The sequence below is a fragment of the Sorex araneus genome, chromosome 3 (genome assembly GCF_027595985.1).
Source record: "Sorex araneus isolate mSorAra2 chromosome 3, mSorAra2.pri, whole genome shotgun sequence".
NCBI lineage: Eukaryota > Metazoa > Chordata > Mammalia > Eulipotyphla > Soricidae > Sorex > Sorex araneus.
In genome coordinates, this window is record NC_073304.1 from 151652903 (window position 1) to 151795905 (window position 143003).

The 143003-nt window shown below is 46.8% G+C and overlaps 3 protein-coding genes across 5 annotated transcripts; 2 read left to right on the top strand and 1 right to left on the bottom strand.

The window, feature by feature from the left end:
• The first annotated feature begins 22579 nt into the window (after window positions 1-22579).
• On the top strand, window positions 22580-71125 carry POGZ (pogo transposable element derived with ZNF domain). Of its 3 annotated transcripts, none has more exons than XM_004618093.2 (18): window positions 22580-22821; window positions 36852-36976; window positions 47238-47413; window positions 48484-48592; window positions 49965-50255; window positions 50335-50553; window positions 53641-53747; window positions 54403-54740; window positions 55102-55256; window positions 62053-62153; window positions 62641-62787; window positions 64989-65123; window positions 65412-65581; window positions 65681-65821; window positions 66129-66185; window positions 66929-67041; window positions 67196-67220; window positions 67356-71125. In XM_004618093.2, the coding sequence occupies exons 2-18, from the start codon at window positions 36853-36855 to the stop codon at window positions 69025-69027; spliced, it is 4080 nt and encodes a 1359-aa protein (XP_004618150.1). In that variant the 5' UTR covers window positions 22580-22821; window position 36852; the 3' UTR covers window positions 69028-71125. The 3 variants fall into 3 exon arrangements, with proteins under 3 accessions (XP_004618150.1, XP_004618151.1, XP_054986337.1); XM_004618094.2 differs by having other exon boundaries at window positions 50362-50553; XM_055130362.1 differs by lacking the exons at window positions 22580-22821; window positions 36852-36976; window positions 48484-48592 and having other exon boundaries at window positions 47276-47413.
• Window positions 71126-71967: 842 nt separating this feature from the next.
• Window positions 71968-74242, bottom strand: PSMB4 (proteasome 20S subunit beta 4). The gene is made up of 7 exons (XM_004618092.2): window positions 74067-74242; window positions 73730-73936; window positions 73358-73504; window positions 73152-73233; window positions 72694-72810; window positions 72431-72519; window positions 71968-72085 (listed from the first exon to the last, which is right to left on the bottom strand). Exons 1-7 carry the CDS (start codon window positions 74204-74206, stop codon window positions 72073-72075), a joined length of 795 nt encoding a protein of 264 aa, XP_004618149.2. The 5' UTR covers window positions 74207-74242; the 3' UTR covers window positions 71968-72072.
• Window positions 74243-131926: 57684 nt separating this feature from the next.
• On the top strand, window positions 131927-138618 carry SELENBP1 (selenium binding protein 1). Its single transcript, XM_004618091.3, has 12 exons — window positions 131927-132019; window positions 134497-134553; window positions 134674-134786; window positions 134883-135068; window positions 135575-135695; window positions 136474-136656; window positions 136856-137034; window positions 137436-137514; window positions 137621-137742; window positions 137914-138006; window positions 138121-138239; window positions 138324-138618. Exons 1-12 carry the CDS (start codon window positions 132016-132018, stop codon window positions 138484-138486), a joined length of 1419 nt encoding a protein of 472 aa, XP_004618148.2. The 5' UTR covers window positions 131927-132015; the 3' UTR covers window positions 138487-138618.
• The last annotated feature ends 4385 nt before the right edge of the window (window positions 138619-143003 follow it).

Consider the following 143003-nt stretch of genomic DNA (forward strand, 5'->3'; position numbering starts at 1 on the left):
CATGAGGATAGGACATGTAGTGGAGGCAGATGGGAAGCTAGGGGGACCTGAGGGATCCTGAGAGAGGGAGGAGGGGACAGAAAACTGGTCATTGTGTATCCTGATTTCTCCTCACCTGTTCTCTTCTTTGTTTCAAAATATCTCACATATTTCTTGCTGAACCAACTTGTTAGAATGAAGCATACAAAGGGGAAAAGATTTCCCAATAGAACAGATCCGAAGAGTAGTGATGCTTCTAACCTGAGCTGGCAAAGCGCTGCCGGTGGCTGTGGTAGGAGGTAGGTAGTGTGGCCTCTGGTGTGAGACAGGCCCGAGGAGGCCCAGTGGAATTGTTTGCCTCTTCTTGGAATTGTAACTGATCTTATTACCAGTCTCCTTTGGGTCATAGGACAAATTCTGCTTGTTTGGGGGCCCGGAATTGTTTGATCTTTGAGAGTGAGAACCCAGACTAGGAGCAGTTAGTCTGCGTAGTGGGGCGAGGGGAAGAAGCACTAACTTCTGTCTAGAGGTGGAGGGGGCGTGGAGAGCTGAGAGTCTAGAAGGGACTTGCTTCCTGCAGCCTCTGGGAGCAGCTCAGGTCACTCTGTAGCTGACCCCGGTACAGCACACGGATAAACCACAAGGACGAGCTGGAGCGATAGTACAGTGGGTTTGTCATTTTGATCCCTTGCATCCCACATGGTCCCCTGAACACTGCCAGGGCTGATTCCTGAGTGCAGAGTCAGGAGCAACTTCTGAGCACTGCCAGGTGTGACCCAAAAAGATAAAACACAACAACAACAAAATGCATAAATAAACTGTAGTCAGCAGGAGGCCCCAAGGCCTGGCTCTGCTGGAGTCGGCAGTGAGGGGCAGGTGGCTGAGACTGTCTGAAGAAGTTAGGAGGCATAACTTTGTTTCGTTTTATTTTGGTTTTATTGGTGTTTTTTCTATTTTGTTTGGGAGCCACACGTAGCTGTGTTTAGGACTTATTCCTGGCTCTGCACTTGGGGATCACTCCTGGCAGTGCTTGGGGGCCATATGGGGTGCTGGGGATCCAACTCAAGTATGATCTGCTAGCCCCAGTGTCTGCGGGTCTGAGTGCACACATTGCCAGGCCCTAGAACTGAGCTGTCTGGCCCTATGATACTTGAGCTGTGGGCAAGTATTACCCGCTAAGCACTGCATGGCAGGCCTTCCCCCAACAAAAAGATACCTATTTTGTTTGTTTGTTTTTTGGCCACACCTGGTGATGCTCAGGCTTGCTCTTGGCTCTGCACTCAGGGATCATTCCTGGCAGTGTTTTGGGGATCATATGGGATGCCGAGGATCAGACCTGGGTCACAAATGTCCTACCTGCTGTACTATTGCTCCAATCCCAAAAAGACATATTTTGAAGGACAACCGATATGAAATGGACAGTGTTAGACCTGAGGGTTTGGTAGTGCTGGGAATCAAGACTACAGTCTCATTTCAGGAGAGCACGCATTCTGCTACTGACCCACCAACATTTGACTTTTTTAAAAACCACAACACCCCAGCAATATTATATGACTCAATCTAACATTTTATTTTGTCTCAATAAGTTTGATCGGTTCTGTTGATTGTGTGGAATTCCTTTCTTCCTTTTCCTCATCCATCTGCATCTGAGCTCCATTCCTATTGTTTCTCTGTGGATTTTTTTGGGGGACAAGGGGCCATGACCCATCAGTGCCCATGAATTTTTCCTACACTGCAATCAGTGATCACTCCTGATGGGCTTAGGGGACCATTATGTAGTGCCAGGGATTGAACCCAGGTCAGGTGTGTGTAAGGTTGGTGCCCAACCCAATATTTTAAAAAATGTGTTGTTTGTTTTTTGTTTTGGGGCTACATCCAGCAATGCTCAGGGGTTACTTCTGGTTATGACTCAGGAATTACTCCTGGCATTACTCAGGGGGAACATATAAGATGCTGGGGATCAAACCTTAGTTGACGGTGTGCAAGGCAAGTGCCCTACCCACTAAATTATCACTCTGCCCCTTCTGTACTATCTCTTCAGTCCAAGTCCCATTCCTTTGAAGAACTTGTCATGGAAAATTGGAGTCTGTAGAGAGCCTCCTTCTCTGTCTCGAATGGACTCTGACTCACATAGGATCATTTCATATGTCCTACTTTTTAGTCATCTGGACCACACAGTCCTTAGAAAGGTTTTATTATATATTATATTAATTACCATATGTAAGAAATAAGACTTATAAGTAATAATATAATTATAATATTCATCACTGTCACTGTCATCCCGTTGCTCATCGATTTGTTCAAGCGGGCACAAGTAACGTCTCTCATTGAGAGACTTATTGTTACTGTTTCTAGCATATCCAATATGCACGGGTAGCTTGCTGGCTCTCTGAGAGGGGCAGAGGAATCGAACTCAGGTCGGCCGCGTGAAAGGCGAACGCCCAACCGCTGTGCTATTGCTCCAGCCCATAATATTCATAACATATGATACTAATAATAATATTTGACTGATAAAAGACAATAAGCAATTTGTTTCTTGATATTTGCTATTTCCCACTGTTTCATAAAATGTTTGAGGAAAAATAGCATGACAAGCTGAGCATGTTTGCATGAAAAAGGCCTGAGCTTGGCCCTCAGCACTTCATATATCCAAGCACCACTGGGAGCAATCACTGCTGAGTGTGGCCTGAAACAAACAAGGATGAAAAAGTACTGAATTAATTCTTCAATCACTTAGAAGAGGTAATGTAAGAAAAGAAACCTGGGGAAGTGTGGAGAGCCTCCACAGGACGTGCTTCGTGAACACCTGTTTCTTGTTGGTTGCACCGTGCTTCGAAAACAACTCCTAATAAGGAAACAGGATGTCCTATCACGCCCACAAGGTGTAACTAGCCTATCAGCTGCAGACACTTGGGCGTAAACAAGCAGGGAGAAGTATATAATGGTGGAAGCTGCCTAGCTAGGGAGTTCCCTGAGTTCCCCTTAGGTTACCCTCAGGTTCTCCTCAGGTTCTCCCTCAGATTCTCCCTCAGATTCTCCCTCGTTCCCGTTCCCCCTCTTCCCGTTTCATGGAAAGTCCCTGAATAAATCTCGGCAAGAAGGATGTCCGAGTTGCGTGTTTTTTCGCTGGTCGAAGCGGCGCGCGACAGCTGGTGGCCCGTACGGGGAACCCGACCTCCAGTACCCTCCGGTCGGTTCAGAACTTGCTGCAATTCAGGCCAATGAAGTTCACAAAAGTTGTGACGATAAAGTTCCTGCAGTAAGTCAGGACAATAAGGTTCACGAAAGTTGTGACGATAAAGTTCCTGTGGTGAGTCAGGACCATAAAATCCATGGATGTGTATGTTTTGTTTGCAGGTTGGGTTTTTATTTGTCTTTTGTTTTTTCGCTTTTGCTTTCTATCAGAAGTGCGGTAAGGCCGTACAACCGGGACAAGTAGTGTTAGAAGAGACAAAGAAGGAACTGTTGGACAGAGGCAGCCGTCATGGCATTGTAGCCTCTGAGCTAGAGGAGGGTTCGGACGTGGAAAGCGAGGCCTTTAGGGGAACCCCGCTAATGCAGGGACGCGCCCCAAAAAAGAGAGGAAGGCCCCGAGAACCATCCATGACCCGTCCGTCTCTTTATCCCTCGCTACGTCAATTTCAGCAGGGATGGGCTAATGGGGATTCTGACCCCTCTATTGAGGAGGAAGCTGCAACACATGATAGTGACCAATACTTGCCGCTAAAGGGCTCTGAGGATGATCCGCCCCCTTATCTTAACAAAGCGGGAGGCGGACTTTCTTTCGCAAAACCCGGGCTCTGGGCAGAGGTTAGGCAAGAGTTGCAGTTAACTTATCCTGTTTTTGAAGATAATAATCAACAGCGATATCACGAGCCCCTAGATTTTAAAATAATTAAGTCCTTGGCAGAATCAGTAAAGATGTATGGAGCCAATGCGGCATTTACTGTTACCCAAGTAGAAGGCTTATTACGATATTGTATGACCCCAAATAATTGGCAACAGGTGGCTAGAGCGGTGTTGACACCCGGACAATACTTGGACTGGTGCACTTTCCTAGTGGAATTTACAAAATTGAGCAAGCTCTTACTGCTGCTGGCAATACACGCGTGCAGCCTGAGTTTCCCATTTTGCTTTGTGTGCTTCCAACATATGGGCAGCCTACTGCAGTCCTATGGCAGGAGGGACCCCTTCTGTGGATTCATCCTAGGGTCTCTCCGGTGAAAGCCATGGAGTTATACCCTGCAGCTGTATCCTGTTTGGCTATGATTGGTATTCAGGACTGCTTGCAATACTTTGGAGGGCTTCCAGATACTCTTATAGCCCTCTATAATCCCACCCTTAAAGCATGCTTAATAAAACAAAAAGGGGGAGTTGGCCTGGGACGGCCCCCTCAAGAACTCTAAATTTTTTTATTATTAATGATAAGGGCACTTCCTCAGCAGATAGGCACTCTTCAAAGATCCCTGTGTGCCAAGGATATGTTAAATGGAAGGATATCCTTTCTGGTGAATGGCGAGGCCCGGACCCCGTGTTAACCTGGGCCAGGGGTTCTGTTTGTGTTTTTCCACAGGACAGGGCAGAACCAGTGTGGATTCCCGAACACCTGACACGGAAGACTGCGCCCCCAGTAGACCAAGATGTGGAAACTGGTGCTCCTGCTCAGCCTGGTTCCTGTGACGATATGAGCTGAAGAAGCAGCTTTCTGGGCCATTGCTACAACATGGCCTGCTTTAATCCCTTCCTTACCCATCTTAATAAGACCAGAGTAGAAGTCCCCTCCATTTCTTCAAAGAGTGGGCGGGGATGGGAGCAGTACTATCCTTATTGCTTCTCACTGCTTTGGTTTTTGCCTGGTGTCTATACAAAATGCAGCAAGAACAACTATTTACAAAGGCGTGGTATTTACAGGCATTCGCGGCCCTGGAGGCACAGCAATCCCCGCAGTTTTGGCTTGCAACTCTGAAACAATAATCTGGTTTAGAACAATCAGGTCTAGCTGGATGTAGCAAAGGTATTATGCAGCTGAGAGCCCTTAACTGCAGGGGACCTCCTATAGTTGAGTTTGAAAGGGTGCGTTATACCCCACCTGACCCTTGGACCAACCTAAGACAGGGACCTACAAGTGAGAGGGCTCCCAAGGTAAGGCCAAGGGGGCCGAGGTCGCTACACAGACTTGCTGTTCTAAAACAAAAAGGGGGAACTGTGGAGAGCCTCCAGGGACCGTGCTTCGTGAACACCTGTTTCTTGTTGGTTGCACCGTGCTTCGTGAACAACGCCTGATGGGGAGTCAGGATGTCTTGTCACGCCCACAAATTGTGGCTAGTTTATCAGCTGCAGACACTTGGGGGCAAACAAGCAGGGAGAAGTATATAAGGGGGGAAGCTGCCTAGCTAGGGAGTTCCCTGAGTTCCCTTTAGGTTCTCCCTCGTTCCTCCTCCTCGTTCCCATTCCCCCTCTTCCCGTTTCATGGAAAGTCCCTGAATAAATCACGGCAAGAAGGATCTCCGAGTTGCGTGTTTCTTCGCTGGTGGAAGCGGCGCGCAACAGGGAAGAATCAGAATAGGAAGAATCTGATAGTTCTATCATGTCCCATAAAATGCATGTAGTACAAGATAGAGTAAGAATTAATAATCAAAGCTACCATATCTGTAGTAATACAAGCCAGGATCTCTGCAAGGCACTCTATATCACTAACATATTCCAAAAAAGTAAGCATATCGAGTTTTAGTCAGTTCACCATAATCTCTCTCTCAGGTGAGGTTGGGTCACACTGAGTAGTGCTCAGGGAACTACTCCTGGCTTTGTGCTAAGGGTCCACTACTGGCAGTGCCCAGAGATCACACAGTGGCAGGGATCAATCTTGGGTCAGAATGTGCAAGGCAAGCACCTTATTCCTGCACTCTCTCTCTCCATTATTTTTTGTTTGTTAGTTAGAAGCCAGGAAAAGTATTCAAAACCTCGCTTGTCCTTTGCCAACTACAAGACCAAAGTGACTGCCCTCTGACGTCCTGATGGATCTATAACATCTTTACGAAGGGCAATGGAGAGGTTTATTCACTTCTACTCAGATCTCTTCTATAGCCACATCCACCTGCCCACATGCCAAATTCCGCAGGATGGACATGTCGTTCCCAACGTCCTCCCTTCCGAAATTCGACACACCATTTCATTGGTAAAGATGAGTACAGCACCCGGTCCAGACAAGGTCAGACCCAAACACCTGAAGAATCTGCCACCAGTACTCGTCAATACACTGGCTCTACTCTTCACACGCTACCTGTCTGCATGCAGGGTTCCATCCCAGTGGAAAACCAGCAGGACCATTCTGTTATACAAGAAGGAAGACATCCATGACATCGGCAACTATCACCCAATCTGCCTGTTGTCCATCATCTATAAGTTGTTCACTCGAACCATCCTGAATAGAATAGGCAGAACACTAGATGAAGGACAACCATGCGAGCAAGCTGGGTTCTGAAAAGGATTCAGCACGATCGACCATATCCATATGGTGACCAAGCTCATGAGGTTTCTCGAGAGTACAAAATGCCACTCTGTCTAATGTTCATTGGTTTAAAGAAGGCCTTTGATTCTGTTGAGACTGAAGTGGTCATTGAAGCCCTAGCCAAACAGGGCGTTCAAACTCAGCACATCAAGATCCTCCGCGAGCTGTATTATGGATTCACCACCAAGATCTCACTGTTTTACGGATCCAGCAACCCTAAAATTCATATGGAACAACAAACCCCCACGGGTAGCTAAAACAATTCTTGGGAAAAAGACGATGGGAGGCATCACCCTCCCCAACCTCAAACTTTACTACAAAGAGGTAACAATTAAAACAGCATGGTACTGGAACAAAGGCAGAGCAGACCAATGGAACAGGGTGGAATATCCCTACACACAACCCCAAATGTATGATCATCTAATCTTTGATAAGGGAGCAAGAGATGTGAAGTGGAGCAAGGAAAGCCTCTTTAACAAATGGTGCTGGCACCACTGGACAACCACATGCAAAAGAATGGGCTTAGATCTCAACCTGACACCATGCACAAAAGTCAGATCAAAATGGATTAAAGACCTCAACATTGGACCACAAACCATAAGGTACATTGAAGACAAGGTCAGCAAAACCCTCCACGACATTGAAGATAAAGGTATCTTCAAAGATGACATGCAACTGGCCAACCAAGTGGAAACAGGGATAAACAAATGGGACTACATTAAACTAAAAAGCTTCTGCACCACAAAAGATATAGTGACCAGAATACAAAGACAATCTATTGAATGGGAAAGGATATTTACACAATACCCATCAGATAAGGGGTTGATATCAATGGTATATAAAGCACTGGTTGAACTCTACAAGAAGAAAACATCCAGTCCCATCAGAAAATGGGGCGAAAAAATGAACAGAAACTTTCCCAAGGAAGAGATACAAATGGTCAAAAGGCACATTAAAAAGTGCTTTACATCACTAATCATCAGGGAGATGCAGATCAAAACAACCATGAGATACCACCTCACACCACAGAGACTAGCACACATCCAAAAGAACAAAAGCAACCACTGTTGGAGAGGATGTGGGGAGAAAGGGACCCTTCTACACTGCTGGTGGGAATGCCAACTGGTTCAGCCCTTTTGGAAAACAATATGGACGATCCTCAAAAAAATAGAAATTGAGCTCTCATTTGACCCAGCAATACCACTGCAGGGAGTATATCCCAGAGATGCAAAAAAGTACAGTAGAAATGACATTTGCACTTATATGTTCACTGCAGCACTGTTTACAATAGCCATAATCTGGAAAAAACCCGAGTGCCCTAGAACAGATGACTGGTTGAAGAAACTTTGGTACATCTATACAGTGGAATACTATGCAGCTGTTAGAAAAAAGGAGGTCATGAATTTTGCATATAAGTGGATCAGCGTGGAAAGTATCATTCTAAGTGAAATGAGTCAGAAAGAGAGACAGACATAGAAAGATTGCACTCATCTGTGGAATATAGAATAACAGAATAGGAGACTAACACCCAAGAATAGAAGAATAGTAGAAATAAGTACCAGGAGGTTGACTGCATGGCTTGGAGGCTGGCCTCACATTCTGGGGAGAGGGCAACTCAGATAGAGAAGGGAACACCAAGTAAAATGTGGTCGGAGGCCATGCGGGGGAAGGGTGATGCGGGCTGAATGTAGACTAGAGACTGAACACAATGGCCACTCAACACCTTTATTGCAAACCACAACACCTAATTAGAGAGAGAGAACAAAAGGGAATACCCTGCCACAATGGCAGGGTGGGGTGGGAGGAGATGGGGGGAGATAAGATTGGGGAGGGTGGGAGAGATGCTGGGTTTATTTGTGGTGGAGAATGGGCACTGGTGAAGGGATGGGTTCTCGAACTTTGTATGAGGGAAACATGAGCACAAAACTATAAATCTGTAACTGTACCCTCACGGTGATTCACTAATTAAAAATAAATAAATTTTTTTTAATCTCACCGTTTTACAAGGAAGTGATTATCAACATAAAGAGAGGGGTTCGGCAGGGTGATACCATTTCACCGAAACGCTTCAGTGCCACCCTCAAGAATGTCATGCAACGACTAGAATGGGAAGGAATGCGAATGAAGATAGATGGTTGACAACTACCCACCTCCGCTTCGCTGATAACATGGTTCTAATAACACCAAACACTAGCCAAGCAGCACAAATGCTGGCTGACTTCGACGTCGAGTGTGGAAAGGCTGGACTGCTGCTGAATCTCAATAAGAGGATGCTCATGAAAAACGAACTAGTCCCTGACGTTCCATTTGCTCTCAATGGAACGAACATCTCCGAATGCAGCAGCTATGTGTACCTGGGTCGAGAACTCAACATGAGGAACGACTTGGCGCCAGAACTGCGCAGGAGGAAGAGAGCAGCATGGAACGCCTTCAAGAGCGTCAAAGAAGTGGTTAAGAGAACAAAGAACCTCCGGCTCCGGGCACATCTTTTCGACTCCACTGTTCTTCCTGCACTAACATATGTCTCAGATACTTGGGCCTTACGAAAACAGGATGAGAATACTATTCAGGTATCCCAAAGAGGAATCGAAAGAGCTATGCTTGGAGTATCACGTTTCACTCAAGTGAGAGAAGGAATCTGGAGTTCCGACCTCCATCGAAGATCAAGAATCAGGGACGCTGTCTCGTTTGCCAAGGCGTCAAAAATCAGATGGGCCGGACATGTAATGCGATTCAGAGACGACCGCTGGACTAGAGCTGTAACCGACTGGATTCCATGGGACGTCAAAAGACCGCGTGGCCACCCACCTACGAGATGGTCAGATTTCTTCATCAAAACCCTGAATGAGGGGCTGGAGCAATGATAACACAGCGGGTAGGGCGTTTGCCTTGCACGCGGCCGACCCGGGTTCGATTCCCAGCATCCCATATGGTCCCCTGAGCACCACCAGGAGTAATTGCTGAGTGCAAAGCCAGGAGTAACCCCTATTCATTGCCAGGTGTGACCCAAAAAGAAAAAAAAAAAAACCCTGAATGAATGGTTTGAGGCTCTTCCTGTTCCTAGAGCGAGAAAATACCATTGGGCTACACTAGCATGCGACAGGGACAAATGGAGATGTTACTGGCACTCACTCGAGCAAATCGAAGATCAACAGGATGACAAGTGATACAAGCGATACAAGTTAGTTTTAGGTCACACTAGCAGTGGTCAGGACTTACTCCTGGCTCTGCACTCAGGGATCACTTTTGGTCGGGCTCAGGGGACCATATGTAGTACCAAGGATTGAACCCAGGTTGGCTGCATGCAAAGCAGATGTCGTACCACTGTACTATTGCTCCAGCCCCATATCTCTCCATTCTTTAACCATGTAAATAGTCTGGGGCAGTTTCTTATTTTTTTAGTCCAACCAATATACAATATATTAATTAGTATATTTGGCCTAGTTTGAATTAACCATTTTTTTTTCTTTTTGGGTCATACCTGGCTATATACAGGCGTTACTCCTGGCTCTGGACTCAGGAATTACTTCTGGCGGTGCTCAGGGGACCACATGGGATGCTGGGATTTGGACCCAGGTTGGCCGCGTGCAAGGCAAATGCCCTCCCCACTGTGCTATCGCTCCAGCCCCTAACCAATTACTTAGGGCTGACTACAATAGAGGGGTGGTGTTGTCCTGTAAAGTCCAATGTTCAAGTCTGCCTCCTGGGCCTTCTCAGGGCTCTCAGTGGCACCCTCAGGGACATGACGCAGGTCCTCCCTGACACTAATCACTGACACACACTTCTGTTCATGAGGATTCAACTTTTTTTTTTTTTTTTTTTTTTTGCTTTTTGGGTCACACCCGGCAATGCACAGGGGTTACTCCTGGCTCTGCACTCAGGAATCACCTCTGGTGATGCTCAGGGGACCATATGGGATGCTGGGATTCGAACCTGGGTCGGCCGCGTGCAATGTAAACGCCCTACCCGCTGTGCTATTCCTCCAGCCCCGAGGATTCAACTTTTTTTCCTTCAAATTCTTCAACTTTATAGAAAGTTAGTGTGAGTTACCAATGTATTGGGGTGCTATGTGTGTGTTCTGGTGACAGAGCGCCGCCTTCCCATATGCCCTGGGTCTCCCCAGCAGAGGAACAGGAAGGCGGGGGACCATGGATGGATGGCAGAAATGGCCCGTTTCACGCAGAGCTGCCAGCATACTTACAGGACCTCTGAAGGGGTTCGAGGAATAGGAGTGCACGTAGGTGTGAGTGATCATTTACAGAGGTGAAGAGTTTCAGCAGAGGCAATTCTCTTGGGGGGATTTACTCAAGGAGATGCTCTGTTTCCCAGACAGGGACATCTATATTGTTTTTCTCTTTCCCTTTAGTTATACATATTAAACAATTAAGTTTACTTCTTTTTAATACTTGGAGTTATTTGGATAAACACAATAAGAGATATTTGCTCCAAAACTTAGTTCTCTGGGCTCAGAGGGCAAGTCCACTAGGCTTCTACCGTATTTCCCAGACTAGATCCTCATGAGGTTCAACTTGTCCTTCCCCATGGGGGTCCTGTCTCTTAAGTCATAACAGCTCGAATCAACATTATGTTTTTATGCTTCCTGTCCCATTTCAATGCTGGGGTAGCTTTGCCACTGCCCTGGGTCCACCCCAGTCTCATGGTAGGATGCTCCCTTTGTGGGGTGTTAGGAACTACAGCAACCAAAGCCTGAGCCAAGTAATTATGACAGATGCCAGGAGTAGATATATTTCTGAATTAATCAACTCCCAAATATTAGGAGAATAGCATTATCGGTCTTTCTGTGTTTAAGCAAAGTACACTGCTCTATAGTAGCACTGTCTGTAGCACTGTCATCCATTGTTCATCAATTTGCTTGAGCGGGCACCAGTAATGTCTCCATTGTGATACTTGTTGTTACTGTTTTTGGCATATCGAATACATCATGGGTAGCTTGCCAGGCTCTGCCGATTGCTCTATAGTAAAAGATAAAAATACTATAGGGGAAATAGAAAAGCAAGTAATTCACTATAAATACAAAGTCCAGATTTATCAGAAAGTTTTGGCTTATAAGTAACCAAGATTGACTTGGGGAACTGTGACAATGAGGTATAAAACACAAAGGAAAGGTTAAAGATAAACTCAGGGGATTAGGGATGCTCACAAGAGCACTGTGAACTTTGCTGGGAGGAGGAAAAGGGGCAATTCACCGATGAAGCCTAAAGCACTTAAGGCTAATATCCAACATTTGGTATTCTTCTATATGTAAACTAAAAAGAACATCACATTTTTCTCGTTTTCACTTTACTTCTCAATTTCATTTTGGACAACACCCAGTGTCCCTCAGGGCTTATTCCTCACTGTGTGCTCAGTGACCACTCCTGGCAGTGCTTTGGCAAGTCTCTTGACCCTGTATTACCTTTTTGGTCCTATTTACTTCATGTTTTTAGATTTATCTTCTAGTAAATATTTAGCTTCACTGAATTTGGCTGCTATCCTGTCCAGAGAGCTCTTCCTTTGTATGATTTATTTATTTGTTTGGGGGTCTCACCTGGTGAAGCTCAGGGGTTACTCCTGGCTCTGCACTCAGGAACTATTCCTGATAGTGCTCGGGGGACCATATGATTGACAATTGGGGGGTGCCAGTGATTGACAATGGGTCAGCTGCATGTAAGGCAAGAGCCCTCCCCGCTGTACTGTCGCTTTGGCCCCCCTTTGTATAATTTAGAATTGTTTGTCAATGAGTATCGTCATCAGCAGTAGGACTTATACTTAGAATGTAATCTTGCCCTTTGTCTTCAAAACCATGTTTGCAAGAACTACTGCTGAAGGCAGATGTGGGCCAACTTAGGAAAACTGGCTTTACTTGAGGGTACATAGATTTCAGGAACCTCAAATCCTGCAGTAGCAGTGGCGAGTAATCCAATAAAGCTTCCCTGAGAACGGGGTTCACACCTCCCCAGAAAGAAACCTGGTTTGCATGGACAGGAGCAGCAGCAGCTCAGCCCTCAGTCCTGAGGCCTCCCGCTCAGAGGCTGGAAACTCAGGAGCTCAGAGCTGGGGCAGTAGGGCCCAGCCCAGGAGTCACTATACTTGCGGGGTTGGGGAACCAGAAACAACCTTAGGTCCAGTGACAGCAAGACAACAGGCTGAGGGGACAGACCCTCTGATTCCCTTTCGGGTTTTAGGCATTCCTGGGTTTCCCTACACACAGAAGGAAATCTTGGTCAGACATAAAGAGATAAGTAAAATAATAACAAGAGGGGCCAGAAAGAGATAATATAGGTGGTTGGGAGCTTGCCTTGCACAAGACCAGCCCTGGCTTAAATTCCCAGCACCCCATAGGATCTCCCAAGCTTCACCAGGAGTGAACCCTTAATGGAAAACCAGGAATAAGCCCTGAGCACCAGTGAGTATGATCAAAAACAGAAAAAAAGAAGAAAGGAAGGAGGGAAAGAAAGGGGAGGGGATGGGAGGAGGTGAGGGAGGGAGGGAGAGAGGGAGGGAGGGAAGAAGGGAGAGAAGGAAGTGAGAGCAATACTTGCAATATTTTGTGTATATATACAAACATGCATCATCATGGGGGAGAATCCATAACTTTTACAGAGATTTTCAAGAGGTTTATAATTTAGAAAAGGTTAAAATTCACTTTTTTGTTTTGTTTTGCTTTGGGATGACACCTGGCGGTGCTCAGGGATTACTCCTGGCTCTGTGCTCAGGAATCAGTCCTGGCGGTGCTCTGGGGGCCATATGGAGTACCAGGTATCAAATCCAGGTTGGCTGATGCTAACGCACTACACAGTCTCTCCAGTCCCAATATTTACATTTTTTTTTTTTTTTTGCTTTTTGGGTCACACCCAGCGATGCTCAGGGGTTACTCCTGGCTTTGCACTCAGAAATTACTCCTGGCAGTGCTTGGGGGACCATATGGGATGCCGGGGATCGAACCCGGGTCGGCCGCGTGCAAGGCAAACGCCCTACCCGCTGTGCTATCGCTCCGGCCCCCCAATATTTACTTTTTTTAATTGTATTTTTAATTCCATCTCCCCCACTCAAGCTTTACTTTGTCAAGGTAGAAATAAGATCTCTCAATATGAGGAGTCAGAAAACATCAGGAGGCAGCATGTCCTGGGAAGAGGGGACTCATGTTTGGACTGACCCAATACTCACGCACCCATGCACTGACACGCAAACCGAGGAAGGAGACTGTTTCCTGGGTGAGTGAAGGTTAAATAAATTTCTCCCTCTGAGATGATTTTAAATGAATAAATATTGGTACTTTCATCTTCACATTTTATTACCTTTATGTTTTAGGCAACAGAAAAGTCACTGAAAATGGGTCCTTAGCTTACCAAGCTGCAGGAGCTTGCACAGGCGCAGCTTCCTCACTACTCCGCACTCCTACTGTATTCACTCAATAAGAGGAAACTACCTACCTGGACTACAAATCACAATTCCCAGACTGGTGGTGGACTCAAACCCAATCATGAACAACTTTGTAACTGTGCATCTCAAGGTGACTTAATAAAAGAAGGAGAAGGAGAGAAGAGAGAGGAGGGGGAGGAAGGAAAGGAGGAGGAGAAGGGAGAGGAGAGGGAGAAGGAAAAGGAGGGGGAGCAGGAGGAAGAGAAGGGACCATAGTGATAGTATAGCAAGTAGGGCATTTGCCTTGCACATGACCAACCCAAGTTCGATCCTTCACATCCCATATGGCCCCTGAGCACTGCCAGGAGTAATTCCTGAGTACAGAGCCAGGAGTAACCCCTGAGCATTGCTGGGTTTGATGAAGGAAAGGGAGAGGGAGAGAGAGAGGGAGAAGAAAAAGAAGAAACTATCTGACCCCTATCTGACTCCTCATCTATACCATAAATCTTTATTTTTAAATTTTATTTATTTTTTGGGGGCTGGAGCGATAGCACAGCAGGTAGGGCGTTTGCCTTGCATGCAGCCGACTCGGGTTCAATTCCCAGCATCCCATATGGTCCCCTGAGCACTGCCAGGGGTGATTCCTGAGTGCAGAGCCAGGAGTAACCCCTGTTCATTCCCAGGTATGACCCAAAAAGCAAAAAAAACATATACATATTTATTTTTTGTTTGGGGCCACACTGGGTGGTGCTCAGGGCTTACTCCTGGCTCTGCATTCAGAAATCACTCTTGGCAAACTCAGTGTACCATATGGGGTTCCAGGGATTGAACCTGGGTCTGTTGTGTGCAAGGCAAGTGCACTATCACCCCAGCCCCATACACCAGAAACCTTTAAGTCTTACTTTAGAAGGATGCTTTAGTCTCATCATCTGCAAAACCAACACAGGAAGCAAGTCGGGCTTAACCAAATTTGGTAGATTCTTGAAAACTGGGACTTTAAGCAAAAGACACAGGTCCTCCAATAACATGATTTCCTTCACAGTTGTTGCAACAGTGTTGCAACATATGGCGCCCAATGTCCCGCTCGAAGGTAAAGGCTTGGTAGGGAAGAAATAGAGAAGGGGGAGAGATGAAGAAAGGGAATTAAGAAAGATAGAAAGAAAGAAAGGAAAGAAAAAAAAGAAAGGGGATAAAGAAATAGAAAGAAAGGAGGAAGAAGAAAAAAGAGAAAGGGAATAAAGAAATATAGATAGAAAGAAGAGGGAAGAAGAAGAAAAAGAGAAAGAAAGGGACAAAGAAGAAATATAGATAGAGAGAAAGAAAGGAAGGAAAGAAGAAAAAGAGAAAATAAAGGGGATAAAGAAATAGAGATAGAAAGAAAGGAAGGAAAGAAGAAAAAGAGAAAGGGAATAAAGAAATATAGATAGAGAGAAGGAAAGAAAGAAAGAAAGAAGGAAAGAAAGAAAGGGAGAAAGAAGAAGAAATATAGAAAGAAAGGAAGTAAAGAGATAGGAAGGAAGAAGAAAAAGAAAGAAAGGGAGAAAGAAGAAATTATATATAGATAGAAAGGAAGCAAGCAAATAGGAAGGAAGTTGAAGAAAACAAGAAGGGAATAAAGAAATATAGATAGAGAAAAAAGAAAGGAAGGAAAAAAGGAAAGAAAAAGATTAAAAGAAATATAGATAGAAAGGTAGAAGAAGAAAAAGAGAAAGAAAGGGAACAAAGAAAGATAGGCAGGCCACAACACAAAAACCTCCGGAGATAGTCATGTGATCCTCCAAAAAAATGTATATTTCTGGCCGGTATGTCTAAAATGCCTGGGACTGACAAGTAAAACCTTACTGCAACATTGTTGCAACAACAGTTGGCTAGGATTTCTTTTCTTTTTCTCATTTTCTCATTTTCTCATCAACGTCACAATAAAACACCTTTTGCTGTTGTGTGTGTAGTGCTGGGATAGAACATGGATTCTTTGCATGCAAGCCAAGCACTGAGAGCTTGTCCCTGGCCCACCACAATCCCCAGACCTGCTGTGTATTAATCTTGACATCCTTCATTTTGGTGGGGGGGCTTTTTGGGTCACACCCGGAGATGCACAGGGGTTACTCCTGGTTCTGCACTCAGGAATTATTTCTGGCGGTGCTCAAGGGACCATATGGGATCCTGGGAATCGTACTCAGGTCGGCCGAAGCAAGGCAAATGCCTTACCCGCTGTACTATCCCACCAGTGCCTAATCTTGACATCCTTCAAAAGAATGAATTGGTAAATTATTTAATGTCCACAGTTGTGTTCTGGAAATTATCCATGGCTATAATTAATAAACTACAAACACTATTAAATTAGCAAAGAACATATCCTAGAGAGAAAAAAAAGAATCTTTGATTAAATTTTACTTTGTAATGTAATTGTGATAGATGTGCCACAGATGTGTCACGTGTGTCTAAGAAGCAATCCAATTCACTTTTCTATGACGTTCTCTGGAATCAATCTAATTATTTGATAATTATACCTGCTCAACTCTTTAGCAACAACCTGGATATAACAAGTATACTTTTTGCTTCTGGGACACTCTTAAAGAAAACCAATTAAAATTTAACCAAGTTATTATCTTCCAAGCAATTATAGTAAATTCTTGATGACTGATGAAATAACACATGTAGCTCATGCTATTTTTTGTTTGCTTTTGGTTTGGGGGCCGTACTTGGCTGTGCTCAGGGCTTACTCCTGGCTCTGCGCTCAGGGATCACTTCTGGCAGCACTCAAGGGACCATATGGGATGCTGGGGATTGAACCCAGGTCAGCTGCGTGCAAGGCAAATGCCCTTTCCGCTGTTCTATTCATATAGTTTGAAGGGTTGGAGTGATATTATAGCGGGGAGGGTGCTTGCCTTGCCACCTTGCACATGACTGACCTGGTGTGATCTCCGGAACCCCAGATGATTCCCCAAGCCTGCCAAGAGTAACTCCTGAGCGCACAGCCTGGGGTAAATCCTTAGCACAACCCTCCGAAACCCTAAAAAAATAGAATATATATGTCATATATATTACATATAGTTTAGATATATTATCACTGTCACTGTCAGTCACTGTCATCCCGTTGCTCATCAATTTGCTCAAGCGGGCATCAGTAACATCTCCATTGTGAGACTTGTTACTGTTTTTGGCATATCGAATACGCCACGGGTAGCTTGCCAGGCTCTGCCGTGCGGGCGAGATACTCTCGGTAGCTTGCCGGGCTCTCCAAAAGGGATGGAGGAATCGAACCCAGGTCGGCCGCGTGCAAGACAAATGCCCTACCTGCTGTGCTATCGCTCCAGCCCAGATATATAATATATGACATATATACATATGTATATACAGTTTGAAGGCAGAGACCTTCGATTACTTCTTACTGAAATCTAAAGCATAACTCTTCTTGAAACCCAGTCAGAAAACTTCCTCTGGCTGTTTCCTGGGGCCTCACCTTCTGAGTCCCTAGGAAAGTCTCCATTTCCTCCAACCACAAGGCGACAGCAAATAATACTTCTATTCTAGCAGCCGTCTGCAAGTTCCCCAGATGTCGCTCAGCACCAGTCAAACACAACTCTAGTCCTGAAAACACCCCTGTCAAGTGAGACACTCATTGTCTTCCTTTCAATCTATCACATTGCCTCACTGGACTCCTAGTGTCAGTACAATCAACTGTCAATCATTTGAGCAAGGAACTGTCTTCCCCAAAAATGAGGTGCTTACTTCGAATCCTCTGAGTGTGTGTTGGGACATTGGGGTGTTTATTTAGTTTGAACCACACCCAACAATGCTCAGGGTTGACTTTTGGTTCTGTGCTCAGGGATCACCCCTGGCAGTGCTTGGGGGATCATAGGGGTGTTGGGTGCAAGGTAAGTACCCTCCCAGCTGAACTACTGCTCCAGCACTGGAGTGCTCATTTTAAAAGAAACTTCACATTGTGCTCCACAAAGCCATTTTTCCAACAGGACTAACCAGGACTCACCTCAAAGCCTCTTCATTCCCGAGCCTGGATGTTCCGATCAGCTACACAATGATGGGGTGAAAGGCACCTCCAGTGTCAGCTTCTGAAGACATGTTGAAATCTTTTTTCTTTTTTTTCTCTTTTATTTATTTTATTTTTTTGCTTTTTTTGGGTCACACCCAGCGATGCTCAGGGGTTACTCCTGGCTCTGCACTCAGGAATTACTCCTGGCGGTGCTTGGGGGACCATATGGGATGCCGGGGATCGAACCCGGGTCGGCCGTGTGCAAGGCAAACACCCTACCCGCTGTGCTATCGCTCCGGCCCCGAAATCTTTTTTCTTAAGACATAGGCTCATCCAATTTTCTGCTTGTATCAGAAACCAAACACTAAGGAAGCATATAAATGCTCCAAAACCTTGCAGAAAAGAAATGCTCTCCTGCTACCTGAGAAATGCCCAGTTTGGGATTTCAATTAACTTCTGGCCTTTTCCTAGAAAGCCATCCGGAGATGATTCCGTTTTTCTAAGTTAGTTACTGAGACTACTCTTTAGCAACACCATCGGGACCCAGTTTCTTCAATATCCCAAACTGGATGGCTTCCAGGGTCGTCCCAGAGGCGGGAGGAAGGAAGCCAGATGTGCCTCTACTCACACATATAGTTGCATGCAACTGACTTTCAATCCAGGTTACTCATTCTGCTGCTCTAGTTTCCCGTAATTATCAAGATGGTTCAAATATGAGCAAACCCATGGCAATCAGCTCTAGAAGCTTTGTGTTAGTTGATGACAGCAAAATGTCAGTGCTGGTCACATGAATGAGTGGCCACCAAGAGCGGCCATCAAGAGAATGTTTCTGTTTGAGGTATTTTGGTTTTTGGTTGGATGACTGGTTTTTAGGCCACATCTGGCTCTGTTCCAGGGTTATTCCCAGCCGTGTATTCAGGAATTACTCCTGGAGGTGCTTGGGGAACCAAGTGGTTTGCTGGGAATAGAACTTGGGTTGGCCACATGCAAGACAAGAGCCGTACCATGGTATTATCATGCCAGCCTCTGGGAGACCGTTTCTGGAAACAGATTTGTATGTTGTTCCAGGTACTAAGTTCCATGCATAAATTCCTATCATTGAGACATTCCCATCTCAGGAAATAGACCAAGGTGGTACTATTTGTTTTCAAATTCCCCAAAGTTATAAACAGGCCTGCCCTGACTCCTTCCATCTACCATCTGGCTCTTGATGGTCCTCCCAGGCTGAGGCATGGATAGGCAATTTTTATAATAGCAAAGAGCTTGCTCCGTTCATGGATTGCCTATTGGTTTCTATTCCTTTTTCCTGAGTTCTTTCCTCAAAGGTGCCTCCAGCCCCTGAATAACTTTTTTTTCCTTTTTGGGTCACACCCAGCGATGCACAGGGGTTACTCCTGGCTCTGCACTAAGGAAATACTCCTGGCGGTGCTCGGGGGACCATATGGGATGATGGGAATTAAACCTGGGTCGGCTGCGTGCAAGGCAAACACCCTACATGCTGTGCTATCGCTCCAGCCCCAACCCCCTGAATAACTTTGACATTCATCTGGACATTCTTTTATTTTCTTGTGGTAAGCATAGCACTGCGTCTCACAAATTCTGTCAGCCATTATGGGCCACATCATCTCACAGGGAACAAATCAAATTACAGAAAAATAGGTCACAAAGTAAACAACACCCAGCAGAACTCACTTAGCTGAAGTTGCAGCTCCACACTGTCCACCCCTGCCCAGCCCATGAGCATCTCTCTCTGGAATGACTGCAATCACCTCCTAAATAGCTATCCCAACTATGCCCATTCCCTGCCAGTTATTCTCCATAAGCAGCCAGAGTAATTCTTTAAAAAGAAGAAAAAATACTTTTGATGGTGCTTGGGGACCATATGGCATGCCAGGGATCAAACCCGGATCAGACGTGTACAAGGCAAGTGCCCAGCCCACTGTAGTATCTCTCTGGCCCTTACTGATTTATTTCTCTTTTTGGATCACACCCGGCGGTGCTCAGGGGTTACTCCTGGCTCTGCACTCAGGAATTACCCCTGGTGGTGCTCAGGGGACCATATGGGATGCTGGGAATTAAACTTGGGTTGGCCGCATGCAAGGCAAACGCCCTAGCCGCTGTGCTATTGTTCCAGCCCCACCACCAAAAGTAATTACTGAGCACAGAGCCAGGAAAAACCCCTGAGCATTGGTGGGTGTGGCCCCTAAACAAAAATAAACATCATTTCTCTCTCAAAATCTTCCAATATCTTCACTCTCACTAAAAGTAAAACCTGAAGGGTCAGAGATATAGTATAGTGGGTAGGGCACCCAGGTTCGATTCCCCCGCACCCCAGAAGATCCCCTGAGCACTGCCAGAAGTAATTCCTGAGCGAAGATGAGGAGCAAGTCCTGATCACTGCTGGGTGTGGAAAAAAAAAGTAGAACTTGAATCTAGCTTCACTTTCTTAGTACTTTGCCCAAATATCACCTTAAGTAAAGCTTCTCTGACTAGCCCACTTAACCCTGGCTCATACTCCCAAGACCCCCGTCCTACCATAGCACCTACCAACTGATCATGTACTATATATTTATTGTGTGATCTATGGCAGATCTATGGTATGTTCCAAGAAGACCACGCCCCCACTTTCTCTCCCATGTGCCTTTCTTACAGTATGATATTTCTGCCGCTCCACTTGAGAGATGGTATCCCGCTCCTGAATCAAGCTTGGGAATGATGCTAGGTGACTACAGAGGCCAGGTCACTAAAACATCTGGCAGCTTCTACCTCTCTACCAGGTCTTCTGGGAGCACTCCAACTGGGAACTCAGCCACTGTGATCTGAGGAATCCTGGGGCCTCATGGGAGAGGCCTAGAATTGACTGTTCTGGCCACAAGTCTCAGCTGCAGTCCAAATTAAGATTCATCACCAGCTCCCAGACATGTGAGGAAGCTCCTGAGACTATGTCAGTCCCAGTGATCACTTAGGAGTCTCCAAGAAAGGGCTGCATTGTTTCATCTTACACCTTCCAGCCTCATGAGAAACGTGGTACTCCCCACACACTGAACAATGCCTGGCCTAGAGTAATAAATCTTGATTGGATTTACGCAAGCATGGTGCATTATGAGTGTGCTATATAGTTGGCAAATAGTGCATAGTGAAATCAGCAGGGCTAACACTCGTTGGCAGAGAGTTGAAGCTGGCATGTAGGAAAACTGTTTCAACAAAAGTATTTCAGAGGTTAATGATACGGTGAATTATAATAATAAATAGAAGAAAGCATAAAATAAGATTAAAACTTCTTGTAGAAATTTGTCTCTTGGTGATCAATTGCCTAACCACACCCAGGACTTTTACAGATTAGGTCTGGAAAGACTTCAGAAGTATTTTCAGCAGCATTAATGATTCTTTCACTTCAAATACTGTAGTTCTTGGGGCTGGAGAGATAGTACAGTGGGCAGGGCATTTGCTTTGCATGTGTCCAATCCAGGTTCAAACCCTGGTGTCCCGTATGGTTCTCCAAGCACTGTCAAGAGTAATTTCTGAGTGTAGAGCCAGGAGTAACTCCTGAGCATCGCTGGGTGTGGGTCCTAAGAAAGATTAGTTGAAACCATTCTTAGTTTTGGTATAGTTCAATGAAATGGGTCACTGTATGTGTGTACATGTATGTGTATATGCTATTTGTGTATTCATGTACTGCACAGCACACCTACTCATATGCATGACACACCATTTGAAAAGCCAGTTCAGTGGCCAGCTTTCAGAGTCTGGAAGTTTGCATGGAGTGGGTAGTAAGAAGGAGTTAATGAGGCACACGTTTCCCCAACTGTACCCAGTACTTTGATTAAGCATTTGGTCTGGAGCAAATATTTGTGTACTGCTTAAAAAGCAAAGATACTCTCAAATCTATAAGAAGATAGGAAAAAGTTATTTCAAGAGATAATAAAAGACAAAATTTCTTAGTTACCTGGAAAAAGATTACTTTTTGTTGGAGGAAAAATAACAGGTGGATGGTTAGGAATGGATTAATTAATTTCTTTGGGCCAATCCATCTTAATCTTGATTGGCGCCAAAGGGACGGTTGTGGAATCTATGGTTTCTTAAAATCGAAGAACTGAGCAGTGAATTAGCTTGATAAGCAATTATATGGGCTTCTTTCTGGAATACAGGGGGGTTCAGGGTAAAGAAAAAGGCTTTTTAAAGTTCTTGAGTACTGCCATAAGGCTAGATGGCTGAATGCCTCTTGAGGAAAAGAGGAAAAAAAGGAAAAATTTTGTTGCCTTTGTTCCATTGACAGTTGATGGTGGCACTGGGTCTCACCATCTGAGGATGAGGTCCCCCTCTTAAGATACAAAGCTTGAATGAAAAGTGGGGAGATCCCCAAATTTCCCTATAAAGTCCAGACAAATGAAATGGAGAATCTTTTCTTTGGAAATTCCATTCTTTTCACTAAAACCTACATACTGCCTCTGAAGCTAGTTCTTCTTCTTTTTTTTTTTAATTAAAAAAATGTTTTATTTATTTATTTATTTATTTGCAAGCCCAGACAAACTTGACTAGAAAAGAAGCCCAGGCAGGGGTTAGGATGAATCCGTGACGTGCCCCACGTCCCAGCCAATGGCAGAGCACCGAGAGGGGGAGGGCGGAAGTGACGAGCAGTATCCCTCCGCGGGGCGAGAGGGTCGGTGGGGGGAGTCGGCGTCTCTCTCCCCCGCGCCAGCTCCCGTACACGGAGCCGCATTCCTTGGCCCCCCCACCCCCTCCCTCGGGGCCCCCCCGCCCCCCTCGGGAAAATAAATCCATCCCCAGTCACAGCACTCGAAGGAGGCTGCCTTCTACCCTCGGGAAGAGGCGCGCCGCACGCTCCCTCTGCTCCGTCGGCCCCCAGCCCCCGCGCCCGCCCCTGCTCCCACCCCCTCGCCCGGCGGCGGGTGCAAGGTCCCTTTAAGGCGCCGGCGCCGGCCTCGGGTCAGACCAGCGGCGGCGACGACCACGGGAGGTGAGTGAGCGCGAGCGCGTCTCCCCACCCCCTGCCCCGGGGTTCCGTTATCTGCCCGGCGCCGGCGGCACGGCGAGACAATGAGAGGGGGATGGGGCGGGCGTGGGGGCGGGGGCGGCGGCGGGGCGGCGGGCGCGCGTGTGGGCGCGTGGGCGCGCGCGCGCGTCTGAGGGGCCGCGGGCCCGGCCGGGAGTTCCCGGCCCCGCCGCCGCCGCCGCCCCCGCCCCCTGCCGCGCGCGCGCTCGCGCCCCGGCCCTCACGGCGCGACGCCCCCACGCACGGCCGGGCGGGCGTCTCGCGAAGTGGGCGGCGCGGGCGGCGCGGGGGCGCGGCCTGACGTTTCGCGGCCTCCCCGCCCCCACCGCGCGGGAGCGAGCGCCCGGCTGCCGGCGTCCCCGCGCCCCTGCCCGCCGCCGCGCGCGGCTCCGCCCCCGGCCCGCGCCGCTCGGGGATGGCGGCGTGATTTGTAACCGGGAGGGGCGTCCGGGGCTGGGGCGGCCGCTGTCGGATCCTGCCGCGGTGGGCGCCATGTTCCTCCCGGGACTATTTTGTGCAGATTGTTCGCCCCTTTCGGGGAGGCGCGGGGCACCTGCCCTCTGAGCGCGCCCCGCCCCGCCCGGCCCGGCCTGTCCGCGTGACCTCGGGCCTCCGTCGCTCGCCCGTTACTGTTTTCCAGCTGGAAAGACCGTTGTCCACTCTCGGCGCAGCCGGCTCTCGCTGCCCGCCGGACCCCGGCCCTCCTGAGCGCCGAGGTCGCCCGCCCAGCCGCTCGAGGCCACGCGCGAGGGGTCTCTCCTGCCCCGGAGTTTCCCGTCTGGAGGCGGGGCAGGGGGCAGGTGCGCCGGTGGGAAGTATAACCCCGAACTGGGGAACGCGCTCTGGGGAGCGCCTGGCATCATCTTTGTGCCAGTGCTGACGCGTGCCGTGGAGTTGGCGGGGACTGTCCCCCAGCAAGGTGCCGCCAGACGAGCGTTCAGGACGAGGTGCGCCTGCAGTGCCACCTCCCCCTTCTGAAAAGAATGAAATGGCGAGTTGGTGCTTTCTCTGTCCCTGTGTTGGGGGCATGTCACAAACTAAAGGAACTTAGAGACTCGGACCCTCGGGGTGGTCAGGGTTCAGTGATGCGTCCAAACCGAGTGACGGCTGAGGAAAGCGGTGCTAGAGGGTGACCCGCTGACCTCTGAGCTTCTCCAGACCCTTCTGGGAGGTTGGGCGACCGAAGCTTCCGCAGTGGTGCTGAGACGCTCCTTTTCTCCAGGGCGTGCTCTGAGGTCCGAGAGCACCCCTGCTGCACTAGTGGCCGTAGTTAAGACTGGACAAGCGACCTGGCCTTAATGCACAGTGCCTCCACTCCAGTCCCCCACACCGTGCGGTTGTGTGGCTCTAGAGCACTGACTCCGTGGCCCGTTACCTCCACTGTGCTCCGGAGCTTTTAAAGCGGTCCCCATCCACCCCACCCCTATTTTTCAAAAGTACTCGTGAAGCGATGAGAATGGCTTAAGAAAGCCAGAGCAATAGTCCAGTGGGTAGTGGTTTGCTTTGCACGCGCCCAACCTGGGTCGATCCACACATCCTGTGTGGTCTCCCGAGCACCACCATTACCAGGAGTAATTCCTGAGTGCGGTAGCACCGCAGGTAGGGTGTTTGCCTTGCACACACGGCCGACCGGGGTTCAATTCCTCCGTTCATCTCGGGGAGCCCGGCAAGCTACCGAGAGTATCCCTTCCGCACGGCAGAGCCTGGCAAGCTACCCGTGGGGTATTCGAGATGCCAAAAGCAGTCACAACAAGTCTCACAGTGGAGACGATACTGGTGCCCGCTCGAGCAAAATCTATGAACAGCGGACGACAGTGCTACAGTGCTATTCCTGAGGGCAGAGCCAGGAGCTCTGAGCATCGCCAGGTGTGACCCTCCCCCCCCAAAAAAAAAGATTATTAAAAAATAAAGATATTGGAAAAAAACGCAGTTGAGGTTAAGCGGTAGTGTTTGTCTTTCATGCTGTCAGCTCCAGGTTTGACCCCGGCACCCCATCTGGTCCCCTGAGCCCCTCATGGTGTGGCCCCCAAACAAATTAAAAACAACAGTTTTTTGAGTACATGTCATTGTAGTTCAAAAGAATCTGACCAAGTGGAAAGTAAATACGAAGTTCTTACCTGCCTATCAACGTGTTATTTGTGTCAAGTGCGGGTGAGATTTTTCTGAGTTGCTTGTTTTTAAAGAACATTTTTATTTGAACAACTGACAAAAGTCTAGTTTTTCACACTTGTGTGTTTCGCAGATGTTTTCTTCAAATGTGAGCTTTTCTCCTTAAAGAAAGTGGTTGTTGAGAGGCGGGGCTGTCAGCTGGGAGGGCTCTTATGTGTTTATAGCACTACATGGCCAGAAGTAACCCCTGGACATCTCTGGGTGTGGCCCAGAAGCAACAACCCAAAAAGTAATTGTTACCAATAATAAAAATTTAAAAATTTTGGGGCCGGAGCGATAGCACAGCGGGTAGGGCGTTTGCCTTGCACGCGGCCTACCCGGGTTCGATCCCCGGCATCCCATATGGTCCCCCAAGCACCGCCAGGAGTAATTCCTCAGTGCAAAGCCAGGAGTAACTCCTGAGCATTACTGGGTGTGACCCAAAAAGCAAAAAAAAAAAAAAATTAAAAATTTTATCTTTAATCATGACTTATGAAGTTGTTGATAGTTGAGTTTTAGGCATATCATATTTCAACACCAATTCCACCACCAGTGTCAACTTCACCAGTATTCACATATTTAATTGCCTCCCCCCCAAAAAAAAAGAATTAAAATTTGACAGCTTCCCAGTCTTTTATTAGTGCTAGGGATGGACATTTTTATATTGTCTGATGAAAACGTATCTTGTCATCAGTGATTTTAAGAGTGTACTCTTATAGGACCTATTGTTATTGGTTTTGGCATATCGAATACGCCATGGTAGCCTCCAATCGTTAGGAACGATGAGTAAGGAGAGGGTGCTAAAATCTCAGGGCTGAGTGTAATAGAGACGTTACTGGTGCCCGCTTGAGTAAATTGACGAGCAACGGGATGACAGGAATACTCTTACGGGCCCTAGACCAAAAGTTAAGAAGACTTTTTCCCCCTGGCTCTGAAGGAAAAAGAAAAAGATTTTAGAATCACTGGTGGTCTTTTGAGAATCTAAGTTGTCTCCATCTAAGAATTTCTGGTGACTTTACAAATGTTTGTCACTTCAGCATTCCTGATTGAGGCTAATGGAAGCTGCAGTGGATCTGAGGAAGCATTCCACAGCAGAAAAGCTTGGCTTGAATTCTGGCTGGGATATTTATTGACTTCAGGACTAGTTCCCTTATTTCTCTGCCCAATTGTAGTTCCTTGTTTCTGAGTAATAGTAAGACACACAAGAAGACTTTCTATCATGGTCCCATCCCACCTTTTTGCAAGAGTTTGGCATAAAATCTGCCCGGCTTATCCATCACTTAATCTTGTTTAACTTCCAGTTTGACCTCATGTAAAATGTGTTATTTAGAAGCTAGATAAGTATATAGAACATTATAATGGTTGGCCATCTGACAATAAAACAAAATGTATTTTAGACGATGTCTCATTATTTTTTCCCCTTACATGTTCTTTTTATTAACAGTGTTGAACTTAGAGATTTCAATTGCAGACTGGAGCACAGGGGGCCCCAGATTTGAGGACTGGACTCATGGTCTCCCAGGAACCAGTGGGTGGGGCAAACAAAATTATAAGCCTAGGGTTAGTGGATGTCTTTGTCATGATATCCGCATTATAAGCTTTGGTAGTTTACTTTGTAACATAGAGCCATAACCATAGAAACTTAATTTCACATGTAAGGGGAGTAGGTAGAGAGGGAAATAAACTGAAGTATTGCTAATATTTAGTGGAGTTAAACAAAAAAGTAGGAATAAATTTAGACAATGTCAGTGAAAAAGCTTTTCTTGGAAGAAGGATTTCAGAATTTTGAACCCTTTTAAAAAATGAGTTTAGTATTTTATTTTTTAAGCATACAACTAATATTTGAGTACTTGATAGTGTTTTTGAATTTTGCTGGTAGCTACGTGAACTGTTTGAGGAATATTAGATTTAGATTACTTTTACTTAAATCTAGTGATAAAACACCTGGCTTTTGGCCTTGGGGTTGTGTACTTATTCCAACACCAGGGAAACAATAAACAACATTGTGACTCATTTAGGAGGTTCTACAACTGTAAGATTTTGTGACAAAGTGGACTATCCAAAAGAGTAAGTAGATTTAACAATAATTTGTTTTATATCCATAGTAAAACTTGAGTCCTGTAAGTTTTCCGGAATTAATTCACTTTGAAGCCAAAAATCTTGAACACATAAATGCCTGTTTTGAAGACTGACAGGTTTTCCTCACCTGGAACAAGAGAGCATAGTATTGTTAAATCTGTTTATCCCTTGAAACATTTTTCCTGTTTCAGATTATGTTCTTTTTTGTTCATGTGTTTTGTTTTATGTTGCTTGGAATGAAAACCATTACCTCCCAATGGGAGACAGGTGCTGTACCTCTGAGCATCATCCCCATCTATTCCGAATGGGTTCTCCTGTGTAACATGCATGCATCCTTTCTAAGAAAACGTAAAATAATCCTTAAATAGCTTGCTAATTTAAGTTGTCCCCAAAACATCATGGCTTTTTATAAACTGGAATACAGTGATCATGTGTTGCATTTATTTTTCTTCTGCTCCTCAACTTCCCCCACCCCCAGCACTCAGTAATCACTCCTGGCAGCTCTCGGGGGACCTTATGGGCTGCTGGGGATGAACTAAGGTTGGCTGCCTACAAGGCAAGCGACATACCAGCTATACTTTCATTTTTCTGCTTTTTAAACATTTTGTGTGGTCTCCTGACCTTGTATATGTGTGTGAATGGTGACATTTTTAAAGAGAAAATGTTCATATTATAGACTGCTATATTGGTTGCTTATTTCTTTAAATAAATGGAATGGCCTATTTTGTGGAGTTCTTTTTTTTTTTTTTAAGTGTTTCTGAACTAAATCTTAATCATCGTTTAGCCAGTTGCAGTCCCTCAACTACTGTTGTGTTTCCTGTGCATTGGATCTTGGATTTAGGGTAGGGGGAGGTGCTGGAATCAAAGCCAGAGCCTGCCTCATATACAGAGGCATTTTCCCTCCCACTCCCTCAGCTATGTCCCTAGTCCCCGAAAGTGAAATTCAAATGCTTGCTTTGAGTGAGGGTGAACATTGACAGTGGTGTTTCTTGTTTTTAACATGAAAGCCACAGACAAAGCCTGTAAACTGGTAGAGTTTGGATTACTGGCTAACAATTTTCTGTTTAAACTTACCACAGTCATAATCTTTGACTTTTAAGTAAGAGATACCTGTGTAGCTTAAAGTTTATATATAACAATACAACTTTGAGAAGCAGAGAAATATGCTTACATTCCTGCCCTCTGAAAAAATGAGTTAAAAGGACTGGGCTGGAGTGATAGCAGAGTGGGTAGGACGTTTGCTTTGCACGCGGCCGACCCAGGTTCAAATCCCAGAATCCCATATGGTCTCCCAAGCACTGCCAGGAGTAATTCCTGAGTGCAGAGCCAGGAGTAACCCCTGTGCATCGCCAGGTGTGACCCAAGACACCTGCAAAAAAAAGCAAAAGCAAAAAAACCCCCAAAAGTTGAGGGACAGGAGAGAGTCTCAGAGCTCAAGTGCTGGCCTTGCAAGCAGCTAGCCGCAGTTCCATTCCTGGTAGTGCATGTGGTTCCCTGAATAGTGATGGGAGTGAGCCCTGAGCATAGCCTCTAATCACTGCCAGGTGGGCCCCCCCAAAAAAAACAAGTTCAGAGGGCAAGAAGATTTGACATTTAACAAAAGCAATCCATTAAAGAATTATGGACCAGACATTTTAGAAATGAAGATAAGATTAAAGATTTTGGAAACTTATTTCCAAAAAAAATGAATCACCAGTGATGTAATCAATAGTGGTAATAGCAAATAACGCTATTGCAGGTAAGGGAAACACGGCCCCAGAGTGTCTGCCTTCCGTATATGCTAGGCCTGGAGCTCCAGCTAACGTGCTCGGCCCTGCTGGGTCTGGAGCTCTGGGGGTCAGGCCTGCAGGGCTTGTCCAGGAACACAGTATCCTCAACGCAGCCTGGGAGCCTCTCCCATAAAGAGAAAGTTTTCATAGTAACTACAATTTTAGAAAAGGAACCTGATGTTCCAGTTTTATCAGGAGAGATCACATATTTTGTCAAGAATGACAAAAATTGTCAATACAAAGGTAAAATATATTGGATACATTTGTGGGTGAAATGAACTAGATGTATATGAATTTTAGGAAAGTTCTTAATGTTTAAGGATGTGACCATTTGAAGGTTCATGGGACTCTTGCTTCACTTCACTGTTAAAGAGTGTTTTTTATTTTCCTGTATTTTTGTTTCTGGGGGCCCACACCTGCTCCGAGCTAGTTCTGCTTATTCCAAGGGCAAGTTCACTCATAGCTCATCATTCATTATGGAGCTGTTTGCCACTGTTGTTATCATTTATTCTTTAAATTTATCCTCCTGGGCATTTGGTAGTTATACTTCTATTAGCTCTTGGCTATGGGCTCTTAAAGCTACATACAAATGGACTATGGTATACAGTTAATTAGAAAAAAGTGTTATGTGGTATCCTTTTCAGTCCAACTAGATGATAAAACACAGAAGTAGGGTCTTGGCTCAAAGAGTCTCTGCAAACGAGATACCACCTCACACCACAGAGACTGGCACACATCCAAAAGAACAAAAGCAACCACTGTTGGAGAGAATGTGGGGAGAAAGGGACCCTTCTACACTGCCGGTGGGAATGCCGACTGGTTCAGCCCTTTTGGAAAACAATATGGACAACTCTCAAAAAATTAGAAATTGAGCTCCCATTTGACCCAGCACTACTGGGAATATATCCCAGAGAAGCAAAAACGTATAGTTGAAATGACATCTGCACTTATATGTTCATCGCAGCACTGTTTACAATAGCCAGAATCTGGAAAAAACCTGAGTGCCCTAGAACAGATGACTGGTTGAAGAAACTCTGGTACATCTATACAATGGAATACTATGCAGCTGTTAGAAAAAAGGAGGTCATGAACTTTGCATATAAGTGGATCGGCATGGAAAGTATCATGCTAAATGAAATGAGTCAGAAAGAGAGAGACAGACATAGAAAGATTGCACTCATCTGTGGAATATAGAATAACAGAGTAGGAGACTAACACCCAAGAACTGTAGAAATAAGTACCAGGAGGCTGACTCCATGGCTTGGAGGCTGGCCTCACATTCTGGGGAGAGGGCAACTCAGAGAAGGGATCACCAAGTAAAATGTGGTCAGAGGCCATGCGGGGGAAGGGTGATGTGGGCTGAATGTAGACTAGAGACTGAACACAATGGCTACTCAACACCTTTATTGCAAACCACAACACCTAATTAGAGAGAGAGAACAAAAGGGAATACCCTGCCACAATGGCAGGGTGGGGTGGGAGGAGATGGGGGGAGATGGGATTGGGGAGGGTAGGAGGGACGCTGGGTTTACTGGTGGTGGAGAATGGGCACTAGTGAAGAGATGGGTTCTCGAACTTTGTGTGAGGAAACATGAGCACAAAAATGAGTAAATCTGTAACTGTACCCTCACGGTGATTCACTAATTAAAAATAAATAAATAAATAGAAAGCTGAATAAAGGAAAAAAAAGAGTCTCTGCAATATGTATTTGAGTTCATTTTATTTTTATTATTTTAATTTGTTTTGGGGTCACACCTGATGGTGCTCAGGCCTTACTCCTGGCTCTGTGCTCAGGGATTACTTCCTGGTGATTCTCGGGAGAATGTGCTGGGGATGGAAGTGGGCCAGCCGCTTTCAAGGCAAGCGCCCTATATGTTCTATTGTCTCTTGTTTCATTTTTAATTCCATTTCTTGCTAATATTGTGTATGTTAATATGAAATATGCACTTTTAGGTTGATTCCTTAGGTGTTGTTCTTTTCTTTCCTATTCTCCCCCTTGTGGTTTCGGTTTGAGAAGATAAGATATTGGAAACTAGCAGGAATCAGGTTACAAGTGCATTTGGACCTGACTTTTAAAAAAATTATTTTTTAGGGGCTGGAGAGATAGCACAGCGGGTAGGGCGTTTGCCTTGCACGCGGCCGACCCGGGTTCAAATCCCAGCATCCCATATGGTCCCCTGAGCACGGCCAGGGGTAATTCCTGAGTGCAGAGCCAGGAGTGACCCCTGTGCATCGCCAGGTGTGACCCCCCCAAAAAAAAAAGCCAAAAAATGATTTTTTATTTTATAAATCAAATATCACAATATTTGATGATTTTTAATATTCAAACATCAATCCCACCACCATTACACCTTCCCACCACCATATTGCAGATGTTTCCATCCCGAATCCTGCCCCAAATCAGAATTGAAATAATGTATTTTGTATTGTTTGTTATGAAAAACCGTTGAAAATGCTACCAAAAAGTGTCCTTAGAGGAAAGAGTGTGAAGATTGTTGTGTTTCACCAAGGGGCCATTAAACCCTTCTGTAAGAGATCACTAACATGTTGTTAAAGGTTGAGACTTGTGTATTTTTATTTATATATGTTTGTGTGTGTGTGTGTGTATATATGTGTATATACATCTCTCAGTGTATCACTGTCATCCCGTTGCACATTTTAATTGCTCAAGAGGGCACCAGTAACATCTCCATTGGGAGACTTGTTAACTGTTTTGGACATATCAAATATGCCACAGGTAGATTGCCAGGCTCTGCTGTGTGGGTGGGATACTCTCTGTAGCTTGCTGGACTCTCTGAGAGGGGTGGAGGAATCGAACCCAGGTGGGCCGTGTGCAAGGCAAATGCCCTAGCCTCTAGGCTATTGCTCCAGCCCATGTGTGTGTGTGTGTGTGTGTGTGTGTGTATAATTTTTCTCTAAGATTTGTTACTTCCTACTTTGAACCCTGTCAGATGTCGTGCGTTACTCTTGGAATATGGATAGGGTGTGTCCTATGAAGTGTGGCGTGGCCGTGAGTAGGTTCACTCGTGGGTGAGGCTCGGTCACAGTATGCGGAGAGCGGGTGTGAGCATGGTGGCAGTTGAATTCTGGAGGTTTTTGCATCCCTTGGGGCAGGGAAGGTTCTCACCTGCCCCCCTCTGGGGCACCCCAAGTGAAACAGCCTGGCGCTGGGTCTGGCAGCATGGTTATGGTGAGTTAGACCTAACTTTTAACAAAATATGTGATCTGGGTTAATTAAGCCAAACCCCAATCAAATGAGCCACCAGTGGTACACTGGAGTCATTGTATTAAAAAGGGCATTTACGATGATTTGATTTTGACCTGAGAACCTTTAACTGAGCAGTGATGCTATCCTTTCCAGGATGAGGAAATTGACCTTTAGCCAATAGTGGAAGGCAGAAGCAGTGACTTTTTGTTTATGTTACAGAGATGTAGGCTTTATTTTTAAAAAGGAAGTTGTAATTTAAACTTCTTTCCAGTTGAAGGCTGACTTTAAGACAAGCTAGTAACAGTACTGGGATTAGAATGTGACAGGTGAGACTCATTTTAGGTGCAGATTTCAAGATACTGCAAGAGACTCAGTAATCAAGATACTGTATCCTTCAAAAAAGGTCAGTATTCTCTTATGCCTGTGATAAAAAGAAATAAACGGGGCTGGAGTGATAGCACAGTGGGTAGGGCGTTTGCCTTGCACGCAGCCGACCCAGGTTCGAATCCCAGCATCCCATATGGTCTCCTGAGCACCGCCAGGGGTGATTCCTGAGTGCATGAGCCAGGAGTGAGCCCTGTGCATCGCCGGGTGTGACCCAAAAAAAAAAAGAAATAAACGTCCAAAGTTGATAGAAACAAAGAGCTTGAGGACTGGTCTTCAGCAGGAAGCAGGCACTGGAAGGGGGGATGGAATGGGGCAAAGCCTGGCGGGGGGGGGGGGCAGTGGTTGGAGGTTTGGGGAGATATATCAGGGAAAAGAATACTACAGCAGTGATGGAGGTAAAAAGGAGCCTGTTATAGAGGCAGGCTGGGGGACTGGCAGAGGGAAATGAACACTGGTGAAGGGAATGGGGTTAATGGAACGTTAAACACCTGAAATACATTCATAAACAACTTTGTAATTCATGATGATTTTGATTTTAAAAGCAATTATCAGTGCAAAGAAAATTCATATTAATCAAAATACAGGACTTTAGCTTTACACTTATATCTACCTCCCCATAATCCTAGCCTACTATATGATAAACTTTTGGGGGAGGTCTTTTGGGCCACACCCAGAAGTGCTCAGGGCTTACTCCAGGTACTTCACTCAGGAATCATTCCTGGTGGTGCTCAGGGGACCATATGGGATGTTGAAGATCGAACCTGGAGTGGCTGCTTGCAAGCAAGCGTGCTGTCCACTGTATTACTGATCTGACCCTGCATCATAAACTTTTCTAGTCATCATCATTATTACTGTTATTTTGGTTTTTGGAGCTTTACGAGGTAGAGTCAGGGGCTGCTCCCAGCTTAGTACTCAGGGAACAAGCAAGGCTACGATTGAACCTTGGATTCATTAAGACCATGTGTTCCATGCCTTTGAGCAATTTCCCTGGCCTCTTTACAATCCCTAATTATTGCAGAAATTTCTGTGGACTATTCTACAGTAATATAGTCTAGTATTTGTTCATTGTTTATCAAGAAAACCTATTTCTTAGCCCAGATATTTATGTTTCATAGTTCAGGAATGCAAGTCAAGCTTCCATGGAACTTAGCCCAAGGAACTTTTTTAGGTTCCCAAATTGCTTTGTACTCTGAAAGACATCAGCCATCCACAAAGATCCCTAAAACTCTCATGGAATTATCATTTCTGCAGAAACCTGCACATCCCTTCTGTTGTGGTTCAGCCAGAGTTGCTCTGATTCTTTCATGATTGCATAGAAAGCCTTTAAGAATAATGAGTGTGGGCCCGAGTGATAGTACAGCGGCGAGGACATTTGCGTTGCACGTAGCCCAGCTGGGTTCAATCCCTGGCATCCTATATGGTCCCCTGAGCACCACCAGGAGTAATTCCTGAGTGCATAGCCAGGAGTAACCCCTGAGCATCGCTGGGTGTGACCCAAAAAGAAAAAAAAAATTCAAATAAGGAATGCTTTACTGGTGAATACCCAAGTAGGTGAGCACTGATAGAGTCTCTGGGACTGGGACACAAAGTTCCTGCCAGCTGCACCGGAGACCCACTTGATTGTCGAAGCTTAGGAGCTGTTCCCTTGGCCACATGTCCAGGCTTGGGCTGAAGCGAGGTTATGTTCTTCAAGGAAATAGAAAAAATCTACCCCATTGTCCACCTGGGTTGGGCTCTGTCTTTCCATTTCGGAAGAGAATGTCTACAGAAGGCAGATGGTGAGGCCAGGCAGTTTTCAGTGAGGGCGGGTGCAGAGTCAGGAGAGAGTGGGCTTTTCTGAGGGCGAGAGAGCGCCCCGGCAGAAAGCAAAGGCCTCCTGTTAGGGAGTCTGGGCCAGCTGCATATCAGTGCCTGGACCCCTCGGCAGAGCTGATTATATATGTTTTTCAAGAACATCTAGGCTTGGGAGTTTGATTTGTTCCCCTTGGTCTGTCATTCCACAGTACAGAGCTTGTGGGAGGGTAATCCTTTCCAGTTCTTCCATGTCGCAATTTGAAGGCTTTTTGGCTGTCCCTGGAGTTCACTGCTGAGAGGACTCCTGACTGCCTGCTCACTCCCGTAACAGGGAGCTGCATATGCTTAGCTTGACAGCAGCATCTGCAGGTTAGCCAGAGGCCTCGAAGCTATGGTAGTTATTCTCAGAAATCATTCTGGGGTGTGGTGCCTCCAGCAGGTCAACCCGTACCTGTGAAGCTTTCTGATACCTCCAAATTGCTGCTATGCCTTTGGCCGGACTCAACAACTTGGGGCCAAGTTTACCAATAAATTATATGGCCAAAAGTTAGGCATGTGGGAGCCACATCCACAAACTACCTCTGGCTGAGCTATACAAGCTCATTTATTGGCCTTATTTCAGAGACCCATAACTTTTTATTTTTTAAAAAATTTTTTTTTGGGGGGGGCCACACCTTGCAATGCACAGGAGTTACTCCTGGCTCTGCACTCAGGAATTACCACTGGCAGTGCTCAGGGGAACCATATGGGATGCTGGGAATTGAACCCGGGTCAGCTGCGTGCAAGGCAAATGCCCTACCCGCTGTGCTATTGCTCCAGCCCCGAGACCCATAACTTTTTAAAGAGATCAAAAGCCACAGTTAGTCCTGGACCTGTGTATGCTGAACAGACTGGGGTAAATTGGAGGGGGATGGGTTGGCCAGGGGTCTGCCCAAGCAGAACCCCCGGCAGCTGCTTGCTTCCACAGTCCACAGTCACCTGCATACCCCCAGCCTGACTCCACCACCTTAGGAGGGACCTCACCAAGATATAATCTGCTGAAAATTCGGGTATGCGGGTTTTGTGACTGAAATCTCCACTCTTTCTAGGGTTGGGGTGGTGGGCTACCTCCCCCTACATCCCTATACTTCTGGAAGTCTCGGCAGTCACGCCTATATACCAAAGTGGCCACCCAGTCGATAAACTACTCCAGCCTTACCATCCTGATAAAATTACTGAATGCCCTGAACAAACACCATGACCTCTTAGCACCTTTATTGCAAACCATAATGCACTAAAGAAAAAGGAGAGAGAGAGCGCAAGGAGAGAGCCTCCCATAGAGGGAGGCTGGGGGTGGGGAAGCCGGGGTGTTGGGGGATGGTGGGAGGGAAACAGGATATAAGTGGTGGGAAATGTACACTGGTAGAGGGATGGGTGCTGGATCATTGTATGACTAAAACCCAATTATGAACAGCTTTTTTTTTTTTCTTTTTGGGTCATACCTGGTGGCGCTCAGGGGTTACTCCTGACTCTGCACTCAGGAATTACTCCTGGTGGTGCTAAGGGACCGTATGGGATGCTGGGAATCGAACCTGGGTTGGCCATGTGCAAGGCAAACGCCCTACCCGCTGTGCTATCACTCCAGCCCTGAGCAGCTTTGTAATGGTCTACCTCACGGATATTCAATTAAAAAAAATTTTTTTTTTAAAGTAACGCAGAATTCATTCCCAATTCAATCAGCTTAATCAGTGACTGAATAAATAGCAGTACTCCTACATTAAAAAAGATATCGTTCTTCCTGACTTTATAAATGGGTTTCCAGTATAAGCATCATTATCCTGAACCCTTAGAAATGGCGAGAACAGGCTGGAATAGAGAGTGCGCTTTTGTATTCAGTTGCTGGTAGCACTGTAGCACTGTCGTCCGTTGTTCATCGATTTGCTTGAGCGGGCACCGGTAATGTCTCCACTGTGAGACTTGTTACTGTTTTTGGCATATCGAATATACCACGGGTAGCTTGCCAGGCTCTGCCGTGCGGGCGGGATACTCTCAGTAGCTTGCCGGGCTCTCTGAGAGGGACGGAGGAATCGAACCCAGGTTGGCCGTGTGCAAGGTAAACACCCTACCAGCTGTGTTAATGCTCCAGCCCCAAGAGGATATTTCTTAAGAGGTTGGGCCACATGCTAGTATGGCATTACCCCCTTAGCATCATCTGGCATAGTCTTGGGAGCGGGAGCCCTGAAGTACCACAGGGCTAGAACAGCATTGCATGGCTGGATCCCAGCAACTAACTGAGCATCTAACTCTTAGGCCTGGATCTGTTGGGTCAGAAAAGCCCCGGGCTCAGAGGCAGAGTTGAGGAACCCACCCACTGGAAAATAGGATGCTGTGTTTTGTTTTGTCACACCTGGCTTATGTTCAGAATTACTGAGTGCTGTCAGTACTGAGTTCAGGGCTCACTCCTGGAAGTGCTCAGGGGACCCTTTGTGGTGCTGGGAAATGAACCCAGATCTCCCTCATGCAAGGCGAATGCTTGTATTATTGCTTTGGGCCAGTTCTGTATTTTGAGTGAAACTATTTGTCCCATTCTAAGGTCAGTATCATATTTAATCCTTTTCTCCCCCTTGTAGCATGGCGGACACCGACCTGTTTATGGAATGCGAGGAGGAGGAGCTGGAGCCTTGGCAGAAGATCAGCGATGTCATTGAGGACTCGGTAGTGGAGGATTATAATTCAGTGGAGAAGACAGCTACAGGTAATACCCGCTTCCTGTTTTAGAACGCGTCCATGGGATTGGTGAGCGTGAGGCGGAGAGGGACTTTATAAATTCAAGGGTTCCTCTTCATGGCACTGGTGCTAGTTCTATAAATACCTCTTTCAGAAACAAGACTAGAAATACTGTTTTTAATTAATAAAAAATTGAGAGTTGGATTAAGCAGTGCTTATCAGACGTCCAGCAAGCATTTGACCAGACGGTGCATGAATGAGAGTGCAAAGTGATGGATGGTGTCTGTCAGTGCTCGTTTATATGCCCAGGCAAAATGCAGGCTCCCAGGACCTTGTTTCTTCTGCTTGCACTTGGTTTCTCCTGTGGACAGAGTAGACTTAACGTTGTGGTTGCCTTCATGGAGTGTTTACAAATGTAGGCATATTAGCATTTCTTTCAGAAAGATGAGATGGCCCCGAATGCAGAGAAGGAGCAGTAGTTCCTTTACCCTCTAAGGTGTACCCATTGCTTGCTCTCGCATCCCACCTTGCCTTGAGACCTGAATTTGGCATTGGCATTGGTCTGAACTGAAACAGGACAAGGTTCAGGGGCTTGTGGATGTGTCTGGTTTGCGAATACCAGTCGTGGTGCTGAATAAGCAAAATACCGTAGTCTGGCTTAGTGAGTGCTGGGCCAGCTTATTAACCAGAAGGTACAAGAAAAGGGCATTGTGTCTGAGTTGGTGCAGTGAGGAACATAGTTGATACCAGGATGAGCTATTATGCTATTCGATGAATGGTTGTGTTTATGATATTGGACAACTCATTGACTCTCGAGACCTGCAGCCGTTTTTAAAGGGAGGATTTAGAACAGTATCCTTTAATGTCGCCTGTCTCTGCTCCAAGCGACTGTACCTCCCCATCCCCACAGTTTCAGTCTTGAAACTGAAAGTCAGTAGCCAGTCTTGGCTCCAGTGCCCATCGCTGCCCATGCTTCTGTTGCTGGGCACCTCGCTACTCCCGCCAAAGTTAGTAGCAGCAGGGCATAGAACAGCAACAGTATAAAGAAGACCATTGTCACACTAATTGCCAACAATGGTAAGTGGGATTACTGGAAAATTGCTCTTGGGCTAGAAGGTGAGAGAAGGAAGCCTTTGGGACAAATGGACGTGTTTAGTTTCAGACAGAAGCACAGAAGCGGCTCTAGTCACTAGGGAGTGATTTCCTGATGGTTCTCTGATCTGGAAGTGACTCAGTAGGCGGTTCTGAGGGAGCAAGCAGTGTGTGTGGTGTTCCAGGTCAGAGCAGCTGAATCTTATCGATTTTTAGGAGAGAAAATGCAAACCCAAGGTTCCTAATTATTATTATTATTATTATTTTGCTTTTTGGGTCACACCCAGCGATGCTCAGGGGTTACTCCTGGCTTTGCACTCAGGAATTACTCCTGGTGGTGCTTGGGGGACCATATGGGATGCCGGGGATCGAACCCGGGTCAGCCGCGTGCAAGGCAAACGCCCTACCCGCTGTGCTATCGCTCCAGCCCCAAGGTTCCTAATTATTAAGAGAGTTTTTGCTTCTGGTGCTGGTGGGATCTTTTCTTCCTTCCTTCCTTCCTTCCTTCCTTCCTTCCTTCCTTCCTTCCTTCCTTCCTTCCTTCCTTCCTTCCTTCCTTCCTTCCCTCCCTCCCTCCCTCCCTCCCTCCCTCCCCACTTGTTTGGTTAAGAATTCTTCCCAAGGAAACTTTGTTCTGTATTTTCCCTGGCCAGTTCATTTGGTTTTTGGTTCCTAGGTATGGGAAAATAGAGTGGTTGTCTCTGAAGGAAACAGTGAAGGTATTGGCTTTAGTGTATTTATTGGCTTACAGAGGTATTATAGCCATGAGTCCCGTTTTGTTTCTGGTGACTTTGTCCCCCAAAGAGAAGTTACTGGCATGTTTTGTCTCAAAACTAGAATAATCACGTTAATAGAGCTATTGCATTGCTGCTGAGGATTGATTATAATAGCCTTCTAAAAAAAGAAAAATGTGCGTTGTAGAAAAAGTAAACCACGTTTAACTGTGATCTCAGGACCTGAAGTTACCATTGGTAACTCTTAACCCTGTACATGTAAGTACTTTCATATACTGTATGTGCTAATGTATTTTCTTGTATTTTGTTTTGGGGCCACAGTCAGCAGTCTTGGAAGCTGCTTCTCGGCCCGGACTCCAAGATTGTGCCGGCAGTGCTCCGGGTACCACAAAGCGCGGGACAGGGAATGCAGTACAGGAGTCCAGACGGGCCTCCACACGCAGAGCTTCTCTCAGCTCTCTGGGCTATTCCATAGCCCATGAAGTGATTGATTTTTTTACGAAAAACAAATCTTACAAAATCTCTTCCTCTTTGCCTGCTTTTTTTCCCTTAATGAGTAATGAATATTTTCTGCCTGTCCTCTCCTCTCTCCCCCTTTCTCTCCCCACTTTTCCTTTTTTCCCTCCCTTGTCTGTCTTCCCCCAACTCCTGTCTTTGTCTCACAGGATTGAATTCCAGGTTCTCACAAATGCAAGTCATGACCTTTAGCACTGAACCACACATCTCTGATCTGTTTTCTGTTTTCTGGTACTTGTAGCATATTTTTGGTGATTACATTGCTTGGTTAACTATTCTTAACAATAAGTTGCTAAGGGGTATATTGCTTTTTAAATTTTTTTTTTTTTTTTAAGATATCAGTAGTCAAACCCAGGTCTCTTGCATGTGAGGCATGTATTTTACCATTGAGCTGTATCTCTGACTCCAGTATTGTTTATTTTATTTGGGGGTCGGGATGGGTTCAGTCAAACCCAGCAATGCCCAGGGCTTATTCCTGGTTCTGCTCAGGGATCACTCCTGGAGGTGCTTAGGGAAGCATATGCTGTACCAGGGATCAGACTGGGCTTGGCCGCCTGCAAGGCAAGTGCTTTAGCCCCTGTTCTATCTGTCCAGCTAGTATTGTTATTTTAAGGAACTATAAAAATGGCCTCTTATCTTTTTCTCACATTCTTAGTTCTGAAAATACACATCATTCTTTTTTCTTTCTTGGTTTTTGGGCCACACCCAGTGATGCTCAGGAATTACTCCTCGCAATGCTCGGGGACCGTGTGGGATGTCAGAGATCAAATGCTGGTCTGCCATGTACAAGACAAGTCCCCTTTGTGCTGTGTTCTCTTGCACCTCCATCATTTCATTTCTTTTTTGCACTTATTTTGGTGTGGGGAAGGGTAGCACCCAGCAGTGCTCAGGGTCTCTCTCTTCCTTTCCTTCTCTCCCCCCCTCTTTCTCTTTCTTCTTTCTTGGGCCACGCCCAGTGATGCTCAAGGGTTACTCATGGTTCTGCATTCAGGAATCACTACTGGCCGCGGTGCTCAAGGACCCATATGGGGTGCTGGGGATTGGACCCAGGTTGGCTGCGTATAAGGCAAACACTCTACCCTCTGTACTTTGTCTCACAGGCCCATCCTTTTCTAAGTGCTAGATTTTTGGATCAGTTGTCATCACAGTCTTTAAGGATTTTGATAAATACATTTCCTCAATATCCTATCTAGAAATGCATCAATTTATATTTTCATCAGAAGTGCATATTTGAGACTTTCTTTGGTTACATACAGTGCTGGAGTGAATACACTCAGGTGTTTAAATCTGAGTCCACTGTGTAGGCATATCTGCAGTCAGAAGTGAGGTTGCTGGGGCAGGCATTTATAGATCAATAGACCGTGTCAAATTGTCGTCTTTATAGGTTGTACCATGTATTGTTGCCAGCCTCCGGTATTATCAAACTGAAATCTTTATCATTTCTGGAGGTTTGGTTTTTTTTCCTCCCGAAGTAAATAAATAAAACTCTTCCTCCCCCCCGCAATAAATAAATAAAACTTCATTTATTGAAAATAAAGTTTTTGGCACTTGGGTAATCTTTAGAATTTTATTTTATCAGCCTTTTTTCTTTTTCTTTTGGTTTTGGGACACACTCGTTAGTGCTCAGGGCTTACTCCTGGCTAGCTTGGGAATGATATGGGGTATCAGGGATTCAGAATTTTTGAAAACAAATAGGAACAGACAGGTAGATAGATAGGTGAATCATCACTATTCTTCCAGTAGCCAATTAAGCTAAATGCTCTTTGATCCCAGAGTTCTGAGGCTTATGACAGACAGACATTATCTAGTCTCCTTGACTCCTTGAATGATGGGCCCTTGATTCTGCAGCCCACCGTAGACCTTTGTGCAGAGTTTTGTTTGTTAGGAGGCTACGTGTGACTATGCTGGAACCTATGCCCAGCTTTGCTGGGGAGTAGGAGGGATGGTGTATGTCACTCCCCACAGTGTGGGGGATCGAACCTGGGCCTCCCGCTTTCAGAGGAATCTCCAGCCCTTTGAGTTACTCTCCCTGACCCCGTGCAGATGATACACAAAATATATTTTATGACAGGTTAAAATTAAAATGTTAAGCCATATTTACAACAGAAATTGGATATAGACTGGTCACCAGAGTTATGTAGGTCTTTTTGGAGGGCTATACCTGGCAGTGCCCAGGGTTTACTCCCAGCTCTGCACTCAGGGATCATTCCTGGTGGGATAGGGAAGACCATATGGATGCCTGGGATCAAATCAACTCCAGTTTGGTTCTGTTCAAGGCAAGCACTGTACTAGAATTATCCCCTTTATTTTTTTTTTAATTTTTAATTTTTAATTATTTTTTTTGGGGGGGGTTTGGGTCACACCCGGCGATGCACAGGGGTTACTCCTGGCTCATGCACTCAGGAATTACTCCTGGCGTTGCTTGGGGGACCATATGGGATGCTGGGAATCGAACCCGGGTCGGCCTCGTGCAAGGCAAACACCCTACCCGCTGTGCTATTGCTCCAGCCCCGAATTATCCCTTTTAGTACCTATAATTCTATAACACTTTTCCTAAGTATAACTTTTTATTCTGAAATGCTAGTCTAGGTATAAGGTAAGACTTGGGGAAAAGAAAAGAACTTTAGAATCTTTTTAATCAGCTTGATTACAGTTTCTAGTTTATTTGAGAATGACTTAGATGCGGAGAATTGATAGATAAATCCCTTAGGGTGTTTTGGTAGGGAGGGAGCAGTGCCTAGGGGCCTGATTCTTTTCCCTGTAGTCCTTAGGCTTGCTGTATTCAGGAACTTTCTGAAATAGATTGTGTGCAGATGATGTTGAATGATCCCACATAAACACAAAACATTTTATTCTTCCTTTCCTATATTTAGTTGGGATCTTGAGTCAGTGAGTAGCTTAAGTTTTAGGTGTAGATAAGTAAGATAATTTATTTACTTTTACTCAACCTAGTAGTTAAAATATATAAAGGAACTACATGTGTTTTCTTTTTTTTTTTTTTTCTTTTTGGGTCACACCCGGCGATGCACAGGGGTTACTCCTGGCTCTGCACTCAGGAATCACCCCTGGCCGTGCTCAGGGGACCATATGGGATGCTGGGATTTGAACCCGGGTCGGCCGCGTGCAAGGCAAACGCCCTACCCGCTGTGCTATCTCTCCAGCCCCCTACATGTGTTTTCTTAGACTGTATTTTTCCAGCCATAAATTGCAAAGGGGTAAAAAGAGATGAATGGAGCATCTAGAGTAAAAGAGACTTAAGAGATATGCCCATTGTGGCGTTCATGTCCAATTCAGCTTAATCAATGGCTGAATAAATAGCAGTACTCCTACATTATTTAAAGAAGAGAGAGAGAGGGGCTGGAGCAATAGCACAGCGGGTAGGGCGTTTGCCTTGCACGCGGCTGACCCAGGTTCGAATCCCAGCATCCCATATGGTCCCCTGAGCACCGCCAGGAGTAATTCCTGAGTGCAGAGCCAGGAGTAACCCCTGTGCATCGCCAGGTGTGTCCCAAAAAGAAAAAAAAAAAAAACCTAAAGGAGAGAGAGAGAGAGAGATGTCCATCACTTGGGCTTTTTGAGCCTTTTATAATCTGATTCATGTTCTTTAAAAAAAGAGGGGGGACTGGAGCGATAGCACAGTGGGTAGGGCATTTGCCTTGTATGCAGCCGACCCGGGTACGATTCCCAGCATCCCCTATGGTCCCCCAGCACCGCCAGGAGTAATTCCTGAGTGCAGAGCCAGGGGTAACCCCTGAGCACCGCTGAATGTGACCCAAAAGAGAAAAAAAAGAGGGGGACTGGAGAGTTAATACAACTTGCAAGCATTCGATGCAGGTAGCACACCTCTCTGAGCATAGCAGGGAGTGCCCCATAAACAGAGAGAAGAGAGGGCTGGGGATATGGCTTGCTGGTAGACCACTTGCCTAGGGTTCAATTCCTCACACTATGGTTCCATGAGCACAGCTAGCTGGTAGTGACACCAAACTGGGCGTAGCTCCTACGCACCCCTGAATATGATTTCAGAAACAGAAGGCATGGGCCATTGTACATTTATTTGACAGGGTATTTGAAATTTCAGAGAATCATTACTATTTAACTTTTTGTTTCTTTTGTGTTTTGGGAAGCCACACTCAGTGGTGCTCAGGGATCACTCCTGAATGATGGGATGCCAGGGAACTGAACCTAGGTCAGCTGTGTGCAAGGCAAGTGCCTTACTTGCTGTGCTAGCTCTCTCTCTGGCTCATGTTTATAACTTTTTGTGATATAATTGAAAATGAATTTCTAAGGTATTTAAATACATATATATGTATGTATACACATATATTGTGAAATAATTCCTATTATCTAGTTAATTTGCATATTCATCACTTCATATATTCATGTGGGGGAGCTCATTAGAGGGGGATGACACCATTAAGTTCTATTCTGCTAGCAAATTATAATTATATAATACCATATTACTAACTGTAGTCAGAATTACATTTTTTAGAAGTGATAATGATGTTGATACTCTTTTGGGTGGCTGGTGGGTGTCACACCTGGTCTGCACTCAGGGATCACTCCTGAAGGGGCTCAGAAGACCATATAGAGTGCCAGGAATTGAACCTGGGTCAACAGTAGCAAGTGTCCTGGCACTGTACTCTCTAACTCCTGATATCTAGCCCTAGTATTCTCTTTTTAAAGAATATTCTTGCTTTGGAGTGTTGAAGAGGTCAACCTTAGACGTGGCCGACCCCAGTTTGATCCCTGGCACCACATTTGGTTTCTCAGCACGACCAGAAGTAGCTCAGCTTGGAGCAAGCCCTAAGCACAGCCAGATGTGACCCCCAAAAACCCGAAAACATGCCCGCAAACCAGTTTTACCTTTTTTTGGGGGGTAGGGGGGTGCGGCACACCCAGCGATGTTCAGGGGTTAATCCTGGTGGTGCTCAGGGATTGTACTATTGCTCTGGCCTCTGGATTATTTGTGGATGAAAATGTATGATCCAGAACTTGTTTCAGAGTAATAAAGGAGATAGTAAGTTAGAGGGAGGTACAGGTGAAGTGAAATTGGTCATAAATTGATCATTGTTAAATCTGGTTGATGCGTACATGTTGGGTGGTTCTTTAGAGTGTCGTTTTTTTGGGGGGGTTGCGTTTTGGATCACACCTAGCGATGCACAGGGGTTACTCCTGGCTCTGCACTCAAGAATGATTCCTGGTGGTGCTCAGGGACCATGGGATGCTGGGAATCAAACCCAGGTCAGCCATGTGCAAGCAAATGCCCTACCCACTGTGCTATCGATCCAGCCCCTAGAGTGTTCTATTTTTATATATTTAGACTTAATAATTAAACATTTAAATGTAAAGAACATCTGTTTCGTAGATTACAGTCTGGTTTGTACACAAAGCCCTTGTTGGATGCTTTGCTGGTTAATGCGTGCTGGCTGCCCTGTGTTCTAGCCCCCAGCAGGGCTCTGGGTTTCTGTAGGTCTTTGGATCAAGCTCCCACTGGCTTGCTCTTAGTCATGTCTCTGCCCCTGTGCGTGGGCTGCCTTTGTAGCTGTCTCAGTGGCCCCAGCTCTTAGTGTTCCATCTATTTCAGAGGAAACTACCCCATTCTGGTTGATTCCAGATCAGAGGTTGGGCAATATTTTGCTTGAATGTGTGGTTTGGGTTTCTTGGCTCTCTGAAATTTCCTCTTCAGTTTTGGAGTATTCTTTGTAAATCAGAAAGCATAGATTTAAAGATTTTTGGTCAAATGTAACAGAGAGCTTTAACTTGTAAAATCAACTTTTCTCACAGTTGAACATGTAAAATATCCCATTAAATGGGCTTGAGTGATAACACAGCGGGTAGGGTGTTTGCCTTGTACGCGGCCAACCTGAGTTCGATTCCCAGCTTCCCGTATGGTCCCCCGAGCACGGTCATGAGTAATTCCTGAGTGCAGAACCAGGAGTAACCCCTGAGCATCTCCAGGTGTGACCCAAAAAGCAAAAAAAAAAAAAAATCCCATTAAAGGTCCAGTTTATTAAATACAAATATATTTATAAGTGCCTTTTTTTTTTCTTTTTGGGTCACACCTGGCGATGCACAGGGGTTACTCCTGGCTCTGCACTCAGGAATTACCCCTGGCCGTGCTCAGGGGACCATATGGGATGCTGGGATTTGAACCCGGGTCGGCCGAGTGCAAGGCAAACGCCCTACCCGCTGTGTTATCTCTCCAGCCCCATAAGTGCCTTTTTAATATTTACTAATGTTCCTCATGAATGAATCATCTTCTGAAGTTATAACAGTTTCATTTTGGTGTTGGCTAGTATTTTCGTTTATGGTTGGGTCCTTACGGTCTGAATGACATAAAGAGAAAGTTATTGGCCTGTCAGTTTTAGGTTTCCGTATCCATAATCCATAAAAGACAGTGTCCATAAAAGTGGTTGCTTAGAATCTGCTACTTACACTGTGGGTTGTGATGACCCCTTATGAGGTAAAAGAATTTTGTTTTGCTGGGGCTGGAGCGATAGCACAGCGGGTAGGGCGTTTGCCTTGCACACGGCAGACCCGGTTCGATTCCCAGCATCCCATATGGCTCCCTGAGCACCGCCAGGGGTAATTCCTGAGTGCAGAGCCAGGAGTAACCCCTGTGCATCGCCAGGTGTGACCCAAAAAGCAAAAAAAAAAAAAAAGAATTTTGTTTTGCTGATTTGGTTTTTAAAATTTTGATTTTAGGGGGCCAGAGCAGTAGTACAGCAGGGAAGGCATTTGCCTTGCACGTGACCAACCTGGGTTTGGTCCCCGGCATCCCATATAATCCCCTGATCACACCTCCAGGAGTGATTCTTGAGTGAAGAGCCAAGAATAACCCCTGAGCATTGCCGGGTATGACCCAAAAAGTCAAAAAAAAATTTTTTTTTAATTTTAAAATATATTTCTGTATGATTATAATTTTTAAATTTTTATAACTATATATACAAATAATATACTATATATATTTTGTTTGTTTATTTGTTTTTGAACTGCACCCAGGAGTACTCGGGGATTACTCCTGGATCTGTACTGAAGGATCATTCCTGGTGACACTGGGGGGCCATATGTAGTACTGAGGATTGAACCTGGGTTGGCCCAGTGCATGGCAATTGCCCTAATCACTAAACTAACGCTTCTGCCAACGATTATGTACTTGCTGAATTGATATTTATTGATGAAAATGCCTCTTTTTTAAAAATATTAATGGATCAGTTAACAGTTAGATTCTGGAAAAATAGTTCATGGAAAAAAATTTTTTTGCTGATTTGATCTAGGCAGATTTTGTCCTGTCTTTGAGGTCATAAAAGTGGTAGCCATATAGAAGTTTATCCTGCCTTTGGCCATACCCCTCTGTGCCCAGGGGCAACTTTCAGCTTGGAGCTCTGGGCTCACCCTCTGCTCTGGGCACTGTGCAGTTCAAGGTTCAGCTTTTTGAACTCTCTTCTCTCTCTCTCTCTCTCTCTCTCTCTCTCTCTCTCTCTCTCTCTCTCTCTCTCTCTCTCTCTCTCTCTCTCTTTTTGCTTTTTGGGTCACACCCGGTGATTCACAGGGGTTACTCCTGGCTCTGCACTCAGGAATTACTCCTGGCGGTGCTCGGGGAACCCTAGGGGATGCTGGGAATTGAACCCGCTTGGCCGTGTGCAAGGCAAACTCCCTACCTGTTGTTTTATCGCTCTAGCTCCTGAACTCTTTTCTCTTGCCTGAAAGTCTGAATGTATTCTAGACTCATACTTAAACTAACGTGAGAGAGATTCATGAATCTCCTCCTGTGGGCCTGTTTTGGTTGTAGAATTTTAAGTATCCTTAAGTTTTTAGTGAGTTTGGTGTCACTGAGGTGAGTGGCCATCTTTAATACCTAGGGTGCCATTTATTATCTGAGATTGTAAAGTTTTGTATAGAATAATAGTTTTTCTCTTACATATTTTTTTTTCTTTTATCCCTTAGCTGGCAATTCTTTAGTCCAACAAAGTGGGCAGCCCCTGATCTTAACTCAGAATCCAGCGCCAGGTCTGGGCACAATGGTCACTCAGCCAGTGTTGAGACCTGTCCAGGTCATGCAAAATGCCAATCATGTGACTAGTTCCCCTGTGGCCTCACAACCAATATTCATCACCACACAGGTGAGTATCACTTTGAATTCTGGGACTTGGTAGGGAAGGGGAGAAAGACGGTCAAAGAAATGATTCCAGGTTCTGTCTTTTGACCTGGCTCTCCCATTTGCTGTTTTGTAATTTGATGACTATTATAGAAACATACATACACTGGGTAATTTCCTTTGTGTCCCTAGAGGGGTATTTAGTGGTTTAGAAAACAACTTGGATTAGGAAACCTTAATTAACACTTGGTTCTCAAGGCTTCTCACCCTTTGTTTGGGCCACTTTTCTTAAAAGGGGTAAGTTGAGTTTTAGAAATTTGTGTGTTAAATTGGTGAAGTGCAGGGAGATCTTTGGAAGTGAGGGAACATAACTTACTTGATATATTATATCAGTTGTTGTTGAAAGTCTAATGTGGATTGGAAAGACAAATGCTTCTTTTTCCTGTGACTTCCTAAGTTAAAAATTTTCATTAAATTTGCCAGAGGTTCATGGCCTTTAAAGTGGACTTTGGGAACAATTTCTTAAAATCCTGTAATGAATCACTCCAGTGAATACTATTATTTGTCCTTTCCCCCTCTCAGTCCCCTTAGTTTAGGGACAGTCTATGGACAGCTTTTTTTTTAGTTTGGGTTCTCTTTCTCTCTTTCTCTCTCTCTCTTACCCCCTCTTCTTGCTTCTGTCTTCTCTCCCTCTCTCTCTCTCTCTCTCTCTCTCTCCCCCCTGTTCTTCTCTCTCTCTCTTCCCCCCTCCTTCTGTCTTCTCTCTCTCTCTCTCTCTCTCTCTCTCTCTCTCTCTCTCTCTCTCTCTCTCTCTCTCTCTCTCTTTCTCTCACTCTCGCTTGCCCAGGGGCCTTGATACAAGGCACTCGCTGCACTGCCACGCCACACCCCAGCCCAATTTCTATTTTGTCTCAAAATTTTCCCAAAATTTCTAAATCTTTTTATCTCAATTATTTAAAAGCGTTAATTGTAGATACAGAACTGTTAAACTGTTAGAGCAGAGTGGGGAAATTTTTTGGATGTAGGTCTTCAACTGCAGTCTCTGCTAGTGTTAGTTACTCTCCATGTTAAAGATCATTTTGCTTTTTAATGCAGGGATTTCCTGTAAGAAATGTCCGGCCTGTACAAAATGCAATGAATCAGGTTGGGATTGTGCTGAACGTACAGCAAGGCCAAACGGTTAGACCAATTACACTAGTCCCAGGTAAGGAAAATGTCTATCCATTGGAGTAAACTGACATCCAGAAGATCGCTCTTACTGTCTCAGAATACCCTAGTCCATTTAAAAAGTGTATTTAAGGATAATCTTTAAAAAAATCATATTGATGTAAACCCATTTTTAAAATGACTCTCTAACCTTTGGCCAGGGTGGTAGTTTCATTTTTACTTGTTAACTTTACCACCCTTCACGATTTAGGAGGATGGGGTCTAAATAGCCATTTTTCTGTTCCTGGTATTTAGTCAGCTATTAACTTTGTTATCCTGAAAGGATATCACTAATGTAGATTCTCAAGTTTGGTATTCCTCCTCAGAAATCTGCTGCTTATAGGGTGGGATTAAAGGCTTCATTGTGCTTTAATATTACTACATTGATTTTGGACAGTCATTAAACAAATGGCATACCATTTGAGGATAAATATTGCCAATGACTAGTTTGGGTTTTTTTAAAAAAAATTTTAGTAAACTGAATTGAAATTAAAAAATTTATAATTTCCCCCACTTTATTTAGTGTCCATACATTCACTACAAATCAGGCCAAAAAAGAAAAAGGGTTGTAAGGTTAAATTAGCTATAAGGTTATAGTTTGTGTTCCTTTTTGTTGTTCTCAGAGCCCACAGAGTAATTTTGGCCATCAGTTTGATGAGCTTATCCCATCTAGTTCTACTATTTCTTAAGTATTTGTCAGTGGATTATAAGTACTGGAGCAGCACTCCCTGCTCCCAGAAGACATCTGACTAGGTGGCAGTCAGTCTCCTGTCTGAGTTAGAGGAGAGTGGGAGACTCCTTCACTGCCGGGGGAAAGATTGCCTTTGCAGGACCAGGTCTGCTCCTTGGCATATAACACACACTGCCTCCACTCTGTACCCATTTTCTCTCTTGTAATATCAAGGACAGCCTATCCTGATTTTACTCTTGAAAAGACAGTGTGGTGAGAGACTTGGGGAGGAGTTGGGAGGTCTTGACTTTCTTCTATGAAATGCTTTTAGGACTAGTTCCTTAGGTTAAATTGCTTTTGTTTGCGGGCTGTACCCAGCAGTACTCAGGGCTTTCTCCTGGGTCTGCACTCCGGGATCAGTCCTGACAGGCTGGGAGGACCAGATGGGGAGCCGGGTATTGAACCCCTACCAGCTCTACGATCACTCTGGCCTCCAGTTAATTTTTTTTTTTAATTATCTTGGCTACCAATTGCTTTCTAAAACATTCGAATCTATGCTCCTCTTGGTAACCTGGTGATTATCAGTCAGCTTGGGGAAATAATCTTTTCCTTTTCCAGTATATTCAGTAAAGGCAGGACCTATATTCCAGGTGAGCTCACTGACCGGGCTTTGGTACTTTTCTTTGTCTCTCTTTTGTAGCCCCAGGTACACAGTTTGTTAAGCCGACAGTTGGAGTTCCACAGGTGTTCTCCCAGATGACCCCTGTGAGGCCGGGCTCCACGATGCCTGTGCGCCCCACCACCAACACCTTCACCACGGTCATCCCGGCAACTCTCACCATCCGCAGCACCGTGCCACAGTCCCAGGCCCCACAGACCAAGTCCACACCCAGCACCTCCACCACCCCCACTGCCGGACAGCCAACCTCTCTGGGGCAGCTAGCTGCTCCACCCACGGGCCAGTCTAACCAGATCCCCAATCCCAAGTTAGGTGAGGCTGGGGAAAAGGAGACAGCCGAGCTGGCGTGGGGTGGGGTGGAGGACAGATGATTGTCACTTGGCCAACATAGCTCCCTCCTTCCCCTCTCCACCCGCAGTGAGCATTGCCAGCTTCGTCACTGTGAAGCGACCTGGTGGTACAGGGGAAAACAGCAACGAAGTGGCCAAACTGGTGAATACTCTTAACACCATTCCCTCCCTGGGCCAGAGTCCTGGGCCGATGGTGGTATCCAACAACAACTCTGCCCACGGCTCTCAGAGATCCAGCGGATCTGAACCTTCAATGAAAGGTACGTAACCGGAAAGACTCAGAAGCAGCCGGTAACTCAAACATTAAGAAAATATTTGTTGTATCAGGATTCTATTCTGGTTTTCTTTGTTTGTTTGGGCCACACCCAGCTGTGCTCAGGTTTTACTCCGGGCTCTGTGGATCACTCCAAGCAAGGCTGGGAGTTGCCAGGGATTGAACTCAGGTTGGCTGCCTGCAAGGCAAGTGCCCTCCCTGCTATACTATACCTGCTATACCTGCTTCGGCCCTAGGACACTATATTCTGAAGTAGAGCAGTTGAAGACGGGGCTATACCTTGTTCACACAGAAACTAATATAATACTGGAGACAGCCGCCAAATCAGTTCTAAGGAATTCTGTACATAATGTGCTTTGTAGTTGAGTGAAATGGATTGATTGATCACGGGTGGCTATAGAATAATTAAAATAATTTTTTTTTGAAAAGTAGATTTTTGAATAAGGTGAGTTGATGTTTGTTTAATACATTATTTAAAATAGGTCTCATGTATACAGTTGTGCAAGAGGGCTTTCAGCTACCAGAGCTGGAGCCTGTGAGTTTTCTCCGACAGGCCAGATAGTAAACTTGTTAGACTCTCTGCCAGTAGATCTCTGTCACAGCTATTGAACACTGCAGATGTTGTGGTACAAAAGTAGCCACAGATAATATATAAATAAATGAGCATGACTCTGCTTCGCTAAAATTATTCAGATTTTAAATTTAGGATTTCATGAGTTTTCATGCATCAAATATATATCTTTTCTTTCAATCATTTGAAAATGTAAAAACATTTAGCACATATAATCTTGGGAAAACTGTATGTCCACATACAAATTTTTTAAAAAAGAAGTTTGACCCTTACCAAATACCATACACAAAAATACTTAATGAATCAGACCTAAACATAAGAACTAGAACTATAAAATTTGGGATTCATAGAAACAGTACAGCAGGGAAGGTGCTTGCTTGCCGTATGGCAGACCCAGGTTCCAGCTGTGATACCACATTTGGGCCCTTGAGCACTGCCAGAAGTAATACCTGAGCATCTCCAGCTATGCCCCCCCCCCACCCGCCCAAAAAAAAGGGGGGGCGGAAAGCACTAGCTGGGGAGATCCTGCTCTTGGACTGGGGCATTTGCTTTGGTTCCGTTAGATCATTGGCGTTGGCACTGAATGGCACCTGTGCACCACTGGATGTGCCAAAGACAATGTAAAGGACATGTTGCTAAGCACTGTAGCACTGTCATCCTGTTGTTTATGGATTTGCTCAAGCAGGCACCAGTAACGTCTCCATTGTGAGACTTGTTGTTACTGTTTTTGACACATCAAATACGCCAAAGGGAGCTTGTCAGGCTCTGCTGTGTTGGCAGGATACTCTCAGTAGCTTACTGGGCTCTTCGAGAGGGACGGAGGAATCAAACCCTGGTCGGTCGCATGCAAGGCAAATGCCCTACCTGCTATGCTATCACTCCAGTCTGCCAAAGACAATGAAAAAGTAAATTCTGATGCATTACAAATTTCCTTTTATCTTAAGGGAACTATGCTTTATATGTGAAATAGAAACGCAAGGACTGTTTTCTGATCTCACTTATATGAGGTCCCGACAGCAATCAGATTCATAAGAACAGAAAAGGGTGGCTGTTTCCAGTCACTAGAGGAATGGGAGAAATGGGTGGGGGTTGTAGATTATATAGAGCTTTCATTTTGTAAGAGGAAAAAATCTGTGCTCAGTGCTGGGGATAGAATCAGGGACCGCTGCATGCAAGACACATTCCTTAATTCCTGGCCTCTCTCAGGCCACTCTGAGAAGAATCCTGGAGATTGCTTGCACGGCATCAGTGTCCTTAACACAGTTGAACTGTGCACCAAGAATAGTTAAGAGGGAGCCAGAGCCATAGCATAGCAGGTAGGACTTTTGTCTTGCAGCTGACCCAGGTTTGATCCATGTTACCTCATTTGGTTCCCCGAGTACCACCAGGAGTAGTTCCTGAGTATAGAGCCAGGAGTAACCCGAGTACAAACTCTTGAGGTGGCTCGTGTCCCCCTCCCCCCTCCAAAAAAAGAATAGTTAAGAGGTTATGTTTCTAGCCTGGCACAACATGCGTGACCCCAAGCATCACTTTTTGTAGTAGCTCCACTCCCATAAAGAAATAATTGTTAAGGGCCAGAGCAACAGTACAGCAGGGAGGGCACTTCCCTTGCATGTGGCTAATCTGTGTGTGATTCTGGGTATCTCATACGGTCCCCTGAGCCCAATGAATGAGAAGTAATTCCTGAGTGCAGAACCAGGAGCAATCCCTAAACAAAAAAGCAAAAAAAAAAATTGGTTAAAAGGTACATTTTTAATTTATATATCATCATGATTTAAACTGTATAACCTCCCTCTAAAAAATTTAAAGCCATTTGCATCAGACAGAAAATTGGCAGCTGACAGAATTTGTTCTATGAGCTATGATTTATTGAACTCTGACCTAAAGTTAGAAGAATAATAAAAGGAATATGTTTCATAATGATCTTCCCTTTTTTGTGGGGAAGGGGAGCATTTGGGTCACACCAGTGGTGCTTAGGGTTTATTCCTTACTCTGTACTCAGGGAATCTCTCCTAGAGGGGTTTGGGAGACCATATGGGAGCCAGAGTTAAACTGGGGTCAGCCACATGCAAGACAAAAGCACGTTCTGCTGTACTATCACTCCTGCCCAAAATTTTTTGTTTTTCTTTTTGGGTCATACCCAGCGAAGGGAACCATATGGGATGCCGGGGATTGAACCTGGGTTGGCCGCATGCAAGGCAGACACCCTTCCCACTGTGCTGTCACTCCAGCCCCAGCCCCAAATCTTTCATGCTTGCTTACTAACCTTGATAATGGCTATTAGGAAATGCTTGACTTTCCCCCCACCCAAGGCTAGTGATCTATTTTCTGTTTGTTTTGTTCTGTTTCTGGGCCACAGGAGGTGGAGCTTGGGAACCACGTGGTGCCAGGATCTAACCCAGGTCCGCTACATACATGCAAAGCATGTGCATCAGCCCAGGGAGCTTTCTCTCCGGCCCCTCATTTTTGTCAGTCTTAATCAGTGCTTCTCACTTCTTCTAGTGACCTCTTCCATCCCAGTGTTTGACCTTCAAGATGGTGGACGGAAAATATGTCCAAGGTGTAATGCTCAATTCCGTGTCACTGAAGCTTTGAGAGGCCACATGTGTGTAAGTGACAGACCCTGTAAGGGGCATCCTGGTTAGACTGCTACTATATACCTCCTGTGGCAGTGCAAGCTTGTGAAATGAGGTGTCAAAAACGACGTGGAAGGTTTTTAAAGGGTTGCTTTCTTTGGGTCTATTTTTAGCAGTTGGGATAATAGGACCCAAGATCCTCCAGTAGATTGGGACATATGCGATCATAACCCCTTAGTTGTGGTAGATCTTGAAATTGCACAGGAGAATGGGTTTTTTAGTTTATTGGAGCTCAAACCAAGTTGACCTGAGTTTATTTTTTTGTGTCTCATTGGATAAACCAAGAGCTCTTAATTAGTTACCATTTCTAACCTTTTCATTTTTCAGTATTTGGATTAAATGCAACTTCTGGCATTTCAGAGAGCTCAGAAGCTAGTTTATGCTAGTGAGTAGTTAAAATAGCGTTAAAAAGCACTATGGAGAAGTTTAAGGTTAGGTGGCGGCAGCTGCTGCAGCAATAGACACATGCTGGGGGCAGGGGAGTGAAGCCTGGAAAGACCTGAAAAGTTAAGGGTGACCCCTCAGTGAGAAGACTGAGAGCCAAAAGGGAGCCAAGGAATGTTAGTGAGGTTGTAGAATTCGCATATGCAGTATAATCAGAATAACCCAGTGCACTCTTTCTCTGTAGTACTGTTGTCCAGAAATGGTTGAGTACCAGAAGAAAGGAAAGCCTTCGGATTCAGAATCCAGTGTCCCCTCAACAGCAAAGCCTCCATCTCCCGAGAAAACAGCACCTGTTGCTTCTACACCTTCATCTACTCCTATTCCTGCTCTCTCTCCACCTACCAAAGTATCAGAGCCAAATGAGAATGTGGGTGATGCTATCCAGACCAAGCTCATCATGCTTGTAGATGACTTCTACTATGGACGAGATGGTGGCAAAGTGGCCCAACTCACAAGCTTCCCTAAGGTTGCAACATCTTTCCGGTGCCCACATTGTACCAAGAGGCTGAAAAACAACATTCGGTAAGTCCGTAGATGGTCTCAGACAGGAGGAAACAGAACTTTCCTTACACTTGACGTTCTTCTTTTTGAAAATGGCCTTGTTTCCCAGTCGCATTAAGGATTATCATTGAATCAGCAATGAATAGTATTGAGAGCAGTATTCCAGTGATAAGTAAGAGGGACTGTGGGTAAAGCTAGGAAGACCAGGATAGCTCAGGGACCTCTGAGTGCCAAGAATCCTTTTTTGGGCTCAGAAAGACTGTTCCAAACAAGGAAGGTGGAGGAGCAGGTAATGTCTGTTCTGTGATTCTGCTGTTATTTTCTCCAAGGCTACTGATTTTTTATATGTTTTCCGTACTTTCCCTTTGTGCTGTGCTTACAGATTCATGAATCATATGAAACACCACGTAGAACTCGATCAGCAGAATGGTGAGGTGGATGGTCATACTATCTGCCAACACTGTTATCGTCAGTTTTCCACTCCCTTCCAGCTCCAGTGCCACTTGGAAAATGTTCATAGTCCCTATGAATCAACTAGTAAGTTTGGAAAATCTTAAACTCTAGAGGTATACTTTGCTCTTCATTCATTGAATGGCACTAAAGGGAGCCCATTATACTTATTTATATGTGGGTTGCAGTGTAGAGGAAATTATTTGTATATTTGTAGTCATTTCCTTACTTGTTTTCTTATAAACTTAACTTCTTTTCAAGTATGGATTGAGTTCAGTCCTAGATCCTGAATTATTAGGGACCCTGAGAGATTAATATGATGTAATACCCAGGTCCTTTTATATAAGGCACAATCATCTGTATTCAAACCTCTGCTTTAATTGGTATCCTGATAGCTTTTATGTAGGATAAAAAACAGTATTATAAATATTTTGCCATTAAAACTGTTTTTAATAAAATATAAATCAGAATGTTCACTGTACATTTACAAATGAGGAAACAGGCTACATCAATAAACTCAGAAAAGTTTAGCATAAGAAAAACATTCTTGAAAAAGGTGACATTGTGAGAATTTGAGCCCAGTCTTCAGAATATTTCGTGTGTCCTTTAAAAAGAGTTCTAGTTTTGCTGAGCATAGAAATTATGTAAACATTAGAAAAGTATGAGAATAAATAGTATGTATATTATAAACACATGCATTGTATGATACCAACAATAGGGCAAATCGTTCAGAGAAGGGGAAGGATCCTTGGGGCTATATTTCACAGAATGTCTGCTTAACATTTTTAGAGTCCTTAAATAAATAGAAGAATTTGAATGGGGGCCAGAGTACAGTGGGTAAGGCGCTAGCCTGACATGCAGCTGACCTGGGTTTGGTCCCTGGCACCATGTTTGTTTCCCCAAGCCCCATCAGGAGGGAACTCTGAGTGCAGAGCCAGGAGTGGAGATCTCATCCCACCCCTCCAGAATAAAAAAAGAAGAATTTGATGATGATACTATAAGAAAAACATTTTGGCAACAGGAAACAGTAGGAGCAAACACGTAAAGACAAGTGCATGTGCTATTTGAATGCTTTTGCTGTAGTTTAAAAAACCTTGACTGAAAATAAATTGAGAGGAGTTACTGGAGAACAAGGTTAAAGTCCAGAACAAGTGTTATTTCTAAACCATTCTGTCTCTGGCTCACTACAGTTTGGTGACTGTCTCAGCTTTTTCATTCAGGAACAGAATTGTACAGATAGAGAGCTTTTTCTTCTTTTTCACAAGCTGTTCTGTACAAAGTAGAATTGCTTTACTTTATATCTCCTTGTCGTTGGTCATATTATCAAAGGGATTAGGATTGCCACTGTATCTTCAGACTAGGTCTGTTTAGTCCAAAGAAATGTTAGCTAAACATAGATAATTTTAATTGTTTCATAGCTTTTTCACAGTAAAGGTGAAATTAATAGTTTCATCTTTAATCATTGTATGTAAGATATTTTATATCTAGTCCAAAATTGGATATTTTAAAATTATTCCCCATTAGTATATTGAAATTTGGATTAACATTCACAGCAAACTTCAATTTGAGCTCACTGTATTTCAAGTGATTCCCATGTCAAACAGTGGGATTTTGGATTCATTATTTGGGAATAAAATGGGTAGTGGGATCAGTCAGTCATCAGACCTCTGCGGTGTAGTGGTAGCATAGCTGACTTGGTGCTACAGTGGGTATTGTGGAACCTAAATAACTCCGAGCACCTTCCAGAGAAAAAGAGGTACAGAGGTACAGCAGGTAAAGCACTTGCCTTGAATGCAGCTGTCCAGCCTCATATAGGCTCCCAAGTGTCCAGGAGTATTCCCAGAGTGCAGAGGCTGGAGTGGCCCCTGAGTACTTCCAGGTGTGGCCCAAAAAACAAAACAAAAAACAGAAAAACCTCAAGCTCTCCCTACGCTCACTCCCAATACATGCAAAACCTATTTCCTACCACCAAGCTATCTCCCTTGCTCTGATATTTACATAGAATAGGTGGGTTTTGTTATTCTTTTTTTAACATAGATTGTGCATAGGAAAGAAGTTCCTCCCTCAGTAAAAATAAAAACAGAACATGCAGCACCTTATTGAATCTTTGTCTTTACCACTCTGTTTTTCCTGACTTTTATTCAGTGTGTGTTGTTGCATCTTTTGGGGCCTGCATCCAGTATTACTGGTGGGGAGGGGGGGGCCCTTGAGCTATTCCTGAAAGTATTTGGGAGGCCATGTGGTACCAGGGATTGAACCCACAGCCTTGCTTGTGCAAGGTGTATACTCGGCTATTTCGAGTGACATCTCTTGGCCCCTTTTCATCATTTATTTCTTAAAATTTACCTTGCAGGGGCCCGGGAGATAGCTCAAAGGGCTGGAGGACATGCTTTACACGCTGGAGCCCTGCCTGGTTCCACCCCTGGCACCACATGGTCATCTGAACATCATGCTGGGAACAGCCCCCAAACTCAGTGACCCCTGCACAGTGCTTGGGGTGGCCTCACTGCACCTATCCTCCCCACAGAAGAAAAGTCAGTTTATCAAAATCTGAGAAATTGTTGACCCAGACAGCTTAGTTTCATCTTTGGATTCTTTTTTTGTTACTTAACCATCTCGGCCCCCTTCTCCTCTCCCCCCACCTCACCAAGAATCCCAGACAAAAAATGGAATACCATGATAATTTAGAATAAAATTGAAATCAATGTTTTATTTAATTGTGTTTTGGGTCCACACCCTGCAGTGCTCAGAGCTTATTTCTGGCTCTGCAATCAGGGATCACTCCTGGTGGTGATGGGGGACCGTGTGGTGCTGGAGATGGAGCCCGATTTATACAAGGCAAGAGGACTCACCTGCTATCTTGTCTCCCCGGCCCTGAAGTGACTGTTTCATACCCACAGTGCTGCAGGGCTAATCATCAGTTCCTCCACGTGCACATGTCAAGATCCCTGCCCCGGTTTTCCCACGGTCTCCTGCTTGCTTCCCACCCCATCCCTTACTAAATCATCTCAGGTCTCACCTCCACATTCTTTGCTGCCCTAACCGAGGAGGTGGAGAAGCCCTGCACCCTCCTTTCTGGGTCACAACAGTAGAGCTGTCGGCATTGCTGGGGGCTTGGGTACTGAGCTCTGCATCTTGGCATTTTGACCAGTGAGCCTTTACGTGGTGTACAGACGCAGTGCTGCTGGGGATGGGGTGGTCTGGCCGAGTGATGGTGAGCCCAGAGCCTTGATCACACAGCACGTGTGTGGGACCACGTGGGCTATGTCCCCAGCCCCAGAGTTTATTGTTATTGTTCATGTGAGGGATCTGTTGCTCTTCTTTGTTTGCTTTTGTTTGGGGGCCATGCCCAGCGGTGCTCTGGGGTTACTCCTGGCTCTGAGCTGAGGAATCATTTCTGTTGGGGTTCAGGAGGACCGTATTGAGTGCCAGAGAACAAACTCAGATCCATCATGTATAAGGCAAGAACCCTCCCGGCTGTATCATCTCTCCATCCCCCTCCCCCATGGCTCTTTTTAATTAAAATTGTTTCCCCTTTTAGTTCCCAAAGTGTTTTTATTTTACGTTTTAATTGGGGAGTGAAGGGGTTGTTTTACACTCAGCAATGCTCAGAGGCTATTCCTGACTTGGGAACCAGATATGGTGCCCAAGATTTGAACCTGGGGTTGACCAGGCAGTGCTTTAATTTATTTTTTATTTCTAAAAGATTGAGAAGATTATGAAATGATACTTGAGGTCAACATTGCTCTAGTGTATTCATTGAGTTTTTTTTCTTTTAATTAAAGAAAATTTAGAGAAATGTGATTTACAAAGTTATTGATAATGTAGTTAGGCATATAATATTTTAATACCAATTCCACCACCAGTATCAACTCCCCCCCCCCCCGTGTCCCCATACTCCATCCCTTGCCCACTTCCACCTTGACACGCACATTACAAAGCTTAGTGGTTGCAGCTTAGAGCTCATGTTTTCAGTGTTGTTGAGTCTGTTGAACTGTTTTTAATTATATTGCAGAGAGAATGAAATTTCTTAAATGATTTAGGACATGCTTTAAAAAAATAAGTGTTTTGTATATAACAAGAATACCTCTGTAAAGACCTAACAAAATGAATCATAACTTCTTAACATCTAACACAGTCCATTTTCACGTTCCCTGGAATACTCCCAGACAACAGTGGATGTTTGATTTGGATGGATGTTCATAGGGTATTGATCCTTCATTGTGTAAACAATAGAGTCTTTAATAGATTTGAAGTTTTCCTTCAGATTTGTATAGAGGCAGTAGACTGAGGGAAGTGGTAGGATTGAAGTTGAGGGTGTTCTTGGGAGTTTACCCATATTTAGATGTTGGGGGAACTATCTTGTTTGGGAAAAGACCTAAGAAGGAGAACTGATTGTTTGGCAAAGTCTTTAAGTACATAGAATGATGGAGTTGGGTGAGTTTTAGGAGACAGAATTACTGTTCTCCTGTAATCTGGGGAATAGGAAACAAAAACTAGTAGTTTACACCAATTCTTTTTTCTTTTTTTTTGCTTTTTGGGTCACACCCAGCAATGCACAGGTTACTCCTGGCTCTGCACTCAGGAATGACTCCTGGTGGTGCTCAGGGGACCATATAGGATGCTGGAAATTGAACCCGGGTTAGCCGAGTGCAAGGCAAACGCCCTACCTGATGTGCTATTGCTCCAGCCTCTACACCAATTCTTTAATAGTGAACAACTGTTAGATTTAAAGGAGGTGGGATGATGGTGCTGAGAAGGATAGTGCTTAGGGCAACCAGCCGGAAGAGGTACTTACTCTCCCTCTGGAGTTCACTCCCTGTGGAGCACACGTGGGAAAGGGTATTATTGATCTCTTAAATCCACCGATGTTTGGGTTCCTGTCTAATTGATAATCACTAATGTAAATCTTAATTTGGTATTTGTTTATTAGTAATTAGTAACAGTAATTGCTTAGTAAATATGACTGATGCTTTGTGACTGCACTATCAGTAGAGCCGGCATGTAAGGGTGTAGGAGAGGCCTTCAGGGGTGGGTGAGATTGCACAGTAAACGAGTAAGGCTAGAAAATACCAAATTAAATAAATGTTCTAGGAAAGAAAAGAAAGGGGCAGAGAGAGGGGTCAGAGGGGAGGGCGTTTTCCTTGCATGCAGCCGACCTGGTTTTGATCCTTGACACTCCTGTGATCCTCTGAGCCCCATCAGGAGAGAGTGACTTCTGAGCACAGAGTCAGAAGTAAGCCCGGAGAACAGCTAGTGTGACCCAAAAACAAAAAAGGTGGGGTGGGGAGAAAGCAAAGCAAATAGCAGGTGGTCAGTGCACTGAATGGAGAGGGGAGGCCAGAAGCACTGCTGGGCACCCGCTTCCGTCCCCAAGCCGCTGTGTGTCGCGCTCCATGCCCTTCCTGTGCCTCAAAGTGCAGCATATGTATCTTTTAGCTTTCCTCATTACTTAGACGAAATTTTTTATTTATGTGTAGCATAGTAGCACTCGCTATACCTTAGGCAGTGGTTCTGAATGACTTGCAGACCCCATTGAGAATAAACACCAAACTTGTAAACCCTTTTCTCAGAAAAATAGTTCACTATTTTACAAATAATTTCAACAAAGACCTGAGATTCCTGAGAACTGTCCCAGGGCCACAGACTAAAAGTGAGTGGAGTTACTTTTTGGTACTTGTAACAGCAAGAATTTCTCTTTCTGGTTGTCAGTTCTTTGAGAACACATTTTCTTTCTTTTAATTTTTTTTGGGGGGCATGGTGGATTTATTTTGGGGCCATGCTTAGCGGTTTCATACACCTGGCTCTGCACTCAGGAGTCACTCCTGGCAGTGCTCGGGAACCATATGGAATGCTGGATATCAAACCTGGGTTGGCAGCATGCAAGTCAAATGCGTTACCCACTGTACTGTCTCTTGCCCCTGCTTTTTTTCTTCCATGTTTGGGCCACACCTGGCAGGCTTAGCGACTACTCCTGGCTCTGTGCTCAGGTGTTGCTCCTGTCTTGGGGTCCTTGCAGTGCCAGAGATCAAACCTGGGCCTCCTGCATGCATAGCTTGCGTTCAGCCCATTGAGTGGTCTCTGGCCCAAGACAGATTCTCTTATTTGTACTCTTTAGTGGATTTAGTGAGTATGTAATAAACACTAAATTATTCACAGGAGAGAACTTTGTCTATTTATGAACAGATGCTGTAGTATACTTTAAAATCACTGCCAGGGCGGAGCAATAGTACCGTGGGGAGGGCATTTGCCTTGCACATGGACAACCTGGGTTCAATCCCCAGCATCCCATATGGTTCCCTGTGTACCACCAGGAGTAATTCCTGAGTGCAGAGCCAGGAGTAACCGCTGAGCATTGCTGGGTGTGCCCCCTCCAAAAAGAGAAATAAAATCACTCTGCCTTGGTATATAAAGAATAGATTATTTATTTATTGGAGAAGTGGATATTAAAGGTCAGTAATGAGCAATAGGAAAGCATATGGGATTCTTCCTAGGTTATTGCAGTCTGTGAACATGGAGAAGTGACAGTTCTTAGATGCCTAGATGGGAGAAGATAGCACTTTGGAGTTAGAGAAAGTATCAGGGTTCTGAGTGCAAGAGAAAGTGGGAGAGAAGGCAGTGGTGCACGGGAGGGTGTGAATGAAGTCAGAGTGGATGTTCACACTGTCTTTAGGTGACTCCGAGTCTAGAGTAACTCTGGTTGAGTAATTGGAGTAAGGGACTTATGGTTGGCTGCTGGCAGCAACGCAATTGGATGGAACTTTTTTTTTTTTAATTGTTTGACTGTGGAAAATGAAGATTGAGAAGTCAGAAAAGTACATTATTAGCATAATCTTTGATCCTATTTTCTTTGGTGGGTTTATTGATTATCTTTTTCTTACAGCCAAGTGCAAGATCTGTGAGTGGGCGTTTGAAAGTGAGCCGCTGTTTCTCCAACATATGAAGGACACCCATAAGCCTGGAGAGATGCCATATGTTTGCCAGGTACTGCCTTTGTCTCCAGAGATCTTTAGCCATTTCGCTCTTAACACAAATACAAAACTGCATTCATGAACACTACTGGATAGGTACTCTACACACTTAGTTTCAGGAACACTGAGGAGATACAGAAGACATATTGATACCGTGCCTGTGCTCAGGAGTTTTCTTGCAGGACATAAGGTACAGAAGCATCCAGCCAACTGGAAGTGCAGTCAGGGCCACCCTCCGCACATCCTCAGGAGTGACTGTGCCCCTAAGAGACCTGACAAGGATAGTTTTACTCCTCTGAGTCGTAGAATAGGGGTTATTCATAGATTGCCCTTGGTTTTATCTGTTTATAGCTGAATTTACCATAAACATTGTCCTGAGTTACAAGGTCAGAAAAATAACTGGATTTCTGTAGTTACAGGAAAACCTTTTCCTCCTCTAACACTTAAGCTCCTCCTTTTGCTCACGCAGTACAGCTCACTTTTCCTCCCGTGTGATTCAGGTGTGCCAGTATCGTTCCTCGCTCTACTCTGAAGTGGATGTTCACTTCCGCATGATCCATGAAGACACTCGGCACCTGCTCTGTCCATACTGCCTGAAGGTCTTCAAAAATGGCAATGCATTCCAACAGCACTACATGCGGCACCAGGTACCAGGCACCAAGCAGTGCTGATAACCCTGGGTTTTAGGTATATGAGTGTTGGGACCATGGATGAATTAGGCCAAGATTCTGGTTATTGACCATAATATACATATATGATGTCATGTATGTGTGTTTGTAAATAATGTAGCACTGTCATTGTTCTATTGTTCATCATTTCGCTCAAGCAGGCACCAGTAACGTCTCCATTGTGAGACTTGTTACTGTTTTTGGCATATCGAATATGCCTCGGGTAGCTTGCCAGGCTCTGCCGTGCAGACGGGATACTCTCGGTAGCTTGCCGGGCTCTCCGAGAGGGATAGAGAAATAGAACCCAGGTCAGCTGTGTGCAAATCAAATGCCCTACCCACTGTGCTATCGCTCCAGCCCTTGTAAATAATGTATATTTGTTTTGTTTTTTTGTTTTTGTTTTTGTTTTTTGTTTTGTTTTTTTGTTTTTTTTGGTTTTTTTGAGTGCTGTATTTGGGTGACCAGTGCAATAGCAGTAGTACCAGCAGGTAGGGCACTTGAACACACATGGCCTGGATTCAGTCCCCAGCATCCTTTTTGGTTCCCTGATTTCTGAGCACAGAGCCAGGAATAAGCCCTGAGGACCACCAAGTGTGGCTCCAATTCTTTCCCCCTTCCCTACCCCCCTCATCCCTAAAACTGTGCTGTATTTTGATAACATGCCTTCTCTTAGCTAGATGCTAGAGATCAATGGTAAATAAGACAAACAGACAAAGCATGAGGAACGTTGTATTGGGTGGAGGCAACACAGGACATAAAGAAATCTGACTGTTCTGTAGGACTCTCAGGGAAGGAGGTGTTCAAGACCACATGAGTAAGAATGGGCAGCTGAAGTGGGATAGAATAAGTACTCAAAGGTGGAAGAATCTAAGAACTGTAAGCATTGAAATAAATTTAGTGTGTCTGGAATGTAGGATGCAAGGGGAGTTAGGAGTTACAAAATTAATCTGTTTATAATCTCTAAACAGATTGTAGAGAATCCTGTAAACCATGAAAGTAGTTTCAAGTTCCCAGTAACCTAAATCATTGAAAGATGTTCAAAGATCTTTGAATTTCTGGAGGTTGGTTTTTTGGTTACAATTACAGGAGCTACACTAAGGAGAGTAGACTGAAAATTTAGGCTGGTGTTTGGGGAACTAACCTTTCAGCAACTTAGGTGCAAAATAGAACTGTTGGCTTTTGAAATGAAAAAGGACAGAGAATTGATGCATTCATGGTGTATTCAGTAAAGGCAGTGAGGGAGTTGGGATAGTGTTAGCAGGCAGAGTACTTGCCTTGCAGCCAGCCAACCTGGGTCCAGTCCCCTCAGCCCTATCACATGTGATCCCTGAGTGCAGAGCTAAGAATAACCTCGAGCACCACTAGGTGTGGCCCTCCACTACCCACCCCTACTCCCCAAAAGAAAAAAGAATAACTTTTTTTTTTTTTTTTTTTTTGCTTTTTGGGTCACACCGGCAGTGCACTCAGAAATTATTCCTGGCAGTGCTCGGGGGACCATATGGGATTCTGGGAATCGAACCCAGGTTAGCCATGTGCAAGGCAAACGCCCTACCCACTGTGCTATTGCTCCAGCCCCAAGAAAAGAATAGTCTTAACAATAATGAAGATTTTATCTTAAGCAGTTGAGTGAATGACTGTGCTGCTTATTGAGAAGAAAACATTGGAGGAAGTAAATTTGTGGGGGAAGATTTATCAGTTTAGATATTCTGAAAAACATTGTCTTTGAAAGAATACCTAATGGTAAATAGGTTGTTTTCATGGAAAGAGATCAAGGTTGGGGTTGAAAGCATTTATATATAGACATGAAGGACCATAGAATGAAAAGTGTGATTTCTGTTTTTGCCTGTATGTTCCGTTGTATTAAAAAGGGGAAGGAAAACATGTCCAAAGTGGGTATTACCTCTGCAGTGTAAAGATGAATTTGTTAAAGTTTAAATCACTGCTCCTGATATGAGGGCAACTAGCCATACTGTCTTTGAGTCTGTCCATCTTGGGGAGCATAAAAGGTGGTGATTATTAGTGAATGGTGGTTATGATGTGTACTTTTGTGTTTCAGTTATGAACAAAAAGCAGAAACACTGCTAGGTTGGTATTGCTTTAATCTTCCTTCTCAAGGGAAGATTTCTGCAGGACTCTAAGGGATTCTCTATTTTTTTTTTTTATTTTGGCCCTCTCTTCAGAAGAGGAATGTTTATCACTGTAACAAATGCCGGCTGCAGTTTCTTTTTGCCAAGGACAAGATTGAACATAAGCTTCAGCACCATAAAACCTTCCGTAAACCCAAGCAGCTGGAAGGCTTGAAGCCAGGCACCAAGGTAAAGCTGACCTCCTTTGTTCCAGGGCCAGGAGAAAAGTTCTATAACTTGGGCTGGAGTGATAGGACAGCACGGGAGGGTGTTTGCCTTACACGCAGCTGACCCTGGTTCCATCCCAGCACCCCATATGGTCCCCCTTGACCCCACGAGGAATGATCCCCGAACGCAAACCGGGAATCAGCGCGGCACTGCTGGGTGATGGCGGAAACAAACCCACAAAGTAGCTCTTCTCGGTCCTGGGAGGCTGCGTGTCAATACTGTGTAACAGACCCTTCCTTTGACTCCTAGGTGACAATCCGAGCTTCCCGAGGGCAGCCTCGAACCGTTCCTGTCTCCAATGACACGCCTCCCAGCTCCTTGCAGGAAATGCCCCCCCTGACCACCTCCACAGACCCTCTGCCTGTCTTTCTCTACCCTCCTGTCCAGCGCACAGTTCAGAAGAGAGCAGTCAGGAAAATGTCAGTGCTTTTCTCGCATGCTTGTAGACGCCCTTAGATCCCCCCCCCCCCTTGTTGCAGGAGGTGGGGATGAAAATGTTGCTTGTGCTTGTTTCACAGGAGTGTCATGGGCCGCCAGACGTGCCTAGAGTGCAGCTTTGAGATCCCCGATTTCCCCAATCACTTCCCCACCTACGTCCACTGCTCTCTGTGCCGCTACAGCACCTGCTGCTCCCGCGCCTACGCCAACCACATGATCAAGTGAGTCCCTGGAGCTGCGCGCGAGCTCAGCGCCCTCTTCTACTGCTCTCAGCTCAAGAGCAAGAGGGGGCCATGGCCCATTCCGCTGGAGACCTGTGCTCTGGTTAGCTATGTACAGTGAGGTCCAAGGACCAGGATTCGGCCCTGCCTCAGCCTCCCGGCCATTTGGGTAGTCCCCAGGCAGCACAGGCGTCCCCACAGGAGAGGGAGGCTGGCCTCGGAGGCTGCTCTGTTAGGCCACTGTCAGGGGCCTGGTGCTCCTGTATGCCAGCAGAGCCCTGCACTCACACCATTCTGTCTTTCTCAGCAATCATGTTCCACGGAAGAGCCCCAAGTACTTGGCGTTGTTTAAGAATGCTGTGAGGTAAGGAAAAGCATGTTAATGATCTCAGTTTGTCAGGATTCTGTTTTCAGAGGGGAGGGCCTTGATGCTACAGGCCTGTCCCAGGGCGACTCGGGGCACCCTGCAAAGCTGGGGCTGAGCCTGGACTCTGGCCAGCTGTGTGTGTCCCTCTTTCTAAGCTGTTGCCTTGGCCCGAATTTTTAAAGGTATTTTATTTAATTTGTTTATCTCTTGGCCTCATAAGCAGTGCTCGGGAGTCCCAGGGCCCCCTTCTGGCATTTTTCAGCCAACTGGGCCGGCAGTTCAGTGCATGAGCCCATAGGCTGTGCTTTGCTGGGCGCCTTCGGGGCTGCACCTGGTGATTCTTGGGATCATGTGATACTGGGATTGAATTGGTGTCTGCCATATTTAAGGCAAAGACCTTCCCACCCTGGATATCTCTCTGGCCCTTTCCAAACTTTTATGTTAAATCCTTTGTTGGTGGTGTTGTTTTGGGACCACACTTGGCAGTGCTCAGGGTTTAGTGGGCTCAGGGGACCATGTAGGGTTCAGGGGTTGAGCCCGGGTTGGCCACATGCTAGGGAAGTGTCCTCCCTATAGAAGAACAGTTGCTTCAACCCCCCTACATCCTTTTATTTTGGGGGCGGGGAGGGCATGGATAGAGTCGAGAGAAGGGAAAGGAAGGAGTGCTCATTTTCTTCATTCAGCCTCAAGCCTAACTGCTTTTTTTTTTTTTCTTGTGTCACCTTGACCCTCTGTCTCAGTGGAATCAAGCTGGCCTGCACTTCCTGTCCCTTTGTTACCTCTGTGGGAGATGCCATGGCCAAGCATTTGGTGTTCAACCCCTCTCACCGAGCCAGCAGCATCCTGCCACGGGGTAAGCAGGGAGGGAGGGGCGTCCGCACAGGCGGGTGAGCCAGAGCCATTGGCCTTTTGGAAGGTCCTGTAAGATGGGGGAGTAGAAGGTTTGTCTTCTTGATGGACTTGTGTCTTCTCTGAGTGACAGTTTTGTCTTGTCTCATTTTCCACAGGACTTTCCTGGATGTCTCACTCAAGGTAACACATGCTCCTTTCGTGGTTCTGCTTCCTGTGTTGCAGCGTTTGCTCCTTCTGAACAGTAGTAGCTCTGTCGTTACCGTTTTGCTTTCCGAGTCTGAGCTTTTTCTATTCCTCTTTTTGCTATACCTTTAGGCACAGCCAAACTCGTGACCGAGTGCATGACCGGAACTTGAAGAATATCTACCCTCCTCCTTCCTTCCCGTCCAGTAAAGCTGCCACTGTGAAATCTGCGGGGACCACCCCAGCTGAGCCCGAAGAGCTCCCCGCTCCCACGGCCCAGACACTCCCCTCCCCGGCCTCAACGGCTACCCCTCCCAGCACCCCGACTCCAGCTCAGCCTTCAGCCCTTCCGCCCGCGGCTGCAGAGGGGGCTACCTGTCTGAGTGTCGACGACCAGGAGGAGGGGAGCCCTCTCCCCCCGGAACCTGAGCCAGCGTCGGGAGGCGGGAGTGGCAGTGGGCTTGGCAGGAAGGAGCAGCTCTCCGTTAAGAAGCTCCGCGTGGTCCTGTTTGCCCTGTGCTGTAACACGGAGCAGGCGGCCGAACACTTTCGGAACCCCCAGCGCCGCATCCGGCGTTGGCTGCGGCGCTTCCAGGCCTCCCAGGGTGAGAACCTAGAGGGCAAGTACCTGAGCTTGGAGGCAGAAGAGAAACTGGCCGAGTGGGTGCTGACCCAGCGAGAGCAGCAGCTGCCTGTCAACGAGGAGACCTTGTTCCAGAAGGCCACCAAAATTGGCCGCTCCCTGGAGGGGGGCTTTAAGATCTCCTATGAGTGGGCTGTGCGCTTCATGCTGCGCCACCACCTGACCCCTCACGCTCGCCGCGCTGTTGCCCACACCCTCCCGAAGGACGTGGCTGACAATGCGGGACTCTTCATTGAGTTTGTCCAGCGGCAGATTCACAACCAGGACTTGCCCCTGTCCATGATCGTGGCTATCGACGAGATCTCCTTGTTCCTGGATACGGAAGTGCTGAGTAGTGACGACCGGAAGGAGAACGCCCTGCAGACCGTTGGCACAGGGGAGCCTTGGTGTGATATGGTATTGGCCATTCTGGCAGACGGCACCGTCCTCCCCACTTTGGTGTTCTGCCGCGGACAGACAGGTCGGCCTGCTGATGTGCCAGCCTCGATCCTGCTCGAAGCCAAGGAGAGTGGCTACAGTGACGACGAGATTATGGAGCTGTGGGCCGCCCGGGTGTGGCGGAAGCACGCCACCTGCCAGCGAAGCAAAGGCATGCTTGTGATGGACTGCCACCGCACCCATCTGTCAGAGGAGGTGCTGGCCATGCTCAGCGCCTCCAGCACTTTGCCTGCAGTGGTGCCCGCGGGCTGTAGCTCCAAGATCCAGCCTCTCGACGTATGCATCAAACGGACTGTCAAGAACTTCCTGCACAAAAAGTGGAAGGAGCAGGCCCGGGCCATGGCGGACATGACCTGTGATTCTCACCTCCTACTTCAGTTAGTGCTGTCCTGGCTGGCTGAAGTCCTGGGTGTCATCGGTGACTGTCCGGAACTGGTGCAGCGCTCCTTCCTCGTGGCCAGTGTGCTGCCCGGCCCGGACGGCAATGTGAGCTCTCCCTCGAGGAACGCCGACATGCAGGAGGAGCTGATTGCCTCGCTGGAGGAGCAGCTGAAGCTGGGCGGGGAGCAGTCAGAGGAGGGCGCTGCCTCCACCCCTCGGCCCAGGTCTTCTCCCGAAGAGACAGTTGAGCCAGAAAGCCTTCACCAGCTCTTCGAGGGGGAGAGTGAGACCGAGTCCTTCTACGGCTTTGAGGAAGCCGACCTGGCTCTGATGGAGATCTGAGTGTGGGGATCCGGAGGGGATCGGAATGGGGGTGGGAAAGTGTAAGAGGGTGGGTAGAGGGAGTTAGGGAAAAGGGGTATGCCAGGTGGGGTATTCTGTTTATATTTTTAAATTTTATGCCACCCTTCCTCCCCGCTGTTGGTTTCTACTCCCTGTGGATTTTTGGGTTATTAGGAAACCAATCACAATCACATCTGAGCCCAGGAGCTGGCCTGTTGGTCATTCACTTCTGCGAAAAACAGGTTTTGTGACTTTTTTTTTATTATTTAAATCATTGTGTTTGGTATATTTCTGACAAAATCAAGAAAAAGAAAAAAAATTCTTTGTGGGTGAATGTTAGGTTTTTTTTGTTCTCTTTTTTACCTCACTTGTATCATACATAGTGCATTTGGGTTGTTTGTCTGACTGTGTGGCCGATGTCTCTGGCATGATACTATCCAGTCATTGTCAGTGTGAGAATATTCCTGAAGATGGGAAAAACAAAACTATGTAGCTCACAAACTGGTTTATTATATATATGGACAAAAATCTTTTTTCATTGTGGTCTTTAACTCTTTTATATAAAAATGAAAATGGAAAAAAAATCCCACTGAACTCTTCTTTCTTTCCTTCCCTCTCCAGAGATGTTGGTTTCTACAGCAACTCTGAGATAAAATTGTGGCTTTAAAAATGCATGAAATCACCTTTAACCATTCAGAGAGATGAATATACTTGTTACTCCTTACAACCCTCCCTCCAGCAAAACATGACAAAACCATTATTATTTGCACTTGCAAACCTTGGTCCCTCTCCCCATTCTCACACCATCACTCTGGACAGAGGATCGTCCATGTGCCAGTAGCAAGGCTTTGGGGGAGCCCTCAGAATATTGGGGTGGCAGCCATACAGTGTGGGTCTCTGTCCTGCAACCACCCGGGAGCCACTCTTGCTTTGTTGAACTCATTCAAGTGGTCAGCGTGCCCATTCAAGACAGATCACATGTCCCGCAGCCAGGAGATCATCGTGTGCGAAGTGTGGAGCCCGAAGACAGACCACTTGTTCAAATCCTGCTTCTTCCCACCCACGGCTTGCCCTGCTGAGTGCTCAGAGAAGCTGACCTGAGGAAGAAACATGGGTGTGCACCAGGGGGGAAAAGACACGAATCTTTATTTTTCACTGCCAGCTTCAAGAAAAGACAGTTTTTTCTACCGTTTGCATGAGATTTTTTTTACTCGTATGTACTCATGGTTATAAACTGAAATACGCCTCTGACATACAGAGAAAAGGAGCGAAGTCCAAGTCCACCTTGCCCAGAGCCACCACTTCTGTCCATCCCAACACTTTCAGCAGCTTTCCCTCCTGTGAGCCAAGGCGGCCACCTGCACAGGCTTGTAAATGGTTCATCTTTAAATGTACATATGTGGAACATTTAATAAAATGAGGGAAATGGATTTATAAACAATGTGGTTGTTTTCTAGGTGACCCGATTTTAAAGGGCTTTCAGTCTGGGAGATGCCTGAGACATGATAGGCTTTGTGGTACAGGTGTGATATTGGTTATCACCTATTTCTTCTTACCCCATTTTTTAATTTTTGTCTTTTTTCATAAGACCTTCTCCCACGCTCCCCCAGCACACTATAATATAGTGAACTGGAATGCTCCCTCTTGGAACTAGCCTGGCCGGCTTTGAACCCATGCATGGCATCTGAAACTCAAATGAGGATCAACTTGGGTTTCTCTGCCAGGATTTTTGATTTTTTTTTGTTTGTTTGGCCTGATGCCATTTTTACAAAATACGGGCTTTTCAAGTCAACCCCTTTGCCTTTGAGAAAGTTCAAGCAACAGTGGTCAGTTCTACCTACAATGACCTAATCCTTCTCTTTGCTGGTTTCTGCCTTGGCAGAGCTGAGTTCCAGGCTTCTGATACTGTAGGACTTTCTAATGGGTGATGATTATTATCTTTTAAGACCATAAATCCCAACAGTGGACCAGATGGGTTTGGCCAGGATATTACCTTTGTGGATTCTGCCCGCATGGCTTAGTAGTAGAAGGAAGGTTTTTTGTTGCTTTTTTTATATATATAAAATTCAGTTTAATCAATAAACAAGTATTTATTGACTTCTCTGTGTTGACTTAAATATGTACAAGATTTGCATTGAAAAAAATCAATGATTTTCTGTTAATTTGTTTTAATCATGAGTAATACCAATGGGAAGAATGTTTTGTTCTCAGTCTGGGTTTACTATCAATCAGGGTAAAATTCAACTAATACTTCATCTAATTTGATTCAAAACTACACTGAAGGGGCCAGAGTGATAGTACTGCAGGTAGGACATTTCCCTTGCATGCATCCATCCCAGGATCAATAGCCATCATCCCATATGGTCCCTCAAGCACTGCCAGGAGGAATTCCTGAATGCAGAGCCAGGAGTAACCCCTGAGCATTGCTGGTGTGGCTCAACTTCCCACCACCGCAACCTGAAAAAATGAAACACTACACTGAAGACTTGTTAAGGAATGTAATTAAACTTCTCAGAGCGCTAGAAATTAGGTTTAGGCAGAAGTTAAAATTCATGTCCCTTTTAAGAAGAGTGAGGTTGGACGGTAGATTAAGATTGTCATTTAGGGCTTTGAGGGAGACCTACTGTAGACAGCAACTCTACTAGAGAGCTTTTCCCTACAATTGTTTAACGTAATACATTCATCACCACCATTAACCAGAAATCTTTAGAACCCACCACATGGGTGGGAATTTAAGTATTATTCAGGATACAGTACATTAACCTTAGTAATTTCAAATGGAGATAGCAGTGGGATTTTTGTAGTGTCATACAGAGAATTCATTATTTTCTAATAGAACCAAAAGTTAAAGGTTTCACTGCCAGGCAGGAAGACAGCACATGGCAATCCTTGACAGTTTTGTTAGTGTCACCTAATTAGACAATAATTAAATCACTCTGCAAATGTTTCAATGTATTTATTTTACAAAAGTATTCCTTTTGAACTAGTTTTAAGTTCAAAGTTAGAAGGGCCTGTAACTCCGCTTCTGGATAAGGCATCTGCATCTCATTCAAAGCCACTGAAAAGGAAGAAAGGGCATTCAGTTGTGAAGTAATAGGTGAGAAATCAATCCTAGAGACACTCTGCTCCCAGCCAAAACTACCAAAACTCTCCTGGCTGTGACCCCTTCCTGTGAGGCAGAAGAGATAGTACGGAGACTAAGGTGCTTGCCTTAGCCAGCTCCAGTTCAAATCCTGACACTGCATTATGGGAGAACTACCAAGAATGACCCTTGATCACAGAGCCAAAAATAAGCCCTGTAAGGTGTACCCCCCACCCCCCTGCCCCACAACCAGACCCCCACGTAAACCCAACTAAGTCAAATTCTATGATGTTTTCCCTGATACAATTTTATTCCACTCACCTGATCATATGGGCAATATCCCAGTTGGTCTTTGCAGACAGCGGTCCCTCTATTTCAACACCCTTTTCAGTTACAGTGGCAATTTGAAACTGAAAGAAAACAGAATTCACAATGAAAATTGACCGTGAATGAGGTCCTTGGTACTCAAAGGTCTGGGAGATTTGCTGGTCTCCAAAGCTGTGATGTGTTTCTCAATGCGGAGGCCGCGAGCCCTCAGGACTCCGGGCCTGCAGCTGCCAATCCCAGCTCCAAGGCCTTCTCACCCGGTTGTACGAGCGGGCGTCTCTGTAGTACAGCACCCGCATGCAGCGCTCCACCAGCTCCCGGGCCTCAGACTGGCTCAGCACAGGCTGCTTCTCCAGAACTTCTCTCAGCAGCGGCTATGGAGATGAGAAGGGGAGAGAGACAGCAGGGTGTGAATACCACGAGCTACTGGTCCCAAATCTGTTTCTTTAAAAAAAGGCATAAATGAATAAAAAGATGACATTCTAAATAGTCTACACCAGAAGAAACTGCTTACTTGGGCTAAGACCCACTTGTGAAGGGGAAGTTCCTCTCTGCTGATGGGGACACACCCCCTTGAGGAACCAACACTAAGAGCCTCTGTGTTACAAAGGGAGCCCCTGCCCTGAAGGGGGATCAAGGGAAGAACAAGCTAAACGCCCTGACAACCCCTGACCCCTCCCCGCTGTTGCCCATCCCCCCTCCATTGGCTCCTTACCTGAGCCAAGTATGCTCCATACCCAGTGGCCAACGAAGGCGCTTCATAGGCTACTCCAAGCATGTCCACGTAACCTAGAAAGCTAACAGCAGGCGCGACAGGAGACAATCAGTGCAAAGCGCGCCTACGGGAGCAAGGAGCGGGGCTGGGGGCGGCAGGCGGTAGGGGATGGTCCGGGAAGGGAAGTTACTGGCGCTCACACCGACCTCTCTCCGTCAGCATAGCCTCCGATGACCATGGTGTTCCACAGGGGGTTCATCTTGGAGCGGCGACTGTACATGGCCCGGGTCAGCCAGGAATGAATAGCTCTGGGACTGTAGCTGTGTCCATCTCCCAACAGCTCCTCATCAATTCTGAGAAGAAATCGGTATTTAAGGAACGGCAGTGAAGGGTCTGAAAAAAACTCATGGATCAGTGCACGCTTTGCAAGCCAGAGGGCTGGGCTCCATCTAGGCCCGCAGGTTCCCACTTCCGGGCACCTCAAACGACGCTGCGGAACTGCCCGTCTACAGGCACCACATCTCCCGGCCCGTCTCTGGCCCCTCTGCAGCCCTCAAGCTCCTCCCCGCGGGACTTACACCATCTGGCCGAGCACCTGCTTCAGGTACTGGAAGTCGGCGTAGTCCCCGGACGCGCCGAGCATGGTGCTGTCGTTCACGCGCATGATGCGGGAGATGTTGCGGAAGCGCGCCAGCGAGCCGTATGAGCCCAGCATGTCGGCCGCGACCACCACGCCGCCGTCGAACTTGACGCCCAGGACCGACGTGCCGGTCACCATGGGGTTCCTGGGCCAAGGGAGGTCGGGTCGGCGGCCGGAGTGCGCCCTGCGCCGGGCCCCGCCCGCTCGCCCCGGCCCCGGCCCCAGCCCCGGCCCCCGCGCCCGCCCCCGGCCCGCCCGCCTCCCCGCGAACTCACTGCGTGCGCGTGATCGGGGCGCCACAGGGAGCGGACGCCGGGTCCAGCAGGGAGGCGGCAGCGGAGGGGATGCGGTAAAACTGGCCCGGGGTTGGACCCCCGGCCCAGAGTCCACACCGCGGTTCCAAAAGCGGGTCCATCTTAGTCACAGCGGGAGTAGAAGTGAAAGCGCTTGCGCCGGCGGAAGCGGAAGTGACTCTCCGCGCCACACTTCCCTCTTCTTGTAGGCTATGTCTCACAGCCATGCTGATGAGGTCGCCGGAAGTACGGGATTCTGGGTACCCAGAAACAAGAGCTGTTCAGCATCGAAGTTGGTAGAACTGTGTCAGCATTCTGACGCATAGATTTAAGAGGGTGGTGTGGGAGGCGGATGTGGGGCAAGAATTACTCCAAGACACCGACTCTGGTTCAGAAATTCTTTTTGCTACCGTTGGTGGTTTTTTAGGGGACCACACCCATAATGCCCAGGGATTATACCTGACTCTATACACAAGACTTACTCCTGGCGGTGCTCGGGCAGAGGGGGCGGAGTCGGGGGGGGGGTGCCTGTGGAACTATGAGATGCCAGCAATCGGGCCCAGGACAACCGCATGCCTGGAAAACGTCCTGAACTCTGTACTATCGCTCCAGAAGTTCTTGGGTCTGGAGAGATGGTACGGCGCTTACTTGGCATGCGGTCAATTCGGGTTGATCTCCGGCACGACATACGGTCCTGCCAGGAGTGATCCCAAAAAGCAAAAAATAAAATATGAAATAAAATCAGTTTGTAGGTCAGAGAAAGCTCAGCTGTCAAACCTCTGCGTTGCAACGTGAGGTCAATGAGGCTAAGAGACAGATCCCCATCACCCACATGCCCAGGTGAGATCCCAGCAGCTCTGCTTTCAGGGTCCCCGACTCCAGCAGAAATGTGCCCTGCGACCATGTGTGTGCGAGCGCCGCTGTTAAAGTGTGCGATCCTGAGGGCACCAAAACTAAAAAGTGTGCAAGAACTTCGGTCACTATGGCCCTAAATCTTACCCTAACTAACAAGAGCCACAAAAGAAAAGAGACCAGTAAAAAATAAAGCATGGGGCCGGAGCGATACCACAGTGGGGAAGGGCGTTTGCCTTGCACGCAGCCGACCCGGATTCGATCTCCGGCATCCCATATGGTCCCCCCAAGCACTGCCAGGAATGACTCCTGAGCATCGCTGAGTGCAGAGCCAGGAACAACTCCTGAGCATCGCCTGGTGTGACCCAAAAAAGCGGAAAAAAAAAAAAAGGGTTTTAAAAAGCAGGTCTGCACAGGGGGAAGGGCGTTTGCCTTGCAGGCGGTCAACCTGGGTTCGATTCCCAGCATCCCATATGGTCTCCCGAGCACATCCAGGAGTAATTCCAGAGTGCATGAGCCAGGAGTAACCCCTGTGCATGCTGGGTGTGGGCGCCCCCCCTCCCCCGCCCAAAAAAAGCAGGTCTGGCCTCATCTGGAAAGTCTTTTTATTGATGGGGTAAGGATTTGAGGCCACACCCAGCAGTGCTTAGGGCTTAGCCTGGGTCTGTGCTTAGGGATCACTCCTGGCAGGCTCAGGGGATCATGTGCAGTGCCCAGATTGAATTCGGGTCAACTGAAGTGGGCGTGCACAAGGCAAAAGTCTTACCCTAACTAATAAGAGCCACAACAGAAAATAGAACAATAAAAAATGAAGCATGGGGCCAGAGCGATGGGGGGGAGGGGGGCGCGTTTGCCTTGCACACGCAGCTGACCCCTTACACTATCTCTTCTGGAAAATTTTTGTGTGGGGGACCCACCCTCAGTGGTGCTCTGGACTTACTCCTGGCTCTGCACGCAGGGACCACTCCTGGAGGGGTTCAGGGACCATATGTGATGACAGGATTGAACCTGGGTGAGCTGTGTGCCAGGCAAGCATCCTCCCCACTGTAAAATGCTCTGAACCCATTGGCAGGAAAATCTTAATAAATTATACTCAGTTTTCTCTGGTGAGCTACTACTTTGAGATTAATTAGTATCTAGCTCATACCACAATTCAAGACTTAAGTTAGTCATTTACAAATTGATTTCAAAATTTGTCAATATCCTTGGTGATGGAGGCTATCCTAAATTTTTTTTTCTTTTTGGGTCACACCCGGCTATGCTCAGGGGTTACTCCTGGCTCTGCACTCAGGAATTACTCCTGGTGGTGCTTGGGGGTCCATATGAGATGCTGGGAGTTGAATCTGGGTCAGCCACATGGAAGGCAAACACCCTACCGGCTGTTCTATCGTTTTAGTCCCTATCCTGAAATTCTTAGGAAAGAAAGAAAACTAGACCAAATTGAAATGAATAGCCACCATCAAACTCCATCACCGTGCCAAGATTCTCCTCTACTTTTGAGGAAAAGTGGAATTCAAACTCCTTTGGAGTTAAGGATCATTTCCTGGCCTGTGAATAGGCCCATTGCTGGACCCAGGGGATATAGCAGACAGATGAAACATGTCCAGCAAGTCTGTAGCTGCGCTACGGTTTAGCCCTGAGGAATCTGGCAGCCTCAGAAGTCAGTCCTCCCACGTGCCCCTCGCGGCCCACATGGCACTTGTCTGAACACTGTCTACCTTACTAAACTGAAAGCTCCAATAATGCCGGAGCGGAGCTCCTCCTTGGGCTGTGTCTTTGATGCAGAGGCATTTTTAAATTTCAGTGTAACCGTTTGATTAATGTTTCCTTTAGTTGCCGATGTTTTTGATGTCACTGCCAAGAAATCATTAACAAACGCAATGTCATGAAGCTTTCCCCTGTTTCCTTCCAAGAGTTTATAGTTTTCTCTCTTATATTTAGATCTTTGATCCATTTTGAGTTTTTTTTTTTGTAAGAGATATAAAGTAAGGGTGTGACTTAATTCCCTGCCATGTGGATATCCATTTTCCCCTGCACCATTTGTGGAAAAGATTGTCCTTTCCTCATTGAATGCTCTCGACACCTTGGCACAATCATTGCTTTTCAGTGTGATGATTTATTTCTGGGCGCTCTATTTTATTGCATTGGTCTGTATATCTGTGTTTTATTTTGGAACCAAACCTGGCTCTCCTTGGGACTAACTCCTGGCAGTGTTCAAGGATAACTCCTGGCAATACTCAGGGGACTTCTGTGGTCATAAGGATCAAACATGGGTCGGCTGTCTGCAAGGCAAACAACTTATCCATTTCACATTCTCCACTCTCTGTGTCTATCTTTATAATAATCACTGTGTCACTGTCTCCCTTTGTTCATCGATTTGCTCTGTAACATCTCTATTCATCCCTGTCACACTCAGGGTCAAGGGAATGAAGCCCATTATTGTTACTGTTTTTGGCATATACCACACTGTTTTATCTCTTGCTGGGTCTTTTTGGTGGGAGTGGAGGTGGACACACCCAACTATGCTCAGGGGCTCACTCCTGGAGGGGCTCAGGGAACCATATGTGGTGCTGGGGATTGAACCTGGGTTGGCCTTGTGCAAGGCGATCATCCTACTCATTATAGTATCTCTCTGCCCACCACCACCACTTTTTTTTGGTGGGGGGCACACCCAGCAATGTTCAGAGGTTACTTCTGGCTCTGCACTCAGGATTTACTTTTGGAAATGTTTGTTTGACCATATGGGATGCTGGGAATTGAGCCCAGGTTGGTCATGTGGAAAGCAAGCACCTTACCAACTATACTATCTTTACAGCTGCCCCACCCCCCACTTGACTTCTTATAGTGTCTAGTTCTGTAACTAAATTCCCAGTATGTTTATGGTTCCATGTTTCATCGCTTTCACTATTTCCCTAACCATGTCAAACATTCATTTTACATTTTTATATGCTAATGTTAATACTTTGGTTGTCTGTGGGTCTTTTATTTCTTTTTTCTTTTATCTTGGTCATATTTATTTCCTTTTTGTGAATGTAGTGTTTAAAAAAAGTCACTAGGTGGCCAGCAAGATAGTGCAGGGCTGAAAGCTTGTCCTGCATACTGCCCAGCTTGGTGTGAATCTGAGGTACACACAATGCTCCTGTAAAGCATCACTAGTGGACACTCGTGAGCAGGGTCAGGACTAACCTCTGAGCACTGCCAGATGCAGCCCACCCCCTCAAATAAAAGTAAAAGTTGCCAGAAATCACGAACAACTGAGACGCATTTTCTTTTCCACCTAAGAGGATTTCCCTTTCTTCTTAAATTGGGCGAAGATCTGGGGTTTTCACAGTTGGGGCACAGTTTCCGTTTGGTTTCCTGATACTCTTCAAGGACGTTCCTCATGGTACTGTGACTGATGGGCTGGGAGACAGTAGAGTGGGGAGGGCACTTGATGTGGTTGAGCCTGGGTTTGATCCCAAGCACCACATAGAGTCCCCTGAGCCCACCAGGAGTGACTCCTGAGCACTGCCACGTATAGCCCCTGGAACACCATGGAGAGGGACTCCCATGTCAACAACCTCAGCACTTCACAATCAAAAAGGTTTTTTTTGTTTGTTTGGGGGCCACATTCAGTAGTACTCAGAGCTTACTCCTGACTGCACTCAGGGATTACTCCTGGTGGGTTCAGGGAATCATAAGTGGTGCCGTGGATCAAACCTGGGTCAGCCTGGGGCTGGAGAGATAGCACAGCGGGTAGGGCGTTTGCCTTGCACGCGGCCGACCCGGGTTCGAATCCCAGCATCCCATATGGTCCCCTGAGCATGACCAGGGGTAATTCCTGAGTGCAAAGCCAGGAGTAACCCTTTGCATTGCCAGGTGTGACCCAAAAAGCAAAAAAAAAATAAAATAAAATAAACCTGGGTCAGCCTGTGCAAGGACACATCCTGCCCATTGTGCTCTCTTCTGCCCCTGTTACATTTGTGTTTGTTTGTTTGTTGTGTTGTTTTTTTTTCCAAGCCGGGTAGCACTCTCTTGTTTACCACATCTTCGTTAACCATATATCTATGTACTGCCATTTGGGCTGTTCTGTGTTCTAGCTATTGTAAACAATTCTGCAATGAACACTGGGGTGGATGTAACTTTCAGTATTAATATTTTCTCACTCTTCAGCAAGATACTCAAAAGCGGAATTGTTGGACTCCACTAGCCCTACCTTTAGATACATTTTTTAAAATTTATTTTGGGTCACACCAAGCAATGCTCAAGGGTTACTCCTGGCTCTGCTCTCAGGAATTACTCTTAGAGATGCTTGGGGGACCACATAGGATATCAGGGATCAAACCTGAGTTGGCCTATGCAAGGCAAACACCCTAGTCACTGTACCATCTCTCCAGTCCCATGGATTCTTCATGCGTGCATGTGTGTGTGTGCGTGTGTGTGTATGTGATATGTGTGTGTGCAGGTTGATGTTGCTAGAGATTGAACCCAGGGTCCCACACTTGAGAATCAAGTGCTCTACACTGAGCCACATCCTCAGCCCCATCTTTCTATTGTTAAGGACGTCCCAAGATACAAATCAAAACAGGAACCAAAAAGATAGCCCAGCAGACAGAGTGCACTTGTGTTGCACACAGCCAACCAGAGTTCGATCTTCAGCAACCCATATGGTCCTGTGAGTCTCTCCAGGAATAATCTCTGAACACAGAGTCAGAAGTAAGCCCTGAGCACTGGCAGGTGTGGGGCCTCTTTAACACTTAGTATCTGCTGCTGCTTTTTGGTGTGAGCCATTCTCAGAGTGCCTCATTACAGTCTTAATTTGTGTTTCCCTGATAATCAGCATTTAAAATATATATCCATCAACAATTTGTCTACCTTCCTAGAAAATATATCTACCCAAGTAGTCTGCCTCCCCCTTTCTTTGACTAAGTAGTTTTGTTGGCTTTGGTATTGTTGGTGTAAACGGTGGTGCTGCTGGTATTAAGATGTAGAGCTCTTGGAGCTAGAGATGTATCTCAGTGATCTAAGCATATGCTTTGGGTGTTCCAACACCCAATCCTCCACTAGTATACATCAAACTTAGAGGCATAAGTTTGATCCCTGGCACTTCATGGTCCCCCCCAGCACCGTTAGAAGCAACCTCTGTGTACAAAGTCATGAGAAACCTCAAAACACTTCCAGCTGTGGCCCTAAATCAAACCTCAACAACAATAACAAGGGCATATGGGTTCTTTATATGCCTTGAACATTAACCTTTTGTCAAGTTGTGTGGGAATATTTTCTCCAATTTAGTAGGCTGCCTTTTTGTTTCAATTGTATTTTTTCTTTAGAAACAATTTTATTTTAATTTTTATTAAAAACAATGTGATTTATAGACATCATACAATCATTTCAGGCATTTAGTGTTCTAACACCACCAATGTGACCTTCCCTCCACTGATGTCCCCATTTTCCCTGCCATCCCCAACCTGCCCCCTTATGCAAATAAGAAATTTATATTACTTGTCAACAAAACTTTAAGAAATGACAAATAGAGTGATCATAAAATAAATCAGTAAGAGCCAATTTGTGATTGCTATATGATTTTAACCTATGTAAATAAGGAAAACAAAACCCTAAGACCCTTGAATACAATATAATAAAATGTTTATTCTTACTTACATAAGTTCTCAACTCTGGAATCTATAGTATGTTGCATTAAATTTTATTTTATATTTGAATCTTATTATTGTAATCATGCCTTACCTGTCTTTATAAAACTTATTTTGCATTTTTGGACATTTTGTTTGTTTAATTAATTAAAATAATTTTTAAATTTTTAAATTTTATTTTCATAAAGTTGTTCAAAATAATTGTTTACATTCAACATTTCAACACCAATCCCACCATCATTACACCTTTCCACCACCATTATATCAAATTCTCCAACCATCCTCCCAAGCCTGTCCCACAGGCAGATGCTAAATAATTTATTTTGTATTGCTTGTTATGAACAACATGAGGTATTGTGTGACCATGAAAGCGGCTGCACACTCCTGAAATTCTAAAACATTTAAAATATCTGGAGGTCCAGAGGCATCTCTGTGGCATGCTGCTCTTTTCCAAGATTCATTTGTGAGTCTCTGAATCACAAGCGTTAATGCACTTAAATGGCACCCAGAGGCAGTTCATGGGTGTGACTGCCAGGGAACTGGAAGGGCGGGGAGATGGGGGGAGGCTGCCCATCCCCGACTCTGTGAAGCCTGGAGTTTTCAGTCACTGGTCCCGCATACCTGGGTTTTTCAGTATTCATTCTCATGTGTGGGAAGCTCGGGACCAGCCTGTGAAGGCCGGCTGTGAGCATGGTGGTGGTTGAGTTCTGGAGGTTTGTGGCTGCTGGGGTTCATTTGGGGCAGGCGGAGGGACACACCTGCCCCTCTTCAAGGTGCCCTGGTGAAATCAGCGTGGCGCTAGGTGGGGAGACATCTCTGCAGCATGCTGCTCTCTTCTGAGATTCATTTGTGAAACTCTAAATCATGGCCATTGATGCACTTAAATGACCTGCTTTTGATCTCTTTCAAGTTTTATCTATGGGTCTCTGAAGCAAAGCCTATAAGTGAGCTTGTATAGCTGAGGCAGAGGTGGTTTGTGGGCGTGATTCCCACATACCTAACTTTTGGCCATTTAATTTCTCGGGAAACTTGGTCCTGAGTTGTTGGGGTCTAGCCAAAGGCACAGCAGCAATGTTGGGGTATCAGGAAGCCTGAAGGCACCATCAGGCTGCTGATGCACTCGCCCTGCAGGTACAGGTTGATGGGCTAGCAGCACCATACCCCTGTTTGTTAATTTATTGAATCCCTGTAAGATATACCATTACAATGTTTTTCATGATTTGGTTTCAGTCATACAATGTTCCAATACCCATCCCTCCACCAGTATACATTTACCACCACCATTGTTCCCAGTTTCCTTCCCACCACTGTCCCCCTCCACCAGCCTGTCTCTATGGCAAACAATTTTCTTCTCTCTCTCTCTCTCTCTCTCTCTCTCTCTCTCTCTCTCTCTCTCTCTCTCTCTCTCTCTCTCTCTCTCTCTCTCTCTCTCCTTCTGAGCTTTATGGTTTACAATACAGGTACTGAGAGGTCACTGTGTTTTTTTTGTTTTTTTTTTGTTTTTTTTTTTTGCTTTTTGGGTCACACCCAGCGATGCTCAGGGGTTACTCCTGGCTTTGCACTCAGGAACTACTCCTGGCGGTGCTTGGGGGACCATATGGGATGCCGGGGATCGAACCCAGGTCGGCCGCGTGCAAGGCAAACACCCTACCCGCTGTGCTATCGCTCCGGCCCCGTGTGTTTGTTTCTTTACTTACCTTCAGCACACAGATCTTATTCAGATTGATAATTTATACCTGTCATTGTCCTAATGGTCTCTTCTCTATCCCAGCTGCCTTCTCCCTCAGAACTTTAGCAGGCTTCTAATATCAGACCAATAAATTGTTGGATCTCATCATGGAGACATTAGGCACTTGTATGAGAGATTAGTAAGATGCTGTTACAGGTTAAGCCTTCTGTGTTTATGTTTGTTAATCAAGATTGGTTGTATTCTCATTTGGTGTGCCACTACTCATTTATCAGTGTTGTAGCATTTGAGATATCAGGAAGGTCACTGTTTTTATTGGGATGGTACAGCAGGAGTTAAACTTTTAACTGGATGGAGGCTATGGAGTGTGTCACTGTGGGGCTTCCACAAGTACAGGGAGGTGGGAGGAGGTGCCCATCCCAATTCCGTGGAAGCCTGGAGATTTCAGTCACAAAACCCGCATACCAGAGGTTTTCAGCAGATTCATTTCTGGGTGAAACTTGGTCCCAAGACAAGGGGGTCAGGAGAGAGGCATGGCTGCAGCTTTGCAATGTGGGAGCTAGCGGCTGTTAGGGCTCTGTTTGGATGCACCCTGGGTTGGCCCACCCCACTCTGGACCCCTCAGCCATGTGTGGGTGTCTGAGGGAATTTTGACAGCTGGCTGATCTCTTTCAAGATTTATTTGAGTCTCTAGAGCAGGGCTCATAAATGAGCTTAAATGATTGCCAGGGCTTCTGGAAGTACAAGGAGCTGGGAGAAGGTAGCCCATCCCAACTCTGAGATAGCTTTCATTAACAGAATTTTCACATCCTACAAGGTCGAGGAGAATATCATCATCTTTGTCATCGACTTCTTACCCCAGGAGCATCCAACTTTCCATGTTATCGCTTTCTGAAATGGTACTCTCTTCTTCACTTGAACCAGCATCCATAGCCATGCCTCTTGGACTGCACTGCTTCTCTCTTCAAGTTCTTCCTCTTACATTTCTTTTTTGTTTTGTTTTGTTTTGTTTTGTTTTGTTTTTGGGTCACACCTGGCGTTGCACAAGGATTATTCCTGGCTCATGCACTCAGGAATCACTCCTGGCGGTGCTTGGGGGAACATATGGGATGCTGGGAGTCGAACCCAGGTTGGCCGCATGAAAAGCAAATGCCCTACCCGCTGTGCTATCGCTCCGGCCCCTCCCCTCTTACATTTCTTATCAGACAACTCACTATAAGGAAGAGAAGCAGGAGAACCTCGGGTCTTTCATATATATATATATAATATATTCTAGATTCTATATAATATATAGAATATAAAATCTATAGATTCCTTTGACATCTATAAATACTGTCTTCATCAGGCAAAGTGATGAACTCTGACCCACCTGATGACTGGAAAACTTCACTATCTGGAAGGATAATTAAGTCTGATTTGGTTTGCGTTTGCTAGATGATTTGGAATTCCCAAAATGCATCTCTTCATGTTCTTCCTCCCTGATGACATTATCAAGATCTTGGGCATAATAAGCTTGGCTGTAGAACTGAAATTACACCTCACTGTCAACACTAAATGCACTCAATAATTCTTCACAATAGATGATTTATTTTCATAGTCTTTATAGTTTCATAGCCACCAAACATTATGGAAAGGCAGTCGCCTTGGTGTAAGTGCCACCGCTGCAACCAAAAGTCATCCTAATTATATTTTCTTTTGTTATGAAAGGCTTTTCTGTTTAATGTCATCCCAGTGATATATTTTACTCTTGTCTCCCTTGAGGAATAGCTATTGAAGTTGACAATTGTTGGGGTCAAATCATCCAAAATATCTCTGATGCTATTATCAGGGAATGTATATTATCTTCTAAACATTATGACTCTTGTTCTTATCTAGATATTCAACCCATTTTGAAATTTTTTTGTTTTTATTTTGTTTGGGGGCCACACCTGGTGGTGCTCAGGGCTCTGAGCTCAGGCATCACTCTTGATGGTGCTTAGAGGTCATATGGGGCACAGGGCTTGAACCTGGGTCAGTATAAGGCACTTTACCTGCTGTACTCTCTTGCAGGCCTCAAATTTACTTTTTTATATAGGGTCACAGAGTGGTTCAGTTCCATTCTTATCAGTGTGGATGTCCAGTTTTTCCAGTCCCATTTGTTAAAGAGACTCTTTCCCCACTGTGTGCTCTTACATTCCCACATTTCTTATTATAACTTGTTGATATTATTATTATTATTATTATTATTATTATTATTATATGGCATTTTTGGTCACACCTGGCGATCTCAGGGGTTACTCCTGGCTCTGCACTCAGGAATTACTCCTGGCATTGCTCACGGGGACCATATGGGATGACAGGGATTAAACCCAGGTCGGCTTCATACAAGTCAAATGCCCTACCCACTGTTCTATTGCTCTAGCCCTATCTAGCAAACGCAAACCAAATCAGACTTAATTATCCTTCCAGATAGTGAAGTTTTCCAGTCATCAGGTGGGTCAGAGTTCATCACTTTGCCTGATGAAGACAGTATTTATAGATGTCAAAGGAATCTATAGATTTTATATTCTATATATTATATAGAATCTAGAATATATTATATATATATATATATATGAAAGACCCGAGGTTCTCCTGCTTCTCTTCCTTATAGTGAGTTGTCTGATAAGAAATGTAAGAGGGGAGGGGCCGGAGCGATAGCACAGCGGGTAGGGCATTTGCTTTTCATGCGGCCAACCTGGGTTCGACTCCCAGCATCCCATATGTTCCCCCAAGCACCGCCAGGAGTGATTCCTGAGTGCATGAACCAGGAATAATCCTTGTGCAATGCCAGGTGTGACCCAAAAACAAAACAAAACAAAACAAAACAAAAAAGAAATGTAAGAGGAAGAACTTGAAGAGAGAAGCAGTGCAGTCCAAGAGGCATGGCTATGGATGCTGGTTCAAGTGAAGAAAAGAGTACCATTTCAGAAAGCGATAACATGGAAAGTTGGATGCTCCTGGGGTAAGAAGTCGATGACAAAGATGATGATATTCTCCTCGACCTTGTAGGATGTGAAAATTCTGTTAATGAAAGCTATCTCAGAGTTGGGATGGGCTACCTTCTCCCAGCTCCTTGTACTTCCAGAAGCCCTGGCAATCATTTAAGCTCATTTATGAGCCCTGCTCTAGAGACTCAAATAAATCTTGAAAGAGATCAGCCAGCTGTCAAAATTCCCTCAGACACCCCCGTGGTCGAGCACATGCAGTGCCCATGCACATGTGTCGCCCACATCTCCCCTCTTGAGATGTGTACTTTCATGCTTTCCTGTCTAGTACTAGGATGTGTGTAGATCTCTCTCCACCCTTGGAGAAGCCTGCATTCTCTCTTGAGCGCGTTATTCTTACTATTCTCTCTCTCACTTATCCCTTCCTCCTTCCCTCAGAAACCTCTAAATAAAATCTGTTTACTTCAAAAAAAAAGAGAGAGAAGGACTAAAGGGGCTACTGTAAGACAAGGAAAAAACTTACAAGAACAACAAACCCCACAGAAAGATGACACAAAACCCCATGACAATAATCGCCCTCAATGTCTATGGCCTAAGTGCACTAATCAAGAGACACAGAGTGGCAAAATGGATTCGGAAACTAAACCCAGCATTCTGCTGCCTACAAGAAACACACCTGAACAGTCAGAGCAAACACAGACTCAAAGTCAAAGGATGGAAAACTGTCCTGCAAGCAAACAACTCCCTCAAAAGAGCTTGGGTGACCATACTAGTATCCGAAAACATAGATTTCAGGTTGAAAAAGATTAGAAGGGACAGCGGTCATTTTCTATTTATCAAGGGATATGTACAACAGGAAGAAATCACACTCATAAACGTATACCCACTTAATGAACGACTGGCTAAATACTTAAAACAACTGCTAACAGACTTTAAGGAGGAATTGTTAGCACAATAGTAGTCGGAGACTTCAACACATCCTTATCACCTCTGGATAGATCGACAAGAACAAAACTCAGCATGGAAACACTGACTCTGAAGGAAGAAATGGAAGAGAGAGGGCTAATAGACCTATACAGGGCTTTACACCCCAAAAAGAAAGAATACACATTATTTTCCAGTGCACACGGAACATTCTCCAAAGTAGACCATGTGCTGGGTCACAAAACATACCTCAATATAATTGGGAAAATAGAAATTGTATCAACTATCTTTTCAGATCATGATGTGCTGAATATAGAAGCTAATCACACACAGAGGTGGAGAATCAAATCAAACAACTGGAAATTAAACAACTCAGTGTTGAACAATGAGTGGGTCAGAAAGGAAATCAAGGAAGAACTCAAAAGTTACCTCAAAACAAATGAGAATGAAGACACAGGTTACCAAAACCTATGGGATGCAGCTAAAGCCATGTTAAGGGGAAAATTTATAGCTCTGCAAGCATTCCTCAGGAGGGAAGAAAGGGCCTACATAGAGAGCTTGACTTCACAGCTCAAGATCTTATAAAAGCAAGGGGGCCGGAGTGATAGCACAGCGGGTAGGGCGTTTGCCTTGCACGCAGCCAACCCGGATTCGATCCCCGGCATCCCATATGGTCCCCCAAGTACTGCCAGGAGTAATTCCTGAGTGCAAAGCCAGGAGTAACCCCTGAGCATCACTGGGTGTGACCCAAAAAGCAAAAAAAAATTAAATAAATAAAAAAATAAAAGGACCAGCAAAAGGAACCCAAACCAGATCAAAGGAAAGAAATAATAAAAATTAGAGCAGAAATTAATGACATGGAAACCCAGAAAACAATCCGAAAGGTCAATGAAACCAAGAGCTTGTTCTTTGAGAAAATAAACAAGATGCTAGCAAGACTCACAAAGAAAGAGAGAGAGAACACTAATAAACTGAATTAGAAATGAAAAGGGGGGCATCACAACAGAAACCAATGAAATTCAAACCATCATCAGAGACTACTTTGAAAGTCTGTATGCCACAAAACAAGAGAACCTAAAAGAAATGGATTAATTTCTTGATTCCTACAATTTCCCAAGACTGAACCAAGAAGACTTGGAATACCTGAATAGACCCATTAATACCAAGGAAATTGAAACTGTAATCAAAAGTCTTCCCAAAAACAAAAGCCCAGGTTCAGATGGATTCACTGGCAAATTCTTCCAAACATTTAAAGAGGACCTGTTGCCAGTTTTCCTCAAGCTTTTCCAGGAAATTGAAGAAACAGGAACTCTCCCAGTTTCTATGAGGCACATATGTCCCTAATACCAAAAGCAAACAAAGACACCACTAACAAAGAAAATTATAGGCCAATATCCCTGATGAGCACCGACGCGAAGATCCTCAACAAAATATTAGCAAATAGAATCTATCAACTCATCAAAAAGATCATACACCATGACCAAGTGGGATTCATCCTGGGGATGCAAGGATGGTTTAACATTCAGAAATCAATCAACATAATCCATCATATCAACAAAAGTAAAGATAAAAACCATATGATCATATCAATAGATGCAGAGAAAGCATTTGACAAGATCCAACACCCGTTCATGATGAAAACTCTCACCAAAATGGGTTTTGGAGGAATTTTCCTCAAGATAGTTAAAGCCATCTGCCACAAACCTATGGCAAGCATTATCCTCAATGGGGAAAAACTAAGGGCCTTTCCTCTAAGATCAGGGACAAGACAAGGATGCCCACTCTCACCACTTCTGTTCAATATAGTACTGGAAGTACTTAAAATAGCTGTTAGGCAAGAAAAGACATTAAGGGCATCCAGATAGGGAAGGAAGAAATCAAACTCGCACTATTCGCAAATGATATGATACCATATCTAGAGAAGCCTAAAGCCTCTACCAAGAATTTCACTTGTACAGTAAAGTCGCAGGCTGTAAAATCAATACCCAAAAGTCTATGGCCTTCCTATATGCAAACAATGAGACAGAGGAAAGGGACATGAAAAAAGCAATCCCGTTCACAATCGTGCCCCAGAAAATCAAGTACCTCGGAATCAGCTTAACTAAGGAAATAAAGAACCTCTACAAAGAAAACTATAAAACACTACTCCATGAAATAAAAGAGGACATGAGGAAATGGAAACATATTCTCTGCTCATGGATAGGAAGAATCAACATTGTCAAAATGGAAATACTCCCCAAAGCAGAAACAGAGGTTTCTACAGGCAGTGTTTGAGGATCACATGGTTCCAGGGATAGAACCTGGGTTGGGAGCATGCCTTTTCCTTTATTTAGTCTTGTTCACACCCAGTAATGCTCAGGGGTTATGCTGGCTCTGTATTCAGGAATTACTCCTTATGATGTCAGAGGACCAAATATGGTGCTGGGATTAAAATCAAGTTGGTAGTGTGCCAGGCAAGTGCCCTGCTCCCTGTACTATCTTTTTGAAAAACTGGTTGTGAATTTCATTGAGATTTTAGTTTTGGTGATTTGTTTGTTTATATTTTACTTGTCTGCTGTGATTTCTTCTATTTCCTGCTGTTTGACCCGAGTTCATAGTGAAATAGCCAAAACACAGAGGTGAGGGGGACAGAGTTTACTTTATTGCATTGGGCCCAGGGGTCATCTTGGCTCATTGGGACTGTAACCCAATCAGCAAATGCTTCAAAAACCAAGGTTGCATTTATACTACAAAACACATTCTGAAGTGTCAAATAAAGTCATGTAATATTGACTACAGTTCCAGTTTCACTTACGTTTAAAACAAAATATGGTTTACAGACATATACCAGTAAGGCTTACCTTGAGTTTCAGCCATGCCTCTCACAAGAACAAACTTTTTCTCCAAAAGAAAAGCTCAAGGTCAGGGCATGCTTTTTAGTATTCCAGGCCCCAGGGTCTTTTAGGGGCTTACCCCAGGATCTTAGTGTTTTACATAGGCAACACATATGATTACACTGAAGTTTTAGGGCTTAGGGGCCAGAGCAATAGTACAGCAGTAAGGTGCCTACCTTGCACGAGCAGACCTGGGTTCAATCTCTGGCATCCCATATGATCCCCTGTGCACTTCCAGGAGTGATTTCTGAGTACAGAGCCAGGAGTAAGCCTTGAGCATCAGGTGTAGCCCCAAAATCACTGTATCACTGTCATCCTGTTGCTCATCGATTTGTTCAAGCAGGCACCAGTAATATCTCCATTGTGAGACTTCTTGTTACTGTTTTTGGCATATCGAATATGCCACAGCTTGCCAGGCTCTGTGTGGGCGGGATACTCTCGGTAGCTTGCAGGGCTCTCTGAGAGGGGAGGAGGAATCAAACCTGGGTCGGCCGCATGCAAGGCAAATGCCCTACCCGCTGTGCTATTGCTCCAGCCCCTAGCCCCAAAATAAAACAAACAAAATGGTTTATGTTTTATCAAACAAATATTACAGCAGATTATCACAAATAACTTAAACCAGTACATAACACCTCATTCTACTATTGACTTAATCTATTGTTCTTTTTTTAGTTGCTTTAGGGGTAATAGTTGTTTAGCCATGATTTTCCTTATTTCTTTGTAAACGCCTGTACTACTATCAATTTATTTCAGTTGATGTCTACTATATCCTGTCAGTTCTGATAACTTGGGTTTTTGTTTTCTTTTATCTCCGGGTAGGTTTTTAAATTCTCTCTTTAATTTTCTCATAATACAGTGGAAGCATATTATTCCTTGGAAGCACAATATTCCGTCCATACTTGCTGGCCTGTGCTCACAAACACGTGTCTGAGTTTGAGCTCCCAAAGGTGTGTAATATCATACTAGTTCCAGGTGTATAACTCAATTCAATATTTGCACAGGTTGTGAAATGATGACCATAATGAGCCTAGCTTGTATGCATTACCATGGTTACCAATTTTTTTCTTGTGGTGAGAACTTTTAATATTTGCACTGTAGTCACACTCAAATAGGTCTTATAGTCTTTTTAACTGTAGTTGCCCTGCCCCATGACTTTATTTATTTTTCAACCAAAAACTGGTAACTTTTGACCCCCTGTACATATTTCACACACATCACCTCTGCCTTTGGCAATCACCAATCTGTTCTTGTACTTTTGAGTGTGTGAGTGTGTGTGTGTGTGTTCCTGGCATCAGCCTAAGTCTCCTGTATGCCTTTTGCTGTTGTTAAGAATCCACATACTTGGGGCTGGAGCAATAGTACAGCAGGTAGGGCATTTGCCTTTCACACAGCCAACCCAGGTTTGATTCCCAGCATTCCATAGGTCCCCGGAGCACCACCAGAAGTAATTTCTGAGCTCAGAACCAGGAGTAACCTCTGAGCATAGCCGGGTGTGACCCAAAAAGCCAAAAAAAAAAAAGAATTCACATACAAGTAAGATTAAGATTATATAGGGGCTATGAGATAGTACAGTGTGTTAAGATGTTTGCCTTGCAAGTGGCTGACCACAATTTGGTCCCTGACACCACAAATGGTCATCTGAGCACATGGCCAGGAGTAGTCCCCAAGCACCTTGGGTGTGACCCAACTCTCCCCTACAAAAATTACATGGTACTTTTCTGCCTTTCTCTTTTCTTTTTGGGCCATACCCACCTGTGTGAACACTGCTGAACAGACCATTAAACCACTAGATAACTGCCAGATGCTCCAAGAGCATGGAATGAAACATAGTAGAGGTGAGATCACTCTCCTGGTGGTGTCAGAGAAATGAAAAACCTCTTGAGCTCTGGAGGGATTTTTTGGTTTTTTTGGGGGGGCACATCTGGAGATGCTCACATCTTACATCTGCTTCTGCACTCAGGAATCACTCCTGATGGTCCTTAGGGGACCATATGGGATGTTGCAGGTTAAACCCAGGTTGGCCATGTGCAAGGCAAGCACCATACTTACCCACTGTACTATCACTCAGAGTTTTGGGGCTGGAGTGGTAGTACAGCAGGGAGGGCATTTGCCTTTTACACAGTCAACCCAGGTTTGATCCCTGCCATCCTATATGACTCCCTGAGCACCGCCAGGCATAATTCCTGAGTGCAGAACCAGGAGTAACCCCTGAACACCACTGGGTGTGGCCCCAAAACAAGAACACACACACACACACACACACACACACACACACACACAAAGACTCTGAAGCTTTACCAAAAGCGCTCACACCTTCAGCTGCTCATCTTACAGAGGTGCTTTTACTGGTGTGGCTGGTTCTTTAGCTGGGGTGGAGGGCTCAGTTCTCCATGTAGTACAATACCACATTTAAGCCTGGAACAGGAGCTTTTACCCACTACAACAAATAGAAGAACCGAGAGAGAAACCTGAAAGGAGAAACCTGGCACAATGGTGTGAGGCAGACGGCTGCAGCCCGGGACTACAGGCTCCAGCCCTGCAAGGCCACTGTGTGCTGTGGAGTGAGTTGACCAAGAAGTCCAGGGGAGTCTCGAACAAGCTTGTCTGCTAAATTGAAGTGCCTTTACTAATTTGCAGGGGCTGCGCAGCCTGAGAGCAAGGGTCTCCGTGTCCTGAACAGCCCTGAGTCCAGGGAAAGTTTGTAACCATCCCTTACCCCATTCTGCTTGGTTGCATCAGCTGACTTTCTCTTTAGCTCAAGCAAGCAAGCACAATCTCAGTCCCAAAGCCAGAGCTAAGTGGTTTCCTTTGATCAGTTCTTTGGGGTATACATTTTCCTCTTTCTGGCAGCTGGGAAGAACAGTGGATGACATCCACACGTGTCCAGAGCACCCTGGCCTCGGGGCCCTTGCCCTGCCCCCAGCCTGCTTTTCTGCCAGCTTTGAGTCATTTCATCATATGTGTACTCAAAGACGGAGTCCATAGGACTGCACAGTCCCAATGTGGACTGCCAGTTCCAGGTTTGCGTCCAGAGAGGTGGCCACCAGAATTGGAGTCCTTGGAGGATCCTCCAGAAGGGTCACCCCATCTTGTGCCTCATGAATGGCTAGCTGGCTTTGGGGGTACAGTCTGAACAGTCAGAAGAATACAGCACTCCGGGATGACTGTCAGGTGTTTCTGCTCCAGAGAGCTTATTTCTGTGGACAGACATAATACTCAGAGTAGAAATTGTGGGGCCGGAGAGGTAAGACAGCAAGGAGGGTGCTTCCCTTGCAAGTGGCTGACCTCTGGCCTCACATGGAGCCTACCAGGAGTGATATCCAAGCACAGAGCTAGGAATAAGCCTATGTAAGAAAAAAGAAAACAGGGGCTGGAGAGATAGCACAGCGGGTAGGGCGTTTGCCTTGCACGCGGCCGACCCGGGTTCAAATCCCAGCATCCCATATGGTCCCCTGAGCACGGCCAGGGGTAATTCCTGAGTGCAAAGCCAGGAGTAACCCCTGTGCATCGCCAGGTGTGACCCAAAAAGCAAAAAAAAAAAAAAAAAAAGAAAAAAGAAAACAGTAATTTCAACGTTCTAAATCTCCAAAAGGGATTTTAAAAGCACTTATTTTAAAAGCAATAGAATAGCAGCCAAACTGGGGTCAATCCCCAGCAATCCATACAGCCCCCTGATCCCTGCCATGAGTAATCCCTGAGTGCAGAACCAGGAGTAAGCCCTGAACAACCCCAGGTGTGCCCCAAAACAAAATAAATTTGTCTTTTTTTTTTTTTTTTTGCTTTTTGGGTCACACCCGGCGATGCACAGGGATCACTCCTGGCTCATGCACTCAGGAATCACCCCTGACGGTGCTCAGGGGACCATATGGGATGGTGGGATTCAAACCCGGGTCGGCCGCGTGCAAGGCAAATGCCCTACCCGCTGTGCTATCGCTCCAGCCCCAAAACAAAATAAATTTAAAAAAGCACTTAAAGAAATGGTTACAGGTGGGCATGCGGCCTTGCATGTGGCCGACCCGGGTTCAATTCCCAGAATCCCATATGGTCCCCCGAGCACCGCCAGGGGTAATTCCTGAGTGCATGAGCCAGGAGTGACCCCTGTGCATCACCGGGTGTGACCCAAAAACCAAAAAAAAAAAAAAAAAGAAATGGTTACAGGTGATGAAATTTTTAAGAAACATGTACCATTAACAACAATTTTTTATTGATTGGGGTTCAGTGGCTTACAATACTGTTGCTGATGGTTTCTCATGCATCGAACCCCATGAACTCCAAAGCCCCTTTCAGTACCCTTCCCCCTCTCCAATTGCTCTGTTGCATTGGGCCCTTGTATCTTTTTTAAAAGTATATCTTTTTAGGGGCTGGAGCGATAGCACAGCGGGTAGGGCGTTTGCCTTGCACGCGGCCGACCCGAGTTCGAATCCCAGCACTGCCAGGGGTGATTCCTGAGTGCAGAGCCAGGAGTAACCCCTGTGCATCGCCAGGTGTGACCCAAAAAAGCAAAAAAAAAGTATATCTTTTTAAATTTATTTTTTAGAGCATTACAAAGCCATTCATGATTGGGTTTCAGTCATACAGTATTCCAACACCCATCTCTCCACCAGTGCACATTTCCCAGCACCAGTGTCCCCAGGTTCCCTCCCATCACCCCCTACTCTCCACACCCTGCCTGCCTCTTTGGCAAGCACTCTTCTCTCTCTCTCTCTCTCTCTCTCTCTCTCTCTCTCTCTCTCTCTCTCTCTCTCTCTCTCGCTCGCTCTCTCTCGCTCTCTCTCTCTCTTCTTTTGGGCATTGTGGTTTGCAATATTGATACTGAAAGATTGTCAAGAATATCATTTACCTACTTTTAACCCTCAGATCTTATCCAGTGTGATCATTCCCAGCTATTACTGTCATAGCAGTCTCTTCTCTATCTTACCTATCCTCAGCCCCGCATACACTTGCGGTCAGTTCCAACCATTGACCAGTCCTCATAACCCCTGTTTACCCTAGTCATGGATATTATTCTTCTACTCTATTTTTTTATATGCCACAAATGAGTGCAGTTATTCTATATCTGTCCCTTTCCTTCTGACTCATTTCAGTCAGCATGATACTCTCCAGGTCCATCCATTTATAGGCAAATTTCATAACTTCATTTTTCCTGACAGCTGCATAGTATTCCATTATGTAGATGTGCCATAGTTTCTTTATCCACTCATCTGTTCTTGGGCACTCAGGTTGTTTCTAGATTCTAGCTATGGTGCATAGTGCTGCAATGAAGAGAGGAGTGCAGATGGGACTCTTGGATCTTTAAGTCCCAAACAGATCATACACATCTGTATGTGTCCTTCTAACTGATGTCACTCAGCGTGATCTCCTCCAGTTCCACCCATGTTGCTGTGTCATATACCAACATTATTTCAATTGTTATGTTAAAATGATTGTTATGATTCTTTAAAACATCACTTTATCAAGGACAGCAACGTTCTCGTGGTTAAAGATTTAAGAAGACATCATTCACCTACTATCGGGTCCTGAATTGTTAGTTGCCACAGCTGTGCTGATACCAGATGGGAAAAGTGTGCACAGGCCTGAGCTGGGCTCTGTGCTGGCTGTGGGCCTGATAGCCAACATGTGCTGGTAAAGGCTGGGAGAAGGTTTGCTCTGACCCTGAGCGGGACAAGAATCATTTGCTTCCATGTAAACAGTATCTTGTGCTCCCTTTTGATTTATGGGTGTAACTGTATCTTGTTTTCATTATGTCTCATTAGGATGTGGGGAAACTTTTTGATAAACAGGCGTAAGTAAAATCCCTAAAATCAACTGTCCGTAACTTTGTAAATCTTAGCTCTTTAATACAATTTTTTAAGTGATCACAATTAAAAACTGTAGTTTATTTCATAAGATTTTAATTGGCACTTTGAAATGTACTTCTGGAGTATAAATGCAACCGCAGTTTTTGAAGCATTTGTGGAGTGAGTAAGAGTCCCACAACCCAGAGCCATCCTCGGGCCCATCATGATGAAATAAGCATCTGTCCTCCCGTCTGTGTCTCAGCTGCCTCACTGAGTTCTGAACTCAGGGAGAACAGAGGCAAGTGGCCGGATTTTGTTCTTTCATAGAGCGGCCTAATATTACATTATGTATATCTACCACAGCTTCTTGTCTGTTCGCTTTGAACCACTGACCTCTGCTTAGAGTTTCGGTTCTTCTCATCAGCTGTTGTATAAAAGGCTGCACCGCTTTTTTGTTTTCATTTTTTGTTTTCGGGTGCTCTGCTGCAGCTTCAAGAAGACCCAGTCGCATGGTAGTGCCTACACCTTCGTCCCCTACCTGTCAGTGCTCCCACGTGATCCCACTCAGTGGGATCCAGGCCCCTCTCCACCTGACCCCACTCAGCAGACTCAGCTAAGGCTGGGCATGGCTGTAGCAGCGGGCAGGCAGGAGGCCTGACCCGGTTCTCTGTCCACTCTGCCCAGAAGGATGTGGACGAGGCGTGGAGGCCTGCTAAGTCCTCTGGTGCCTGGCCAGGGACTGCCACAGGCAGTCCCCAAGCTCCAGTCAGATTTAGGAAGCCCCACACATCCGGGCATATGGCCCTGGGCTGTGTCTACACCATTTTATTTATTGCTTTGGGTTTTGGCCCACAACCAGTATTGCTCAGGGCTGACTCCTGGCTCTGTGCTCAGAAATCACTACTGGCAGGCTCAGGGGAGCATATAGGGTGCCCCAGATTGTACCCAGGTCTCCCATGTGCAAGGCAAGTGCCTTACCAGCTATACTATATCTCTAGTCTCTGGACCGTGTTTTAAAACCTTTGACATTTTTATTTTGTTTCAGGTCAGGCAGTTGGACAAGGCTAAATTCTAAATTCTAGCACATTTTCTTAACATCACTAAACAAGTGAAAGATGACATATATATATACATACATATATATACACATATATACATATATGTATATATACATGTATATATACATATATGTATGTGTATATATATATATATATATGTCAGACTGGGAAAGGTCATGATTGTCTAACAGAATTTGAATCCCCAAGGAAATGATCTTATAAAAATACCAAACTTGCTCTTCCACTTTTCTCTTGGGAAAAATACAAAAAGAAAATTCACATTAAAAACTGTTTGATGGTTGTTATAATAAGATAAGATCATGGTTTACATACTAAGTAAGTCCTTTGAATAAATATTTTAAACAAATACAAAACAGGTCAAGTACTTACCCTTTGTTTGGCTCACTAGAGACCATTAGAAAAACATGAAACTGGCCATGCTGTGAAGAGAAACCTGCACGCCACTGAGGGCAGGTTCTGCGCTTGTGGACCCTAACCTGCGTGTGTGACCCCAATACTGCGAACCCTAAAATTGTGTGCCCCCACCTCTGCAAACAGCTGTACCCTGCCAAGCTACAGAGGCCTATCGTGAACCCTGAAAGAAAGTGCTTTGCCCACTTAGACATCTGTGCGGTAATTTCATCTATTTATTTATTTATTCATGGTTTAGGCCACACCTGGCAGTGCTCAGGGTTTTTTCCTGGCTCTGCACTCAGGGATCACTCCTGGTGGGTTGACTGGACTATATATAGTGCCAGGGTTCAAACCCTGCTTGTCTGCACCCTAGGCAATTGACCCTACGTATTGTACTATATCCCTAGCCCCCACTGTCTGGTAATTTTAACAATATAAAAATCATCATGGTTTCGATACTTCATGATTGCAAAACATTTGATAAAACCCAACACAGCCACTGCATACACATGTCAAACGGATAGTGGATCCAGTGGATCCTGTAACTTCAGGCAATGTGCCAGCCATTTCTTTTCCATTTACAAATAGTACCATGTGTGCTAATGCACACAGAGTGGTCCCTCTGCAGAGACTTGTAGCTGTTCTGCTTTTCTGAACTTACTCCTTTATTTTCTCTTCTGCTTGCCTGCCCTGTTTTGCTGTTGTTGTTGTTAGGTTTTGGTGGGGGCCACACATGGTAAGTCACTGAAGGTGGCCCAAAATAACAGCAAACAAACAAAAGAAAATACATCTACATTACTAATGGCAAAATCATAAGACATTACAGGGGCCGGAGAGATAGTACAGTGGGAGTGCATTTGCCTTGCATGTGGCTCACCTGTGTTTAATCCCTGGCATCCCATATGATCTCCCGGTCTCTGCAGGAAGTGATTCCTAAGCACAGAGCCAGGAGTAAGCCCTGAGCATGTGACCCAGGAATAAAAACAAGCAAACAAAAATCCAGAAGATTTTGCAAATGCTAGATTGCATCATTTTGTTTTATTTTGTTGGAGGGCTTTTATGTTTGTGTTTGGAGAGAACCCACTGGGCAGTGCTCAGAGTTTACTTCTGCTCTGCACTCAGGGATCAATCCTAACAGGGCTCAGAGGACCAAATGAAGTGCTGGGAATCGGACTTGGGTCAGCTATGTGCAAGGCCAGTGCCCTGCCCACTGTACTATCTTTCCAGCCCCCACCAGATTACATCTTATTTCTGCAACTCATGAAAATTTTGCAAAGAAGTGAATTGTTCATGCTATTGAATTATGGCATTGTCAGCATTTACATACTAATCACTGACAAAATTTCATGACTGAGCTCATGAAATTTTCTTTTCTGCAAAAAATATTATCTTTATTAATATAGAGGAGATACAATGAGGAACTAACAAACTGTATGAAATTTGTTTTTATTAGCATCTTAGAAAATTATCATGATCTCACATATCGAGGACTAATTATGTTGGACAGTGGCCTGGTGGTGCTCAGGGGTTCCTTCTGGCTCTGCACACAGGAAATACTCCTGGTGGGGCTGGGGAGACATATAGGATTCTGGGAATCAAACCCAAGCTGGCCGCATGCAAGGCAAATGCCCTACCCACTATGCTATGGCTCTGACCCCATACGATGAACTGTTTGACCTGATTTAATGTATGGGTGGGCAGTTGTAGATGATGGTGAGACCGGTGCAGCATGAAATGGCTCTTCTCTGTGTCCGGCTTCTGCCTGGAGACACCCCAGCTCAGATCTGCTCCTGATCATGCCAGTTTATGAGCTCCAGCAGTGACTCAAAAGCAGAGGAATCTAGTGCCTTTAAATGTGTTTTCTGGAGATCAGAGAGATACACAGGGTTAGGCCAATTGCCTTGCACCCTTCAGCCTTGAGGTCTTCACATTGAGCTGGCTGAAAATCGCCAGAGGCACTACATACAGGATAATGAATAAATAAATAAATGGGGGTTTGGGGCAAGGCAAACAAGCTAAGATTTTTTTAGAGTAAATTTATGGGTAGCATTCCAACACATTGTTTAAATCTCAAATAAAATAATTTCTAAGATTAATACACATTTACATTGTTTGTTTGTTTGGGGCTGTGCTCAGAAACCACTCCTGGGACAATATGAGCTGCAAGGGATCAAATTCAGGTCAGCCCTCCCCGCTGTACTAACACTCTGGCTCCCAAGTGCATATATGTTATTTAAAGGTGTGAAGCAAAGGTATGAAGAATGAATGGCCTGGAAGAAAATAACTCCCCTCACACAGCAAGTAGGAGATATAGAAGAAAGCAAAGACATGCAGACTACACTTAATGTTTCTACAGACAATCCCCAAGTTGGGAAGGTTTCACTTGCAGTATTTTGACTTTATGGGTGCTGTGAAAATGATATGTACTTAGTTGGAGCCGTGGCTTGAATTTTGATCTTTTCCTGAGCTAAGCAAGGTACCATTTGAAATTGTCCTGCCCTGTCCTTACATCATGTCTGGCTCCCTTTTAGTGCAGTAGTGCAGAAGCACTCTCTCCCCTGCACTGGCTGGCTGCTGGGAGAATACTAACCTTCCATCCTTCTAGGTCCGATCTGGAAAACAATCCAATTGACACAAAAGACACTAGCAAGAGAGAAGAGATTTTTTCATTCTGCAGAGAGAATAGGAGCTACTCTTGTCATTCCAGTGAAGTTATATGGTTTCTTGGGAAGGGGCAGTTTAGAAGGGAAAATCAGAACAAAAAAACTTGGCCATTTGTTTATTTTCCTGGTTTGGGGCCACACCTAGCATGCCAGGGTTTACTCCTGGGTCTGCTGCACTCAGGAGTGACTCCTGGTGGTGCTCAGGGAATGATACGGAATGCTGGGGATTGAACTCAGTCCGCCCTGTGCAAGGATAGTATCTGCAGTACTGTCTCTCCAGCCTATGAATCGTGCACATTTTGAAAGCAAACCTTGCCAGCCGCAGCCTAAACTCAAGCACTAATTTCATGGCGGTCTCCTGCCTCTCATACTACCACCATCTTCCTTTGGGGGGAGATAGATATCCAGGCAAAACCAGACTTAGCTCTTTGCATTTATCAGTTTGCCAACCTGTGGGTTGGTCCCAAACCAGGATTATTTTTGTTTTGATTGCTATATTATTTTTAACTATGTAAATAAAGAAATTCAAACAATTTAAATATAATATTGTGTAGATGTCTATTCTCATTTACATAACTGAGTTTTCAACTCTGGCATCTTTTTACATTGCACTAAATTTTGTTTTGTACTTGAATCTTATGGTTGTAGTTTTTGAAGACATGTCTACATGAAGACATGTAGACATGTCTTCCCTGTCATGAATAAAACTTTTAAGAAATTCTGTGCTAATATATTTAGACTTTCCATGAAATAGGCAAAAACTACAAATCTAAATTTTAGTAAGAGTGAAGATAATTAAGAACATTTAAATGGAATAATACGAGTAGGCCTATAAAGTACAGTGTTTTTTCCTAATAAAGGAAATACTGGCTTTACATTATTTTTTGTTTTTGATGAAACAAGATCTTTTTTTTTTTTTTTTTTAGCTTTTTGGGTCACACCCGGCGATGCTCAGGGCTGACTCCTGGCTCTGCACTCAGGAATCACTCCTGGCGGTGCTCGGGGGACCATATGGGATGCTGGGAATCGAACCCGGGTCAGCCGCATGCAAGGCAAACGCCATACCCACTGTACTATCGCTCCAGCCCCAAGATCTTTTTTTAATTTTATTTATTTATTTTGCTTTTTTGGGGTCACACCTGGCGATGCACAGGGGTTACTGCTGGCTCTGTACTCAGGAATTACTCCTGGCGGTGCTCAGGGGACCAAATGGGATGCTGGGAACCAAACCCGGGTCGGCCGCGTGCAAGGCAAACGCCCTACCCGCTGTGCTATCGCTCCAGCCCCAAGATTGTTTTTATTGAAGCTTACTTAGAAAGATGAGAGAGGAAAGAGACAAGTATGTGTTTGAGAGAGAACATGTGTTTGAGAGAAATTAGGCAAGCAAAAAAACATAGACAAGCAAACAAGATACATGTTCAAGGGAGAATATAGACTAGAAGAGCAAGCCAGAAAGGGAATAATTGGATTTATTAAAAAAAAATTTAAAGATACTATATTATACCTAGTGCTAAGTGTCTGCATTAATAAATAAGAGCTTATAATAAAAATCACTGGATATGGGCCAGAGCGATAGTACAGCAGGGAGGGTATTTGCATTACATGCGGCTGACCAGGGTTTGATCCCCTGCATCCCATATGGTCCCCCAAGAACTGACTGGAATAACTCCTGAATGTAGAGCCAGGAATAACCCCTGAGCATTGCCAGGTGTAGTCCAAAAATGAAAAAAAAAACAAACTCTGAATGTAAAAAAAAAACTAATCAGAGATGGAACATCAGTGTAAATGAGACAATAATTCATTACTGAAAAATGTTTAAAATCCCTTGGCAAGCTAGAGTAAACATAACTTTCTTTTTTGAGAGGTGGGAAATAGTTTATGCCCAATGATGGTCTAGGTTTACTCCTAGCTCTGCACTCAGGAATCACTCCTGGCAGTGCTCAGGGGACCACATGGGATGCCAGGGATCGAACCTAGTCAGCGTAGGGTACAAGGCAAACACCCCGCCCTTTGTGCTATCACTCCAGCCCTAACCATACCTGTCTCAATCTAATACTGGGCAACCATAAGCACCACGAATGAGTGCTATACTCAATGCCACATGCTGCGAGTTTTCTCCTGTCCTTTTTTTTGGAGGAAAGTATGCACAGTGATGCTCAGGGCTTACTCCTGGCTCTGAATTTAGGAATTACTGCTGCTGGTGCTTGGGGTACCGTATGGAATGCCAGGGATCAAACCAGGTCAATGTCGTGAAGGCAAGTGCCCTATCCAGTGTACTATTTCCAGCTCCGTCCTTGTCCTTTAAAGCTCTTTTAGTACTTAGTATAATTTAATAATTTTGTATAATTTTTTATCATTTGTATCTTTATTTATTTGGGAGGGACCATTCTGGTAGTGCTTAAGGCTTACTCCTGGGTCTGCCCTCAGGGATCACTCCTGGTGGTGCTCAGGGGTGATGGGGATATATGGTGTTGGGGACAGAACCCGAGTCAGCCACGTGCAGGGCAAACGCTCAACCCTGTGTACTATCACTCTGACCCCGTGCCTGGAATTTTTGCAGTTTGGTGTCTGCAGAGATTGCTCCTAAGGAGTGGTATCAGGCCATTGGAGTGGTGGCAGCTGTACTTGGGACTGCCAGGGCTTCAGCGGGGCAGGAGAAGGGGGCCGCTCCATGATCCCTCGAAAGGGCACGAACTCTGAGAAGTTCTTATGGGTGATTTTTTAAACTATTGCTTCTTCATCACGTTTGCCTTTCTGTTCTTCATGGACTCCAATGATGCTTGTATTGCTCCTCTTGAGCTCACCCTAGAATTCCCATATGCTGCTCATTTCTTTTCAGACTATTTCCCACCTTCTGCTGTTTCCTAGCAGTTTCCTGCTCCTCCTCTTGGTGTGCCTCAATCTTTTGGTCAGCTGATGTTATTCTGCTGTTCAGAGCAGAATATTTCCTACCACGCTCTTCATTTCTTTCATTTCTGATTGTTGGAGTTTTCTCATTTTTTACTGTCACTGACTATCCGTGCCATTGTTTCTTTTTTTTTTTTTGCTTTTTAGGGTTGGAGCGATAGCACAGTGGTAGGGTGTTTGCCTTTCACTTGGCCGACACTCCAAGGGTGTTCGATTCCTCCACCCTTCTCAGAGAGCCCAGTAAGCTACCGAGAGTATCCCACCCTCATGGCAGAGCCTGGCAAGCTACCCTTGGCATATTGGATATGCCAAAAAACAGTAACAATAAGTCTCACAATGAGAGATGTTACTGGTGCGCGCTCGAACAAATCGATGAGCAATAGGATGACAGTGACAGTGACAGGTCACACCCGGCGATGCACAGTGGTTACTCCTGGCTCTGCACTCAGGAATTACTCCTGGTGGTGCTCGGGGGACCATATGGGATGCTGGGAATGGAACCCAAGTCAGCCACATGCAAGGCAAACGCCCTATCCATTGTGCTATTGCTCCAGCCCGCCATTGTTTCTTTGAGTTCACTGTTCGTCCTTGTCATGAGGTCACTAAGGACACTGTCTGAGGATTTATTGAGTTGATTGGTGCTGTTATGTCTTTAGTTATAACTGTTTTCATTCATCGAGCTTGGTAGGCTTCTGCGTGTGTCCCCGCTAGTTTTCTAGTGTTCTTGCTGTGCTGGGGTGAGTCTCTATAGCCAGGTGCCCAGGCTAAGTGATTAGGCTGGGGCCTCTCTCTGTCCATCTTCACCAAATGACAGGAAACATAACTGAGCACCTTGGAATTTGCTTCAGGAGCTGTGGTTGGGCCTGATGCTATGGCACAGGTCGGGCGTGGAGGCTGCCAGGACATGTCGGCAGGGAGACGGCTGCCTCCCTTCCCAGGGCAGTGCTGTCAGCCAGAGACATGCCTGGCGCGAGACCAGATGAGCTGGAGAGGATAGGCAGTTTGTACTTTCTGGGTGTTTGGGAAAGCTCACTCACAAACCCATTTGGGTCTGGACTTTGGTTTTCGGGGAGACCTATCTCAGGCACCGTAATTTAAGTACTGTTAGTCTTAGTATTTCAGGAACACTATCGCTATCCTAGGTGGACCAACAGAGTTCCAGCAGTCATGTGCCAACACTCTCTCTAGGTGTTCATGGAATTTAACCGGGGTTTTAATTTCCTTACTAGTAATTGATCTTCTCAGACTTTCTATTTCCTTCTGATTCAATCTTGGGAGATTGAATGATTCTTAAACTCATCTTTTTTGGGGGGTTGGAGCAGTAGCACAGTGGGTAGGGTGTTTGCGTTGCACACGTGCCGACCCGGGTTCAATTCCCAGCATCCCATATGATCCCCTGAGCACGGCCAGGGGTAATTCCTGAGTGCAGAGCCAGGAGTAACCCCTGTGCATTGCCGGGTGTGACCCAAAAGTTAAAAAAAAAAAAAAACAACCAAAAACTCATCTTTTTTTTTTTTTTTTTTGCTTTTTGGGTCACACCCGGCGATGCACAAGGGTTGCTCCTGGCTCTGCACTCAGGAATTACCCCTGGCGGTGTTCAGGGGACCATATGGGATGCTGGGAATCGAACCCGGGTCGGCCGCGTGCAAGGCAAACGCCCTACCCGCTGTACTATTGCTCCAGCCCCTCATCTTTTTTTTCCTAGGTTCTGCAATTCAGTAACATAAAGTTGTTCAGAGCAGTCTTATGATCCTTTGTATTTCGGGGGTATCTGTTACCTGTGGTAACTTCTCTTTCATTTCTCATTCAATTTATAAGGGAATTCTCTCTTTTTGTTTTGAGTTTAGGGGGCACCTCTGACAGTGCTCAGGAGTTACTCCCCTCTCTATGCTTGCGGCTGTTCCTGGTGGGCTCAGGGACATCAAAGTGCACACTTCCAATCAGTCTCTCTGGCTCCAGGCTGTCCATTTGAATTATGAGTTTAGCTAAGGTTTTTGTTTAGTCAGTCAAAAAACCAGCTTTTGTTTTCATTGAACATTTTTATAAAATCATTTTTATGTATTATCATTTTAATTTTAATTCTGTTCATTTCTACTCTCATTTTTTATTTTTTATTTTCTTTATTTGTTTGGGGGTCACATGTAGCAGTGCTCAGGACTTACTCCTGACTCTACACTCAGTTATCACTGCTCATGGAGCTCGAGAACCATATAAGATGCCAGAGATCGAACCCAGGTCAGCTGCATGCAAGACAAGTGCCCCACCTTCTGTACTATCATTCCAGCCCCACATTTTTTATATATCATTACTGTTTTTTATTTGGGGCCACACCTGGCAGTGTTCAGTGTTTCTGGCTCTGTGCTCACTAGCAGTGCTTGGGGATCCTGCATGGTGCTGGGGATTGAATTGGGGTTGGCCATGTGCAAGGCGAGTGCCTTAACTCCAACCCTTCTCTTTTTTTATTTTAATGTTTGTTATTTCCTTCCTTCTACTTACTTTGGATATCATTTGTTGTTCTTTTCCTGTTTTATTATGCTGCACACTCTATTGTCTTTACCCCCCTCTCTATGAACCCCAGACCATGGCGTGGTCAGAATAATCTCTGCACGTGCGCATTACTAGAAATGAGTTTGTGCCCCCATGCTGGTCCTGCGTGCACACTGAGCCACTGCCTCGTCCTCCAGGCCCCTTCTCCCTGAGCACCTCGAATAGCAGGGCCAGCAGACTTGCCAGGGTCTGAACTCAAAGCCTTGCAGTTGCCAGGTAAGTACTGTGGGCACTGAGCCTTCATTCAGAATCATTTCACTCAGAGGCCACAAGCAACAGGCACTGCCTGCTCCTCTCAGCACTGTGGCAGTTCTGGATCTTGAACACATGACCTTGCAGTCTACAAGTCATACCTGAGCTAAAGGGCCCTGTCATTCCCTTTAGCGCCATCATGGTGGGCACAGGTCGCTTCCATATCTTGACCATTGTAGATAATGCTCTGATGACCATGAGGGTGCAGTTATTATTATTATTATTTTTTAGCGTGGGTAGATTCCCAAGCTGTATTTCAGAGGTCCCCCACCCTGGGGGTGATTCTTGGCCAACCAGGCCATAGTTCAATGCAAGGGCCCCGTGACACAATGCAGCCCAGACCCTGCAGGCCAAGGGATGCCCAAATAACCCCAGAAGCACTCTGGGGACTAAGAAGTACCAGAATCCAACTGGGGTCGCGTGTACAAGGCAGCCTTAACCCTGGACACAAAAATCATTTTGAAAGTGCTTCATTTTTTCCAACTAAAGTAGCAAGAGTTAGGATTGCTACATGAAGCTGTAGTTCTCTTCATTTTTTTTTTTTTTTGGCAGGGCCAGGGATCAGTTGTGGCTTCAGGCAGGCAATGAAAGTGTGTCCCCACTAAGCTACACCCCAGCCCAGTGTGGCTGTGTGTTGGAGTGATATCTGGTAGTGCTCAGGGGCCACGCCCACAGGGTCTTCCCAGGTGCTCCTGGCAGTGCTGGGGGACTGTGCAGTGCCAGGAATCAAGCCCCGGCCTCCAACACACAAAGTATGGGCACTAGTTTTTGAGTGCTTTCTAGGTCCCCAAAATGGTTTACTTTAAATTTAATTTTGTTAGGTTTGGAGCCCACTAGCATTACTGAGGGCTACTCCTGGCTCCCAGCTGTGCTGCAGGACCCGGCGGTGCAGGGGATCCATCCTGGGCTTCCTATATGCCAATCCACCTCTCCAGCCCATATTTAATGTTTTGAGGCACCTCCATGCTGTTTTCCATGGTGGACGCACAAGTTTACACCCACCAACCACACAAGTGGGATCTCTTTTCTTCACACCGTCACTAACACTTCATAGCTTTTGTGTTGTTGGTCATCACTATGTGAGGGAACAGCTGACTGTGATTGTGATTGTTTTTCCCCTTTCTCTCTCCCTTGTTGATGCGTTATTATTGTTGCAGTGACAGAGTCACATGCACACTTGGTTGTGGGCTAATGTGCTTTCATGACCAACCCAGGTTCGATCCTTGGCACCCTATATGGTCCACTGAGTATACAGTTACGATCCCTGAGTACAGAGCCAGGAATAAGCACTGAGCACTGCCAGCTGTGACCCTAAAGCAAAAACAAACAGCAACAAAAACATCTGGATTATTTCTACAGCTTTGGGCTATGACAAATAGAACTGTATAAGGACCCCGTACAGGGCAGGTGTGGGTCAGGCAGCGTACTATCACCTAGGGTCCCCCGGACCCCTCCAGGAGTAACCCTGAGTGCAGAGCCAGGAGGAAGCCCTGACCTCCACCAGATGTGGCCCAAAACCAAAACTTAAAATTAAAATAAGGATCCCCACATGAGTTATGCATATGCGGCTCTCACTCTTGCAACTGCTGCCTAAATTGTCACTCATTTATGACTTTCCTGCTACTGCTCATTTCTTTGCCTTAATGATAGCTACTGTTTATAGAGGCCTCTGCATGCCGGACCCTGTTCTGGGGCTTTACAAGCTTTACTTGCTTCATGTTGTAATTAGCATTTGAAGCCTGAGCTATTATTACCCATTGACAGATGTGGCAACGGTGGTAACAAGAAGCACAGCCTGAAGCAGGGAGCCCCTCCCCTGGCCCCCAGCAAGGCTGCCCCAGGCTCAGCCCCTCTAAGCCACTTACTCTCCAGGACTCTCCCACAGTCCAGGGTCCAGCGTCTGCCCCTCAGAAACCTCCAGAACTTCTGCTCCTGGAGAATCTAAACTGTTTTTGTGGGTTTTTTTTTTTTTTTTTTGGTGGGGGGTTTGGGTGATGGAGAGATTGGGGCCACACCCAACAATGCCCAGGACTTACTCCTGGCTCTATGCTCAAGGATAACTCCTGTGGACACTGTGTGTTGCCGGAATCAAATCTGGGTGGGCAGCTTGCAAGGCCAGTGCTTTCCTTGTACTGTCTCTTTTCTGCCTGGTCACTGGATTTGGGGGAATAAAATGATGCCCAGACTTTAGTTCCATGGAACTGTTGTTTGTGTCCTGTTGTTTCTTTCTGTCATTGTGTCCCAGAAGGGACGCAGGCTGCTGAATTACATTCCTAGGCCTCTGTTTCTTGACCTCTTTGTGGGAGCATGAAATCAGCTTGAGATTCCAAACCTCTAAACCAGCAGAGCCCAGTTACGAGACCACAGATAAAACACCGTGAATGGGATAGTAGCTGAAATATCACTCGATTAGGTGTAACACTGGAGCAGGAGTAATCCCACTTGCTGGAAGTCCTATCTCCCTCTAGTTCCCAGATCCATCATCTATTCTGGCAGAGAAGAATGGAGCCGTGAAAGGACTGGCCAAGAGCATGCACGGCATTCTGCAGTCAGAGTTCCAAGCTCAGAAGTTTTTGCCACACTGACTACTTCTGCAGGATGGTTGCCCAGACAAGAGCCATTCCTAGAGATTTTGTGGGCTGGACTCTGGGGCTGGGCTAGTAGCTGGGCACTAGAGCAGTAGCCTTCCTTGTGTGAAACTGTGAGTTCAGTCCCTAGAATTGACAAAGACAAAAGAATGTGGGTTCTGGAGCCAAAATTTCTGAATTCAAATATTATTACACTTCCTCCCCATTTTCTTCCTCCCCATTCACTTCCTAGTGTCCACTTTGATCAATTATCAACTTCTCTGTGACTCAGTTTCCTCACTGTTTCATGTAGACAATAACAGTCTGTGGCCAGTATGGCTGCTGCAAACACTGGCTGCCTTCACACCTCTGGAGCACTTCAAGTGTGAGCACTTTCTCTAAAGTGAGCAACAGGGGCAGAGGCACTGCACATGGCAAGGGATGACTGGAGCATCCAGGATGGCCACACGCAGTAGTGGCAGCAAGTATGGGAGGGAGGGTAAAAACCAAATCTGGGACATGCAGTGGCTTTCCAGAGAGAAGCAGTAGAACAAATGTCTGCCCTCCTATTTGTAAGAGACTGGATCCAAACTATCCCTCAGGAAATGAGCTGGTTTGATAGTTTCTGTGGGTCCTACACAACTTCAGCAATGCTTCCCAGGTCCCCTGAAGTGACCACAGCCGCCTTCTCCTGCAGCATCCGAGGAAACGGAGCAACTCACTGCAGCTCCCTCACACTTCTTCCCATCCTCCAGGGAGAGGCCTATGAGGGCAATTAAGACCAGACACAAATGTGCTTGTGTTCTGGGGCCCCCGTGCAGCCCACTCCTGCCTTCTTCCTGAGCCCTCTCTCGCCACCACCCTGATTGCCTCCTGTCCAAATCTCTGTCCCCCGTCAGTCCTGGCCCCCTCTGTGGCCCCCACAGCCCAGTGCAGAGCCCATTTGCAGTTTTGCCCATTGGAGAACTTCCTTTCTCCCCTCACTTCCAGAACCACCTAAAGGAGGTCTTTTATTTTCATTTTAAATTAAGAGGTATTTAGGGCTGGAGAGATAAAACCGGGGTAAGGCATTTGCTTTGCTGGTCATGGCAAATCTTGGTTCCATCCATAATGCCACCTGCTTAACACAGAGCACACCAAAAGTGATCCCTAAGCACAGAACTATGAATAACTCCTGAGCACTCCGATGGTCACTCAACTCCCCCACTAGAAAAAAGGGAGAGGTGATGATTAACTGTGATTGAAAAAAGAACCACTGTTTCCGGTTCCTAAAAGACCATGATCCCGGAGGCGTATTATTTTCAGCACCCAGCGGCTTCTTACAGAAATGCCTCTAGACTGCGAACTGAGCTGCGACTCCATGCCGCCCCAGGAGAGGAAAGGTTTTTCTCTCTCCGCCTTTCCTTTCCACATGGCGGCAGTGGCGGCGGTGGATGAGTGGTGACGGCCATCGTATAGAGCCCACTAACCGGAGGTACGAGCTTGCAGTGACACAACTTCTGGCAGAAAGTTCTCTGGACTTAATTACTAAAATACCAGAAATCCAAAACCGTGCAGCCGCTGCAGTGGCTGCACAACCTCATATACTCTTCATTCTCAGCAATGGAAAAAAATTATCAAACGATGCCTTTTCAGCAGGTTTGATTGTTAGCGGGAAATTCCAAATAAAAATAGTGAGTTTTCTGTTGAAATATTGAATGTAATCAAAGTATATAGAGAGTAAAGTGAAGATCATTAGCCACACAGGTGGGGGGTGAGATGGGACGTATACTGGGGTTCTTGGTGGTGGAACATGTGCACTGGTGAAGGGATGGGAATTTGATAATTGTATGACTGACACTTAAACCTGAAATCTTTGTAACTATAAAATATTTTTAAAAAGAAAAATAATAATAAAGAAAAAAAGCAAAAAATAAAAGAAAAGAGGGGGGCTGGCGCAAAAGCACAGCGGGTAGGGCGTTTGCCTTGCATGCAGACAACCCGGGTTCGAATCCCAGCATCCCATATGGTCCCCTGAGCACCGCCAGGGGTAATTCCTGAGAGCAGAGCCAGGAGTAACCCCTGTGCATCGCCAGGTGTGACCCAAAAAGAAAAAAAAAAAGAACCACTCACTGTTTTCTAGGTTTGAAAGAGAAACTATTGGTTATAAAATTCCCCGTCAAAGGGAGGCAGTTCCAGTGCATGTGCTTTGTTTGCAGAAGGCCTGACTTTAATCCCTGGCTCTTCAGTGTCCCCTTAGCACTCTGGGGGTGATTCCCCCCAAGCACTGAACTGGGAGTAACCTCCAAACACTGTCAGGCCTGGCCCCAAACCAATCAACCAAAATATAATTCCATGTCTGAAACAAGGGCATGGGAAGCTGAAGAGATAGTACCGGGAGAGGGATGCTTGCCTTTAATATATCTGGCCCCGGTTCCATCCCTGGCACCCCACAGGGTCCCCTTGAGCCTACCAGGAGTGATCCCTGAGCATAGAGCGAGGAGAAAGTCCTGAGCACACCAGTGGTGGCCACAAAACCAAAATAGATAAGTACACAAATTAAATTAAAAATAAAAATGAGGGTGTGGAGCTTAAAGCAGAGTCTGAAGGTCCTGGGCTCAGCTGCTCATTTGCTTTCCGGCTGGGACGTTCATTAACTGGACACATGAGGATCCATTTCATAGGCTGGTAGTCAGGAATGAGGCATGCAGAGGGCTGCCCAGTGTCAGCTTTTGGCTGAGGTGTGTCTGATCCATTCTTTGTCTGAGGACTTGTTACAACAGAAGACAGGGTCAGTCACCACCTGGTGACCCCAGGCCTTGTGTCACAATTCCCCACTTCCTGCCTATCTGCTCAGGCATTCTACATACATTTCCTCTGGGAAGTGGGGTTCCCATGGAAAAGACCACACAGAAGAAAAGATGAAATCATGCAATTTGCTGCTACGTGATATATCTGGAGAGTGTTATGCTGAGTGAAGTTAGTCTGAAGGACGTGGTAGACACAGAATAATCTCTCTCATGTGCAGGATAGAAAAACACAGTAGGGGCCAGAGCAATTGTACATTGAGGAGGGCATACGCCTTGCACATGGCTGACCCAGGTTCGATCCCTGGTATCCCATGTGGTTCCTCAAGCACTGCCAGGAGTAATTACCAAGTGCAGAGCCAGGAGTAACTCCTGAGCATCACTGGGTTTGACCCAACCACCCACCCACCCAAAAAAAAGAAAAAGAAAAAGAAAAAAACATTGTAGTGGAGTCACTAATGGCCAAAGACAAAAGAAACTGGTCATCAGTAGGAAGCTGGCCACTGGTGTGGAGTGACCAGGGGTAGGTCAGGGAGGGGGACACTATGACAAAGGTAGAGAGAACAGCCATTCTGGAGAATGACAGGGTTCTGGGGGGTAGTAAAGTGATATGCATGAAATTCTATCAGTAACATTATTGTAAACCACCGTGCAGAAGGAGGAGGAGGAGGAGGAAGAGGAAGAGGAAGAGGAAGAGGAAGAGGAAGAAAAAGAAGGAGGAGGAAGAGGAGGGGGAGGGGGAGGAGGAGGAGGAGGAGGAGGAGGAGGAGGAGGAGGAGAAGGAGAAGGAGAAGAAGAAGAAGAAGAAGAAGAAGAAGAAGAAGAAGAAGAAGAAGAAGAAGAAGAAGAAGAAGAAGAAGAAGAAGAAGAAGAAGAAGAAGAAGAAGAAGAAGAAGAAGAAGAAGAAGAAATTGTCATAGAGATAGGCAGGAGAGGAGACTTGGAGGAAAATTGGGGACATTGTGGGAGGGTGGCAGACACTGGTGAAGGGATTGGTGTTGGAACCTTGTTTGTCTGAAATTCAATCATAAATAACTTTGTAAATTACAGAGAGAGAAAGGAAGAAAGGAAGAAAGAAGAAAGAAAGGAAGAATGAAAGAAAGAAAGAAAGAAAGAAAGAAAGAAAGAAAGAAAGAAAGAAAGAAAGAAAGAAAGAAAGAAAGAAAGAAAGAAAGAAAGAAAGAAAGAAAGAAAGAAAGAAAGAGAAAGAGAGAAAGAAGGAAGGAAGGAAGGAGGGAAGGAAGGAAGGAAGGAAGGAAGGAAGGAAGGAAGGAAGGAAGGAAGGAAGGAAGGAAGGAAGGAAGGAAGGAAGGAAGGAAGGAAGGAAGGAGGGAGAGAAAGAATTTTGAGTTTAGTTCGATAGCTTGTTGAGTACCTTTGTCTGATAGTCCCACCAATACTGGATTTTCACTTTGTTTCGAGGCTACGCCCAGCCTGCTCAGGAGCTACTCCCCACTCAGTGCTCTGGGAAGTATGCTCAGGTGTCCTGCATGAGCTGTGCATTTCCCCTTTGAGCTGCATCTCCATTACTAGTTTTTTTTTTTTTATTGAATCACCGTGAGAACAGTTACAAAGCATTCCAGTCTATGCCTAGGTCATACCATGATCAAACACCCATCCCCTCACCAGTGCACATTTTCCACAACCAAGAACCCCAGTATACCTCTCATCCCACCCACCCCAGTCCCCGGCCTATGTGGGGGATTTCCACTTTACTCTCTCTCCACTTTGATTACATTCAATATTTTGACAAAAGACCCACCATTATTGGGGCTGGAGTGATAGGGGCTGGAGTGATAGCACAGCGGGTAGGGCATTTGCCTTGCACGCGGCCGACCCGGGTTTGAATCCCAGCATCCCATATGGTCCCCTGAGCACGGTCAGGGGTAATTCCTGAGTGTAGAGCCAGGAGTGACCCCTGAGCGTCGCTGGGTGTGACCCAAAAAGCAAAGAAAAGAAAAAAAGAGGGGAGATGCGGGCGACACATGTGCTTGGGCGACACATGTACTCGGCCACGTGGGCGCAAGTAGCATATGGGCTCAGGCAGCATATGCGCTGTTTTGTTGATTTTGAGGACCACTCCTAGCAGTACTCAGGCCTTACTCCTGGCTCTGCACTCAGGGATCACTCTTGGAAAGCTTGGGGGACTATATGAGATGTTGGGATCAAACCCAAGTTGGCCACGTGCAAGACAAGCACCCTCCCCACTGTACTATGGCTTTGCCCCCACTCCCCTGCTTCATTGTTCTTTTCTTTTCTTTTTTTTTTTTTTTGGGTCACACCCGGTGATGCACAGGGGTTATTCCTGGCTCTGCACTCAGGAATTACCCCTGGTGGTGCTCAGGGGACCATATGGGATGCTTGGAATTGAACCTGGGTCGGCCGCTTGCAAGGCAAATGTTCTACCCGCTGTGCTATTGCTCTAGCCCCATCATTGCTCTTTTCAACAGAGATCACATGCAATAGTGCTCTGGAGCCCCCAGGCCTCCCCCCAGAAATCTGGTGGGGTCAGGATACAAGGGATCAACTCAGGAGCTCAAAGGAGCTGGGCATGTGCTCTAAACCTTGGGTTCTCTCTGCCATGCATGGATTACCCAATGCTGTGAGCCTCTAGGAATGTGTTTGGCAATGCTCGGGGAAACCATGTGATTCTGAGGCAAACTGGGGTCAGTTGCCACTGGCTGAGCAAGGCACATACCTTAACCCCAATACTGTCTCTTTAGACTCTGAATCCCTTTTTTCACTTAAAATTTTGGGGAAAAAATGGAGGTCACTCCTGGAGGGGTTGAGGGACACTGTATGCTACTGGGGCCTGAAGCCAATCAGCAGAGCATGAACCTTCCCACCTGGGTCGTTTCTAGGCCCCACATCCTCCCTGTTAAGCCTTTTAAAACTTGGATTTCTGGATTGAGCCTTAGTACAGCCCACAGGGCATCTGCCTTGCACATAACCAACTCAGATTTGCTCTCCAGTATCCTGTAAAAAGTCCCTTGAGTCCTGCCAGGAGTGATCCCTGAGTGCAGAGCCAGGTGCTGAACACCACTGGGTGTGACCCAGAAATAAACAACTTGGGTTTCTGAGCAACTTTGCAATGCACGAGACCAATGTCCAACAATATTCATCTTCCACTAGGGCTGTGACCCAGAAGAAAGGTTGGGCTTAGGTCAGGCCAGGCGATTCCATCCCAGGCCTCGGACTGAATCTGAATGTAAGGACAAGTGTCTTGAAGCCAGGGGCTTCTGTCTTTCCAGGACAGTGGGAGAAGGATGCCCCAGGCAGAATCTCTGTTCCAAGGTGAGAAAGTGGCAGTCGGAGGCTCCCCAGGGAAGCAGAGGATTTGTTGCTGCCTGTCCCGGCCCCAGAAGAGACTGACTCAGCTCCACGACTCCAGCAGCCAAAAGGGTCCTTAAAGACTCAACTAGAAGAGCTTTTATTTCCCTTTGGATATTTGATTCATGGCATAGCAACACGTCCAGCATGGAAGCCTGATGAAGGATTTTATGGCTTAATTTGGGGCATTAACCAAGACTGATGCAATTCTTTTTCCCAGGGTGCTTACCTGTGGGCGAAGGCCAAGCGGCCTCTGGAGAGGCGGATCTGATCACATAAAGGCCATTTAATGATTTTGACTCAGCTCTGGCGGAGCCAGGTTTGGCACTTGGCCAAGTCAGAGGGGGAGTGGAGGGGACAGGCGTATCAAGCAAACCTTCACCCTGAAACTGTGGTTTCCTCCTTTAGAGCCTTGGTGGTTTCCAAACCCACTGCTGCTTCTGTGGCTTAACTGTGTAACAAACATACTGTCTCGGCCCGTCTGACCCTTTCCACCAACACACAAAATCAACCTTTCAGGTATTTCCCTCTCACCTGAGAATGAAGGGATTTACTGGAAGACACCACAGAAAGGAATGAACCCTCTAGAGCTCGACTCCAATAAACCATCAAACAAAAGTTTGAGAATAGGGGAAATCTGAACACCAGCTATTTGGTATAATAAAGACTTCATTGCTCATACGTGATTATGGTGTTGTGGTTTTAAAAAATTCTTATCTTGGGACTGAGAGATAGTACAGCAGGTAGTGAAATCGCTTTGCATGCAGCCGACCCAGGTTCAATACCCCACATCACATATCGTCCCTCCAAGCCCCACCAGGAGTGATCCCTGAGCACAGAGCCAGGAGTAAGCCCTGAGTCCTGCCAGTGTGGCCCTCCAAAAAACAAACACAATTCTTTTTTTTTTTTTTTTGCTTTTCGGGTCACACCTGGCATTGCACAGGGGTTACTCCTGGCTCATGCACTCAGGAATTACTCCTGGCGATGCTCAGGGGACCATATGGGATGCTGGGAATCGAACCCGGGTCGGTCACATGCAAGGCAAATGCCCTACTTGCTGACAAACACAATTCTTATATTGAAGGGATGTAACTGAAATATTAAAGTAAGAAATGTAATATTCAGACGGGTGTTGGAACATCGTATGGCTGAAACCCAATAATGAACAACTTTGTAACTGTGTATCTCAGGGTGATTCAGAAAAAAAATTTTAATTAATATCTAGAAGTTGTGTTGGGGCTGGAGCAATAGCACAGCGGGTAGGGCGTTTGCCTTGCACGCGGCCGACCCGGGTTCGATTCCCAGCATCCCATATGGTCCCCTGAGCACCGCCAGGGGTAATTCCTGAGTGCAGAGCCAGGAGCAACCCCTGTGCATCGCCGGGTGTGACTCAAAAAGCAAAAAAAAAAAAAAAAAAAAAATCTAGAGGTTGTGGGGCTGGAGCAATAGCACAGCGGGTAGGGCATTTGCCTTGCACGCGGCCAACCCGGGTTCGATTCCCAGTATCCCATATGGTCCCCCGAGCACAACCAGGAGTAATTCCTGAGTGCAGAGCCAGGAGTAACCCCTGAGCATCACTGGGTGTGACCCCAAAAAGTAAAAAAACAAAACAAAACAAAAGTTAGTATCTAGAGGTTGCTTTACACAGTTTAGAATGGAGCTGGAGATGTAGTACAGAGGTTAAAACATTTGCCTAGAACGTGGCCCACCCTGATTTGATCCCTGGCATTACAGTTGTTTTCCCTGAGAACCACCAGGTATGATCTCTCAGCGACACTGTCTGAGGTCCAAGTCCTCTATCCTCCAAAAATTTAAAAAATTTAAAAGTCTAGGATATGGCCAGGGAGATAGTACAGCAGGAGGGCACCTGCCCTGCCGTGGTCAACCCTGGTTCAATCCCTGGCACCCATAGTTCCAGGTATTGTTCCCTGAGTCCTGCCAGGAATGATCCCTGAGCACAGAGCCAGGAGTAAGCCCTGAGCACTATTGGGTGTGATGATGACAAAAAACAAAAATCTAGGTATAAGACCAAGAGGTAAAATTGAAACACAATGGATTATGAGTTGACTTTCTTTTTTGAGGTTTTGTTTTGGCTCAGTTGGGTTTGGGCTTGTTTTGGGGTGCCCCTGGGGATGCTCAAAGTCTGCTCCCAGCAGGGTTTGAGGGACATGTGGTGCCAAGGAACTGAACTGGTATCTCTTGTGTGTAAAACAAGTGCTCAGTCTTTGTTTTGTTTGCTTGGGCCACACCAGTGGTGCTCAGGCATTACTCCTGGCTCTGCATTCAGGGATCACTCCTGACACAGCTGGGGACCTTATGAGGTGCTGAAAAATCAACATTATCAACCCTTTGAGCTATGCCTGGCCCCTAAACTGCTTGTAACTGAAGTTGGGTATGTACCAGTGGACCTATTAGTATATTCTCTTTGGTATATATTGAAATGTTCCTCAGAAAAACAAAGAGAGAGGATTCTCACTTCCTATTATTTTTTCTCTTTATAGAGATAGGCATCAATTAATTTTAGTGTTTTAATATTACAAAGGCTTTGTGTTGCATTTTAGAAATATAATTTAAGGGGGCCGGAGCGATAGCACAGGGGTTAGGGCGTTTGCCTTGCACGCGGCCAACCCGGGTTCGATCCCCGGCATCCCATATGGTCCCCCAAGCACCGCCAGGAGTAATTCCTGAGTGTAAAGCCAGGAGTAACCCCTGAGCATCGCTGGATTGTGACCCAAAAAGCAAAAAAAAAAAAGAAAGAAAGAAAGAAATATAATTTAGGTTATTGTAGCATGGTCACAATAGTGTTGTCCGTGTTTATGCTTTTGGTGTACAAAGTTACTACACCTCCAGCACCAAAGGCCTAGAACCCCCCCATCACTGTCTGGGTGTCCTTCCTCCACCCCACCAGTGCTTGGGAATCTCAGTTTTGAAATCCAAGACTCAGGGCTTGTCATCATTCAAGAGTGTCTCTTCCCTTATTTTCTTTCATTATCTCCATCCACAGATGTGTGAAATTGTTGTTCTGTATTTGCCTTTCTCTCTATGACCTTTATCACTTACTATAAGACACTCCACTTCCAAGTTGCAGCAAACAGCAAGATTTCATCTTTTCTAACAGCTGTGGAGTATCCCAGAGTTTCATCCCCCAGGCTGCTTTGCCCATTCATCTATTTTTAGACACTGGGTGGTTCCATCTCCTAGCTGTTGCACTTAGCATTACAATGAACAGAGATGTAAAGACACATCTTTTCAAATTGATGTTTTTGTGTTCTTGGGGTAGATGCCAAGAAGTGGGATTGCTGGGTTGTATAAAAGCTTGATTCTTGCTGTTCTGATAAATCTCCAGTTTTCCATAGAGACCAAACAACATGCCGGCCAAGAGTGGATGGCATCTCCTTTTCACCACATCCCACCAACACTGGTTGCTCCCATCTGTTTGATATGTGCCATTCGCACTGGTATGAGATGGTCTCTCATTGTCATTTTGATTTTCAGTTCCCTGATAATAAATGATCATAAACATTTTTTTAAATCTTTTTTATGTGCCTACTGGTCATTCATCTTTCCTCTTTAAGGAAATAGATACACACATTGTCCTCACTTTTGTTTTAGGACCACACCTGGCAGTGTTCAGGGTTCACTCCTGGATCTGTACTCAGGGATAACTCCTGGTGGGGTCCAGGGGATGATATGGGACACCGGGGATAAAACCTACCATAAAATTCTCTCTTCATCTCATTTTTTATGGCTATATTAGTTTGTTTGCTTTATTTTGGGAGTAATTACAACCAGTAGTGCCTAGGGGATACTCCCAACAATATGTTCTGATGTTGTTCCCTGTAGATATTGGTTTTGTCTTTTCTGCCTTGCCATAGGGAGCTTAGGTTTATTTGGGTTACTCCCATCACAGTGCTCCCATTCCTCTGTGTTTATTTGTAACTTCTTTCTTTGGTTTTTTTTTTTTTTTTTGCTTTTTGGGTCACACCTGGCGATGCACAGGGGTTACTCCTGGCTCTGCACTCAGGAATTACCACTGGCCATGCTCAGGGGACCATATGGGATGCTGGGATTTGAACCCTGGTCGGCCCCGTGCAAGGCAAACGCCCTACCCGCTGTGCTATCTCTCCAGCCCCGTAACTTCTTTCTTTGTGCTCTGTTCACTTGTAAATATTGTTTTCCTCTTCTTCTTAAGTCCTTTGCATAGTTTATTCAGAGCAATGTTCTTTTTGTATGGACACAGGAAGACAGTAAATGCTATGCTTTTGTAATGTGGGAGTTAATTGACTCTCAATGATAGTTACCTCCTGGGCATCTGTTCTCTTGACTTAAACCTCAGTTGCCCTTATTTCCTAGCCCCCCAAAAGCAGGGTCCTGACGAGGGACTGGATGGACCCAGGGCAAGCAGTGTGCTATGTGCTACACCAGTATCAAGATGGGCCTGGCCAAAGTAACATAATGCTTAAGTATAAGTTAAGAACATGGTCATAAACAAATTCTGTCATGATCCAAAAAGTAATAACTAGATTTGGACCCTGCTAGGGTTAGGAATGATTAATCTGGCCTGAGTGTCATAATATGAGTCTGTGGGAAGATGTTCCCAGGAGAACTGCCCTTCAAGCAGCAATGTATCTCTTACTGTGTCCATACAAAAGTAAATAATATTAATAAGATATTAATTAAGATACTAGAAGAAAAAGAATACCCCTAGGTGGAGTTTCTGCCCTGGAGCCTGATGGGCAGTCAGGAAGGGCTTTCTTATGTTGATTTTGCTACCAGACTGGGTGTAGCCAGAGGGTGCAGAGGATGAGGAGTGGAGAGACCGAGTGGGGGAGAAGCAGAAAAAGAGAGTCAGGGAGTTGTTGGGAGAGAAGCTGTCAGTCAGAATCCAGAGGTCAGAGTCAGAGAGAGAATCTGGAGAGTAGGGATAGAGGAATGAGGGGCTAAGAAGGAAGAGTGTGAGACAGGAGAGACGAGAGATTGAATAAATGGCAACTAATCAGCAACCAGCTTGGTCCTCATTCTTCCTTCACCTGCCCATCGCCAACAGCCATCCCAATCCAGTCCATACACAGTGGTTCGAGAGCACTGAACCTGAACGGTGAGAGAGAGCCGCCCGGAGAGCCCGAGAACACACATCCTTCTGTGTGTGTATTTTTTTAAAGCTCCCAAGGGTGCTGGGGGACCGTTTGTTACTGGGGGTTCAAACCCAGGCCTTCTACATGCAAAGAATGTACTCAGCCCTTTGAGTTCTTTCTGACCTTAGAATGATTGGTTCTGTCTTTTGAGATTGGTCAATAATATATTTTGTTTGTTTGGTTTGGGTGTGCTTGGCAGTGCTAAATGCTTACTCCTGGCTCCGGACTCAGAGATCACTCCAGGAAGGCTTGCAGGACTGTAGAGTCGCCAGGGATCAAACTCAGGTCAGTCACATGCAAGGCAAGCACCCTACCCACTGTGCTACCTCTCTGGCCCAGTACTTAACATACTTTGAATGGTATTCCTTTATCTGGTATGCAAATATCTTCGCCCATTCAATAGGACACCTTTTCATTTTACTTAGAGTTCTTGTTTTGTTTTGTTTCTTTGGAGTGTGGGGGGGGGGTCACACCTGGCAGTACTCAGGGCTTACTCCTGGCTCTGTGCATAGGGATCACTTCTGGCAGTAGTCAGGGAACGCTATGAGGAATGGAACCCAAGGAGTTGCATGCAAGGCAGGTGCCTTCATCACTCTCCAGCCCTCCTCTGAGTTTCTTTGACCACATAGAAACCTTTTAGTTTGATATAATCCCCATTTGTTTTATTTACTTTTGTTTGTTTCTTGTTTTACTTTTGTCATCTTTGCCAATGGACTCGAATCATTACAAACACCTCTGAGGGCAGAGAATTCTGCCTGTGTTTCCCTCGATATTTACTGGGTCCTGGTCTAATCTTGAGGTATTGAATCCACTTTGAGTTAACTTCTGTGCATGGCGTGAGGACAGGTGCAGTTTTATTTTTGGCACAGGCTTTCTGACACCATTTATTGAGAAGATTTTCCTTGCTTCCCCTCATCTGCCCAGTCCCCAATCATGAACTGGCTATCTCTGTGCCCTCTGTCCTGTTCCATTGGTCTGTAAGTCCATCTTTATCCCAGAACCCCTCTGCATTTCATTAGTACCATTTAAAGTCCAGACATGCAATGCTTCCCTCTTTCCTTTTCTCAGAACAGCTTTGGCTATGTTTTGTGAAGTTTTATGATTCCATATACATTTTAATACAGTATATTCTGTTAAGGCACCATTGCTTCTTAAACTTTTGAATCTTCCTTGTTCAGCACTGCTCATGGAGGATAATCCTCTTATGAAACAGCCCTGCTGGGTCACCAGCCCCTAATTTCCCAGCAGAATCCCTGTGGCAGGAAGTGAGAAGAAGCCAATTCTTAAAGCACAAATCCCTGGGTTTGAAATAATATATAGTAAAGCGGGGAGGGTGCTTGCCTTGCATGCAGCTGACTCAGGTTCGATCCCCGACATCCCATAGGGTTCCCAGAGCGTGATCTGGGAACTGAGAGTTCCAGTTCCACTGAGAGTGATCTCTGGTCGCAGAGTGCAGCCAGCCCTGAGCACAGCTGCCATGAGATCTAAGGGGTTGAGGCACTTGCTTTGCATGGGGTCAAGCTGATCTTCAGTACCACATGGCATCCTCTGCCAGGAGTCACTCCCAAGCACAGAACACAAATACTGCCTGGGTGTGGCCCCAGAACAGAAAAAAAGAAAGGAGCACTCCCAGTGTCTTCCCAAACAAGCCTTTGTAGGACCCAAATGGAGACAGAGGACATTGTTTTGATTTCTCTGGGCTGTGTCATTGACCAGAGCAGGGCTCCAGTGCTGTGAGCCTCCCCAGAGTAGCAAGGTTCTGCTCCCTTGGTGTGGGAGAAAGCAGCATCCTCTGTACCAGCCCCGCCCTGGGCAGTACAGGGGCCAGCTGCTGGGGTTCAGGGACTGGCCTGACCTCCGCTGGTTCTTGTTGATGCACTCCTGGTAAGCACTACCTTTCCCTAAGCGAGTGGAATAAGTCTGTTAACATTACCAGGGCACGCTTTAGCAGCCCTGCCTCACTGGTAAAAACCTTGGCATGCCAAACCAGTTCTGGTTTGGGCTAGTTTCTGTACCTTAGGTATTTTGTATAATTTGTCTTTTTTCTTTATTTAGATTCAAGTTCAGTTTGTTTACATACAAATCTGCAACTGTATATACCAACAACTCTATCTCTTATTGCAGTCACCTGCCCTTCCATTGTCCTATTTCCTCCAGTGCACTTATGGGAAGTGAATTTATTCAACATACTTAAGTACAGGGCTTGGCTCCCAGCTCTCTCTTCCCTGAAAGCAGCCTTTTGCACGAGGTGCGTGCTGCCAGTAGGTCAACCTGTACCCGGAGGGCAAGGGCGTCAGCAGCCTGATGGTGCCATCAGGCTTCCTGATACCCCAAATTGCTGCTGTGCCTCTGGCCGGACCCCAACAACTCAGGACCAAGTTTTCTGAGGAATTAAATGGCTAAAAGTTAGGTATGTGGGAGCCACACCCACGAACCACCTCTGGCTCAGCTATACAAGCTCATTCATCGGCCGTGCTTCAGACACCTGGAAATAGATCTCCAAAAAGATCAAAAACTGCAGTTAATCTCTGACCCACAGAAGGCTGAACAGACCAGGGTAAATTGAGGGCAGGGGGAGGGCCCACAGATCAGACTAGTGCCCACCCAAGCAAAGACCCTGGCAGTCACTCGCTCTCACAACCCAAAATCGCCACCATGCCCCCAGCCAGACTCTACCATATTCAGGATGAACCTCACTGAGATAGAAATCTATGAAAATTCAGATATGCATGATTTGTGATGAAATCTCCAGGCTTTCAGGCTCTGTCAGAGTTGGGATGGGCTACCTCCCCTCACTTCCCCATACTCCTGGAAGCACTGGTAGTCGTCCCCACAAAACAACTCCAGTGCCACCATGTAAGCTCTACTACAGGCCTTGCTTCAGAGACCATAAATAAATCTTGAAAGAGATCAGAAACCACGTTTAATCTCAGAATCGCACAAGGCTGAAAGACCAGAGTAAATTGGAGCGGGGGAGAGGGGCAGTGTAGGGTGCAGGTCAGCCTGGTGCCCACCCAAGCAGAGCCCCCCAATAGCTGCTTGCTCCTACAATACAAAATTGCCACCATACACCTGACCAGACCCCACTGTCTTGGGACAGACCTCACCAAAATGTAATCTGCTGAAAATTCGGGTACATGGGTTTTGTGATTGAAATCTCCAGGCTTTCTCAGGGTTGGGAAGGGCTACTTGCCCACACCTCCCTGTACTTCTGTAATCCCCTGCAGTCATGTCCACCATGTCCACACCCCTAAAAAAGCTACTCCAACAGTACTGAACATACGGAACAAACACTTTGATCTTTTAGCACCTGTATTGCAAATCATAATGCACAAAAGGAGAGAGAGAGAGAGAGAGAGAGAGAGAGAGAGAGAGAGAGAGAGAAGAAAAGTGCCTGCCATAGAGACAGGCTGGGTGAGGGAGGGTGTTGAGCGATGGTGGTAGGGAAACAGGGGACATTGGTGGTGGGAAATGTACACTGGTGGAAGATGGGTGTTGGATCATAGTATGACTGAAACCCAATGAACAGCTTTGAAACAGTCTATCTCACAGATATTCAATCAAAAATTTTAAAAAAGAAATAAAACAGTGAAGGACCTATACAAAGAAAACTACAAAACACTACTTTAAGAAATAAAAGAGGAGGGGCTGGAGTGATAGCACAGCGGGTAAGGCATTTGCCTTGCACGCGGCCAACCCGGGTTCGATTCCCAGCATTCCATATGGTCCCCTGAGCACCTCCAGGAGTAGTTTCTGAGTGTAAAGCCAGGAGTAACCCCTGTGCATCACCAGATGTGACCCCCCCAAAAAAAGAAATAAGAGGACACTAGGAAATGGAGACACATCCCCTACTCATGGATTGGAAGGATCAACATCATCAAAATGGCAATACTCCCCAGTGCATTGTACAGATTCAATGCAGTCCCTATATGGATACCCATGACATTTTTCGAAGAAATAGACAAAACACTTCTGAAATTCATATGGAATAATAAACCCTCACGAATAACCAAAGCAAGCCTTGGGAAAAAGAAGATGGGTGGCATCACCTTCTCCAATCTCAAACTGTACTTCAAAGTAGTAGTAATTAAAACAGCATAGTATTGGAACAGAAACAGGCCTGCAGACCAATAGAACAGAATTGAATATTCTGACGCAGCCCCTCAAGTATATGATCACTTAATCTTTGATAAAGGAGCAAGAAATGTGAAGTGGGAAAGCCTCTTCAACAAATGGTGCTGGGAATATTGGACAGCTACCTGCAAAAGAATGAACTCAGACCTCTGTCTAATGCCAAGCACAAAAGTCAGATCAAAATGGGTTAAAGACACCAATATCAGGGGCTGGAGCGATAGCACAGCGGGTAGGGCGTTTGCCTTGCACGCAGCCAACCCGGGTTCGAATCCCAGCATCCCATATGGTCCCCTGAGCACCGCCAGGAGTAATTCCTGAGTGTAGAGCCAGGAGTAACCCCTGTGCATCGCCAGGTGTGACCCAAAAAAAAAGCAAAAAAAAAAAAAACAAAGACACCAATATCAGACCTGAATCTATAAGGTACATGAAAGAAAATGTAGGCAGAACCCTCCATGATATTGAAGCTAAAGGCATCTTCAAGAATGAAACACCACTGACCAAGCAAGTGGAAACAAATATAAACAAATGGGACAGACATTAAACTAAGAAGCTTCTGCACCTCAAAAGAAACAGTGACTAAAACACAGAAAGAGCCCATGGAATGTGAAAAAATATTTACCAAATACCCAATATTAAGATATGGGCTTATAATAGCCAGGATATACAAGACACTGGTAGAACTTTACAAGAAGAAAACCTCTAACCCCATCAAAAAATGAGGAGCAGAAATGAACAGAAACTTCCTCAAAAAAGAAATTCAAATAGTCAAAAGACACCTGAGAAAATGCTCTACATCGTTAATCATCAGGGAGATGCAAATCAAAACAACATGAGGTATCATCTTATGTCACAGAGATTGGCACACATCAATAAGAACAAGAACATCCAGTGCTGGTTTGGATGTGGGGAGAAAAGGGCTCTCATTCAATGTTGGTGGGAATGCCAATTGGTTCAGCCTCTTTGGAAAACAATATGGACATTTCTCTAAAAACTAGAAATTGAGCTTCCATATAACCCAGCAACACTCTCTTGGGAATATATCCCAGAGATGCAAAAAAAACACAGTAAAAAGGACATCTGCACTTGTATGTTTATTGCAGCACTGTTCACAAAAGCCAGAATCTGGAAAAAAACCCAAGTGCCTGAGAACAGATGACGGGTTAAAGATACTCTGGTACATCTACATAATGAAATACTATGCAGTTATTAGAAGTGATGAAATCATGAAATTTGCCTATAAGTGGATGGACATGGAGGGTATCATGCTAAGTGAAATTAGTCAGAAAGAGAGGGATAGACATAGAATGACTGCACTCATTTGTAAAATATAATGTAGAAATAAGGACCAGGAGGGTCTCTCCATGCTTTGGAAGCCAGCCCCACATGCTGGAGAAAATGCAGTTGGGATGGAGAAGGAAGCACTAAGTAAATAATGATTGGAGGGATCACCTGGGATGCTGGGATGGGAGATGTGTGCTGAACGTAGACCAAGAACCAAACATGATGGCCTCTTAGTATCTGTATTGCAAACCACAATGCCCAAAATGAGAGACAGTAAGAAGGATTGTACCTGCCACAGAAGCAGGGAGTGGGATGAGGTGTGGGTGGCAGGTAGGACACTGGGAACAACGGTGGTGGAAAATGTGCACTGATGAAGGGATGGGTGCTCAAACATTGTATGACTGAAATGTAATCATGCAAATTTGTAACTGTATATCATGGTGATCCAATAAAAGTTATTTAAAAGGAAAGAAAGAGACACGAACAACTCCTCCACTCCTGAAAGGCCATGATCTCAGAGGCCCACTAGCTAATTTTGGAACCCAGTGGCTTCTTGCAGAAATGCCTCTAGACTGTGAACTAAGCTACAGCCCCATGCCACCTGGGAGGGGAAAGGATTTTGTCCCTCGGCCTTTCCTTTTGGCGGTGGTAGTAGTATGGCAACTGCCATCTTTTAGAGTCCACAAGACAGAGGTACGAGCTTGTAGTAACACAACTTCTGACAGAAATTTCTCTGGACTTAGTTACTAAAATACCAGAAATCCAAAACTGCGTGGCTGCTATTGCGGGCACACAAACTCATATGCTCTTCATTCTCAGCAATGGAAAACAAATTATCAAATGATGCCTTTTCGGCAGGTCTGATTATTGGGGGAAAATTCCAAACAATAATAGTGAGTTTTCTGTTGAAATGTTGAATGTAATCAAAGTAAAGAGAGATTGGGGCTGGAGAGATAGCACAGCAGGTAAGGCATCTGCCTTGCACACAGCCAACCCAGGTTTGATTCCCAGCATCCCATATGGTCACCCAAGCACCTCCAGGAGTAATTCCTGAGTGCATGAGCCAGGAGTAACCCCTGTACATAGCCAGGTGTGACCCAAAAAGCAAAAAAAAAAAAGTAAAGAGATATTAAAGCAAAAATCATCAGCCACACAGGCAGGGGGTGGGGTAGGATGGGAAGTATACTGGGGTTCTTGGTGGTGGAACATGTGCACTGGTGAAGGGATGGGTGTTTGGTCATTGTATAACTGAGACTTAAACTTGAAAGCTTTGTAACTGTTCTCATGGTGATTCAATAAAAAAACAGAGAAAATTAAAAAAAAAGAAAAGAAAGAAAGAAAGAAAGAAAGAAAGAAAGAAAGAAAGAAAGAAAGAAAGAAAGAAAGAAAGAAAGAAAGAAAGAAAGAAAGAAAGAAAGAAAGAAAGAAAGAAAGAAGACAGCCTCTTACTTTAAGCACCACTTTGTCTACCAAATACGAGCCTCTAAAAATCTTTGTGGTGGAGCTGGATAGCACAGGGGGCAGGGCACTTGCCTCACATAAAGCTGACCTGGATTCAATCCCAACACCACATATGAACATCATCAAGAGTGATCCCTGGGCTCTCCGCCGAGATGCGACCCGGGTGGCCACACGTTTGTGCAGCCACTCTGATGCTGATCAACCACAATCTGGAGGTCAGCTAGACTACTTTTGGTACCAGCAGCTGCTTGCAGCAATGTCTCTAGACGGTGAACTAAGCCATAGCCCCACGCTGGCTGAGGAGGGGAAAGGTATTTCTTTCTCGGTTTTTTTTTCCCTTTTCGGGGAAAAACAGCATGGCATCCACCATGTTATAAGGATCATTAAGGATGTACAAACTTGGTGGCACAGGAAGAAAAAAAAAAGAGGTATGAACTTGCAACATCGGGATGTGTGGGCGATCTCGGGCCAGAGGCGATACCAGCACGCTCTCTGCCGAGATGCGACCCGGGTGGCCACACGTTTGTGCGGCCACTCTGATGCTGATAGACCAGGATCCGGAGGCCAGCTAGAGTACTTTTGGTACCAGCAGCTGCTTGCAGCAATGTCTCTAGACGGTGAACTAAGCCGTAGTCCCATGCTGCCCCAGGAAGGCAAATGATGCAATTTCTAACATAAATCTCCCTGGACTTAGTTACTAAAATACCAAAATACAGAACTCCCAAACCTTCATATCTCTTCATTCTCAGCAATGGAAAACTAATTATCAAATGCTTCCTTGTCAGCAGGGCTGTTTTTTGGGAGAAAACTCCAACAACAATAGTGAGTTTGGTGTTGAAATATGGAATGTAATCAAGGTAAAGAGAGAGTGAAGTGAAATTTATCAGCTACGCAGGCGAGGGTGGGGGATGAGGGGTGGGAGGTATACTGGGGTTTTTGGTGGTGGAATATGTGCACTGGTGAAGAGACGGGTGTTCGAGCATTGTATAACTGAGACATAAGCCTGAAAGATTTGTAACTTTCCACATGGTGATTCAATAAAATAAATAAATTGAAAAAAAAAGAGTGATCCCTGAATGCCTTCATGAGTAAGCTGTGAGCACCGCCAGGCGCGGCCCTGAAACCAAAAAACTAAATAGAAATGTTCACGGAGTACCAGAAGGGAAAGCTATTCCTGTTGCAAAGAGAGGCCAGCAGCAGCAGGACAGGAGGACAGCAAGTGACCAGCAGATCCCACAGCCACCACCCCACAGCTCTCTCATTACATGTTTTTTTTTCTTTCTTTTGCTTTATTTTGTTGTGTTTTGGGACCATACCCAGGGGTACTTGTGTTAATCCTGGCTCTTATTCAGTAACTCCCTGATGGTGCTCAGAGGATCACATGGGATGCCAGGGTTGAACGCTGCTCAGCCCAGTGCAAGGCCAGTGCCTTCCCAATGTACTATCACTCTGGCTCTTGATTCTGTTTTTGAGTCACACCTCGAAGTGCCTGGATTGCTCCTGTAGGATCCTGGGGTGTGGGACCATCGCTGCAAAACACACACTCTAGCCGTTGGAGCCATTCTTTGCTTCCTTAGAGTTTTCTTCTAGTACCTGTATATAGTTGGGTTTGCTATAAAATGTTTATTATCTAAAATATAGAGAGAAGCGGGACTGGAGACAGTACAGCAGGGAGAGCGCTTGCAACCTGCGGACCTGTTTGATCACAGGGATCCCTTATGGTCCTCTGAGATCCACCAGGAGTGATTCCTGAGCACAGAGTCAGGAATAAGCCCTGGGCATTGCTGGTTGTGGCCCCCAAACAAAAATAAAGCCAGCAAGTCTTGTATAAAGGGGGGAAAGTACAAGCATATGGTGAAGTATCATGCATTCAGATAAAAATAATGAAATAAAATATACAGAAAAGGGACCAGAGAGATTGTACAGCGCGTGTTTGCCTAGCACGTACCAACTCGCGTTTAATCCTGGTGCCGCCTAGGGTCCCCCGCACCCTGAGAACCCAGGGCCAAGAATAAGCCCTGAGCACTGCTGGGTGTGGCCCCAAAGAAAAATAATAAAGAAGACAGTTCTTTCTCCCTCCCTCAGACTCTGGTCCTCCAGCTGGTCATCAAACTGACAAAAGGCTCAACTGAGCTACACCCTCTCCCCTTTTCCCCCATTTTTTTAACATTCAGAAACATTAGTTTCTGGCCACTCGGGATGGCAATCTGGCGTTTCTTCCCGCTCTGTGCTGGTCCTCCGTGTGCGTGCGTGCGTGCGTGCGTGCATGCGTGCGTGCGTGCATGCGTGCGTTCGTGTGTTGATCCTCCTTAAGTGCTTGGTCCTCCTCCTTTCATGGATCAGCGGAGTCGGGAGCTGTTTCAACAGGCGCAAGAAAGTTAGGCGGGGGGGCTGGAGAGATAGCACAGCGGGTAGGGCGTTTGCCTTGCACGTGGCCGACCCGGGTTCAAATCCCAGCATCCCATATGGTCCCCTGAGCACGGCCAGGGGTAATTCCTGAGTGCAGAGCCAGGAGTAACCCCTGTGCATCGCCAGGTGTGACCCAAAAAGCAAAAAAAAAAAAAAAAAAAGAAAAAAAAAAAGAAAGTTAGGCGGAGCGGGAAGAAAAAGTGGGGACCTGAGGCGCGCCCCCCACCCCCTGCTCCATCCTCCCGCCCGCCTGGCCACATCTGGGCGCTTCTGCACCACGCCGCACCGTGTAGCTGCGCATTCCCCCGCGCACCCCGCCCGCACTGCACAGCTGCGCACGCAGCGCCCACCCCCACTACCCGCACCGCGCCCGCGTCCCCGCACCCCGCAGCTGCACGTGCAGCCCCTTGCACCAGCCGCCCACAGCTTCACGCCGCCCCGCATCGTGTAGCTGCTCATTCGTCGCCCGCACCGCGAGCCACAGCCGCCAGCCGGGCTTCGCTGATCGCCTCCGCACCGCCCTGCCCCAGCAGCTGCGCACTCCCGACCCCGCACCGCGACCCGCCCGCACCGCGCAGTTGCGCAACGCCCACCCCCCGCATATCCCGCACCCTCTCGGCGACAGCGTCACGTCGCCCCCGCGGCCTCGGGAACCCGCTTTCCGCCCGAGGCCGGCTCGCTTACGTAACCGCTGCAGCCCGCCCCGCGCGCGTCCCGGGGGCCTCGGGGACCGCTGCGCCCTGCCGGCCTCCACGCACCTTCCTGCGGGCCCTGGCGGGCGTGCGCGGCCTTCCCAGCGGAAGCCCGACTCTACCCGGGTCGCGATCACCCCGACCCCGAACCGGGTCAGAGGGCAGGAGCTGGCCCGGAAAACCCTGGCTCTGAGCGTGCTTTGGAGGGGACTGAGGTGGGGAGGATCCCAAGGTGGGGAGAACCCCCGAGGACCCCTGAAGTCTGGGAAACGAACGTAGGGCTGCGGGCGACAGTTAGGCGGCGGGGAAGGCCGGTCCTGAGGCGCGGGGGGGCGGTCCTGCGGACCCCCCAGCCTCACTAGGCCAGCTTTCCCACCGATCCTGGACGTCCCCATAGCAGAAGGGGTGGCGGGCAGCTGGAGGCGCTGCAGAGAGCCCAGGTTAGCTGGGACTTGAAAGAACTTGCAGCCAATGACAGACCAGGACAAGTAAAATTACTGCTTTTCTGTTTTTAAGTTAATGATTACAGAGTTTTTTAATCACCCCTCTTAACTCCCTTTGATTTTGTGAGGGGGTTACTGCTCACTTGCTCGTGGGAGTCTAATACACCCTTGGTGGGGGTGCGCTGGAGATCACATACTCCTTCCCCACCCTGGGGACAGCCGGTCACAGTGCCGCTGGGTGCTCCGCTGCCTGGGGCCGCATGTGAGCTGCAGGAGGGACCCAACCCGCCTGGCATCTGCAAGGCCCTAGGTCTCCCAGCCCTGCCTAGAGAACTTCTGGAAAGAGAAAGGGAATGGGGTTTCCTTCACTTTCAGATCTTGGATATTGGGCTGCCTCAAGCTGAAAGGCAGGTGTGGGGCAGAAGAGAGCAGGGTAAGGGGTGGCAGCCAGGACCCAGAGCTGGCAGGAGAAACACAGCTTCCGGTGGGGCAGCTGCACACCTGCTCACTGCTAGGTAAAGTGCCCAGCAGGAATGCCAGAACGTGCCAATGGCGTCCACAGAGGGTCTTCTTTCCCACCATCCATCTCCATGGAGCCCCCTTTATTCCCCTTGCCTCCACCTAGCTTAGAAACCAGCTCTTGGAATCCGTAGCAAACCCAGATACGTGGGACTTGTGACTGAAAACTTCAGGTTCAACAAACTGGGAATGGGTGACCTTCCCCCCATCTTCCCCGTTTCTGGCAGCTTGGCAGTCACACCCACAAGCCACCTCTGGCTGGCACTAGATAATCTCATCAACAGTCATGATCCAGAGACTCATTATAAACCTCTCGGAAGACAGCATAAAATAACTCGCCTTAGCCATGTCACCGGGCCCTATGCCAGGCTGTTTCATTGGAGGGAGGTGGGCGAGGCCCCTCCCTGCACCTAGGAGCCAGCCCCAGCAGGCGAAAACCTCCTCAACTGCTGCCATGCTCACAGCCACTCTCCACACGCTCGGGAGGAACATCACACACTGAGTGAACCTACTGCTGGACCACTCGGCCGCACTTGCGGCATCTCATACTTCACACCACTTATACTCCAAGAGTAATGCACCACGTTTGATGGGGTTTAAAGTAGAAGGCAACCAATATGAGGGGGAAATATATTTGTACAGATACAAGCACACAAGGCTCAACCTTTAACAACATGATAGTAATCTCTTATAGAAGTACTTAATAGCCCCTGGCTGACATACAACAATCTTCACACATTTTCCTCTGACAAAATAATTTTTGGATCATTTTCAGCAGTTTATTCATAACAAACAATACAAAAGAAATTATTTTGGTTCTGCTTTGGGTCAGGGGTTGGGGTCCAAGATGGAAACATCCGAAATATGGTGGTGGGAAGGTGTAATGGTGGTGGGATTGGTTTTCAAATATTAAATGTAATCAATTATTATCAACTACTTTATGAAAATTAAGTTAAAATTAAGAAAAACAGCTCTTTCCAGGGACCAGAGTAATAGTATGGCTGGCAAGGCATTTGCCTGGCACATTGCCAACCTAGGTTCCAATCCTGGCACCCCTTATGGTATCCCGAGTTCCACCAGGAGTGATCCCAGAATGCAGAGCCAGGAGTAAGTCCTAAGCATCACCGAGTGTGGCCCAAAAAAAACCTAAAAAGAGACAAGCCTTTTCTGACACTGTCTCAGCCAGAGTGTCTGTGGCTAGGGAAGGGCATGTTCAAGGGATGTGAACTTGGCACATTCCCTCAAACCCGTCATTGTCCAACCCTTGGAAACTGGCTTCTCTGAGGGTGGCAGCCCCGAGAGGGTTAACCCAGAAGCTTCCGGTTCTGCTTCTGTTCTGACACTTGACCTTTGTCTGGGGGCCTTTGTGAGTGCTCAGCATGCAGATCAGCGGGCCCAGTGGGACAGACCCCCTCCACATGGAGACCTGAATGTGTGGGCCTGAACATCACAGGTCCATCTGCAACTACACTGTGAGTTGCTTCCAGAGCCTTCGAAGCTCCAGGCTGCGAGGTGCAACAGGGACATTCTCCCATCCCACCTGAGGTTTGTGAGGGCAAGAGAGTACTAAGTGGGTACTGCCAGCTTGATTTCCACTTCAGCGCTCATGGGGAATGAATGGGCCGAGGGTGGGTGGTGGCTAGAGCCTGTGCCCAGGCATATCAGGGCAGGTCAGAGGCTGGAAGGGCCGGAAGAGTGGGCTGAGGACAAAGAGAGGACAGCCCAAGGCAGAGCTGGCTTCTGCCCCGGCCAGGAACCACAACCTGGTCCTTGAGCCTGGTCCCCTAGAGCCCAGATGGATCCAGGTTCAGAGATGAGCACAGCAAGACCTACAGATATTTGTGTTCAGCCCTCACCCTTGGATATATATGCATGGACCAGCCCATCTTTATTTTGGAGGTGGGGGTCTCTCAAAAGGTCCTCAAGGAGGCCAGGGTCCCACTTACAATTCTCAACCACCCAAGTTGGTGACTGAATGAGAAGACCCAAGGATGTGGTTCTCTCAGGCCCTGCAGTGCCAGAGATCCCCCAGTCAGAGAGAACCATGTGGTGCCAGGGATCAGACAGGAGTTGCAAAGTGCAAGGCATGAGCCTTACCCCCGACCTCAACTCTGAGCCCAGGCGCAGATGTTTATGCAGAGACACACTGCCACTGAGACACATCCACAAGCACCCAGCCCAACACCTCCAGCCCACATGGGCCATCCCCAGGGTCTCCACAAGCAAGACAGCCACGCAGACTTACTCATGCCCAGTACCACTGAGAGAGACACGCTCAGGCGAGCATGTACTTGAAGCCAGGATTCTGTGCGCACACAGGCGTGCGCACACACACACACACACACACACACACACACACACACACACACACACATACACACAGCACATGCAAGCCTTGTAACTCAAATTCCAGCCGCCTGGCCACTTGAGAGCTTCCTGGCCAGCTGCCCTCAGCCCTCCCCACCCTCCTCCTCTCCCGCCACGCCCCACCCTGCTATTGGTTGTATAAATTCCCTCCCTTTGCCCCTTCCCGGGCACAGCCTGCTCCAGCACCACCACCGCTTTTCGCCTCTGGCCACCCCTGGCAGACGTGTCAGGCCCAGAAACAGTGTCCAGTGAGCAGCATGGGTAAGAAGGGGGCCTGGCCCACCCTGGCATGCCCAACTTGCAGGAAATGACAGGAAACTGGCAGGGGAGCTGCTCAGGCGAGGGGGAGGGAATCTGCGCAGAGCTCGGGACTTTGTCCCAGCTCAGCCACAGGCTTGAAGGTGCCTGGGAGGAGAGGTGGGGAGTCGCGAGAAGCCAGGTCCTGGGGTCCCGTGCAGCCTCCCAGCTAGGCCGGACCCAGGGCGCCTTTCTGCAGCTGGACAATTGACGGGTTACAGGGCTTCGAGGGCTCTCTGTGTCCTCAGCAGCCACTTTAGGAGAGAGACACCCTGACTGCCTGACTGCAACCTTGGGTCCCCTTCTTTCTCTAGCCCAGGCTGTGGGCACCTGCCTCTCAGTGTCAGGGTGGGAGGGAAGTCAGGATGTCCACCTTCTCTCGGTGGGGTCCTGTCCCAGTGATCCCACCCTCTCAGTCCTGGAAGTCCTCCTAGCCCCCATCTGTGCAGATGGGTATAGGGGTTTGGGTTTGGTCAGGTGCCCAGGCGAGTTTGTTCACTTGGCTCTGGTGTTTTCCTGGCTGGAAGGATGCCCAGCTGGCAGCCTGGTCCAAGGAGAGGTCCAGTGAGCTTTGGTCAAGTCCTCTCAATCCCAAGGAGGTTCAGAGATGCTTAAACCAGGGTGAGGTGGGGTGGGGGGCCTTGGGACTGAAGTGATAACTACTGCAGGTAGGGGACTTACCTGGCCTCAAGTATGTTCCCTGAGCCCCACCAAGAGTAATTTCTGAGTGTAAGCCTAAGCTCCACTGATGTATCCCAAAGAAAGAGAGAAATAAAAAAAGACAGGGAATGAATCTTCCCCAGTGAAGGGCAGGAGGAGCAGGCAGGGCAGCGTGGGGGCGGTGGCTGATGTGGAATGGCAGCCCTTTCCCTCCTAGCCCTCACTGTCTCTGTGCTGGCAGCTGTGGCTGTGGGGTCACTCCTGCTGGCCAGGTTTAGGTCCCCCAGGCACATCCAGGCGTGCAGATGCAGCCCTCACCATCTCTCCATAGCTTTGTGCCTCTGCTATCCACCGTGAGGGTCTAAAGTTCGGAATCAGCCTCTCTCTGTGCCCAGCCATCCGGGAAAGCCCTGCCATATCTGGGTGTGTGGCCGACATGACCCAAGTGTCCTTAATTCCCCACTGCAGACCAGATGGCTGTCGCACCCACCCCCAGCCCCTCAGGGGAGCCTCTCTGCACCCTCCAAAACACACACACCCACACATACCTACCCCTACTTATCCAACAACACCTTGAATATGCCATTTTGTTCACCCTTCGCAGCCTCCTAGAGAAGGTTGGACATTATCAGAGTCCCCTATTAGCAGGTGACAGGGAGTAAACTCAGATCTGACACGTAACCAAGCTTTGACACCCACAGTTGTGAGTCTACCTCCTAGTGATGTCTTCTTGTTCTTAGTGTGGTGATGGGGTCCAGCTGTTCACTCCTGGCTCCCCACCCCCCATCTGGTCCGGCCAGCTCCCCGGGGCAGATTGCCTGCCTCCAGCTGCTTCTTCCTTGCTGCTTTCCGTCCTAGTTGGTCCAGCCCTGGTGCCCAGTGCCTGCCCCTAGTCCAGTCTCCTCCTGGGCCCCTTCCCAGTGGTTGCCTCTGGCCTGCGGGTCAGAGTGGCTTCTCTCAGACTCCTGGGGACCCTGGGCTCTGCAGTGCTGGTAGGCGGGCCTCTGCCGTCCAGAGCTGAGCCAAGTTCCCTGCTTTAGAGATCAAGGAAGTGGGTCCACCCAGGGCCAGAAACTAGCCCTTCCTGTTGGTCTCAGTCTTGTGACCTTGAACTTCGGCCTCCTGTTCCTCAGCAGACCCTTGGTTATGTAATCTGGCTTGGCCAGCTGCCCACGCTCAGGACCAACGGGGAGAAATGAGGAAGTGATGGGGACATGGAGCCATAGCACAGCGGGCGAGCACGCGCCTTGCAGGAAGCCAACGGGGGTTCAATCACCTGCAGCCATAGAGTCCCCCAAGCCCTGCCAGAAGTGATTCCTGAGTGCAGAGGCAGGAGTAAGCCCTGAGCACCGCTGGTTGGGGTTCCAAACCAAACAAACAGACACACAAACAGGCTGTGTCCCTGCGAGACCTTGGCAAGAGGGGAGCATTTGGCCTATCGGCCTCACACACAGCCCCCACACAGAACCTCACGCTCGCTGTGTGAGCCCCTCCTTGGCGGTGTTGCTTGTGCCCCCTTGGTGAGGCCCCTGGGCACGGACCTGGACTTCAGTCCTGCACCCAAACTCCAGGATGGCAGTGGCCTGTCAGGGTGGTCGCCCTGGTGGGTGCCGTGACTGCCACACCACAGTGTCCCCATCTTCCCCAGGGGCCTGCTGGAGGTTCTTTCCCCCCAGTATCCCCTGTCTCTCTGGCAAGGCCTCTGGCCAGAGGTGGGCAGGGGGGGGGGGGGTGCTGCTACCTGGAAGGGCCTCCAGAGCCTCACCCTGTTGTTTCTGCAGCTACAAAATGTGGCAAGTGTGGACCTGGCTACTCCACCCCGCTGGAGGCCATGAAAGGTGAGTGCACGTGTCTGAGCCAACACCCTGGGAAGGAAGTTTACAAGGTCCTCCAGGGCTGTGGGGGCATCACATCCAGCCCTCCCCACCTCCCCCATCTCTCTGCTTTCTACCCTCCAGGGCCCAGGGAGGAGATTGTCTACCTGCCGTGCATCTACCGAAACACTGCCACAGACGCCCCAGATTACCTGGCCACTGTGGACGTGGACCCCAAGTCTCCTCAATACTGCCAGGTGCAGCGAGGCCAGGGTGCTTTGCCAGCAATGCCCTCCCTGGTATGGGTGTTCACTGGACTCACCAGAGGTGACACATGCTGTGCCCCATTCTAGGTCATCCACCGGCTGCCCATGCCCCACCTCAAAGACGAGCTGCACCACTCGGGCTGGAACACATGCAGCAGCTGCTTCGGAGACAGCAGCAAGGCCCGCACCAAGCTGGTGCTGCCCAGCCTCATCTCCTCCCGCGTCTACGTGGTGGACGTGGGCTCCGAGCCCCGAGCACCCAAGCTGCACAAGGCCAGTTGCCCCTCCCGGGCCCCATGGGATGCAGCAGCCTGGGCGCCAGACATCATGCCAAAATATCAGCTTCCTGCTCTCTGGCAGGGTCTGGGCCCAGTGACAGGGAGGGAGGTCAGAGTTCAGAGGGTGACAGGCCGGTGCCCTGGACACTGACCTCCCCTGCCAGGAAGCCCAGCTTATCCTGAAGCAGGGGCTGAGTCTGTGCTCTGAGATGTTCTAGAAAGCACATCCTTCCTGCTTAGAGCACTGTGCTGGCTGTTCCTAAGCCCAGGAGGAGGCTGGCGTCCACTTAGGGGCAGTAGAGACTCAGGACACAGCAGCTGGGGGGTGAGCAGTAGCTCTGGCCTCTGTCCAGATGACCAGACTGAATCTCCCATGTTCCTGGGAAAGTATGGGCAGGGCTGGAAGAAGTCAGGCTCGGTAGACAGCAGGGTAACAGATGGTGGGCGAGGGGGTGGGGGGGCAGGATTCTGGAGGATTCTGACTCTTCCTGCCCTCTCCAGGTCATCGAACCCAGTGACATCCATGCCAAGTGTGACCTGGGCTACCTCCACACCAGCCACTGCCTGGCCAGTGGGGAGGTGATGATCAGTGCCCTGGGGGATCCCCAGGGCAACAGCAAAGGTACAGCTGCTCCTGCAGTCATTTCTGTGGGGGTCAGGTTACAGCCAGGGAAGCAGAGCACAGCAGACCCCCAGAGAACTGCACCACTGTGTCTCACCCATGACTGGGCGACAGAAGCCACACATGGTGGTACTCAGGCACCAGTCCTGGTATAATGCTGGTCACCACTCCTCGTAGTGCTGGGGGGCCTGGAGTGACCCCCACACTGAGCTGGCTGTAGCCCCTGAGCACCACTGAGTCTGACCCAAAAATCAAAGCAATATAAATCTCCCCCCAAAATCCACCAACTGGAGCCATGTGCGAGTGCCTGGGTTCCCAGCACAGACGTCCGCTTGTCTGCAAAGGAAGTGGCAGAGGTGTAGGACACACTCAACAGGGAAGGGCGTTCAGGCTACCTGGTGCCAAAGGCTGTGGTGGTCCTGCAGCAGAGCCCAGGCCCTGGAAGGGTCTCATAGAAAGTGGAACGCCGAGGGACAGGTGTCTTGGCTCACGGGACACATTTCCTGTGGCCTGAGGGCATGAGGTTGATAAGAGCTAGGGACTTTGCAGAGCGAATCCCTGCCCCCCACTCCACTCCTGAAGCCCCTACTCCTGAAACCCCCCATGCTTGAGAGCCCCCTCTGAGTCCCTCCAATCCCTGAATGTCCAAAGCAGACACCCTCCGGGTAGGCTCTGCCCTGGGCCGGAACATGCCCCGCTAAGACTGAGTGGGAGTGACCAGCAACCCCACCCCCCCCCCCCCGTCCCCCCTCCCTGCCACCTGCCTCCTCCCCACCAGGGGGCTTCGTGCTGCTGGATGGAGACACGTTCGAGGTGAAGGGGACCTGGGAGAAGCCAGGAGGCGCTGCGCCCATGGGTTACGACTTCTGGTACCAGCCACGCCATAATGTCATGATCAGCACAGAGTGGGCTGCTCCCAATGTCATCCGCGATGGCTTCAACCCCGCAGACGTGCAAGCAGGTGAGCAGGCGCCTGACTTGGCACCCGATACCTTACGATGCCTCCTGGCCCCAAGGCACCCCAGCACCCCAGCACCTGCTTTCTCTTAGGCCCTGACCCCTGCTGTCCTGGTCCCTCCTGTGTCCCTCTGAAGCTCACAGGGGCTTCAGGTGGCAGGGGTGAGGGTCTGGCATCCTCACCTTCCCTCTTCCCGGCCCAGGGAAGTATGGCAGCTGCCTGCACGTGTGGGACTGGCAGCGCCATGAGATCATACAGACGGTGCCTCTGCAGGATGGGCTCATCCCACTGGAGATCCGCTTCCTGCACAACCCGGCCGCAGCTCAGGGTTTCGTGGGCTGTGCCCTCAGCTCCAACATCCAGCGCTTCTACAAGAACCAGGTGACCGGGGGCCAAGCCACGGCATGGTGGGGAGGGTAGTGGCCTGCACATGGCCATCCCAGCACCCTGTAGGTCCCCCGAGCCCCACCAGGTGTGATCCCTGAGCATGGAGCCAAAAGTAAGCCCTGAGCACTGCTGGGTGTGGCCAAAAAACAAAAGAATGAAGTGACTGGGGCATGCCTGGTCCTTGCCGCCAGCTCTCCCCCACCCCCCTCCCCACCCCCCCACCCTCGCCCTAGCTCTCTGCTCTGGTCCTGGGCTGGGCCACTTCAGCCAGCGGGTGAGGCAGCAGCAGTGCTGGGAGCGGGGCGCCGCCTTCCATGTGAGGCTCCACCCCAGTGTGTCCCTGCAGAGGGACAGGCTGGCGTCCTCCGGCCTCACACCACCTTCTCCCCGTGCAGGGTGGCACATGGTCAGTGGAGAAAGTCATCCAGGTGCCGCCCAAGAAGGTGAAAGGCTGGATGCTGCCAGAGATGCCAGGTGAGTGTCAGTCAGCATGGTGTAGTGGGAACAGGGGGCCTGGGGCATCTGAAGGTCAATTCCTGCCCTTGAGACTCGCCCTCAAGGCCTGCGGAACCCCCTGCAGGTCTCATCACTGACATCCTGTTGTCCCTGGATGACCGCTTCCTCTACTTCAGCAACTGGCTTCACGGGGATGTGCGCCAGTATGACATCTCCGACCCACAGCATCCCCGCCTCACTGGGCAGGTGAGCAATGCCAGGAGTCTGTGGCAATGGGTGGGGGTGGGGTGGGGAGGGGAATATGCAAATGTGACTGTGGGGGCTGAGCAGGGTGCAATCCTGACAATGACCCCGTGCTGTGGCCGGCTGTGCTCCCTGAATATCATCTCCTCCCTCTCTGGCCCGGCTCCCCTGCAGCTCTTCATCGGAGGCAGCATTGCCAAGGGGGGCCCCGTGCAGGTACTGGAGGACCAGGAGCTGAAATCCCAGCCGGAGGCCCTGGTGGTCCAGGTGAGCCCCACCCCCAGGGCCCTGCCCCCACCCATACTAGAGAGGAGGGGAGGGGAGCGTGGAGAGCCGCTCTCAGGATGGGTGCAGCCCGGCCCTGAGCCCTGCTATTCCCAGGGGAAACGAGTGCCCGGAGGCCCTCAGATGATCCAGCTCAGCCTGGATGGGAAGCGCCTGTACGTCACCACGTCACTGTACAGCGCCTGGGACAAGCAGTTCTACCCTGATCTCATCAGGTGAGAAGCAGAGACCCTGCACCCCTGACCCTGCTCCCATCCTGGAGTACGGGGGACCCTCTCTGATCCCCTCTGCCCCCCCAGGGAAGGCTCTGTGATGCTGCAGGTGGACGTGGACACGGTGAACGGAGGGTTGAAGCTGAACCCCAACTTCCTGGTGGATTTTGGAAAGGAGCCCCTTGGGCCGGCCCTGGCCCACGAGCTCCGCTATCCTGGGGGTGACTGCAGCTCAGACATCTGGCTTTAAAACCCCCCCGCAGCCTTATCCGTGCACTCACACTGCCCTCCCGGCCCTGCCTCTGCGGCCCCACTGCTCTGTGACCGCTTGTCCCCTTTACACATACGCTCTTAGGACCAATCACCCCAAATAAACTGCTGAACAGCCCTCCTGTCACCTGGTCTGGCCGGCTGGCACTGTGCCCCTCTCCTGCGGCTCCCGGTATCCCACAGGGGGTGATCCCCCAGTGGGTGGGCACGCATGATCTCAGTGTGACCAGGCCCAAATCTCACCGCAGTGGCCAGACAGAAGCCAAGGGTCCCCAGGGACTCAACCACAGTGATTTGGGGGACACCATGTCCACTGATATTTCTCAACTTTTTTTTTTAAAACTTTATCCAAGTTCTCTTGGGTCAGGGATATGGCTCAGAGAGTACAGCACTTGCTTCACATGTGTGAAGCCCTGGGTTCCACCCCACAACACACACACATATGCACACATGCACACATGCACATGCACACACATATACACACATACTTTCTATGATTCTCTGCCTTCTTTCAACAAACCTAAATCTCACCCACCTCACCCCCCCACAAGAAAATGGCATGTACTCCCTGATCCAGGCCCCGGCAGCTTGGACCCTGACACAGGCAGTGCAGCTGGTCCCAGGGCATGCAGGGGACTAATGCTGCCCCTGGACAACGTGGAGACTCGAGGTGAACTAGCCTCGCAGACCAGGCACTCGTGGACCGGAGATCGTACAGGGGCTAAAGCACTTGCCTTGCATGTGGCTGACCACCACATACCCTGAGCCCAGCAGGAGTGCTCCCTGAGGACAGAGCCAAGAGTGATGCCTGAGCACTGCTGGGTGTGGCCCCCAAACAAACCAGCCACTCTGGTCTCCTCCAAACAAAGCTATACTTATTGTTGTGTTTTGGGGAGTTACTCCCAGTGATATTTGGCCAACTGGGTGTTGACTAGGTGGTTTAATGCTTGCACAGGAAGAGCACTGGGTTTCGGAATCCTGCCCAGGTCAGAAATGTCACCTTTCTCTGCACTCATCTGTAATTCTTTCCAAGGTCTCAGAAATCCACAGTGCTAAGCCACACTCAGCATCAACCTATATCCTCCTGATCCACTACAAAGGTGTCCTTAAACACGGCCTCCCTGTGGCCCTAGGAAGACCAGGCCACCCCAGCACTGCACCATCCTCTGGAGTTACTAGACGGAACTGAAACATCCCTGAAACATTCTCATCGGCCTTGGTGCCGAGCTCTCCTCCTGCCATCCATCCAGAGAGCAGTAGGGGGAGGAAAGAGGGGAAAGGAGGGGAAGGGAGGGGAGAGGGGGGGAGGGAAAGGGTCAGAGGGGAGGGAAGGGAGAGGAGAGATGAAAGAGAGACAGAGACAGACAGACAGATAGACAGACAGATGGAGATAAGGAGGGAGGAGAAGTGGGAATGAGGAAAGGAAGGAAGGGGGTGGGAGGGAAGGAGAGAAGGAGGGGAGAGGAGAATATATATATATATATATATATATATATATATATATTACTCTCTATGATTTGTTGCCTATTGTCTGAACTCCATCAAATATGGATCAAATATGGTGTGGAAAATGGGCAGGAAGTATTTTATAATGAAAGTGGCCTGGAGCGTGACAGCGGTTGGGTAGTGGAGTTTGGCTGCTGGGGCTGGGTCCCTTGGGGCGGGGAGGGCTCTCACCCGCCCCCCTCTGGGGCGCCTCAAGTGAAAACAACCTGGCACAGAGTCCCAAGAAGAATTCCTACATATTCTTTTTTTTTTTTTGGGGGGGGGTCACACCTGGCAATGCTCAGGGTTTCCTCCTGGCTCTGCACTTAGAAATTATTCCTGCAGTTACTTAGGGGACCATATGGGATGCCAGGAATCCAACCTGGGTTGGCCACATGGGGAGGTTTAGGACCTGGAAATGCTGCAGTGCACCTGGGACCACACGAAGAGGCCAGGAGGATGAAGAGGATGAAGAGGACACAGGCCCAGATTGTCACCCAGAGTCTCTAACTCATATTCTTTATTGGCGAGTTTGAAACTGAAGAGGGGGCCAGAGCCATAGTACAGCAGAAAGGATGCTTGTCTTCTTTGTACCAACACAAGCGTAATTCCAAGAACCCACATATGGTACCCTGAGTTCTGATATGAGTGATTCCTGAGCACAGTGTCTGGAGTAAACCCTGAACATGTCTGGGTATGGCCCCCAAAAATTATAATCATAAAACTGAAGATTGGGAATTTTAAAGTATGAAATAAAAAGAAGAAATAAAAACACAAGCAGTTCAAATGGTCAATCATAGAAATGAACCAGAATCTGCTATGCTGGGCTCTTGTAATGCAGGAAAGCCAGCTTTTATTTATTTGAATAGTTGTTGTTTGGAGATGTGTTTACTCACCAGAGCTGTTGAAGTGAGCACCTTGGGATCAAAGTTTAATTCAGATACTTTTATGACAAGAAATACCAACTGGAAGGCTGCATACACAATTACTCATGGTATGGTCCCATTTCTATAGAGCATTCCTTTTTTATTTGGTGTGGGGGAGGAGGCAGGGGGCCTCACCCAGTGGTACCCAGGGTTTATTCCTAGTTTTGCATTCAGGAATCACTCATAGTGGTGCTCAGGGAACCATATGAGATGCCTGGGATCAAACCTGGGTCAGCGGCATGCAAGGCAAATGCCCTATCCACTCTATTATTGCTCTAGCCCCTTTGGAACAAAACTTTAGTGAATAGGTAAGCCTGATAAAGCCTGAGCATCTTAACATCACAAAAAGGGTGATATTCGGTGTTGGAGAGATAGTACAGGGGTTAAAGTGTATGCCTTGTATGAGGCCAACCCTGGTTTAATCCCCAGCACTACATAATCCCCTGAACCTTTCAGGGGTAGCCCTGGAAACCCCTAAACACTACAGGGAGTTCCAGGTAATGCCCAGCACACAGGGCCCATGCAGCATTCCACCCTCCCATGTGAACTGTTGGCCCAGTCAGCCAAGAGTTACCAAGAAGGGCCAGTGGGTCTCCTGAGCAACACTTGGGAGCACCCTCCTCCACCACTCAAAAAAATTAAGTCAGAAAAGAGAGATTGACCCTAAAGATGGTCCAGGAGTAAGGCACTCACCTTGTACACAGCTGACTCCGGCTAGATCCCCAGCACCGCCTGCCTCCCCGCACTGCAGATACAGGCCTGTGGCTCCCAGCCCTGTTGGCGAGGCTGAAAAATAAACAAAACCTGAGAGAGAAAGAGAGAGTCCAGTGCTAGGGACATCCTAGTAGGATTAAAGCGGGAAGGTTTTGAGCCTCTGTATCTAATGAGCAGTTTGCCGGGAGTACATGACAGAAGAACACGCTTTCAAAAGGGTGTTTTGGGTTTGGGCCACACATGGCAGTGCTCAGGGATGACTCCTGACTCTGTGCTCAAGGATCACTCCTGGCAGCCTTGGGGGACCCTATGAGATGCTGGGGATCAAACTTGGTGCAGCTGCATGCAAGGCAAGCGCCCTCCCTGCTACTCTCTCCCAGGTCAGAGTGGCTTCCATGCTGCCTATACATGGGTGCCCCTGACCTCAGTCCCCTGGACGACTGCATGTGCCCAACATGATCCTGGCAGCTCCTTTGTCTGATTCTGGTGCCACAAACCAAGGGCATGTGAACTCCACAACTAAAGTGATTCAAGCCCCAGAGAGCACGGAAAAGTATGTGAGCCCTACGGCTTGGAACTGATCCACAGAGATCCTGTTGAGCTCCACAACTGAATGTATGAGAGTCGCTGCCCAGGAGCAAGGCCGCCAGCAGACATGTCTGTGCTCCAAGCACAGATCCCGAGCATGGAGGCTGCATGTGCAGTGCCGTGGCCCCCCCAGGCCCCAACAAGCACCACAGCTACACAGTGTGCGAACTGAGGTGGTTCAGCGGCCCAGCACTTACCTAGTATGTGTGAGGTTCTAGGTTTTATTTATTTATTATTTATTTTATTTACCAAAAAGTAAAATAGGGGGCAGAAGTGATTAGACAGCGGGGAGCACACTTTCATTGTATGTAGCCAACTCGGGTTCCATTCCCAGCACCACATATGGTCCTCCAAGCTCTGCCAGGAGTGATCCCCAATAGCAGAGCCAAGAGTAAGTCCTGAGCACTGCCAGTGTGCCTCCAAAAGAAGTGATGTTGAAAATTTGTTGTCTGTGGGGGCTACTCCTGGCTTGATGCCAGGGGGACTCCTGGTGGTATTGGGGGACCATGTCATGCTGGAGATGCTAGGGCTCCTACATGCCTTTGAGTATCTCCCCACCCCCAATTTGCAGGTCTGGGAGATCAAACCAGGATCTCACACATGAAGGGCTGAGTCATATCCCTGGCCCAGTATTAATAATGCTTAAAGGATAATGAGTTATGAATATATGTGCATATTGTTCTATTATTTCCTTTTAATTTAAATTTTTTTCATAAAAGAGAAAAAATTTCAAATCTTCTTCACTTTCATCATGGGTGGGTGTGGGTTCTGCCTCTGTGCAAGG

What these genes read in the sequence shown, in the direction of transcription:
- POGZ (XM_004618093.2), top strand. Translation starts at nt 36,853, where the DNA reads ATGGCGGACACCGACCTGTTTATGGAATGCGAGGAGGAGGAGCTGGAG. An exon ending in ACCAATTACACTAGTCCCAG is followed by an intron (nt 48,593 to 49,964) that starts GTAAGGAAAATG and finishes TCTCTTTTGTAG; the next exon opens with CCCCAGGTACACAGTTTGTT. An exon ending in AGCACTACATGCGGCACCAG is followed by an intron (nt 62,788 to 64,988) that starts GTACCAGGCACC and finishes CCCTCTCTTCAG; the next exon opens with AAGAGGAATGTTTATCACTG.
- PSMB4 (XM_004618092.2), bottom strand. Translation starts at nt 74,206, where the DNA reads ATGGACCCGCTTTTGGAACCGCGGTGTGGACTCTGGGCCGGGGGTCCA. An exon ending in CAGGTGCTCGGCCAGATGGT is followed by an intron (nt 73,505 to 73,729) that starts GTAAGTCCCGCG and finishes ATTTCTTCTCAG; the next exon opens with AATTGATGAGGAGCTGTTGG. An exon ending in GGCTATGCTGACGGAGAGAG is followed by an intron (nt 73,234 to 73,357) that starts GTCGGTGTGAGC and finishes GCCTGCTGTTAG; the next exon opens with CTTTCTAGGTTACGTGGACA.
- SELENBP1 (XM_004618091.3), top strand. An exon ending in AGCGCTTCTACAAGAACCAG is followed by an intron (nt 137,035 to 137,435) that starts GTGACCGGGGGC and finishes CTCCCCGTGCAG; the next exon opens with GGTGGCACATGGTCAGTGGA. An exon ending in GATGCTGCCAGAGATGCCAG is followed by an intron (nt 137,515 to 137,620) that starts GTGAGTGTCAGT and finishes AACCCCCTGCAG; the next exon opens with GTCTCATCACTGACATCCTG.